This window comes from Nipponia nippon, unplaced genomic scaffold (genome assembly GCF_047370975.1).
Source record: "Nipponia nippon isolate SJK-2023a ecotype South Korea unplaced genomic scaffold, ASM4737097v1 scaffold_7, whole genome shotgun sequence".
NCBI classification, from domain to species: domain Eukaryota; kingdom Metazoa; phylum Chordata; class Aves; order Pelecaniformes; family Threskiornithidae; genus Nipponia; species Nipponia nippon.
The window spans coordinates 43,503,885-43,640,512 of NW_028262391.1; the positions used below are offsets into that span (position 1 = coordinate 43,503,885).

Sequence of the window (136,628 nt, forward strand, 5' to 3'; positions counted from 1 at the left end):
CAATTTTCTTCTCGTAATATAAACTGCTATCAAGCTGTATCTAGGACTACATTTATTTACTTCATCCCATTCCTCCCTTAAAGAAGAATCAAGGCCTCCAAATCAAAGCACTAAATTGCCTCCCCCTCCTATTCCTTTGTCTGTAGGTGGATGTTCTCTGTAATCATTCTGCTTAGACACTAGCCCAGAAATAATCTCAGGCAAGCAAAACACAGATGACTGACTTGTGTAAGATTTGTTGTATTACTTTGATCCGAGTTTCTGCTTTCTTGCACGTTCAGTATTTTAGATGCACAAAACTGAAGGCTTCTTGTCCTTATACCTGGAAAGAGAAGAAAGAGAATCTCTCTACCTATAGGCACAGAAACAGAACGCAGGGCAAAACCAAATTTATTTTCCTTAATTCAATGTTTATTCAGTTTTCTAATCCAACTTTACAATTTTGGGGCAGTAGAGATAAGGCTTGAAGCAGATAATATCAGTGGTATATACGAACTGAACACAAGCCTGTTTTATGTTCTGGGGTCTAATAAACGGTTAGCAAGAGGTCTTTGTCGTAAAGGTCAGAACTGGAAATGGCACAGCTTGCCAGCTGTCAGAGTCAGCAGGCCAGGAAAGCGTGCATCTCTCTCAAGAGTTCAACAGTGAAATGGTTTCATAAAGTAAAATTAAAATGTCACCTAGAACTACTGCAAGCATGAAATGGTTATCTGCGGGTTAAAGTTGCTCTTTAGGAAATGGGCTGGGCTGGTACAAGGCTGTCTGTCATCACGGCCCCAAAAGGTCTTTCTCCCAAATGGTTATCTGTCGCCCCTTAAGGGCGATTCTCGAGATGCCTTGAGAATCAGATAGGTTGCACTTCTGCTTTTTTTTTTTTTTTTTTTTTAACAATAATATTGTGGGAAAGTCATTACAAATTTCTTCACCATAAGTCAGAGCAGCTTAATGAATCTCTAGTTAACTGTTGTATGTCAGTGGTGGTCAATACGCCTTTCCATGCTCCGCTGCAGAAGAGGGATATTGAACTAACAGCGTACAAAGACAGATACTAGATAAACTCTCAGCTGCATTCAGCTACGCTAAAGTATTCCACTAGTTTTCTTGTCCTTTTCATAGATGGCACTCAAATTCACTACATAAATAAATAAAAAATACAAGTGTCAAGAATGAATTGTTACTATGAAAAGCAGCCAGAAAAGCTTATCTGCGTTACAGAAATTTACATCAGTATAAACAAACAACTAGAGAACGCTGTGTGACAGAAGAGCCAATTTGTATCACTGCAAATAGCAATTTGTAGATTGATTTAATGAGCCTGGCTCAAAAATTGGTAGTGATGACAGAGCCTACATTAGGGTAGCCAAGCTAAGGCACTGGGAAGAATTTCTCTTCCATTTTAACATTTAAATCTCGTGTCTTCCAACTACACTTACTTCCATATCAATATTACTGCTATTAGGGCTTGAACAAATTGTCAGTTGAAAAGTGGCTTGCTTTTTTTTTTTTTTTTTAGTTACTTGAAAGCTTAATAATGCTTCGATTTATAATTTGCTTTCAAGGGCAAGAGAACGTTTAAGTTGGAAAATTCTACATTAGTACAATGTTGGTGACTAGCAGCCAATTAAGGACATTCATACTCCATCAGTTCTGAAAAGCAGTTTTTCATTTAGCACAGCAGCAGTTTGCATTTTTAGTGGTTCATTCAGTATTGCCAAACTTAACAAGAACCAAATAGAACAGCTGACGCTATATGCACAGCCTGTCATATGTTCTATAGAAGCAGCCTGTGTAAAGAAAATATATTAAAAATCATTCACTTTAAAGTATTTTACAGGAAGGATCTAGGAGCATTTTTTGCCATCTAACTACTTACTACCCAGACAAAAGCAGCACAATTACATCTCCTAAATACATCGAGATGTAATGGCTTATGTAGTTAAATTCTAGACCACCTTTCATGCTGCAAACCAAATGACGATGCATCGTTAAAATTACTTAATGCTTCTCTAAAACTTAACCCGACCGGTGTCCTGCACTGGTGCCCCCATCTGAGGTACGATGCCTGGTTAATTCTGAGCATTTCTGCAATCTCGCCTTATTGACAGAGTTTGCTGCTGCCCTGAGAAACTACTATCTGTACCTTCTTGGACAGCAGCATCCCAAATACTTTAATAAACAAACATTTGAGTACTGCCATCTTAATGCTGTTAACACTAATAACTTAGGAGTAGAAGCCAGTGAGACTGCATAGCCTCCCCCTTCTCTTTTTCACCGCCAAATCTGTTGTTGCAAGTTATTTCGATTCAGCTTATATACCACTCAACTTCTAAGTCATGAACACTCTCAACCTAAGTAAAACTAATTCAATGAAGTTACCAGAATTATAGCCTCTACTGTTAAAACAATCAAAAAAGAGTTAGAGAGCTCAATTCCTGAATACCGACCAGCACAAGCAGGGAAATTTCTCAGGTAGCGAGTGAGACAGGGTCACACTATCCATTCCGCATGCCATCAGCTTAGGTAAAGCTTTGTCACGTCACAACGAGAAGCACGTCTTATTACACAGATAACGAGCTATCTGACAACTAATTCAATAAACCAATAATTTTATTTTTAGTAAAGCTTAAAAAGCAAATGTCAGCCTTAATTTTTGGAAGACGTAATCAGACATACTGAATTCTAGTGCGTCAACTGTTTATGGCAAGAACTATCAAAGCTTCCCATTGTAGCACTGAAAATCCTTTCTGTAACGCCTCGTTTACATCTTTACCTCTCAGTCTTCACTCATGCTGGCCAAGAAGCAACTGACTGAAAATGATTTAATTTCACAGTGGAGTATATGCCTCCAAACAAGCCATTGCATATGATCACTACTACCTAAAAGAAGAGAGAAAACATTAATTGCATTGTAGAATCGTAGCTTTGCACTGCGTTGGCAATTTAACACTGATGCAGAGCTGGCCTTTGTACTAGACAGGAGCAGATGCAGGAACCAAAACCTAAAAAGTTGCTGGTTTGGGTTTGGTTTTTTTTCTACATTCTCCCTCGATACAGTTAACATCTTGTTTAAAATTCAGTCAGTTTGCAAACTATACCAGAATAAATCTTGTCTGCTCAATTTCTCTGTTCTGTAAGGGCAACTCTGCATACTTATGTATCAATAGAAGCAGTTTTGGTTCACTAACACAAAGTTGGAAAGTAATTTCAGTACAGTGACAGAAACGGCCGATTAATGTGTTCTAAGAATCAACGCTGATAGTTTTGAAAGCTACCAAAACAGTTAAATGGATGCAGTAGGCTTTAAGATACTGTCCTATGCGCAAAGTATAACGTATCAAAGAGCAGTGCTTGCTTCTTTCTGAAGGCATGAGATGGTGAAAGCATGCATGTGGTGGTGCAAATGCTCCAACTGAAGAGGCCAATAATTGATTGTCCAAGAAAAAAACATTCACAAAAGTTTTATTAAAAAAATTCCCCTTTCACCTCAAACAAGTGAAGCTCAAGTTCTGTACTACTAGGTTATGTTTAGAAAAATGAAAATAATACAGTAATTTTTGAAGGCTATACATTGTAAAATCCCGTAAGTCAGCATAAACTTGGACTGTGCAAGCAAATATAGCAAGTATTTCAGATGTCATTTATTTGGTCCATCAGATGTACAGTATAGTAGTAGTATCTGAGTTTACAAAACATCAAATATAAATAACCTGAAACTGTAACAATACACAAAAATTTGCTTCTTACATTGACATACCAGGCAGTACGAGCTGAAAAACTTGAGTAAATTAACAGTTTTACAGTAATGTACATAGTGCCAGTCGAAGTTTAAGAACACTGTTAAAACATGGCACTAATTTGCTTTATTGAATTTTCTTCTTGACTTGTTCAGGGTGTGAAAAATGTTCAGGACTAGGCTAAAAATATTTTTCTTCAAGCAAAAAATAAAAATGTAGTTACTTAAAATCCGGGCATCAGATGATGACCCTTTACTAAACGAGAGTAGTTTTTTCTTTTTCCTATTGAATTATACCTAAAAGGTATTTACACAAAAATAACATGCTTTTTCCATGACTGTTTAAGCAAATACTTATCTGTCAGTATTTATAAACTATGTTTTTACTACATTTAATATATGGAATTAATATGGAAAAACTTCTGAAAGAGTCTATTGAGATGAGAGCTTTATCATCAAGAGAAACAGACACAAATTATTTAAGCCACTGGTTTGGTATTCACTTGGAACAAAGGCCTTAAAATTAGTCTAGTTCTGGACATTTTTCGCATCCCAACACAATATGCTGTTACTGTATTACATTATTTGAATCATTTTGTCAAGGGGCATTTGCATGCTCAGTCTAATGCTATAATTTCATCTTGCTCTTCTGTCTGCTCAGTACGCACTCTCTTTGTACCGACGCACTCTTTATCTTCTAGTTTTCTCTTGCGGCTTTTGTTTTCCATATCATCATCAACATTGCTTGAAGTACCTTCATCTTCAGAATCAACAATCAATAGATCGTCCTGATCTGGAGCTGCAAAAAATATATTTTTAATTCAAATGGATGCTGTAAAGATAGTCTACTCTCAAACCAAGTTTCATATATAAAAATAAGAATGTCTCTAATACAACAAATACATCTTGGAGCATTCTTTATCCATATTCTTTGTCATTCAACTGCAAGGGTATTTTGAATTTCTCTGAAATTGGTATAAAATAGGTTTTTCACATGGTTATTTCCTCTTCACTAGAGGTATGGAAAATATTGCAATAACCCAAAAATACGGAAAATGCATTGGTTGGCATGATTTTTTTTTTTTTTGCGAGTACAAAATAGAAGAATTGCATGCCATCTGCAGCAGTCCTTGAGAAAAGAACTTTTACACACACTGTAGTCTGGCCTCTCCTTTCACTAGTGCATTCAGCAGAACTCGCACCAGAAGCCATGCTCCCTAAGAGAGTACACGCAAAGAGAGGGAGGAGTGGAAGGGTGAGCGGACTTAAAGAGCTAAAGGGTAACGATGGATAATATAAAGAAGGGAAAACAGAACCAAACGTGAACTTTCAAGACATCTAGTGGATTTTGTTTGTTTTGAAGTACAAATTCACTGTAAAAACTAATTTTATGCTAGCTTTTTTAATATAATTTGAAATCAATACCCTTAACACTTAATCTCCCCTGAAACAAGAGGAAGCGGAAGTGACTACATACTTGTGCTCATATCTTTAAATAGGACTATCTGACAGGCAAAGGAACATCATCCAAAAGCGTAAGACAGAACTACAGATATCTAACTTAATGTCACAACAAGTATTCAGATTCATACACTACCCCTATAAAACAGTATGACGTTTCCAGTACGTTAGCTTTCAGTGCCATGTTCATTTGAGTTAAGCTATTTTGAGTAAGTTCAAAGAAACACCCTACATTAGAAAGGTGATAGTACTTCTTCCTGGATAGCAAATACTATGCTTTGCTTGACAGGTGAAAAAATTATTCTGTAGGCAGATAATAAAGACATCTTCTTAAATTAAATTAACAAAATAAAACACGATCAAAGACATCCACAAAGTAATTTTTAATCTGTAGGGAGAAAGTGACAAATTTGGTTGATTCTTTTTTGTCAAGCAATAGTGTGACCATCAGACAGAATGGGTCCAACTTTATTTAAATCACTGTGCAAATGATGCACTTAAGCTGACAGCCCACCAAGCCCTCGAAAATTAAATAATGTAATTCCAAGGTGTATTGGAATGGTACTGTAAACCTTCGTAACGGTACTGTAAACCTTTGTAACAATCTTAAACGTGCGTTTTGTAGCAATTGTGAAAGTGCATTTTTCTATTTAATATTATACACAGAGGCAACTTAAATGCCTTTTATTTCATGTTGGCAAAGTTAAGCCATAAACCTGAAGACAACTATTTTAATTGGACTGCATTACTGAAAGACTATTTTGTTGTATTTAATATTGACTACTGTTGTTTACCTGTTGATGTTGAGGGTTGCGCTCCATCATCACTACCATTGGTAATGTTCTTGGATGTTGGTTCTGATGGTTTAGGGCCAACTTTTTCAGGGGTATCACCAACAACTTCAAATTCTACATCTTTTTCTAGGTCTTCACTGCAGAAAAATCCATATGCTTTTAAACAACCAGGTGAAAATAAAAAACTGTCTTTTGCACAAACTATGTCATTAAGTACTAGAGCACCCTGCAACTATGACAAAATGAGAAAAACATTAAAAAAAGAGGAAAAACTGTTCAGTCCTCCCTTATAATTTATGCTTTCTCTATTCATAAACACTGTTCCACCCAGTGCCATGACTTAAAATGCTTAAGAATGAGAAAAATCATTACCTGAGCTTACCTTTCTTCCTCAGTGTCACATTCCTATTCTCACTGAAAGCTCAATGTATTAATTTACTGTATATAATATGTATATTACTTATCCAGGGTTAAATACCCACACCAGTTATGTCAAAGTGACTCCTATTTGCATTGCTGTATCTGAACACAGGTAGTCAAGCAGGGGATCTACTACCTCTGCAGACTGGGTTGTTTGGGGGTTTTTTGCCATTTTTTATTTTGTTTTGTTCTTTAAACAGCAATTTCTCACTTGTTGGCTGCCCCAAAAGTAAACTTGGTTTTGAACTGTATTTTTTATGTTGCGTAATGACAAATTATTCAAATAAACTTTTTCCAGTTACTGTTGTGAAAAAAAACAAACAAACAAACCAACCCAAACCCACCTAAACTCATAAAGAACAATTCCTCTTTTACCTCTAGATTTTCTTTCTGCAGCTTCATCTTTGAGCTGTATTAATGAATTTAAAATTCTGAGTTGGAAATTCCCTGTGTAACTGTTCTACATACATACACAAAAATCATTATTTCAGAATCCTTACCTATGAAGCACATTGATTAACAGTGTATAGTCCTGGAGGAAATCATCTGCTTGTAGTCGAGTGCCGTTTCGAATTCCAAAGTCTGATAATTTCCTGTGGTTATTTGCTAGAAAAATAGTGAAAAACTGCAATGTATCCAGCTATTTATATAAAGATCCTTTACACCTGAATAAATATGATGAAACAAGTACTCCAGAAGTTTTATGTAGAAACGTAAGATTAACATTTATTAGCTATCTTTAAAGTAAAAACTGACATAAGCATATCAGGAGTTAAAACTACTTACGTTTGACCTATTTACCCCTCATGCATCATGTTCAAGCACTTCACTATTATTACATTTACAAACATTTCGGAGATAATATTTGTATTACAATGGTGCCTACAAGCATCATAAAAAGACCACAATCTAAGAACAAGAAAATGAACAGGACTTGCAAACACAGGAAAATAACTGGTGCACTTTTATAGCTGAACACCTATTCTTGAAAGGAATCCTGACACTCCAGGTGAAAAGTACTTTATACAGGAAAGCTGAACTGGACATGCAGGCTTGCAGACAACACCACTAGCTCTTCTCGAGCCACTTAAATACTTGCAAATCCAGTTCTCTTCTAATATTAGTTTACAGGATGAACACTAAAACATTTGCTATACTTCCATTCTGTCTATCTTGGTTTCCTCCTAGTTTTTATCTACTCTTATCTAAAAAGCTTCAGTATGCATACCTTCTGTTTCTCCTTCTTCTGAAGAGATAAGAATAGTTCCTTTTCCATCATCTATTTGCACATCTGGTGCTACCATAGCAAATTTTTCTTTCACTATCTGAAAAGATGCATACAATTATTTAATCAATAAGTGACTTAAACACACTTAGAAAAGAAAGAACCTTGAATTATGTTGATTTTCTTATCCTGGCTCATTTTCAGGCATCTGCTGAAAGCCTAATTTTATTGTTTTTTTTTTTTTAACTTCCATGAACAAAGTAATTATATTTTTGCTGTCTGAAACATGCAGGTTCAGATACGCTGAGAATTTTTTTAGAATACTTCATAAAATGACAGAATTACAAATCAGTTGTGACTACGCAGCTGTAATGTGTCTACTGAACTATTCAACAGAAATACAAATTTATTTTTTTGCTGTTAGGTATGAATAGGCTTTAAAACCACCAAAAAGTTACAAAATACAAACATTCTTTCACAAGATATACAAGCACAAACGAGCAAGAAGCATATTGGCTAATCTAGGTCTTCTTGTAGCTGAGAGAAATGGAAAATGTAAAGCAAACATAAACAGCTGATTTTCAGTCAAAATATTTTGAACAAAACCCTAACTTTAATAATGCACAGTATTAGAATCAAAATGAAAGCTGTAGCTAATATTCAAGATTTACCTTATCCTGGAGTGTTAACACAGTAACTTTGTGTACATTAAGTTTCACAGTCACTTCTGGCTTACTTGCACATACATAACAGTTAGGATTTGGTGGATCCAAAGCACAAGGAACCAATAGCTTCTTTCTGGGATTTGGCTGCTTGTTCAGAAAAATCTTGGGGACAGACAAAAATAAAACAAGTTATTCTGTAAGTAACAGCACTCATAAAACCCATTTTCCTACAGATTTATTCTCTTAGTCTCACAGGTTGTCCTGTTCCTAATCCTCTTTGACATGTCTGCTGAACAGGAGAAAGTGCGTATTACAGCCAGTTCGCAACAACACGGGCGCTGACTGACCAGCTGTTGCCAAATAGAATTGTAACATGAAACAACCATGTTTCACGTGATGTCAGTCTGGTTCTCTCTCCTATCCAGCAGCCAATTTTCATTAAATCAGAGGAATTTAATAATCCTTGAGACTTCCACTTCTCTTTTCATTGTGGCTGAAAGTTCCCAGCACATTCAGAATCCAGTGAAGCAACAAGAAGCGAGAGACAGCAAAACTGCACAACAGTCAAAGCAGGTTAAATGTGACTTTTAAACAAATAATAAATAACAAGAAAGTAAAAGTATCTTATTCCCACTTACCGTTCTACACTGATCTATTTTTCCTGATAAAATCTTCAAACCCTCCAGCACTATCAGACCAGCTATTACTGCATTAGTAGTAGCTATAGCTGGGATAATATTTCCTGCCATTGCTGCAAAATAAGCAAGAGTATGCAGATTTTTAACAGTAGCTGAAAATGAGAAGTTTAGATTATTATTTAAATAAAACAATGTTATATTTTATCCTTACACTTGATATCAAATCTGCTCTTCATATTCATACTGAAAACATGCATCCTGAGGTTGGCAGCAGAAGTGACAAAATCCATTGCAGAAGGGTCATCCTGACAAGAAGTTAATACAAAAAATATTTTAAAAACAGATTACGCATTGGAAAACGTTTGCAACAGTTAGTTGGTTCCTAAAACCTTAAAAACAGAAAGTTAAAAAAAAAGTCTGTGCAATATTCCATTTCAAAGTCAATAGATTTCCTCTTTCAGATGGTATGTTTAGACAGAGCAGTAATACGTTAAATACACGTGTTTAGAACTTGTACTTAGTATTTTAGTAGTGAATTAGTGTATTAGTATTAATAAAATGCCTTGTACGTTCAAAATAATGTCTAAATCCTAATCTTACAATGTTTTATGCTCAGTTTCAAAAACTGGTGTTTTAGAAAGAAGTATTTTTACTATCTGTTGTAATACTATTTTACTATTTTGTCCCCCCTCTATTTACAAACTATTTTTTTTTTTTCTTATGACAAATGACTGCAGGAAGATCACACTGTCTCTGGTGCTAAAAGCAAAAATTATTTTCTTGTTTTTCTTCAGCAAAACCCATAATATATCACATACCTATCACCAGAGCTAATTACTGTGTATAACTCAGTAGAACTCTAGCTACAAACCACTGTATGAGAGCATGTTTTAGAGAAAGCTAAAAAGGAGAAAATGAAGTTGCATTATTGAAATATTTTCAAAAATCAAAATATGACAAATACTTCTGAATTTGTGCTTTTTAAAGTTGGCAAATTAAGTTATTTTACATCACAATAGTTAATCCTTACACTCAGTGAGTTACAAAATACAGAGTGTTTAAAGTATGTTTGTTTACATATGGAAAGTGCTTTCAGTGAGGTGCCAGACATTTTTATTCTAAGTAGTACTATTCTGGAATGAAACTGAATGAGTCCAATTAATATTTGTACTACATATGTAGAGTGTAACTGGTTCTTATGTATTTGGCAAACTAACCTTATCCCATATAAGCTCTGCTCCATCACCCTTCTCAGCCAGGTGAAGTCTCAGGGTTTCAACACTCTTTGAAAATAAGTGTGCATAGCTCTTGACATCGAGAACCTGCTGATCCTTCAAGATTGCAGAGGATTCATTTTGTTGGTCAGATATGTTTTTCTCTTTGGGAAAAGAAAAAGAAAAAGATCAGGAATACTTCTAAAACCCACAGAAGTTCTCTCAAAGAGCTCAGAATTTTCCAATTTCAGCAAAATTAAATATTTTCTAAGTTGAAGAACAGTATCCTTAAACTACAGTAGCCCCAACATTTTACAACAAATCTGCATTCAAAATGGCAGCTATAGCTCTAGTTATATTAATTGCCTAGACATGCACAAATTACAGCAAATGTAAATTTTCAGCAAAACTCAGCTTTCAGAGATAAATGTATCAGTGCTTATGGTAAGGTCTCCTAGAATGAGCTGACATGTAATTTTGTGAAATGTGAATTTTCTACAGCCAATACTGAGTATCTAAAATAACAATTGTGAAACAGTTTTAGAAAAAATGTTTTCTATATAGAGAAAAATTTAAAATCTTCAGGAATTGCAAAGAATTAATATATGTTCATTATCAGTACTCAACTGTGACAGTGAGAAAATGTACATATCACAGAGATGCATTAACAAACAGTGAGTATGACTTACAAACATACAGTGGGAGGAGGGACAGTTACCTTGATTTTGCACCTCAGCCCAGTCCAGTGGCACTGGAGGCTTTCTTTTCCTCCACAGCTTATCCATTGTCAGCAGATATCTAATGTCATCTTTGAAAAGCTAGGAAACAGTAAAAAAAAAATAAAATAAAATGAAGGGGGGGAGGGAAGACATACTTTATTTTTACATCTGCTGTGAAATTGAAATATCAGTATTAGATTTATGAGGTTTTGCTTTTCTCCTGGAAAATATTTTCAACCACATAAATGAAAATCAAACTCTGCAGGAAAAAAAACAGATTAGAAAAACTTCTTATTGCCCATTCTCTAACACTTATCGCATAAAGCAGACACAGCTCTGATTAATGTGAGGGGGGAGTAAAGTAAAAATCAAGAAACAATAGTCCAAGCAGTGGGTTCGTGTGCCTACTGAAGCCATCACTACAGCTCTTTGTATACTCCCTGAGACAGTTACCTACATGCCAAAGAATTTCGAAAGTGAAGTTACTACTACCTATCAACATTACATTCCATATTTATTTCCTCTATTTATCCAGTGTCAGCAACTATTTAGAAGGAAAACTCCTAAACCAGTCTGTATTTTCTTATGCCAGAGCCTGATTATACACAGAAGATGACTGACAGCCTTTGGGTCCTCAGATTGGTTCTGATTATGCCCAGTGAAACTCCTACAGAATTCGAGTTTACCTTTTCATATTAAAAGTAATTCAAATTAAGTTTTCTTCTGTACAGTATCGACAAGCTGCTGAAGCCATCTGTACAGACGCAGATGGAATGCCATAAAACAAGCAAGTGTTGTAAAAGAGCAACACTACAGCAAAACTGGTGGAAGTTATAACATAATTGCATAACTGACGGCTAGCATTAAGTGTCCAAACTGTGTTTTGACCTAACTTTAGAGCACCTCATACACTTCAAATAAAGACATTTATTGGGGGTAAAGAAGATACCTTAGTAAAAAGTTTAACTGGATCGTATCCAGTTGATTTAGCCCACTCCTTAGTTGAAACACGTTTAATCTCACCATCTTCATTGGATGCTCGTGCTCTGGCTTCTGCTTCTGCTGGCTCCCCTATTAATGAAGTATTAAGCAATATTTTAATTAAAAAAAAGGAAAATCACATCCAAATATTTCCTCTAGAGTCAATAACCAAAATTATGCAGGGACCATAAAATGGCTTTACTGTACCCAAGAAAAGCTGAATTAGACACAGCGCAACTACTCCTGTTTGCTTCTGCAATTGCAACTCACTAATGTAACTTAATGTCACTTAATTCCTTTATTGGCAGAAACAGCGAACAATTGTTTCCTATTCATTTTCTCCACATAATGTTGCAATTTCATAAATCTCTAACCATCCCGTTTTACTCGTTTCTTTTCCTGGCTGAAGAGTCTTAGTTTGGTTAGAACTTCAACACAAAAAAAAAAAAAAAAAAAAAATCAGCTTCCTACCTCTGGTTATTCCTATACAAAAAAATTCCACGCATACAGATGCTATTAATTTTGTATTTCTTTCCCAGTCACATCCAGCAATTGCCATCGTGATTCCTAATAAGCAGCAGGTTGATGTTTTCATAAAACTATCTACTAACATCTTGACTGAATGAGAAAAATCAACTCAGAGACCATCACTTTATATGTAAATCGGTGAACGTCTCCCCGCTTTCACCAACGCATCATTTGCATAATTTCATATTTATCTGCACCAAATCTACCTAAGGTCTATGCCCAGTCATTCTGTACTGTGACGCTTTCTACTACTTTTTGCAGTTAGTCCTCATCTTTATTATTCTGAGTGACTTTGCTTAATCATGCATGCTGAACAGCACCGGTCCCATCCCCAATCGGAGACACTCCTCTAATCACCATTTATCTCTATCATTTAAGTAGTTTATCCACTTCAGGATCTTCATCCTTTTTTCTCCCCATGGCTGCTTAGCTCCTTCAGGTTCCTCACAAAAAGTTGTTGAGTGCCCCCTGCAGATTCAAAACAGCATAAACCAGATATGCTTGTCCACAGGTCTGCCGATTCCTTCAAAGGACCTGCAGAGCCATGCAAGGCCCTTCCCTTTACAAAGGCTGCACTGACTCTTCCCTGATACACCACATATGTCCACCGATTCTAAACAGCATTATCGCTACGGACAGTTTGCTCACTACAGACATGAGGCTACAGCCCAGGCCTTCCTATAATTGCCCTGGTATCTTTGTTTAAAGAAGTGGCATTGTGTCTGCTACTTTCCAAGTATTCCAGCAGCCGTTGTTTTAAGTGAGTTTATACACCACTCTTTTTAAGACCCAGCTATTTCATTCTATACTTCCTGTAGGAACAACCTGTCGGGTGATCACTATCTGAAGGTCAGAGAATCTGAAGAGTCGGAGGATCCTCTAAGCTCCCTCTCCCAAGTCCATTCATCTATCAAAGGATCCAAAAGAAGCAACAAACAATGATGCTTATTCACCTTCACAGTAACTACGGTTACCGTTCTTACAGAAAAATACTGAATAGCTACAAAAACATCACTGAAAATGGGCATATTTCCTATGTAGATTAACGCTGAAGTGTTTTAGGCTAGAAGAGTACAAACACAACCCCTGTATTTCTTTGCAATCCCTCAGATAGGAGCAGAAAATGCAGAGTGACTACAAATATCGCTCAGTTCTCAGTCCTCAGTTCAAAAGACAAGCCTCCTAATTGCAGGGAATGAAGTGCTCCATCAGATCCAAATCTACAGGGGAAAAAAGGCCACCCTCTGAAGATCAGTTATATTTAATCCATACTTCAAGCTCACTTTCCACTTCAAGTTTCTGTGCACATGAGGAAAACTGTTTGCTGCAGAGGGAACAAGAGTCTCCAAATGGATACAAACCTGTTCATCTAAATCATATATCTTACACCTGGATGTGTTAACTGGAGCTTTATGATTAGCAAGTGCATTGATGGTGTTCCTCACAGCTGTTCTACCCACACTATCTGAGAACAACTAGTGAATGCCAGTGACCCATCTTACACTGTATTAAAAAGTTTTCACAACAGCTGAAGTAATCGTTTCAATAATGTTTTAGGCTGCCCACAAGGGCCACAGTTGTGACAGGTGAAACTACTACACTGTTGTCATTTTGAAGATTATTTTTTGCAACATTCTCCATGCAAAAACCTCTGGTATGCACTATGCATCAAGTTAACTAAAAAACACCGAAATTGTTTCAAATATCTAATAAGCAGCAGTATGAGGGAACTAAATTATGCACCGTGTACATGAAGTTCTGTGAGGGAAACTACTGTTAACACACCCCAAACACTTGTTGTCCAAGGGTACAGTAAATGGAATCCTCTTAAAAGAAAATGGAGCTGAACTCTGTAACCTTAAGAAAAGTACAGAAACAAGTCATAATCTCTGAAATAGAACATTTCAGTAGCAGGGTAAGCTACCAGTTTATATCACACTCACAGGCAGCTTCAGGATCAGCTCTGTCAGGAGAGACTTCTTGATCAGCATCTTCTTCTCCAAACAACTGGCTACATAATAATGAAGAACAACAACACAACACTAGAATTTCATCATATCTGGTTAAAGACTGAAATATTTGCTAATGGATATATATCCACTTCAGAATTCTTGCTATCAGAGTGCCACTTCATACATTTTTTTTTAAATTGTTGGGATTCATCACACGTGGATTTCACACTGACAACGCAAAACGTCCAATACAAAAATGAATTTAGCAAAACGGTTCTGTATAACTCAATAGTTCACCTAGCCTTATATTTATACTGCAGTACTGTATGCATTGCTTATAACCCTCCAAGATCCCAGCAAACTTTACATCTGTTAATACATGCACTAAACTGAAAAATGTGTTAACTTCACACAAAGGTGAAGAATAAGGTAACCTCAACCTACACTGCTGTGCCAAACTACTCTGCCAGATTTTCTGTGATATTAGAGCAAGGCCTAAGTACTAACCAACCTTTCATCTTTACATTAAAAGAAAAAAAAAAACATCCAAAAAAACCACCCCAAAACCCAGAACTGGAGGTTTTCGCTATAATCCACATTCATTTAAAAAAAAACAAAACAAAAACAAACCCAAAAACCAACAACAAACACCAAAAAAAGAGTCTGTGTCCACTTTATTTCTGCCTGTAGGTTTAGAAACCAGAAGAGTGAGCCATAGTACCCATTTTCTGTTTTAAAAAAAATCACTTACTTGAACAAATACTTAGCCCACACAATGCAATGGATAGGTTCCGATGGCGTATTTCGGATTGTGCAGCCTGGAAAAGTCTTCTGGGTTGGTTTAGGATGACATTCATAACATTCTGTCACTCCCTGGTGAAAAGTGAAATATTTGCTTGTCACACTGTGAGGGCTACTGATAGTATATGCTATTACCAGATGAACTGTAACTGTATCTCAAAACACCCAACTCCCTGTTGTCTAAAATAGCCAATGATTTAAACTTAAAGCGACAAGAGTAATACGCAACCTAACCTTTTTAATAACTGTTACTTGTCCAAGGTAGCCTGCAGTTCCACTCTCTATAAGAGGAACATCAGCAGCCAGACACATCCTGTTCACATGGTTACGGGCAGCTGCAAATCAAGAGTTTTTAAAGAAAAACTTTAATAATTAGAAAAATAAAGTTTTACTTCTCCAAATTCAAACTAGCCGTCTATGCAAACATTGATCCTTAATCTGCCTTATTTCATTATAGAGCCTTTTTCACAAAGTCAATTTTCCAATTAACACAAAATACATCGACACTATTAAATACAACAAACTCAACTGAAGAAAGTTACACATGTACACACAATACTTATCAGTTCCCATAAAGCAACAACATAGCAGTTAATGTTTACTTTCAAGACCCCTGTAAAAGCACTAACTACCCTTTCAAGTTTCTAGTAAAGCACACGAGCATTAGTGAAACTACAGATGGGTTAAGAGGATACTTGTTATTTAACTGACATTGCAGAAGTACTAAGAGTAGAACACATTACAGTTCTGTTTCTATGAACAAGCAACAGTATTTTCATCTCCAATATAAAATCATAGTGAAAACTTCACCTCTGTTATCCAGAGCATTCATAACCAACGTAAACTGGCGGAAGAACTCTACGTTATAGTCAGGGCTACAGAAAAGAAAAACAATACTCAAAATGGCATATCAAAGTTGTTGGTTATTACACCACAACAGAAACTATACACATGCAAAGGGTGGACTGATGTTCGTGTGACAAATTACACGTATTATAAATTTACCGCTAGCCTTTAACTGCCCCATTTGTCTTCTGCCCATTTTAAAGCTGGGTGAAAGCATGAATTTTATGCTGCTGGAAGGACGCTATTGCAATTAGTACGAATTTGACCAATGGCACAGGCAGACAACGAAAAAGTGATTATACTGCTCTGACCTAATGAGTAAATTGGCTGAGCTGTGGGTAACTGACCTTAAAAACCATCAGCTGAGGCTAAAACATGCACACTGTAATTACCATAGCTCATCAGACTGTTGATAATTCATTATATATCACATACTCTGATAGCTCAATTGGTTTTGATCGTGCCTCCATACCCTTAGGAGCCAAGACATGGGATTTTAAAATCTTGACACTTTAGTATCCTTAAATTGCATTTTTTCTGATTTAAAGAAGAAGGTGGCAAAGAAGAGACAGTAAAGAAGAAACAGGATTAACGGTTTTACAGTTTCAGGAAAAGGATGCAATGAGTCAGTGTCTCAGTGGCTAACAGCAACATTAAGAGTTCAAACTTTAATATTACAGAATATAAATTTTTAAGAAACTGGACAAATATAAATTAAAACATGGGAAACAGCTAATGAAAATCTACATAATCTTGTACTCATTGGTTATGGATCATAAAGACTAAATTTTAACAGTTTTGGGCATATATAAATGGTTCTCAGTTACCTACACACACACAGGACTTCATTTCTTTAATCATGGACTCAATATTCACATTTATTTTAGCCGAATTATTGCTCAAGACATCAGGGCATCCTTACAGTGTAGAAACGTATATAGTAAATGTTGCTAATAAAATGAAAAACAGACAAAAGCAAATGACTACATCTTACTACCAGAGCTTGAAAAAAACTCATGCAAAATCCACACTCCTACTCAGGTGCATGGTAGTCTCATTTACAGCTATTTCTTCTTACTGCAGTAGCTTTGTAGAATATCTTAAAGCACACCACCGTAGCATTTAAATAACACAGTACTTGCAAATCAAAACATGTAATTAGAGCTTAAAAACAAACATACTTCATGATGCTATCATGGTAAGCTATAATATTAGCTTCTGGATAAAACTGTAACACGCTTTCCTTGGCAACCTAGAAATAAAAAAAAAAACAAAAACAAAAAAACCACTTATTATTTCTTCCTTCCTTCTAAAGATAGACTCAATACCAGTTGAGTATCAAGTAAGTTGACTACCTTAAGAGATTTAAATACTTTTATAATGAAACGTTGTGGATAGCCATGATCAACCAACCAACACTTACCTCTTCACAGTAGAAACAAAATTGTGACATGTTTCTAACACTGTCCATAAAATAATACTGAGTAAGTAAGACTTGAGCTTTGACTTTTTCCTCACCTGTGATTTTGATCTTCCAACATGTTTCTTTTGAAACAAAAACTGCCTGTTGAGATTGCTGACATCAATAGTATCCAAATCAATCTATAAACACACAAGAGACAGCTGTTTCACTTTTACAGAAATAAAAGGAACAAAATCATTAACAGGGTTTGAAGCCAATGCGATTGACCAAAGTGCATAAACTTGACAGACCCCTTTTCGGACCTGCATACAGGTGTTACGTCTGCACTACAGCAATTGTAGAGGCGCAAGTGATCACCTAATCATCTTCAGGAATCCATACATTTTAAATAATTACTAACGATGGAACCATACGTCAAAAATTAAGGGCTACATGACAACAAGCTTTCCGAAGCAAGAGTCCCCGCTAAAAACGCACATGAATTTTGAGATACATATGCACAGTAGTTAATAGAAAGTCAATAACTGATTGTCCTATTTACCGTAGGATAAAGATTTTAGTGAGAATTCATCAGGAGCACAGCATACAAACTCAGAGGAGATACTGCAGAAATCGGTCTGGATAGGTCCAGTCAGACTCTACACGGGACTAACCACCCTGAACGCTGGCTCTGTACCACGCTTCCCCAAGGTCCAAGAAAGGCCACTCAGCAAACTAATTAGTACTTCTACTTTGTATTTGAACATCGCTTTGAGCAACTGAATCAGTAAACTGAGGGCTGCATTGTCATCTAATTCATACGCTGCAGGGCAAAACCTTTTACTGTTTGTCACCAGGACTAACTGCTTAAGTGCATATTAAAAAATTATGAAGTCTACTTACAAAAAAAAAAATCCAATCACACAATCAAGATGTTTAAAAAGATACACCAGAGAACACCTGTGATGTACAACCTCAAAAGATGCCATGACTGTAATTCCCTGAACAGCCGTGTTTCTATTTATTAATATATGCACATGAACATCAGCATTTCCGATGTCTTTACCCCCACCACAAAAATTAAGAAGACTTAATTAGAACTTTGACAAGATTTATTCCTACCTTTGTTGCCACGACTTTTCCTTTAATTAAACAGCTTCTCTTTTTAGAACTCCTCTCTTGTCCCTAACATTTTTAACTAGGAGGGGAGAGAGACAATTTTTCTAAGCCTCAGAGATATTTCTCCCAAATTCCCATAGACAATGCTGACATACTCAACAGAGTCATGCTTTCAGCTACGTGGAGAGTACTATCAGACTGACTGTGCAGTGCGAAGTTTAAACATGACCTACTGAGGGTGTTCTCATACGCTTTTAATTTTATGAACCAAATTTGAATAACGAAAAAGTATGCCACACACTTCTCACCGAAGATCCTTTGCATGCGAGATCCAAGCTCCAAGATTAAACTTCCTGTTTTCTGAAGGGAATATTTTTAATTTAAGGATTAAGTTTTAATATACTAAGAACTGTAATGCCTGAAGAGTTTTATTTAAACACTCAATAAAAGCACCTGTGGATATGGAGCAAACAGAAAATATACAGCGTTTTAGAAATATATTATAAAGCAGACTGTTAATCTTTATTACCCATAGTATCCTAGTAACTACCCATGGTCTTGTATCTTTTCATGAAAATGGTATTTGCACAAAAACATTTCTGCCTCCTTTCCTAAGACGCACTCAGAAAGCTTGCTTAGTCTGAAGCCAAAAAGCCTGAGAACCTCAAGTGAAAATACTTAAGTGCATAATTCTGTTAAAACTTCCACTACCCAGAAAGCTTTTAGTATTTTAACTGGAGATGATAAGTGACATCAGCTACAACTGAAAACACTACTACCAAGACCAAAAGAAGCAATGGAAGTTTTTCTCCAAAGAGAATACTTGAGACCATTAGACCTCAACAGAAGCTTCAACCTAGCTAAGAATGATCAGAATGTAACAGTTCTCTTATTAAGATAACTTTTTCACTGCTCCCAGTTTTGTAAGTTAGAAGGAAAGGCCTCAGAACTTCCTAAGAATGTATATTCATGTTCTTAATTCAGAGTTGGATTTTGAGTAATTTGATTTTGTTCTTCATTCACGAGGACAACGGCACTACTTTTCAACAAAGTATACGTAATGAAATCACATATTTGTGATTTGTCTGGTATTCAAAACTACTAGATATTTTTTTAGTATTAATATTTTGATTTTAAAAATATTTCACAACTTATAAAAATAAAAAGCATTTTCAGGTGTTCAAGTTTATTATATTTAATAACCAAGGAAAACCCTCAACAATATCACAAACGTTGACAAAAGCAATTTAGTCTCCTAATAGCAAATTTTCTCTTTACGTAACAATTCTCTTTTTGCTCTCGCCTTGTCTTTTGCCCACCCACTCCATATGTTATCAGAACGTTACTGTCTTGCATAAAACACTGCCAATGATATTTTTAAATGAAGGTGGCCCTGATCCAACATGTACTTAAGTTAATGGAGCCCAACCAAGTCGGTCCTGAAAGACAATAAAAAAAAAATCAAACTATAATAAGTGAAACAATAAGCATACCTCAGTGAGATTTATGCCTAATGACTAACTGGAAAATCAGGAGATATTAAACTCTTTCTATTATAATGGACTGCAGAAGTACACAAATGACATAGTAAGGTAGGAAAAAAAAAAAAAAAAAAAAAGAGGGGAAAAAGCAGTGCAGAAAATGTAGGCTTCCACTCTTCTGCATATGTTTACTTCACCGGTACAATGTTAGAATTGGATAGGCTCTCAGTGGCAGACTCAAATCAAAGGGAACTTGGAATTACACTTAAGCATATCCTACAAGTTTTAAAAAGTATTTCAGTAGAAAGGCCTGAGTTGTACGAATAACAGGGCAAACCAGTAGCTGTACTCTTCTACGAGCTGATGTAGTTTTAGATAAAAGCTGTTTCTAATATGCTCTGCTCAACAAGTCTGACTGTAAAACCAAACTTCTTACAACTCGTCACACAAAGCTCTCAGATGTGACTCCTGGCCAGGCACATGCAAGTGAAAACGTATTCAAGGAAACAGACCTGTGCTCTAGCTGGATTTGTATTCCCGTGATTTCTTAAAACCATATGCTTTTCGTAACTACAGTAAGAAATTAATGAAGGTGTGCAACCTAGGTAATCAGAGTTTTGGTAACAGCATTTCTCACTATCCCGTTTTCACTACCACCCTCTCAGTTCTGCTTTCCTACACACTATCAGAGATTAGTATCAGGAAGCAAAAGTGAAAGCAACAGCCCGCGGGAAGCTATCGTGACCGAACTTCGAAGACTGACAGTTTTGCAACTCAGTATTTAAAAATACAGTTCACCTCCCACGTATTTTGTTTTTCGCTGCAATCCACCACCGGACCATTATCCGCAGCACTAGCACAGGCGGCATTAGGCAAAACTCGGACTTCACCGAGCACTCCCTGGGCAGCGAACATGGCACGCCGCTCTTTCCCAGCAGGTTTCACCTACGGGCCCCCCCGGAGGGGCGCAGCCGCTCCTCCGCCGAGCGACGGCCGGCCCCGCCGCTGCCCCGGGCGCGGCGGCCCGACCTCCGGCGGGAAGACCGCCCTCTCCCCCTTCCCGGCGCTCGCTCCGGCGGGGAGCCCGGGCGCGGCGGCCCCGCCGCCCGGGACGGCCCCGCCTGAGGCGGCTGGCGCCCGCAGGCCGCAGCCCCTTTGTGGCGGAGCCCGTCCCCCGGCGGCAGGGGCGGCGCGGCGCGGCGGCCTCGCCCGGCGGCTTTGGCGGGCCGGGAGCAGTTTGAAAACACGCAGACAATGCGGCTGCCGGGAGGGGCCGCGCCGCCACAGCGCCCCCGCGCCCGCCGCCGCCCCGGCCCCCGCTGGCCCCCGCCCCGCTCCCGCCTCCCCCTCCCCCCCCCGCCACGGCCCCGGGCGCGCCGCCGCCCCCTCATCCGCCCCGGCCTCCGCCCCGGCCGCGGCCCCGGCCCGCACCACGTCGATGTTGCTGAAGCCGGTGAGCACCAGGTCCTTGAGGAGCTCGCAGCCGATGCCGCCGGCTCCCACCACCAAGAGCCGCGCCTGGGCCACGGCCTCCGCCAGCTCGCTGCGCAAGGGGCCCGACACCGGCACCGACACCGGCACCGGCACCGACATGACGGCGGGCGAACAACGGCGGCGGGCAGGGAGCGACTCCGCGCGCCTCTCCTCAGCCGGGCCGCACTCCGGACAGCGAGCCCGGGCGAGACCAGAGCGGCGGCCGCCCGCCTCGCCCGCAGCGCCCCCTGCCGGCGGGGAGGGCCTCGGCCCGCTCCCGCGCACCGCCGGGCCAGGCGGCGGCGGGGCCGGAGCTCGGGCGGGACGGGGCGGACCGAGCCCCGGTTCGAGCCCCGCGCCCGCCGCGGCCCGGGCCCGCCTCGGCGGGGGGCTGCCTGCGGCGCTGTGGGAAAGGCGGCCCTCGCCTCTCTGCTGCAGCCGTCGGTGCAGCCAGGGCTCGGCCACAAACCGTGCTCTCTGGGCTACCTGCCACAGCCGGGGAAAAGAGCGGGCCGAGCCCCCGCGGGGAGCGCTGGCAGCGCTCAAGGCATAACTCAGATTTTTATGTATGTCAGCCTAAGTTAACTGACTCGCCTCTAGCAGCTGACACGGTAAGCTACAATTCTTCCTTAAAAAAAGTAGTTTTGCACACACGTTCCATCATTTTAGCTCCCCCCCTTTTTTTAAACCCACACTTTCAGTGCGTTAATTTATGCTGCAGCATTAAACCTGTACAAAAATCTTTGAGGACGCTTACTTAAATTACTCCTCCATTAAGTCAATTAAAATACTGCAATTTAGCCTAAACCAACAGGGAGCTCCACAGAAGAATTCAGGCTGTTTTAACTAAAGCAGCACGATCCGCTGGCGAGCACCAGGCTGCGGTAGAAGGTGGCTGCCGGACCTACCCCCTCGTCCTGTACCTGCCAGAACAGAAGTGCTAACGAAAACCTCCACCTTTTCCCCACCCAAAGCAATGGGACTGCCAGAGCTCATTTAGCCATGCAAATGGAACTTAACCTTCACTGGAAAAACATAGAGAAAAGCTTCATCATAGGACGAGTGCAGTGACAGCAAGGCCCTTTCAGCCGCTGCCCGCTCAATTCCCAATCTCTGGTTAAAACAAAACAGATCTGTTTTTTAAAGTCGAGCTTACATTAAGTTCTTCACTGCTAATAGTTTCTAAAAACTGGATCCTGTTTGGCTGATGAATGCTAACAGTACACTAACCGCAGTAAGACCACCTTTCTCCTTTACTTTCCTCCCAAATGTTAAGTGTAACTAGAATCATGAAACAATCTCTACGCTTAGATTTCCATGTGTAACTGAAGTATGCAAGTTTTCTGTTGTCACATTTTAGAGGCATGCTAACATATACTTCAAACAGTTATTCTTGGAAATAAGCACAACGTCATCAAATGAATTTCATTCAATTCATTCCTCCTCCCACATCTGAGGAAAATTCTGTTGCATAATTACACACTGTCACCTGCAGTAAAAAAAAAAACCAAACAACAGACTTGCCATCTATGCTGAGAAATACAATTTATTTAAATAATCTCTGATCTGGGTCTTCTTGTACAAAGACAAATTCTTCAAGAGGGATTTGATGATTTGTTGGCCAACAGCTTCTCTCACATGTGTAAACTATAACAGTTCCAAATTCCACTGACAGATCTAAAAACAAAGCAATAAAGGTATGTAACGTAAAGGTATGAAAAATGACATGATCAGGCGCTATTGCTTATTGCTATACTTCAATCTTTGCCAATTCAGAAAATATTTTTCATATTCAGTCTCCTACGTACATAGCATTTTCTAATTTTAAAGATTTTAAAGCAAGCTGATTCAGAATTTTCAAAGAGCTTCTCAAGTGTCTGCAATCTTATCTGACAATATTTACTATTTTCCAAGGCCTTATTTAAGAGGCAATAAAGACAAATTACTCCCAAGGTCATGGAATTATCTATATTGCTGTTATTAAAGTTCACTAGCGAGCAAATGAAGTTGCAATCAGAAGAGCCTCCATAAACCAGAGTTATACCTTTTGCTTAGTGAAATCTGTAATGGAAACAAGAGTGGATTCTATGTAAGATGATCCCTGTAGTTAAGCACATCAGTGCGTGTGGTTAGCAAGAGCCAATCCAAATTGCAGATCATTAAACTTTACCAAGACAGTGACTGTTTCTAGTATTCATTCAGCTAAGTCAAAAGTGAACACCTGAATCACTCTGGAGCATGCTGACCAGCGCTGGCATGAGTTGAAATTCAAATATTCTGTTGCTTCCACAGTTACTGCAGGCTGGAATACCTTTGTTAATGTTGGCTGGAGGAGACGTTATGAATAAAGGCTGGCCACCCCAAGAGTATCTAAGGGAAGAAAGGAAAGAAGTAATTGTTTTTTAAATCTAAATTTCATACGAAAACTTGTATGTTGGCAACAGTGTTCAGGACTTTCTGAAACCTCTGAACTTGCTTGAAGTAAAAAACATTGTTATGAGCCAGAATCGTTGCCTAAGCTTCAGATGAGCCATTAAACAAAGAATAAAGATGGGGAGGGGGAAATACTTGGAAGGCCAACACTTGGAAAGTCTTAAGAAAAGAGCTGTATCTAAAGGAGACAAATGCTTTGAACTGACACCTCCAAAATATGCTGTATCTGACTCATTTAACCAAGCAAACTACACTTTCCTGAAAAATGGAATCCTAACCAGTGGCAGTTAAAAGATATTCAACATAGAATAGGCCTCGAAACCACTGTAGTTATGCCACAGAAGTGATGTTTTATTTATAAGAGCTATCATAGCTCCACAACTAACAGGAAACCAAGATCAAGGACAGTTTCCACTGAAGGCCAAGCAGGGGATTCTGTGCTGTGCTGAAAGCTCAACGGAGATCCGGCAGCGCAAGAGAAACGGGGGTCTACCAGGCATACTCGCAGTACCCAGGAAGGGGAAAGGGAGGGCTACATCAAGATTATAACTAGTGACAGTCATAGGGATCACCAGAGGCGATGTTTTAGAAGAACGGAAAATTCAAAGAGCGAAATACTGCAAAGTGGTAGATCCAGTGAAAAAAAGTTGTCTGAAAATGTTACTTGCACTCTGCACTAGTACATTTTCTGTATAATTTTTGATAGATAATTAATGGAAGTTTCTAATGTTTCTTATCTGTGTAAGCAGTCCCTCAGACTTTACCTCCTCATCAAAAAGGTACCAGTTAGTTCCACCTGGTTCTGGAAACCTGATTAAAAAAAGGTCCTGTCACTACACTGAGACAGCTTGACCAGACAGGTTGCATTGGACTCTCTGGAACAAAGACATTAAAAACTAACACTTGGTACGACCCATGAAAACCGCGTGTATTATCTGGTACTATGAATAATTTATGACTTTAATTCTTTGTTATGCTTTCATTCAGAATTAACTCCTCTTTTGGAAAAGTAGCTGCTCTGAGGTGAAATCTGCCTCTGTTCTAGGAAAAGCAACAGATTTACAAGAACTGAAGACTGCAGGGTCCTGAGGGGGAATCACAATAAACTGCAGAAGAACTCAGGCTTTAAAACAAGTAATTTCTTCAGTAACATCTCAAGGACTGAGACATAAGCAATTACAATAAGGTTACAACATTTCAAAGGAGCAGATAGCCTTTGAAATCTATCACAACAGCATACCACTGTGTATTATACTCCCACCTTAAAACTCTGTCTTGGAAACCTCTATGCCTGGATTTCAGCAAGTCTTCAAAGACAGTCTGGGTCTGTTCTCATCAGGACTTAGGTTGAAGAAAGTCTCCCATAGCCAGATCCGCCGTCTCTGATCCTGCTTTGCTTCTCATCTACTTATACTTTGTACAAAAAAGCCTAACCAGGGACTTTAGTCTGACTACACAGGCACGGTAACAGACCTCTTGGCGTTTGTTTTTTTTTTTTGATTAAGAAACAAAAATATACATCTATTTCCAATGAAACAGTTTATTTTGATGTACTAACAATCCATGTCTATACTCTGTATCTCCCTGTTACAACCAGATGATCAACATACCTTAGAATCTGTTCAGGACATGCAGATATTCTTTTCATAAATTTATGGAATGTGTGGTCCCTGCTTTTGACTTCACTCTTCTCATATTTTTCATTATCACCTTCACCTGCAAAACTATAAGAAAACAAGAAAAGAAACAAAATTTCCAATAAGGTTTTCAGTATGATATGCATGCTTTAAATAAGCAATGGTTACTATACGTTCACATTAAATTATACTAAGTACACTGAAAAAAACTATACATTAGATGAAGAGGCAATTCCTGTTAGAGGTTGCAAGTGAACATTTTGCTTCTAACTAAAAGTGTTTCAAACTACCACGTGAGATTCAAATCCACCAGATACCTGCTTATTCCTTAAAAAAAATCATTCCTTTAGTAACTTCTCAGTTTTTCTAGTTTTTAAATAACGATGTTGTCTTTTTAAATTGAGTTAAGTGTAATTAAAGTTCTATGATTCTATAAAGGTCAACAAAACTCAACAGGAATACCACTACTAAAAAGCATTCTGTGCGGATTCTGCAACTGACAGTAGCTTTAGTTATCAAAAAATCAATGTTGTCCACAATTCAGGAAAAGTCACTGTACATGTTAATATAATCAAAAGAGAAATGGTCTGGATGTAAGTGCTCACTGTGATCACCTAAGTCAATACTGAAAATATTTTCAGTAACTACGTTCAAAAATTGTTTTTCAGACAAGCTTTACAAAAACCTTTGGGAATCTTACCATCATCCCAGTCTCTAGTCAAAATCCCTAAGTAATTAAACTCTTAAAAATGCAACTGGAATATAAGAAAAACTTTAGCCTTGTAAAGAAAAAAAAAGTCAAATGTCACAATATAAACTCACGCCATTTAATGCAAGATATTGTTTAAACCACACGATGTTTTAGTTGTTGCTAAGTAGTGCTTACATTAGTCAAGGACTTTTCAGCTTCTCATGCTCTACCAACTGACGAGGCTGGAGATGCACCAGAAGCTGGGAGGGGGCACAGCCAGGACAGCTGACCCAGACTGGCCCAAGGGCTGTTCCATACCATACGACATCATGCTCAGTATAGAAACTGAGGGGAGTTGGCCGAGGGGCAGTGATCGCTGCTCAGGGATGGGCTGGGCATCAGTCAGCGGGTGGTGAGCAATTGCATCATGTGCCACTTGTTTTGCACGTTCTTTTATCATTAATATTATTATCATTATCATTATTTCCTCCTCTTTGCTGTCCTATTAAACTATCCTTATCTCAACCCACACTTGATTCTCTCCCCCATCCCACCGGGGGGGTGGGGCGGAGAGCGAGCGAGCGAGCAGCTGTATGGTACTTAGCTGCCGATTGGGGTTAAACCACAAGGACCCAGTTACGAACAAAAAACATTCAGATTTAGTGCGATTTATATTATCAGTCAGCACACAGGAAACTACATAATCCCTTCAGTTTCAGCATGAAATCCACACCTATTCTCACCTTTCTGACATCAACTGTTCCAAATCAACACCCTCTCTCTGCTGATACTCCTTCAATAGCTTATCTGCATGATCTGTATCAAGGAAACCAATGTAGTCTTCCTCATCCACAACACTAATGTAAAAGGGCTGGAACACAGGAGCTGAACTAGACGTTGCCATTACCATTCCCTCACTGACTGGAGGATGTGTATTCAGGAAACCTGACCCATCCGTAGCTTCAGACAAGCGAAGCTGTTGGAACTGGGATGCACACTCCACCTCTCTGGACAAGGAGCTGCTCATCCTTTCATTTAGGCCAAGCAGCTGAAGGGAGGCACATGCAGGAGATTCTGCTCCATCACAGGCTCCCCAGTCATCTGCTTCATCACACCAATCCCTTGCAGAAAAGTTTGATTCTTGTTTCTGAGAAAAGAAAAGGAACATTGTCAATATCAGCCACCCTAATATACTTAAAATACAGTTTCATAATAGATAAGAAAACTAAAACCTTAACCAAATGCTTAGTGTTATTTTGCCTGTTTTCCTCACAGTGGTAGTTACCAGCATACCCACGTTTACTTTTCACAGCAGCACAGTTATGGCAAAAAACATCTCACACTGGAGAAACGGAACAAGAATTCATCGGCTTTTTGAACGGCCTTTGTACATCATGTTGCCATACCCTGGCTGCTGGCACGACCACTGACAGCTAGTTTGGGTACCTTTATCTGAAGCACAGTTACTGCACCACAGGTAAGCTCAAAGGGCAGAATATGGAGGAAAATAATAGTAATAACAACAACAATGACAGTAATGCCATTATTTTATCAGAGTATAAGATCATTTACCACAGGCCAAAATTTCACATTGCAAATGCACCAGCTGAATACACACTCTGCCTGTCATCACTAGTTTGATAGCCATCCTCCTCTTTCAATCTTCTTAAGTCAACATGCAGTTTTTCTTCGCAAGTAAAAATACCAGAAGTATATTAACAATAATTGAGTCAGAGGAATTAAAACTGATGATAAAATTTTAAAAATCTATTTAAATTAGAAAATAAAGAGAACATCTCAAAGATCCAAACCTAAACAGTATAGCCCCATCATTTAAAGTTGAAAAATAATGTTTTGGTAACTCAAGTAATTAAAGTATTAAGCCTCAGTTTTGAGCATACAGTTGGACTGCAATCTCCACTTTAAAACAAGCTTATCATAGATCACAAACACGCAGTTAATCTTCTAGTAAATAACACGTAGTACTCACAGTGTCAAAAATTCCACGACCACGACTTCTCCACATGACCACATACATGACTCAAAACCAGCACATAGCACAGCTTCCCAAGAAAGGTGACGGTTACTTAAACGAGTACATACACATGCGAAACTCATCCAGCTCAACTGCATTTTTATTTTAAAGCCTCCTGGGCACTGCACCTCACGCAGCACGCTGAACGAAGGGCAGAGCCCAGGAAGGCCGTTTGCCAGTTGTACCTGCTTCGCGCTGTAATCTTGTGCTTTCTCTTCTCGTGTCGGCACATACTGGGAGCGCAGCACCTGCCAGCTTCAACGCACCGTGTAAAAAAAGAAAAAAAAGACTCGTGAGGCACAGAAGGCTTGGCCCGAGGTGGCATTTAGTGGCCGCAGCCGAGCGGGGGGCGCGCAGGCCTGCCGCCGGCCCAGGCCCCGCCGACCCCAGGCCCCTCGTCCCCACCAGCCCAAGCCCCCCCGACCCCAGGCCCTGCCGGCCCAGGCCCCCCCGGCCCCAGGCCCCCCCGGCCCCCATCCTCACCTCCCCGGCGCCCCCCAGCAGCCGCTGCCGGCGCAGGCGAAGACGTTGGCGAGGCGGTGGGCGGGGGACCCCTCCAGCGGGCAGTACACCTGCACCAGGTGCGCCAGCGCCCCGCCGCACACCCCACAGCAGGGGCAGCGCGGCCGCACCGAGGGCACCCAGTCCTGAAAGACGAACAGCACCGGCACCGCTGGGGACGCTCCCGGGGCGGCGAGGAGCCCCCTCGGGGCGGGGCCGGGCCGGGCCGGGCCGGGCCGGGCCGGGCCCCCCCCCCGCCCCCCCCCCCCCCCCCCCCCCCCCCCCCCCCGGTCCCGGCCCTACCGCGGAGCCGCCCAGCTTGTTGGTGGCCCAGGCGGGGGCCTGCCCGCCCCCCCGGCACGGCCCCGCCATGGCGGCGTCGCGGAGCCCCAGCAGCACGGGCGGCCCGGCCGCCATCGCCGCGCAGCGTCGCCCCGCCCGCCTCGCTACGGCGGCCGCCGGCGGACAGGCGCCGCCGGACCGCTCGCCTGCGCGCATGCCCGCGGGGCTGGCGGGCCGGGAGCGCGCTCCCGCCGGTCCCCGTCCGGCGGCGGCCCCGCTGCGCAGCCCGCGGCCGCGGAGCCCCTCGCCCGCCGCCGTGGCGGGGCCGCCCGCCGAACCAGGTCCCGTGCGGCCTGAGCGGCCCCGCTTACGGCCGTTAACAACGTCGAGGACGCGGTCTCGGTCTGGTGTCGGGGCGAGCCGGTGCGAACTTACCCCTGCGGGCAGAGCTGGCCCAGCGCTTCGCCCCTGCTCGGCCGAGTGAAATTCCCCGCCTGCAGCCGCCGTGGAAGGGCGAGGGGAGCGCTGTCGGCGGGCCGAGGGCGGCAGTCCCCGCCGTGGCACCCCGGCCTCCCGTGGGGCTGCGGCCCAGAACCGCTTCCAGATACAGAAGATCCTGGAAGAGCAGGAGCCCAGTGCTCTGCAAGAATACTAAAATCTCTTGTTTTTACCTTAACAGTGCTCAAGTACAGATGATGAGTAAACAAATTACTTAGCAAACCCAGATACCTGCCAAGAAGGGCTTTCCAAGTGCAAAGCCAATGTCATCTGCATGATCTGCTTTTACAAAGTTTGATTTTGAACGCTTAGTTGAACTTGGGTGATGCTGAAATCCAGTACACTGGATTGTCTAATAGACAAGTAAGTAATCAAAACCCAGAGCTGGTGCTTCAGTGTTACTTGCTAAAGCTCCACTTGGAAGTAAGAGGTTTGCAGAAGCTCAAAGGGGAATTGCATTGGTACCTGCTCAGGTACTACCAGCCAGCAATGCCTGCTGGTTTCCATATGTGAGTTATTATTACTTATTGTGAGTTTTCACAGAATGATCACGGCTCACGGCTCCGTTCCCTTCTGGGATGGGTTGTTCTCAGGTATGTGTGACATCTCCTGGAGCTTGGGAACCAGCCTCGGGGACCCCGAACGGATGGACCCTCGGCAGAGCCTGAACTGCAGCGTAATGCCCCCTTGCATCTGGCACTTAGTTCAAGGAGATCACGGTACATGGGGGAATTCTGCTGCAGTGTCTGTCCAAGAAAGTGAAGGGGGAAACAAAGCAGGGACTAGTGCAGGTCTGAGGTACCAACCCTCACTAAATAAAAGTCAATTAGCACACTAAAATTGCCTCTTACTGTCAAAGACTCTGGGCTCTTTAATGCTTGAATGCTAGATTTTTGTCCAGTCCTTTTGCAAAAGGAGGATATTTCAGCACCTGCAGAGTAAAAAGAATGTTTTCTGTGAGCTCCTATGCTCCTGAATAGTTAATACATCAACATATAAATGAAAGGCATTATATGCGTCTTACAGTTGGATGTAGAAATCCAAATTCACAGTTTGTTATTCCTATTATGTCCGGGGCTGCACTGATCCTTTTTTCAGCTAGTAGCAACGATGGGTTTTTAGGGAAAAATATACCATCCACAACTGCATCAATAAAGAGAGAATGCTGGAGAAAAAAGTACCCCTTTGTTATTCACGTATTGGTTTTGCTTGGAAAGATAATTCAGCTTTCTTCGTATTGGCCTAAAGAAATCACCCAAGTGACCTATTTTTAGTTATAATATATAATGTCAAAGGTAACTAAGTTTCAGGCCTTGTTCTGAGTTTCTCTTACATAATTTTAGTACCGCACAAGAATTTATTACTGAACACTCAAGACAGAGAGTGTCTTGTTAACCAATTTCTAACTCCAGCTTCTTAGGGTTGGATGAATAACAGGGTCAAAATAAGCTTACGTGGTAAGATTGCAAAAGAACTGACAAGCCAGCACAGTGATATGGAAAAACTGGTTATGGTAACAGATAAAACAGCTACTAACAAAAGGACGGTATTGCAAAAAGAGGGGCTTTCTCAATGACTGTCCTTACTGGAAAGGTTGCTGTATTACTTCCTCCAATATGCAGCCCTTCCTTCTCGCACACTGTATTAAAAAATCAGCCAGCTGCTAGGAAGTGCCCTGCTGATGGCACAAAGAACTGCACAGAGCCGGCCAGTTCCATTTTTGCAATTTTAACTCTCCTGTCCGGTATTCGTGAGCATGCCTGGTTCATAGCCATTCCCAGGGGAAAAAAAAAATTAGTTGTTTACATTCCTGTGTTGACTGCACTTCTACCCTGAAATGCCTAAGACCAGACCACAAGGCAGGCAGGGAATGTTCCTGTTCAGATTCTTCAGGTGCAGTGTTATTGTTCAAGTGCACTGTTGTGAAGTCCTGCAAAAGCCGAGCAAGTGTCATACAAAGGTTTTGCTTCAAGTTACCTTAGTCTTAGAGAAGGATTTATTCTGTTTTATAAAACAAAGTACCCCACTAGCTACCGTTTTTAGAGTGATATTTACAATCATCTCTTTTGCTGTTTTTTCTCTTAAGCACTGAACCACGGCAGCTGAATCAGGTTTTTCACAGCCAGTGTAGTTGCAATTCTCTGCAATCAGTGTAACAAAAGACTGCCAATTTTCTTACATTACCTATGCTACTTACTCCTCGGTAGGCAGTGCTTTCTTCAGCAACTGAGACACAGGGAACAGTCATCAGCTACACTGTGCTGGGAACGCTCAGTGATTTTGCAGAACTCCCAGTTCCTTCCGTCACAGAAGACCAGAATCATGTTTCACATAAAAGCTGTGACATAAGTAAGTTACAGCAGCATGCACAATACTGAATACTTGCAAGTTTGAACAAAGCAGTATCATAAATGGGTGTGCAAATGGATTTTTTTCACAGGGAGCATCAATGTGTGGAAAGCTACAATGTTAAAAGGTCAATAATAACCTTGAATACCATTAAAATACTAAAATGCGGAACAATATGCGTTTTAAAATTACTTACTTTAGCTTGTTTTTCAGGACGGCCAGTTATCAGAGTTCTGTCTACAACCTCGCTCTCTTTGAGATAGCCCTATGGAACAAACCCTTTGCCAGAGGAAAGATGACCTGAGAAGCAGCAATGGCACATGACAAACATACTTGGTAAGCGACTTAGAAAGGCAATTCTAGAAATTATGTATAATTAATAATTTTTTTAAAAAGATTAAGTGTTCTGTTGACAGAATGTGAAGAACAGAACAACAGCAGCAGTTCTTGCTGAATAGTATCAACTAAATATACTGCTAAGAATTTCTTCAAATATAGGTGCACAGTGCATACATTTGTATTTAATGTATATATACTGTTACCTTGAGTTGAACTGGGTATCTATACCAAGTGACCATTAATATTAAAGACAGAAAATAAAATGCAGTTTGGAGCATAATGTAGGAATCTGCTACTTAAAGGTAACCTATACGTTGTGGCCCCAGTATTATTCCTTTCTCAACTGTTTGAAAGCATACCATTCCTTATATTTGGGGTTTTAAAGTAGAGAGATGGACAGAACGCTGCTTCTCACACAGTCAGAAACTACTTTGGTATCATACGTGCCTAATAAAATAACGGGCCTCATTTTTCCACGGAGGTTATACCTATGATTTTGCATTCACAAATGCATAGGATTTTTTCTGTCTTGTTTAAGATAATGATTTTTGTGAACCTACAAGGACAGAAACACTAATTCAACAAACAAACCAATAATGGACTTAAAGGCTACCTCAGATCAAAACAGGGGAAGGAATAAAATGCCCAGTGTGCCCCATATGTTGTATTAAGAAATATGTGACAGAACCAGCAGTATGGTTGAACACTGCTGCTACAGTTAGCTGCTACTTAACGATGGCTTTTTGCAAGTAATGGTAACAACTAGTGTTTTTTGCAAGTTATGGAAAAAACGCACAAAAGGGGATAGCCAGGCAGAGGCTCAGTATAGATCACACTGCTCGAGGTCCACCAATGTGTAAAAGTGAGCCCAAGTGAACCCGGAGGTGAGGAGGAAGAAGAAGGCATCCTCAAGAAATCAACACCTGCAGGCAGGAACTTGGGCTGCCAGCGTGTCACTGTGACAGCCCCTCCTGGGAAGAGCAGCCACAGACTGTGGGACGCTGCGGGAGATGAGAGGGGGAGCTGAACACCGGTTAAGGGGGTAGTTAGCGCTAATTTATTACTGTTTGTTTTTTGTTATGAGTAGAGTTCTTCTAGATTCTTGGATGCTTACATTGTGTATTCCTTTGTGCCTGTCAAGCATATCTTGCTTGTCATGTAACTTTGCAAAATAGCCACTCCACTGCTTGCGTGCCCTGACGCATGCCAGATATGCCAAAAATGTGGTCATAGCTGCTAGTGCCCTTGAAAGGAGGAAGACTGGGCGTGCATGCTTTTCACATCAGCAGGTCTTCCCTTTGTGGGCCCATGGACAATGCTGAGCTAACAACATGCAGTGAACATCATCATACTCTGCTCTTCCCTCTGTCTCAGTGGGGGTGTGTCCTGCCAGCAATGCTTCCTTCCCTCCAGCCAGCGAATTGTGAATTCTTTGCCAGGAAGGGTTGAAGAACAGCTAATCACACCACAGAATAGTCTGTGAAAACCCTAGAGCCTTGAGACTCTGGTCCTGCAAAGAAAGCTGGAAAATTCATATCTGAAACACTTTAGGTTGAAGAAAGAAACTGGGCACATTTCTGGCTTCTTGGGTCTGATTTAACCTCTTGGAATTAGCCTATAAAGAAAAGGAAGTTCCAAAAAATCAAAAGCAACATTTATTTATAACAGCTTACAAAACAAGAAAACAGGTAGAGATTTTCTGTCCTCATTTGTGAGATGTCAAGCCCATCTCATAGATGTTTTCTGATGGATGCTCTGCTCCCTACAAGCTATTTCAAATTAAAGTAGAAAGAGGCTGTAAGAATGACAACCGACCATTCTCTTCTGAAAGAAGAAGGGAATAAGCATATAAAATATTCTGACACTTATGATGTATTCTGTATAGATAATTTCCTACAGATTTCAATATATTTGCCAATTTCTCCCTCATTCCCCTTCTCACAGGATCATTATTAAGTTTTGATATCCACTGAGTAGATACCATGGTATTTTTGAGCCTGAAAGACTGTGGGTTTTTCTGCTTGCTTCATTAAATAATGATTTTTAGTCCCACAAACATTCCAAATTTCCCTTGATTCTTTCCTTTCACTGTGATCATGACAACAGATTACATAATAGTGAGTTAGAAGGTGATTATTAAACTCTGCATCCCGACAAACTAATTTTGTTTGACTTTACCTCAGGTTTTAAAAGCAAACTATACCCTCCACAACTCTTATAAATCTGTGTGTTCTCTCCTTTCATTCATCATTTGTTTTGTGAGCTGTATCCAAAACTCCATTTTGCGTTCTTTCAGTTTCTTTGCTGCCTTTTGCATTAGGTCTATTTCCAGGTATCTTTCATCCAGATCATACTGAGGCCAGTGGACCAAGCCTTCTCCGTTGGGATTTCTGGAAATAATGTAATGAAAAGTTATCTTGCCATTTGCCTATCATCAGTTGTGCTCTGACTGCTCAGGCTTAGACAATGTCAGAAAACTAACACGAGCTCAGATTATGTAATTCTAGTACCTGAATAGTTGGGTGTTTTTTAATCAAAATGCTCATCAGTGGAATAGCAAACATTAGTAACTGCCATTAGTTTTGGATCTAAAACTCCACTGCAGATGGAGTAATAGCTCTTGGATTTTTTTTTTTTGTCTGCAGGTTCATTTAAAAGGTTTTTCTTGCAGTCATTTAGAATAGAAATAATTTGCTTCAATATTTAATCTTAAATTCTATCTTAAAAAATTTGTAGGAACCACCATATAAGCATTGCTATTATGTTTCAGGCAACACAGACGAAACTTGAGCTGTAATTAGCATTATGATTCTCACCCATTTCTAGCAAAGTTAGTCCAATATCTCATAACAGTTCTGCTAAGTTTATTTTCTTCTTCTGTAGCATGCCCTGCAAAGTGAGAGATGAAATGGCAACATTAAAAACTAAATAATCAAAAAAGTAGCAGCTATATGAATTCCAATAGACTGTAATCAGTTCTACTTGTTACTCTGAGCTATGGGAGCAGAGCTGTAGAAGAGAACTGTAGATGAATGATTTAATGAGAGGTAACTACTACTAAAGACAAAAAATGCTTATGTTGATTTCAATGTTGCTAAGAGAGAAAGTCTATTCTAAAAGCCCTCCAGTAAGTAAAATAAATAATAATGATGTTTTAAAAGGAATACTTTAGTAAGCATGGATACATCACCGGCTAAAAATGGCTTTCCAAAGACAAAGGCAATCTCATCTGTATGATCTGCTTTTACAAACTCTGGTACAACACCTGTCGCTGAACTTGGTCGATGTTGAAATTCATAAAAATAGACTGGGTTGCCAGCATCTAGTAGAAAATATACAGAAGAGTGTTAGTCTGAGAGCTGAAAATACCTGCCACCAAAGATGATAAACTTTCATTATAAGCTATTTTGATAAAATGAAAACTCAACCAGTTCTTTGGATAATGGAGTGTGATGGAGTGTTTATGTGTCCATAAACACACCCCAGGATGAAATTCTACATTTCTTCTAATAGATGCTGAATTAGAGACTCACCTCGATGGTATCTAGCCACTTCAATGGCTGAAAGAACAAACAAAGGGTCTCCTATTGCATCAAGAAGGCCATCTCGCACCTGAACACGGTTTTCTGCATTCCCTATGTATTCATTGTATACTCGATCAACAGCTTCAGGAGTAACACCCTGAAATGAACAAAAAAGTACTTCTTATAATGATGATGACTATCATCATTAACAGCACTAATTGAGCGTGCCATCTGCCTGTCCCTGGCTAAACCTCAAACATTACCTTCTTTCAGAGAAAATCCTCAACTGTGCCAGAGCGTGGCTCAGAGCTCAGAATCGGGAGTTACACAGCTATCGGATATAGATGTTCTCAGGGAGAAGAGGTTTGCAAGATCTAAAGATCACACATCTTTAGAGGAACATCAGTCAGTGATGCTGATAAATAGATACGGTAGTCTGTTCTCCCTTCTGTGGAAATAACCCTCATAAGAGAAAAGAAATCCTGTTGGATTTCATACAGTTCATTTATTGTTGTACATGGCCATATTTTACTCCCTTTCAGAACAAGCCTGGGCTTTGCCTTTCCAAGTTCATGATAGATGTCTGTGATGCTGAATGATCCATTGCAAGTACTGGCCATGTTTATAAAGTCCTTAATTCTTACCTATTAATCTGCATTTTTCTACATGTAGTAGTTTCAGGAGAGCAGAAAGGAACCAGAAGGCTAAGAGGTTTGTAAATTACAGGGAAGCAAAATCTCAAGATACCTAAACATCGGTCTCTCAGTGCCATGTTAAACATCTCAGGTTATCCTTTCTAGTCTCCAGCTACTGCTTCAGAATGGTGTGTTCTATAGGTTTTGTGTCATACCTGCTGGTACCATGCGTGCCTTGGATAACCTAGGGTATCTAAAATGTCACAAGAGATCTGTGTTTAGGTACCTGAATCACTCCTGGATTTCCACAGAACTCCTTTTAAAAAAGAGGGGCACTTAGGATAAAAATTTAAAGTGTATTTTCAGTCGCTAGTGGCAACAGGAATACACCATGTCTGCTGCCCATTACTGCCCCATGGTAGGAAGCTGACAAACAGAACAAAGTTTGCCTCTCAAATATACCCCTCCAGGAGTACAAATACAGAACCAGACCAGTGAAGAAGCAGCACTGGGTTATTCTGAAAATGATCTCTTACCTTAAGTAATGATGTTAAGGAGCTCTGCAAAACTTGACGTGCAACATCTTCATCCAGACCATCTGTGTAAGCAGGAAATTTCATCATCTGCATGACACAGAATCATATTTATTAGAAAATCTTGTATTAACAAAATGATATATAAATAATGATATTATAAGTCTCCTACCATAGGAAGTACCCATCCAAATTCACAGTTATTTACTCCTATTATATATGGAACTGGATTGATCATTTTTTCAGATAGTAATTGCCTGGGACTCTTTGGAAAAAATACACCGTCTGCAGATGCACTGATGAACAAAGAAGACTGGAGGGGAAAAAAAAAAAAAAAAGCAAGCTTCATTAATACACAAATTTTCCTTCTAGAAAAAAATTTCAGATTTTTACTGTAGTTCAAAGCAAAACAAATTAAGTGCCAAGTGAAAATATAAGAAGTAATAGTATTCAAGCCATCTCTAAATTTTCTCTGACAGATTTTCTGTACTAGGCAGACGATTCTGTGAAGGTTAGCATTATGTTTTTAATGTTTGTGAAACATAGGTGATGATGTCCAATTTACATGTCTTCTTAGTTAGTTCAATCCTATTATGGATGTGTGGAGCAGTAGTGGAAAAATTACTGTTTTGAAACTGCAAAGAACATGGAAGCCAGCGCTGTTATAAGAAATTTTAAGTAGGATATAAAATAGTATATTAATTAATTTTCAGGTTCGAGAGGGGGAACTGTGACATTTAATACACTCTTTTCCTTCCCCTGGTAGAGCATGACAGCAAAACACAAGTAGCTCAAAGTCCATGCAGAATGAAAGGGAAGTAACCTGTTCACATTTTTCAGGTGAGGTATAGCATAGCTGCAATGTCGTCAAATCCTGAAAAGTTCAAGAAAGTCAGACGTTATGTTCACTTCAAGTTTTCCTAATATTACAACACACAAATAGCATACTCTGTTATGATAAAATTCGAAACGTCATTTAAATGCAAGAAGTATAATGTCACCTACCATTTTTAGTGTTACCTGTACTATCTCTTCTTCTGTTTTTTCTCTTAAGCATTCAACTATTGCAGCTGAACTGGATTTTTCACAGCCAGAGGCAGCAGCAATTACCTGCAATCAATAAAAACAAACACTCACTTTTTCATATACTTCCCATATGCTCTATGTGGCACCGGGCCTGAGAGTCCAGCAGGGGGGAGTCTGAACTTCTGCACAAGGATCATTGAAGCCAGACCTGTTCCAGCTGCAGAGGTAGAGAATAGAAAGCCCTCATAACCCTTCGCACTGGGCTGAGCAGAAGGACAAAATATACTCCTTAAAAATATTTTGATACAGAAATAGACCAAGATAGTCATTCTGGTAAGTAACATGCTGGGCTGAGAAGGCAGGATGACATAAAGGAGTTAGAGTGATGCACAATCAGAATACAACTATGTAGATAGTAACAAAGAGCACATTATACCATTCTTGATGTGGGGGTCGGTCTCTTCTCCCAAGTAACAAGTGATAGGACAAGAGGAAATGGCCTGAAGTTACACCAGAGGAGGTTTAGGTTGGATATTAGGAAAAATTTCTTCACTGAAAGGGTACTCAGGCACTGGAAGAGGCTGCCCAGGGAAGTGGTTGAGTCCTCATCGCTGGAGGTATTTACAAGACGTGTAGATGTGGTGCTTAGGGACATGGTTTAGTGGTGGGGTTGGCAGTGCTAGGTTAATGGTTGGGCTTGATGATCTTAAAGGTCTCTTCCAACCTAAACGATTCTATGATTGATGATGCCTTTTTGGGTGGAGTAAGAGCTGTCATTAGAGACAGAGCTCATTATAATGTTGCCTCTTATATCCCAGATTATCAAATTTAGGTTCCTGGAAGTTGTTTCTTGTAGTTGAAAAAAAACTGGGTTGAAGTCAGCTCTTCTTTTGAAATATAAACAAATTGAATGAAGTGTTGTTTATTTGCACACAACAGGCATCAAACAGGAGGGAAAGAGAAGAGTATTCAGAATCTGGTGTCATTTTCCAGCCAAAAATTATAGCTCAACTTTTCTTGAAGACAATACATGTTATAGTATTCCTTCACATGTCACACTTCTTCCCTGCCCTCTCTCTTCCATTTCTTAGTCTTTTGATTTCACTCAGACATATGTGGATATTTGGGTATTTGAAAAGCAAAGCATCATTAAACATGTTTTATTTGCACACAGAAATACTGTCTTTAGTGACTGTGGTTGTAGTTTTACAGGAAAAAAAATCTGTTTCTACATTTTGGAATAAACAGTTTAAGATATGCAAAACTATCTGGAAAAATAATTAAAATTACTACAAAATACCCACTTTTGCTTCCTCCTCAGGCTGGTCAGTGAACAAAACCCTGACTGCAGTACCACTCTCTGAAATGGCCTTATGGAACAAGCCCTTCGCCAGGGGAGATAAGACCTGTAAAAAAGCAAGAACAAGCATTACAAGAATGACAAACATTATGTTCTGACCACTGACTTAGAATTTCAATATCAGGAATTGCCATTTAAAACGTTTTGAAAACAAATGTCATAAGACTTATTCTGTAGCCTCTGATCATAGCTCAGCTATGCAAAGGGCTTTGGCAGCACCATCAGGGATAAGCAGTTCATGCCCGCCTTCTCCCCTCCCCTAGCGCCTTCCTTCCAAGACTTCATGGAACTACACTGCAAGCCAGATATGGATCAAATATAACTGTGCCCAAGACAGTCTGGCTATGCTGCAGAAGGGGAATAAAGAACTATTGGCTAGAGGGCAGGAGCTTAGGAAACAGGAATTTTTATCACATCTGTCACTGAACCCTGGTTTCACTGTGTGATCTGTACCAAATTGTCAGAGACTGGAGAAAAGCCACCTCTTAGCCAATGTGCTCAGTGTTGATGTAAAAATTTTACGTCATCACTGGGTCACAAAATGCATGCCTAGTTCAGCTATCACAACTATTCGCCTCAGTTACTTTACACAAGTGACTGTCAAAGCAAACAGGTAATGGACAATTCATCCTCTTAAAGGACTTTTCTTACAAGGATAAATTTTGGGGTTTTTGGCACTGCAAAAAAAAAAAAACAAAACCAGAATATAATTTAGTAGATGAGGAATAACATTTTGGGTCTGAACTACAAGATTTGGGTATGAAAAGAACATTTTCATCAACCAGAAGCCGTATTGATACCACATTGTATTACAGACCAAGGTGATGTGTCATTTACTACAAAACCATCCCTTTTCTCTCACTGATTTTTCATGCAGATACTAAAAATTAATGTGGAAGGTGTTTTTTTTTCGTCTGAGTAATAAAAATTCAATATTACTGTGAACTTACAAGAGCAGAAACGCTGATTCCTCCTGCAGATTCTCCAGCGATAGTGACGGATCCTGGATCTCCTCCAAAAGCTATGATATTTTCCTGAATCCACTGAAGAGCTGCTACTTGATCCAGATACCCCCAGTTACCTCGGGCATGCTTATCACCAGTGCTGCAGAGAAAGAACAGATTTGTTTAAATGCTCAATGCAAGAAAAAAGGCAGAGAAAAATACTATCTGTGGTATAAGAAATCAGCTGCCATTCTCTACACAGAGCTTCTCTACACAACTGAAAAATAAATGGCTTAAAGCATTGAGATTACAGTAGTGCAATCAAACAAGAACAGACTTGGAAGCTGACTTGTGACGTGTAAATTGTTCCCAACTGTTGCATATGTAATTAAGAAATGTATAGTTTCTTTGCATAAGCAAGTTTTCTGCATGTCTTTTCACAAGGCTTTGCACACATAATTTTGGAAATCACTTAGCAAAAACTGAGATAAAATATCTTACCTAAAATATCCAACAATACCTAATCTGTACTGAATTGTTACAACCACCACATTGTCAAAGGCTGCTAATGCTGAACCATCATATGATGAAGCTGCTCCAAAAACTAATCCACCTCCATGGATCCATACAAAGACCTGGAAAGACAAAAACCAGAAACAACCCAGCACAGGTAAGAGCTCTCAGTGATAAAAACTAGATATAAACCAAAATATAATATTTTGTGCTGTTTCACTCCTGACTCTTTCAGATTACATTTGACAAACGGTAGAAGTCTTTCGAATATGAGGCCTGCAGTCTTGCAAAATAGCATTGATTTTATTAAATACTTACATTCTATCAGTGCCCCATGACTTTTCACAGATTATGTAGAGGAAATCAAACATTACCTAGCTAAAATGTCAATAAAATTTTATTTGTAAAATAGGATTTTGTGTATCTTTTACACCTCAGCAAATATTTACTGGGGCAAAGCATGTAACTTGATCACCATCACAAAACTGCACCTGTAAGTCTGCATATAGTACAGGTTGTAGGTTTGCTGTAAAATAATTTTGCTAGAGATTTTATAATGATTTTGCTTACAGGCAGCTTCTCCTGTTTTTCTGTAGATACGGGTGTATACACATTTAGGTATAAGCAATCTTCAGACACTTGGAGAAGAACTTTTTCTTTTCTATTGGTAATAACATCTGAAAAAACCTGTCCTTGTACTTTATCCTGTAGACACCTGAATAAATGAAAAAATAACAAGCAACAGAAATAATTAAAACCTCAAAGCTACAAAGTGTAGCTTTTTTGTACTTCCGCAATAAAGTGCAAACCTGAAACCAATCTCCAGTACATTTCTAGATTGTTGGCAACAGAAAACATAAAATTTTTTTTCACTTTCAATATATTTTCTTCCTTTGACCTGGCATTAAGGAGATCCATAAAAAGAAGGCACAGTCTGCAGCAGTACACAGTGCCATAATTTTGCATGTTACAAATTATTACAGAAATATACCTGCAAATACATATGGCTATAAATTACTTCAATGAAAATGCAAATTAATTATTTTACACTTTCAATGGCTTTTTATATTGTAATGGTAGGTATTAGGCTTGAGGCACTAAACAAGAGCAGTAGTACAAATGGAGTAAGACATTTACAATATAGACTAAAATTGGTCTGCATTTCTTAGGTGTCCTATTGAGCATGTGACTCATTCTTCTTTTTTTTTCTTCCAATATTTTACTCCAACATTTCCTCAGCTTGTTTCTGCTCCAAAGCTACAGAGTTTATAAACATTCCTAAGTAATGGCCAAATGCTCCCAAAACAGAACATTATTGGCAAAGTGCTGGTACATATTCATCACTGATGCCCGTTAGATAAGAGTTTTTAATAAAAAGAGCAGCTTATAAAGATGTCTTTAGAAACGCATTCATTGTAACAGTTGCAGGTGGTAATGAGATGGCACCAAGGAATTTATCTTTGTGGCTTTTGATTGCCCTGTACATCACTGTCCTGGAATTGCATATAATGTAAAATTATTGAAAAGATCAATGGTTTGGGGTTTTGTCATTGTCTTACATTGGTGGGTAGGAAGTGGCATCTCTGACACCTTTCCATGGCTCAGGTGGCTGGGGTTCAGAAAACCTCAGTGGTCCAACGGGAGGCTTAGCAAAAGGAAGTCCCAAAAAGACATTTACACTCCTCTCAGCTGCATCCACTTTGAATTGGTACCCTCGGACTTTCCCATATTTGGTCACCACTTCTGGTTGCTCTGCTTTTTGTCCTGAGGGATGAGAGGACAAAATCACATAATTGGTCTATTTGTAAGTAATTGCCAGATTTCTAAGAGCTTTAGCTACTTAAATATACACCTTTTGTTTGCTTAAACAATTAACTTTCATACATAAGGCTTCAACAAACTCTAATCAGTATAGCTGACATTATTTCGGCCTTCATTCTGATTGGTTTGTATGTATAATCTCCCCCAGAAATATCATATGTATTGTCTTACTATCCACACACACATTAGTAATTGTGTATACATCTTAATCCTTTTTGATCCAGGTTGTTAGTTAAAAGTCCAGTAGATTGCTCTCATTAAGAAAAGGCATTTCCTTTTTAAGAAAAGATCTGTGAATACACAAAATACATTCCAGACCCTTGATAGTATGTACAGCCAAAAGGAAAAGCTTCTAACATACCTGAAAATAGTCTGGCATATACAACTACTGTTATCATTTAGGTAAGATAAATTTTAAGATCGGTGCGAAAGTTCTCAATATCAAATTACAGATGCGGTACAGTGGTCTGCCTCAGCAGACAAGATTCTGGAACAGGAATTTGATTTCTCTATTTGCAAAAAAGGCAAATAAGACAAATGACTGAAAACAGATCACGACAAGAAATTAAGAATTATTTGCTATTCAGACTTAATTTCTATGCAGCCAGGTTGGGTGCCCAGCTACTCTGATAAAGCTGGGGTTCCCCTAGGTGACCAAGCTGCACATGTGCTCTATTTCCTTACAGAAGGCAATAGGTAAAAACCCTTCTGAAGCTTACCAGTAGCTGCAAGCACTGTCACCCCGATGGCGAGAATCAAGGACAGCAGCCATGTGTCCTTTCCAGTTGCCATTTTGCAGGCTAGTCACATATTTACCTCCTCAGCGCGTTGCCTTATATACTCTGTTAAGTATAACTCTTACGCAAGGCAAACACTGATAGGGAAGAGCAGTGCTGAAGCCGTGCGCCGGCCGAACCCTGGGCTACGGGGGCAGCTGCCCTGCCTGCAAACCACTCCTCCGTGGGGAGTGCGCGGAACCGGGACAGCTCCTGCCTCGCGAGCTTCATGCTGGCTCCCTAGTGCTCCTTATAAATCTTATGCATAAAACCCCAGGCATCAACTATGCGCTTTAAAAAATGCTTTGAAAACAGTCTTCCTTTGCACCAGGAGTTTCCTCCTGCTGCTGTAACACACCATCTTTCACAATGAAGTCAGGGTTTTCTCACAGTACGCCGTGAAGACACCAGGAAGGGAACTCCACTTTATCACATCCGTTTACTTCATTTTGGTATTAATATCTCAGTGTAAGGAACACACAATACAGCCACAAAGAGCAAAATCCAAAACAGTACTCCTGAAAAATGTGCTTTTGCTGAAGGAAAAGTTGAGGGATTTTTATTCTCACACAAGGACATTTTTGAACAAAAACAATACTAGAAAAATCTTAGCTTTTCCTGCAGGGTGGATACTCCCCCTGTCACTCAGTCTGTGATGATGTCACTCAGTTCAGGGATGTTTGTTTGGTATCTCACAGAATACTCACAGAATACATGAGTTTTGCAACACTGAAGAGATGATTTCTCAACTTTTGCGGTGTGGGAATAATATTAAAGAATTTGGGTGGTAACGATACACTTAATGCCTCTGAAAAATCAGGAGGGTTTATGGACTTCAGCATGAACTCACATCTATCATTGGAGCATGATATGAAAAAGAGGGAAGAGTGAGCCGAATAGAAAGGAAAGAGATTTTCTGCCCACATTAACTAGGAGGTTGTGTTAGATTTACGTGAACTTTGGGCTCTGCCTTTTTTTTTTTGGCAAGGCTCAGTAGCTCTTGCCCCAGAAAGGCTGTTTTGCAATTTTATATCGCAAGAATTCTCCGTTGTCAGAGACGGCATTCATATAGATCAATTTACTGCTTGCACCTTTGTTTTCATCTAAGTGGGCCATAAAGACCCACAGTCATTAAATTAGTTCAGCACATATATTATGCACCTAGTAGTCCTGTGTACTATGGCTGTGCTTGTGTACTTTACTCCAAATCTTCCTAAGTATATCTGCACAAGTGTGATTTACAGCCCTTGTAGGTAAATCCCGGTCAACTTTAAACTGGGCCGCTTAGAGAGCAAACTGTTGGCAGGTAGCTTCAGATGCACATGTTCAGTGCATGCTGTATACCTTAAGCATTTACTCTGTTGATCAGGAGACTCCTGCCCTCTGTACTGAGCTCTGTGCTGCAGCAGCCACACTGTTAACAATGCCCATGCTATGCTAGGGTGCGTATCAGCTGGTTTTGAGTGTATGGTTAGTGCATTGGTTAGTATACATTGGCGAACGGAATAACACCATAAATTTGAGCTTCTAAGAAAAAAATGTGGACAATAATTTAATTGCAGAATTAAGCTAAGAAGGTAGAAAGCGATCTTCTACCTTTATCTGTGTGATACAGGCTTCCTAGAAGCCAAGGGCAGAAGTACTGTGTAGCAGTAAACTCTGCACTCCTGTTTGCCTGCTTGAATACTGTTGCAGTCTCTCATTGTCTCCACTTACCTTGGTCTGCTTTGGTTCCTGGCATGGGAAAGCTGTTTCCATGTGAGGTGGAACTACAAGAATCCCTGCTTGTGACTGGGCTTCCATCCTGATGGGCACGCGTGCCTCAACTCACTGGTGACCCGCAAACTACAAGAAGAGTCCTTTGCTACAAAGCCAAATGCTGTGTACTCTGCTTGCTGCTCTTTCCTTTTGCTGTAACAAACTTTATTTATCTCCATAAACAATTTATTTTCTATCTCCTGACCTTTGTCCTTTCCCACTTGCTTTCCCTTTATTTTTCCCCTTCATTTACTATTCTATTTTCCGAGCCTTACTCTTCAATCTTTGTTCTACTCACTACTTCTCTTTCAAGTACCCATTCTGCAAAATGTCTCAGCCCATTTCCCATCCACAGTCCCGGAGAAGCAGCCATTCTGAAAACATTACCAGTGCAAACTGTTTTCTGCAAACTCTGACAATCTTACTTACAATAAGATAATAAACAAATGGGATTTTAGATCCCTGCAGCCTTGCCTGTAGATACTTTGTATGGATCTACAAGCATGACCTATATACTCTGCGAACGTGGAAACTCTTACTCTAGTGACATAGACTAAACTTGTTGAATCTGGAGACAGTGCTACATCCCTGGCAAGTGGAATTCTTGAATCCTGTTTGGAATTTAATTTTAAGAGAGAACATTTTGCAGCTTACCCTCAATCAGCGAATAATGTACAAGTCAGGGATCAATCAAAAAAATCCTGCCATCTGATGATATTTGCCTCTTTAATAAACAGCTCCCTTTCTTGATTGCAATAGCTGAAAAATAGAGACAAATATCACATCTATAGGCCCATAATTGCATAAGAGCTCACAATTACATGTTGCCTCAAGTATGTATGGTAGATATGTTTAGAAGTCTAGATTTAAAACAGGGTCAGTTTGTTTTTTCACTCAGCCCCTGGTGAGTATTCAATGAAGCTGGAGCGTATAAAACTTAGAGCTAGAGTCTATGAAGCTAGTGCTCAGGCAGCTTTAACATGTGGTAACGTATCTTTAGCATGCGGTAATCTCACATCAGGATGTCTCTGGGATGGGACAGAGTATCAGAGCACTCACCCCTAAGTAGGTAGGAGTAAAATCTTTTGACATTTTCCACTGTGATTTATTTTTAGCACTGTGGCTGTGCATAAGAAGTCAGCTCCACTGCACTTCTCTGCGTACACTTACAACATAAGCATATATTCTGTCCATATACATACAACGCTGCCCATTTATCTCCTTTTAAAGGGCGTAGTACAGGACATCAGGGGAACTGTATGTGCAATGAAACTCTATCAAGACTATTTTGAGATTATATTCCCCTCACAAAACATGTTAGCTAAGACAAAGGAGAAGGGACAGATGCTTAGCAGGAATTCCCACTTACTAAAACAGCAGTTGTGCCAACAGTCTAACCCTACCTCCTGAGGTCTGACTGGCAACAGAATTCGGGCAGAAAGAGGTAGGAAATCCCACCCTATTTCTTCCAGTAAAGTCATTCAGAGAGAATGGGTGGCCAGTTAGTTGCTATAGGACATTATTAGGTATGAACAATCTTAAATTCTTCCAGAGATACAGAGGGGAGATGAAAGAAGGGGGGAACAGATGCCTGGTGCCCTGTAGGACCTATGGAGCTGCATAATGCTGCTGTGAGGTAGCAGTAACGTCAGGAATATGGTTGGGATAGCTGGAGCAGCCTAGGAGCCAGATATAAGAAACAAACAAGACATAGCAGAGAAAGAAGTTCTTGACAACACTGAAATGAGATGTTCAAGACTTGTTCTTGGCAGTCCAAGTGCACATCAGCTGGTAAGGGCACTGGAGTAATTCTGGTAAACGAATCCCTCCCCAGAGCTAGTAATGAAGGCCTGTGACCCAGTGGAAACAGAGAATCTGGAAATGACTAATGGCACAGAGAACAGCACCACGGAAAAGACAGAAAGTGTGAAACTAATGTTAGCAACGTTGATTCTTCTAAGGGAGTTATAGCTAAATTTACATGAAAAAAAAGTGTGGGTAGCAGAGACTGTTTCTCCCTTTTCTAACATTTGACAGAAGTCTTAATTCCAGCACTACTGTTACCAATTATGTATCACAACAGTCAGAGATAAACTATCTCTGTTGCAAAACTGACTTACAAAGCAGAACATTTTTAGTTCGATTTTTTCTTCCACAGAGGACATTTCCGTATCTAAATAGGACCAAAACTTCTATACCATCACTGATACACTTGACATTAAAAGACAGTTTTACTTGCAGATCGACCCTGTATTGATTTCACTTTATTAAAACAATGTTGCTGCTACATTCTGTCTTCAGTCATGGGGAAGCAACAGAAAAAACAGAACAGTGGGGAAATCTGGTACCTATATTTAATAAGTGAGGCTTCTGTTGTAGACACAAATCCAGGAAGTAGTAAAGGATCACCAAGGGGCAATAGATCAGTTGGAATTACTACAGTGAATAATTGCAAGTATGACAACTGTGAAAAAAAGGTGAAAAGAAGGGAAACGTAATTTTATCCTCAAAATTATTTAAAGTAATTTCTTTCACTATCCTAATAGTTTGCCTATTATATGCATGTTTAGACTGCAAATTATAACTCTGAATTAACCTTCTTGTTTTCTGTTCTTTTGTTATTTGTCTTTTCAAGCATCACCTTTCTCCAGAAGTCTACCTTCTTTTCTTTCAACTTTCTGGCTTTGTTTTGTTTCAGATTTATCTGTAAGTATTCTTCATTTAGGTTATAAGATGGCCAGTCAACCAAACCTTCCCCATTAGGATTTCTGTAAATAACAAGAAAAAAAGAACGAGTGAGTGCCCTTTTCAGTCGTGGGGGGATTCAATCACAGCAGTTAAGACTGAATAAATAAAACAACTAATTCACTTTGGCGTCAGTACAAACCAATAGTATGTGTAATGAATCTCATGATTCTTACCCATTTCGAGCAAAGTTAGCCCAGTACTTCATTAGAGTTCTACTAAGGTTCTTTTCTTCCTCTGTAACTTCACCTGAGAGACAAAATACAAAATAATTATTACGTGTGGCAGAAATCAAAACATTGCTACTACAGAAGCAGCACTTCAGTCTGTGAATATGTTGTGACAACTTACTGATTACAACAGAGACACCGTACCCGCAATACATTAGTAATACAGCAATCATCAACAGAAGATTTCAGCACACTTTAATAATGAGATTGGCATAATTACCCTTATTCTAAAAATCTGGGAATTAGGGTACAAGGAAATAAGGTGATTTGCCTGTAGCTTTCAGGAAACCAGAAGCAGAACCAAAAAAAAGAACCCGTGTCTCCCGAGTCCCGTTACAACCCAAGGAATGGGCCACATGTTTTAGTTTGTGCTGGTTTTGGCTGGGATAGAGTGAATTTTCTTCCTTGTAGCTGGTATAGTGCTGTGTTTTGGATTTAGGATGAGAACAACGTTGATAACACGCTGATGTTTTAATTGTTGCTAAGTAGTGCTTACACCAGCCAAGGACTTTCCAGCTTCCCATGCTCTGCCAGGGGCACAAGAAGCTGGGACGGGGCACAGCCCGGGGGGCTGACCCAGACTGGCCAAAGGGCTATCCCATACCGTATGACGTCATGCTCAGCATGTGAAGCTGGGGGAAGAAGAAGGAAGGGGGGAATGTTCAGAGTGATGGCGTTTGTCTTCCCAAGTAACCGTTAGGCGTGATGGAGCCCTGCTTTCCTGGAGATGGCTGAACACCTGCCTGCTGATGGGAAGGAGTGAATGAATTCCTTGTTTTGCTTTGCTTGCACGCATGGCTTTTGCTTTACCTGTTAAACTGTCTTTATCTCAGCCCACAAGGTTTCTCACTGTTACTCTTCCAATTCTCTCCCCCATCCCACTGGGGGGGAGTGAGAGAGTGGCTGTGTGGTGCTAAGTTGCCAGCTGGGGTTAAACCACGACATAGTTTCATAGATCTCATTCTAGCTTTGTGGGACTGAAATTCTCCCTATTATTCAGAGCATGACTGGGCAAAGATTTCTTCATTCTGATACAAGATGGTGTCATTCCATGTCTCAACACTTCAAGAATATTCATTTAAATATAGTTACACATATGCCCACTTATCAGGTAGGTAAAAATAATTTTAGTTACAGTGTGTTATTAATTATAAATGCATCTCGATACATCAAGAAAAATATTTGCTATTTTAATACTCTCAGTACATTCAGGCAAATAGAAAAAGAACTGTATAGTGTTTTCTAGTGTAGGATAACATAAGTAAAAAAACCAAACATAAAATATAAGGAAAATCAAAAGGCTCTAGTAACAGATTAACAAATGCTTTTACAACATAGCTGGATTGCTCCAAAGTTCAATGGAACAAAAGGAATTACTTTCATTTTAGGCATATGCAATTAAAGAAAATTGCTGGATTCATAATATTCCTGAGGATGTGGCATCTTGTATATAACCATTCAATGACTGGCACGTCCATTTGGACTGTAGCGACATGGGATTTTGCCTGAAGGAACCAGAACTTCCAGAATCCTATGAGAATGCCCAAACTGACACGGCAAAGGCAATTTTGGGAGTACACCCTTAATCCTTCCTCAATGGGCTGGTTCCATTTTGAATAAACCATTAGATTTTCATGCAGAAAATGAAACACTGAAGTTCTAAGCCTTGCTCTCATCAACACAACTGGAACGCTATCTGCAAAAGAAACCAAGTCCCCCATTCTCTGGCGCCCATGGGATTTCCTGGAAAGGAGGAGACATTAGCTTAAATTCCTCAGGAAAAGAAGAGAACCTAGATTTCCTGCTGCCCAAGTACTCCGCTAGTCCCCTGCAAGTTCAATTGACCTTTTCTTCAATTTATTTTTCAGCCAAAGCTACTTGGCAAATTCATGAACAGTGCTGGTATGACAGTGATGTCTTCTAGCAAGTCCCTATTTGCTAAATTGTTGACAATGTGTAACTTACTGTGCTTCAGAAACAGCAGTGTGTACATCATAAAGAATGGAGAAGACAGTAAATTAGCGTTAACCAAATTCTAACAGGAGAAAGGGTTATACTTTGGTCTCACTGTTAATATATGCACATTAGTCTGATTAAAATGGAAGTAGCACTACTGAATAGAATAATGCCAATGTTATGAGAGTAATTTATAAGTGAATATTGAATGTTCTATTCCTTACTACGTAGCTGAATATCACCGGCCAGATACGGTCCTCCAAAGACAAAGCCAACTTCATCTCCGTGATCAGCTTTCACGTAGTCTGGTTTACTATCCCAGTATGAAGTGGGCCGATGCTGATATTCAAAGAAGTAGGCAGGAGCTCCAGACTCTAGAAATAACGTAACATTTAGAGAGTTAAAGAAGAGATGCATAAATTAATGCTGATGTCTGCTGTTTAAAATATTCCTTTAAATATTCCCAAAGCTTTATACTGGGCACATTTTTAATGTAATGTTACATTCAAATATGTATTTTTATTTTTAATTCAAAATTAAGAACTCGCAGTACTTACACAAAAAAATGAAAGATTCACCCCAGGAAAGCTTACCAAAAAAAAAAAAAAAATCAAATTATTTTCCAATTCTGAGTATTTTGGCACGGCTTGTATACACTTAAATACCAGAAAATCTCCAGACTAGAGAACTGCTGACTTCCCAGGTAGCAGTGGGCCAAAGGACAAATTCCAGGTTGCTTTAATATGTTTTCATTTTTAAGCCTGTGTACTTCACTTAGCAAACATTTACCTGTGTTATCATGCTCTACTCTCAATATATTGTGACTATGAGCACAAGTGCAAGACAATAGCGCAAAGATAAAGGAGTACATACACTCGCTTCACACAATCCTGCAGACCTATATCACTCTGCATTCCCATAAAGTTCCCAGTAGGAATCTCACGAAGGGCTGCCTACACACGACAGGATTTGTGTCGTTTGATCCAGCATGTAGTAAGAGGTTTGAATATCTTACTGGTGTTCACTAGCTCACCCCTGTGATAATTCAGTGCTTTAATGGATGGCATGACAATTCCTACATCCCCTAGCAAGTCCAGAAATCGGTCCCGTAGCTCAGCAGGATCATCTGTGTTTCCTAGATATTCATCCACTATCACAGGCAGAAACTCTGATGGTATATCCTAAGAGAAAAAGGGGAAACAAGAAAAAAACAGAAAAAATATCACTTTCTGAATTACCAACTAAAAATGTAATCTTTTAAACTTCAGAGATTCTGCAAAGGCACAAAGGTCCAGGGTAGCCTCCATGTTGATGGGAAACCGTGATGGCAAATAAAACCTATTCAGGCTTTTTGTGGGGAAAAAAAAAACACCACCAAAAAACCAAACCAAATATGGGTTAAAACTCTACAGGAATCAATGGAGATCCAGCAACTTCTCCTGATAATACCTTTGGCTTCTGTTTTCTTCAGGAGAAAAGAGATGGGAATAACAAAAGTAAATTCTCTGAGTCCTTGAAAGATTTATTTACTACTAGACTTCAGGACAAGACCAATGGGATCTCCAAACACAGCTTACATTTTTAGTGTTAGAATTTGCTGCTTGAAAGATACATTTCAAAACTAGGAGTGCAAAGTAACTACTTTAGAAGTTACATTTAATTTAATATAAACATATTGAAAAATCCTGCCTTGAAACCCATCAACCAGGAGATTAGCCATCAGATACTGTAAGATTAGGGATACGATTACAGTAATCCTACATACAAATACATAAGATAAAACTGTTGGTTCAGAGATCTAGAAGGAAAAAGGTATTTCTCCAAATCCCAGGCCTGACTTCTGTGTAATCCCATACACCGTAGTCCTGTCAGCTTTGCTGGGACCCTCCCCAAAGCATAAAATGACCTCAAGTCTTAGTAACACTATGACTCAAGCAGGAAATTAGAGAACACCAAACTTCGCAAATCTGTTCTATGCATTAAAAAGAAATTTCACTTCTCAAATTAGATTAGTGCAACAGTTCTTACCATCATTGGTAGTAAAAACTCTAAAGTTGAAGTGATTGATTTTTTATCTCCTATTTCCTTCAAACCTGGTATTTTTGATGTCTGCACAGAAAAAAAAGAATGTTATTAGCGCCATTCAACTGCTCTGGTATTTTTAACATTGGAACTACATTATTCCACTCTATTCTTACTACTTATTCTTACTACTTGTGTTTATTTTTGAAGCCTCATATGCAAAATTACATCAGCATATATAATTTATATTATATATATTAAATATAATATAATATAATATAATATAATATAATATAATATAATATAATATAATATAATATAATATAATATAATACAATATAATACAATATAATACAATATAATATAATATAATACAATATAATACAATATAATACAATATAATACAATATAATACAATATAATACAATATAATACAATATAATACAATATAATATAATATAATATAATATAATATAATATAATATAATATAATATAATATATAACCAGCAGTCAGAGTTCATAATGACATATGGGGTAAGCTGTTCAAGGTGATCAATGCCACATTATTAAATATTCTATGTATCCGTCCTGAATACTGTGTGTGTAACATTTGTGTGTTGTGGGGGAAAGGATTGGTTTTATTTTTCTTTTAGTAATAAGCCCTTGACTGTTGCATTCTTTTTCCTCTCTCTGACTGGAGGGATTAAAATTTTAGGATAAAAAAATACAGTGTAAAATTGATGTTCCAAGGATGTCCATGTAGTTTAACTTGCAGGATGAAGCCTGACTCACTGTTTTGTGACCAACTGATTCTGGGTCACTGCAGAATCATAATGCAAGCAAAGTTTACCTTGTATATATTTCCAACAACACAAAGCCTTTTGACCATACTTAAAAGGTGTCCTACCAGCAAATAACTTCTCAGAGTTGCCTGCATCAGTTAACACAAACATTAAAAAAAAAAAAAAAAAAGAAGAATAGCCATTAAATTACAGATCTAATATTCCAGCCAAATTCATTGTTGGTGACTCCTGTCATAAATGGGACTGCATTAAATTCTTTTCCAGCCAATATCTCTTCAGGTGACTTATGAAGAAATACTCCATCCAAAACTAAGGGTAGAAATGGGATTTCCTGAAGGAAGAGAAAAAAAGACCAAATTACTTGTTAATAGTATTTTCCTCTTTTCCTTCAAATCACATAATAAAATGTCCACATTTAATGTTCCAAGTGCAGAAAAAGGGCTTTAAGGAACCTGAGTACCTACAGCCACTGTAACATACATTTACAGTTTTGCACAAGAGTAGAAAACACTAGCCTGGTTGGGTCGTGGTATGGAGTAATATAATGGTTTCCTGATCCTGTGCTGCTTCTAACTGACATTAAAACATACGTATGCTCAAGTCTTGCTCACAACTTTACAGGTGCTGTGACACTTCACCGAAAATTCTAAAGAGAAATTATGTGAAATTATTTCAATAATATTTAGGGGATGTTTTGACAAAAATTAGGAAAAATCAACTTTGGAATAGGCAAACAATGAACTCTAGTCAGAGGCTGAGTTAAAGTTTTGCAAGCATGCCATTAAAAAAATCTGTTACTAAGTAAAGTTTCACCTACCATACTGTTAAAGACTATATCATTCGCTTCCTGGTTCCTTAAGCAGTTTATCAGTGAGAGTGAACTGCTCGTCCCACACTTAAATATACTTGCAATTTTCTGAAAATTATTAACAAAGACAAGAACTGTTAGCTATGAGGTGGTCTTTAGGGAATTTATAAACAGAAAATTATCATACGTAGTAGTGTCGATAGTTTTATTAAAGGACTGATTTAGGTGAGCTTGATAGGTCTTCGAGTATTTTATTTTACTAAAAATACTACAGTTTGATCATGAAGTGAAATCATTCTGGTATACTTTTTCTTGCTGTATTTCCATTCACTGTTCTACAACAAACCTTGCTGTAGAGATAGTACAAGGTTGTAACATAAATCAAATAAGGCAAGAAAATTCAGAAAATCAACTTACGAGAGATTTACATTATTACTACCTGCTGTTTCAGGAGGAGAAATGGAAAGGTACTTATAGAGAGGAATTTAATTTTAAAGTCTTTTTTTTTTTTTTTTTTTAATTCATTTACTTCAAATAAAGGCCCTCCATAAAAGACCATAGCTGAATAAAAACTGAATGCCTCTTCTGGACTCTTATTAAACTCTCCATAATAAATTTCATAGTTACTGTATAGGTTACAGTGTGCATGAAAATGGACGTATGCCTAGCTTCACGTGTGTAACTGAAAATACGTAACTCGACCCACAGATATTATAATCACATAACTGTACAATCTATTTCCAACACCAAACAAGCACAGTAAGACTGAAAATAAATAGACTATTTGAATGAAAATTTACTTAGTGCTAATCTATCTATTTATAAGTATGCCGTAAGAATAAATTTGATCGACTTTGTTGCATAATATGCAATCAGATTTTCCCCTTTTCTCTTTTAACCAAATTATCAGATGTAAGAAATATCCTATTTTAGACTATAAAGGCTTTAAAATGCAAAAGAAAAAATGAGCCTACCTTAAGATCTGTTGAAAGAAGTAAATCTTTATCAGGGGGAATTAGAATTCCACTCTCTGCTATTGCTTTATGAAAGAGACCCTTAGACAAAGGAGATAAAACCTGCCAAAAAGGGAAGAACAGAAAGTATTTATTCTACATTAAGGTCCTTATCCCATAACTTTATGCTTGACTAGACTGTGGGGAATTACACGTTTTTATGTGCTTACAGGGGAAGTTTCCAGACTTAGCACAATGAGCCATTAATCTTATTTTGAAAAATCAGATTAAGCATGAAATGTTACACTAATTGAGTTCTTGAAGATTTTTTTTTTTAAGGCTTTACTTTTTAGTATATCTACTGCATGCCTACATGTGCAAAAACAGAGCACGATCCTGCAGATACACCAAAGAGTGTGACAGATCCTGGATCTCCACCAAAGTGTTCAATATTTTCTTGGATCCACCGAAGAGCTGCTACTTGATCCAAAAATGCCCAGTTCCCGCGAGCATGTTCATCACCAGTACTGAAAGAAAAGCAGTATAAGCCAGCTTCTCAGGAAGAGTAATAGTTCTTCTAATACCAGAATAAAATAATCCTCACCAACTTACATTTTGTGCAGTGTCATATTTGGCCAAGGAAAGATCTGTATAGCCTACCGACCTAAAGCCCTTCATAGTCAGATCTAAGCCCCACTGACTTACTTGCCTCTAGTGTTTGTTCACCCATACACAGATGGATTCCTGGCCTTTACATTTTTTGCTTTACACACAAGAACAAACATCCTATTCAGAACCAAATAAGCCCAACTATGATTTGATAGCAGGCTACAATCAAATGGCAATGCAAATGGAATTTACGGACATTTTTTAATGTTCTTAAGTCCTGATGACAGTGAACTATAAACATTTAAACCACTGTAACAGTGGGAAGCTCTTATAGAAGTTCAGCTGATTTAGAAAACAAAACTACTGATGCTTTAAATGCGATAGGAAGTATTTTGTAAAAAGCGCAGTAGGTCATCTTACTTGAGGAATCCAAGGAGTCCAAGTCTGTACTGAATTATTACTATCACAATATTCTCATAGGCTGATAGTGCAGAACCATCATACCTAGAAGCACCACCAAATATAAAATTGCCTCCATGGATCCACACCATTACCTTAGAGAAAAAAGGGTGAGACTTTTATACATTGCTTGGTAGATTTCATTTAAAAAAGGAAGACAACATCAGAGAATTAGGAAGTCCAAATCACCAAAGTTCAATGGGAGCTGAATTTTAGGTTGGTGGACTTTGAATTTTACATAATAATATTATTTTTGCTAATGCAGGATCACATTTTCAAAAGCAATTAAGTGATTTAGGAGCTATCATTAGGTGCAAACTTTGTACGACACAAATTTGTACAATGTGTTTACATACAGGTAACCTGTCCTTGTTTGAACCAGCAGGGCTGTAAACATTTAGATACAAGCAATCCTCAGAAGTTCGGAATGGAAGGTGTTTTTCTTTAAAGTTTTTTTCAGCTGTTTTCAACATGGACAGATCTTGAGGACATCTTCACAAAAGAAAGGAAGCATGGCTATTAGCAATAAAACTGCAACAGCAATAATGTACCAATGATAAAGAAAACACTTTCTTTTGCCCCACAGACTGAGTTGCCACAGGGTGCTCCAACTTGGTGTTACTTATATACAGTCAGAGGTGCAACCTGTAAAAGCACAGCTCTATACTTGTACTTAAAAAGCTGAATCATTTCAGCACAGTATAATGAGAAAACGTGATTTCCAAAGACAGGAATTTCCCAGGAATTCTTTGTGGCTCTTAGTCCCACGGTTCCTATTGAAATATTTCAGTACCGGCAGCATATTCACTACCAGTCAATACAAGCTCCTTACCAAAAATCAGACCTCTGTACCCTAATAAACACGACAACACTGACAAACGTGAGCAGGTCCTATATACAAATGATCTGAACAGCTCTCACAGTGGTGGGTAAGAAGTTGCATCTCTCAGATCATTCCAGGGTTCAGGTGGCTCGGGTGGGGAAAACCTCAAGGATCCAACAGGTGCTTTTGCAAAAGGAATCCCAAGGAAAACGTTTACAAGCCTGTCTGTCCCCTTCACATTTGTCTGTCTCCCTTTGAGCCGTCCAAGTGCGACAGTCACTTCTGGTTCAGCACCAGTCTGTCCTAAGTAACACATAAGGTAAAAAAAAAATTTAAATTGCATCTTCATAATTATCAGACAGACTTTTCAATGAAGCATTTTTTACTGGCTGTTTAATTTAGAAGATTTCAGCTTGTTCCTTTCAATTTTGTCCAGTTTTCATTTCGCTTTTGTGCAACAACAGACACCCCCTGCCAAACGCTCCTATAGCTGGCTCTGCCAATGACAACTGGACCTAAATAAGACATAGTTTACTCATTGTGCAAGAGCGTAAAGCTTAAAAACAAATTTCAGAGCAAACAGCAACTATCAAAATCATTAACATTTTCTAAACTTATCATCCAACAAGATCTTAAAAATATATAGTTTGGATAATTCGGATATCGTTTTGCTTTCTACCTTTTGAGAAAGACAAAAAGTTTTATTTTCATAAAATCAGCTCAGAAATTATTTCATCTCACAAACCCAGTGATTTTTGGATCAAGCTTATTAGGATACTTTTGCAGATTGCTAACAACAGTATGAGATGTACTGCCTTTGAAAATTACTACACCGCAACTTGTTAGTGCAGTTGCTTCCACAACAGCAATAATAACAGATTTTGTATCTCACCTTCTGCTCCACAAGCGATGAATGCTATACTACAAACCAAGGTACAAAGCAAAGAAATCGGGATTTGAGGAGCCATTTTTCACCCCCGTTTGGACTCTAGATTATTTTTTGGTTTTACGCGGAAGAGAATGGTACAAAGGTTCCTGCTGAGGGCACTCTGAGTAGGGAGTGCAGGTAAATGCCCTTTTGAACAGGCACTGCATTAATCACTTTCAGAGCTGTACTTGATACGGAGTGTAAATACAATCCCTTAGTGTAACACAACTAATCATTACCCAGTTCTGAGAATGGATGATCTGAAAATGACTGAACACCGTCTGTGAACAACAACAAAAGGTCTAATTATAGTTAATCTGCTGTTAATCCTACAAGCAAAGAAAACAGTGAAGTTCTGAAGAGGTTCCAGAGCTGTCAACACTTAAATTCTTGTAAAAAAAACCCAAAACAACAACAAAAACCTCACCAAAAAACAGGATTGCAGATTAAAAATAACTAGGAAGTAACAATTAAAAAAAGAAAAAAAAACAAAACAAAACAGTTCATTCTTACAGAAGTTTTAATGAGGGCTAGCACACCTGTACCATAATTGAACTATATCTGCTTTCCAGCAGGGACTGGCCTCCAGCCTCCAAATTGGTTCTTTATCCCTTCTTGAATAAAAATAGGCTTCCTTCATTTTTCAAAATTAAAGGGGAGATGAAAATTGAGGGTCAGATTATAGCTGCTTCTCTATGAGCAGCCTCAGCGGAGATCAGAAAGCAAGGTCTACTTACCAACACCTTATGGGGTATGTGCTTCCCTCAAAAAAGTGGGAAAGGCCCATGACCTCACCTTCTCTATAAAACAGCTTCCTACAGTGGAAATAGGCTGGCAATCCAACAGTTAGTTTTCGCCTGCTGGCTGAAAAAGTCCTAAAAAATTTATCGTTTGTCAAAGCATAACATCCCTCAGCGAGGATGACTGGCCCTAGCAGATTAGCCTCGAGGCCTTCTTCATAGTTGGGCCTACAAGCCCAGCCTGCTCCGCTAACTCCCAGTCTTCCACTGGTAAAACACCAACTAGGTAGCGGGTCTTTGCCTTTCCACTTGTGATTCATTCCACATCTCCTGGATGAATGGTGTCATCAGCATTCAGTTGCAAAGCTTACCACTTCAAGCTCCTCTGCGTTGCTTTCACTTAATTCACCTCCGGTGTGGGCTCTCATAAAGCCTGTGAAGCCAACTTCTCCACCACAGATCATACATCATGTAAGTTCATCCTGTTTGGGAAACAGGTCTGTCAGAGTAAGTCAGTTCTTTAACAAAAAGGGTTGCAAATGAGATGGGTAAACCAAGATTTTCAGTGCAAGCGATTTCAGAGCTACTTGCTATTTCTTGTACAGTTCCTGAGTCTCTGGGTTGCGATAGCTTGGGCAAGTGTGCCAATTTCTCATGAATTTCACCTGGAACTGTGCAAATATGCATTGTAGAACATAACTTGCCTCTTATTTTTTATAATTCCCTCAAATCTTTCTGGGAAATCCTTTCTTTTGCAGTTATTTTTGTTCCAGTCCAATGTGAATAGCCCTTGGATTTTTATCGATTCTTCTCGTGGACTAGAAAGACAGACCAAAACCAGCAGACAGATTTCAACATATGGGAATAGGTGTGTGCACCTGTTTGTGTATGTATACATCCATCCATGCACATATACACGAGGCAGGGAGCAAGGAGTTGGAAAAAGCAGGATTCCATGAAGCCACTTAAGTTGAACACTTTCCATCCGTGAAATCCAATGAATATGGATTTCTTGTGCTGCCAAACTGAACTCTCTTTATCCAATTAAAAAAACAAACAAACCAAACGAAAAGCAAACAAAACCCACTTTTAAAATCAGCCAACATCTTCACGACTAAGAGTAGGTCAGCTCAGTCAGCTTTGTATTTCCTAAACAGCCAGAAAAATGATGCTTACCAACAAAATTTATTATCCAAAACAACATAGACTAATTGAAAGCTCAACTTAAGATAACAAAGGATTAGATTAAGACGTGAACTTCAATGTCAATGTAATCTATATATTAACTAAATATAATACAAAACAAAGATGAAAGCAGAGATAAAGGGAAACTTTGCTCACAGGTAGTTTACTTGTCTTATTCCAAATATCAGCAGATGTGTGATCATATCAGTAGTCTTCAGAACAGGTCCCCCTGGGGGCAAACCCAATCTGGTACAACTCGCTGCAGTCAAAAGCACACCTGAGGTAACCTCCGTTTCTGTAAGGCAGCGCTGAGCAACAGAACCACAACGTATGTCTTGTCTTCCAGCTGCAACACCTTCTGAAGCAGCAAATCTCAGCCCCTGTCAAATCCTCTTTTCTTTCTGCCGCCCTCCGCCCGGGGAGCACGTGCACATCTTCTTACCCGCGACCACGGCTTGGCGTGGCAGGCATGAAACACCCAAACCCTATACAGATCATTTTTTGCAAAGAGAAATCAAACATATGGCAAGGAAGCTAAAACCGATCATACACAGTATGTTTACACAGGAGTATGTGCTTTAACCGCCTTATAAAGGCGTGTACGAAGCCAAAATATGTCAACATCACACTCTATCGCTCCAGTTTCTTCAAGCTTGCAGGTTTCTTTAGACTTTCCAGGTTTGACTTTTCAAATTAATTAAAAGATGAAAGAAATAACTTCAGTCAAGAGCATTTTGTATTTAACATGCCATTGAATCTACCCATCCTCGGCAGCACCGAGTTCACTTCAGGGGTCCCTCACAGGCACCGTGCAGGGTCGCTGCCTCCAGCGCAGCCGCTCGGTCTCCTCCCAGACTCGACTCGACAGCCGTGCAAGACCCGACTCGCCGAACGCTGCTGCTGCTGCTGCTGCTGCTTCCTCCTCCTTCTCCTCCCGGCCCAGGAGCGGCCCTGCCGCCCCCCCGAGCCCCCCGCAAACCGCGCGGCTCCGCGGCCCGCCCGCAGGGGAGCGCTCCCGCCGCGGGGAAGAGCGGCCCGCGCCGCCCCGGCGCCGCCCGCCGCCGCCGAGTGCCCGCCCCCGCGCCCGGTGCGGCAGCGAAGGGCGCCCGGCCTCCTTCCGCCCCGCCGGCAGCGGAGGGCCTGAGCGGCGGCCATGGTGGGCCCCGGCCCGGGCCCGGGCGGCGGGGCGGCGCTGGAGAACGCCAACCCGCTCATCTACCGCCGCTCGGGGGAGCGGCCGGTGACGGCGCGGGAGGAGGACGACGAGCTGCCCGACTCCATCGACGACCGGGAGATCTTCGATATCCTGCCGGGAGCGGGGGGCCGGGCCGAGGGCGGGCGGGCCGCGGCCGCTGGGGCCACGGCGCAGGGCAGGGCAGGGCGGTGCAGCCTCGCTCCGCTTTCCTTAACCCGGCCACATCTCATCCGCTCCATTAACGACCCCGAGCACCCCCTCACCCTGGAGGAGCTGAACGTCGTCGAGCAAGTGCGAGTGAAAGTGAGGCCCCGCTTGCCCGGCCCGCCTCCCCGGCGGTCCCCGGCCGTCCCCGGCGGCTCGCCTCGGCACTGCCGGTCGGTCACTGCGCGCTGTGCCGCAGCGCCCTGCGGCCTCGGCCGCCTGAGTCACTCAGTTATTCTTTTCTAACGTTAAACGAGGTTTGCTCTAGCAGTCTGCTGCAGCTAAGCCTAGCATTTTAAAATGCCGGTGAAGAGGGCGGTAAGCGGCAGAGCACCGCTTCGAGCTGCATTTCACATAAAATGCCTCCCGCTAGCGTGGGGTGAAGGCAGTGAGTTGGGTACATGAAAGCGTTTGGTTTCCAACAGGTGAATGACGCAGAAAGCACGGTGGCCGTGGAGTTCACTCCCACCATTCCTCACTGCAGCATGGCGACGTTAATCGGCCTCTCCATAAAAGTAAAATTGATCAGATCTCTGCCTGAGAGATTTAAGGTGAGTAATCAAATCCGTCTGGAAAGCAGAAGAGGGGGATTGTGTTTGAAAAGAAAAAGGGCAAAACCCCAAGCTAACTAACTTGCAGTGAAAAGTAACTAGAGGTTTTTCCGTATTACGGGTGAGGGAAGCACTCTGGGAACCAGAGAGGGCAGTGGACGAAAGTCCTGATGCAGAAGCCCGGCTGGTGACAGTCAGGACCAGGAGCAGGGGAGGGAGGTTACCCGCAGTGCTCTGCGGCACAGGAGGAGGGGAGTTTGGTGCCTCACCCCCCTGTCTGAAGGAGGCTTAAGCAGATGGGAGTGCAGGATGTTCTGTGATTTTAGGCTTTATTTTATTCTGCTATATACAGTATCTAGTATTGGCAAGAAAGTCCTTTTTTCCCCTCTTTTTGTTATTGTCTTATAAAATAGTTTGAACTTGAGCTTCCAATGTTTTGTTGACTTGTCTCCTTTTTCTTTTGTGATGCCTTTTAAGCTGGATGTTCACATAACACCAGGAACACATGCCTCTGAGCATGCAGGTAAGGTTTTTAGTGCTCTCTTGTGCCGTCTTCTTTATTATCTTCTTCTATGATTCTATGATTATTTTTTTTAATCTTGAAAGTTAGAGAGGAGAGAGACTCCCACACCTGCAGAGCAGCTGTTTGGTATCTGGGACTTCACGTGCGTCAGCTTCTGGGGGATGTTACAGAACAGGAATGTGTAATAATGACACTTAGATATGTCCTGTGCTGTACTTTAAACATCTCCTCCGGCAACCTGTGCTCTCAGCTAGTCATTGATTTGCCTGGGTTATGGAGGACTCAGAAAATGAGAGAGGCTGGGGGGAAATTTCTTCTCGTGTTACACCTACACATGTGTAGCTCCCTGCTGCTGAGTCACAAACAGCTTGCTGGTTGAACTTGTGATAACATGGTAGCTTTGACTTTAGACTGCAACTCTGCAGCGGACTTAGCATCTGCAGAATTGCCAGTCTACCTGAATACCGTAATAACAGTGTGATTACGTGTCTCAATGTAAAATGCTTTTTAAAAAGACATTGTATACCAATGTTTTGACCGGTTTCTTGTGGTGTTTTTTTCTGCACAGTTAATAAACAGCTTGCTGATAAAGAACGTGTAGCAGCTGCTTTGGAAAACTCTCACTTACTGGAAGTGGTGAATCAGTGTTTGTCTGCTCGATCATAATTCCCTGATGAGGAAATCGTTGGTATTCTGCTCTGTTAAACTAATTCTGTATATAAGTGGTGATGCTTCTGTTACGCTATGCATATATCTATGAGCGAAATAAAATCACTTGGATTTTCTTAAAGAAGTGTTTCATTACTCCTACAAAAATAGTATGTGGCAAATTAGCTTACAGGCAGCTACAAAAATATAATGAAAATTGACTTTTAAATTTTATTAGTCATTGCATAGGTAGGATATTTCTTTAAAAATATTTGTTTCAACCTGTTTTTAATTGGTTTCTCACTATCAAAAATTAGTTATAAACTGCATTTTAGAAGTGGATTTTGCACACTGGACATCACAAATACACCAAGCTAATTGCCAGTTGAAATCTTTACATACATATGGCTGGTTTGGACTGCTAATATAGCTTTAGCTTCAGACATCAAAAATTGTATAAGTTCATGTGTGCAAAGCTGTAACACGTTTTAGCAATAAGTGTAAACACTTCTAAGTCGTCTGCCTAGTTTTTGTTATATTAGCTTGGATTAGCCAAATACGGAGTGCTCTTTAGACCTGTACAAAATGTGATTTCTTACCACAAGTAATGAGTAATTAGAAATAAATACAGTATCTTTGAGGTAGAGGGTTTTTTTTATGCACCTGCCGCAATATAGGAGAGAGTCATTCATAGTTTTCAGTACGAGCAGTCCAGCTACCCTCTGCTGAAAGACTTTTCTGTCAAAGTTCGACAGTTAAATGACAAGTTTTGCTTTAAATGCATTGAGATTTAATAATAATACCTAGCCTATGCTTCTGGTCCAGGAAACGTGGCATTTACTAAACTATTGTCTTTGGCAGAAATTAACAATAGAAAAATCCATTAAGATAGAATTCCAGAATTGATTTGAAATTTTGTAAAAGATGTTTTGAATCGTGGACCACATGGAAAAATAACCGGTTAAAGAAATCCTATCAGGTATTTTGGTGCCTGCACACATGCAATGTTACCTTCATTGTCATCAGTTATCTAGAGAGTAACTAATACGCTTTTTTAAAAGTAGATTGTGCTCACCTGTTTGATGGTAATGTTTTATATTTCAGTGGTATTTTTTCTTGGAAGGTCTCAGATGCTATTTTAAAAATGGTGAAGCTTATGAACACTACGTAAACCACAGCCTAGTAGTCCAGTCTGGTCTGTGTTGAGCAGCTGAGGAAACTGAGGCAGTGGTGATCCAAGTGTGACGTCTAAAGTCGCACAGCGCAATACGACAAACAAATCCAAATCTTCCCATTTCAGAAATGAGGCACCCCTTTTGCACAGGACTTCTACAGAAAGCCAGTTCTGCAGCAGCCTTCATCTGCTTATTTGGCTTAGCGTCCTTTGAATGATCGGCACTTGCTTGCATGTATGAATGAAACTGTAAATAAAGACAATATTTATATAGTATTAATATTGGGAAAGGAGCAGAGTGACCCAGCTGTTAATACTATCTTTCCTCTCTGCCTCTCTTGCCGAATCACTGAACTGATTAGTTCTGACATTGCCAATGTTTGCATCACAAATGGAACTTCAACCATGGCAATGCATGCAGGCAGCTGATAGGCAACATGCTTGGTTGGTTTGATTTTGTTTTCTGTTTTGGTTTTTTTTAATAGAAAATGAATTTTGCCCTCCCAGATTTTGGGGAAGAAAGGGATGCAAATACGTGCCGGGGAAAACAGAAGGATGACTAAGCTGCCAACGGATTGCTTCAACCTGCACTCCAAATAGAGAAGGAATCAGTAAATTATGCTTTGTTGAATCTCTTTGCTTGGCTTTCACCACTACATAATAATAGTGTTAAATAATTTATTGGGATGTTGGCACTTGCCTCCTGAAGCACATTGTACACAGTAACCCTGGGGGTGCACTTTGCACCATTTACCTTTTCAGAGAAGCAACAGTATGTGGTTAGATTTATAGTATATAGTTGGGGGATGACTTTTCAGTAAAGGGACTCTATTGTGGGATATCAAAGAAAAGGTCTGACTTCTGCTACTTCGGGATGGAGAATTCTATTACTTTAGATCTGGCATGTTTCTTTAAATGATGTCATATTTATGAGATGATAGAAACAACAGTAAGGACAAACCACAGTTACTTTGCTGAAGATCACAGGTCCTCCTGTACAGGCTCCCTTGGCTTGGATACTTGCTGAATGATAACGTACCACCAGTTCTAGCAAAAATCTTTTGTTCCCTGGTTTTAATGATCGTTAGCGGGCTCCTGCTGTATGGAGATAAAGTGGGAGAAGAAAACATTAATTTTTTACAAATATTTCTTTTCAGACTTTTGTTTTTCCAAAAAGCTACCCCTAAATTTAACCTCTGGAATGCTTTGTAATAGGACACATTCCATCAGAAACTATGATCCTTCAGAGCAGCTGTGTTGAATACAAACAGCCTCATTCAAGTCCAGGAAAAATGCCAGAAGCAGACATCTGTTTCGCATTCCTAGGCTCTGGGCAGAGCCTTCCAGGGGTGGCTGAATGGCATTCGCTACTCTCAGTCTGCAAACACGGCCACAGGAGCTCCCTAGGGCAACTGGCTGTGTTGTGCACTAGAGTAACCTGCCGTGTGTCTGAGCCCGCAGACCAGCGCAGTTCGTGCATCTCGGGTTCCACCACGCTGCACATACTTGGGCCTGCCTACGCAGTCCTGCTCCCTGGAGGAAGCAGGCGTCGTCCCAGCTGCTCCCATACTGTTGTTGCTGCCTCGTACCAGCAATCTGAAACTTCTGAAGACTGTTCAGCCCCCAATTTCATGAGTGGTAGGGAAGCAGCTCAGCAGCTTTGTATCCAAAGGCACAACTGAACTGTCGCTGGAAGAACTTCACGCTTCGATGACAATAATTCTTGTGCTCCTTGGGTGGAGCGATGTGTACCACACACTGGGAACTGTCAGTTAAAAAAAGGTCTTTTAGTCTTCTGGCCGTGCTTAAGATTGATGTGTTCGTGTCAATAAAATGCTTTGATAAAGATCTCCCTCTGGAGCTTTGATTTATAAACTACACGTTTTACAATGTGGTTTTTTTATAGCTGTTAAAAACATTTCCCTTTAGCCTGTCAAGCAGACAACTATACCACTTTCCCTTCCTTTATGAAATGCAGTTTGGTGTAAATACAGACCGAACAAGTGGCAGAGTCAACTTTTTTCCCTAAACAAAAGAAAAGGCTATAGCAAAATCTTTCAAATGTTACTATGGAAAGGTAAGTATCAGCAAAGAGAATAAAACCAGGGGAAGTTCAGGCTATTACCTATGTGCTTAAGTGTGCTGGTATGTCTCACAACCATTTGCCAGCAACATTTAATAGAAAGCACATAAAACTTCTTTCATTCAACAAAATGCTAAAAATACACAACATTTTTACAAAACGCACAAATAGCAGAGAGCCCTCATTTTGTTCAACACACTTCAGTGGTTGCAGAAGACATGCTATTGCATTCTGTAACATTCTTGCATATCTCTTATTATTAATTCATGCATTTGTTTCATGTCCTACCTGTAAAGAGCTTTTGCATCCTGCAAAGGTTATCTCAATTCCTTAACTTTTCCTTTGTTCCAAAGGAGCAGCCCTGTCTGCAGTGATAAAAACATCCTGGTTGGTTGGATGGGTGGAAACCCTGCTCTCCCAGCTTCATTCCACACACTCATCAGGGCCGCTGAGTAACTTGCCAGTTGTCTCATCAGTTTTGTTGCTTTTCAGCATCTTGTTGCAGCACACACAAGCTTCAGATGCCAAGGCTGTCCTCTTTAGTACAGAAGTTAAAACAGTCTCTGGTTCCTGCCATTAGCTCAGCTCCCAGCACAGGGCTGGAGGGAGAGAACAGGGCAGAAGTTAATTTCCAGCAAGTCTGTGGAACAAATCTAACATGGGAATGGGGAGCAGCTGCTCCTGAGAGCTTTGGGAAGGCACAGGAAGAGAAAGAGAAGGAAATGGCAGGGGCATACAACACCTCACTGTGCTGCCACTAGCTGGGGGATGCCTCCAGCCTCTGTCTGTGGCAACATGGAGAACAAGTAGCTTCTACAGTGCTGGAGGCTTTGTCCTCCAAATTGCAGGGGAAGTAAGTGAGCTCCCATCACCGTATGCTAGACATCTCCCACCCCTCTGGTTTCCCTGTTCCCTACAAGCTGGCTGCCTGAAGGGGAGATTCCCACGTGGGGCCTGTAGCTAAGGCATGGCCGCAGCGTGGCCCGCCTCTGCCCTCTCTTGCTGGGCTGTTACGCAGCCTGTCCCGTTACTGCCCTTGCGCTGCTGCAGGTAACAAGAAAGCCTTTGCTGTCCCACTGCGGGTAAGTCACAAACAGCAGGAGGAGACAGGAGGATCAGGACAAGTATCTATGTAAAACTAATGCTTTAAGTTGACAAAGGAAGATGCACACCTTGCCAGATCGTCAAGTGCAGTGGCCAAAGAGTGTGGGCAGCAGCTGTTGTCCATGCTGAGCCAAGCAGGAAGACCCAAGCAACTGGCAAGTCATCGCTGCCAAACTCTCTCGGCTGGCCGTGATCCTCCCCATTATTTTGATGTAACTTTGAGATGAAGGTTTATCATAGCACTTTTTTTCCTAATCTACCCAAATCAGTTTCATCTGGATTCCCATCAGATGTGTCACACATGGCTTTGACCAAAATAACCTCAGTAGATTGTCACGAGCTTGCTTAACCCCAGGATACCTGGCAGCTTGATTTCTCTACACTTTTGCTAATGGAAGAGCTGGCACATGCTCTGTGTAAGGATTATGAAGGTATCTAAGCAGCAATACATTTTATTTCCCCTGCAAAGTGACAAATAAATCATCCATGTAGTCTGAAATGCTTGCAGAGAAAAACAATAAATGCCAATACATTCCAAATTTTTTCCTAGAGGTTTTAATAGAACAAAACTAGTTTTATTACTTAAAATCAGAAAACAGTTTCATTAACACTGCAGCCAACTTTTTTAAAAACACAATTACTTTTGAGGTAGACAGAAAATAATGATTAGGAACGAGTCACGTAAATGGTTTCTCTTCAAATTGGTACTGACTTATTTTCACAACAATGCATTTTAGACATTGTTTTTTAAAACATAAGTCAATAATGTAAAAAGCCCATCAAATTCTACTTTATTAATGATTCTTACTAATGACATAATTGACCAGGAGCTTGAAACAGGAGCTGTTATTTAAACAATTTCTTCCCCTTCCCCTTCAAACTCACCATTCTGGATCTGAACCAGAGAGCTTAGAGCTTTAACTGAAGTTACACTCTGGATTATATTTTTAGCATAGAAGTGATGAAGTCTTGTCACATTTATTTTTGTTGGTAAGAATATTGGGCCATTCCTAGTGAAACAGTTGAGAGTTAATTTATTTTTTCAAACAAAAAGTAAACATTGTATCAGCTTTAACTTCAATCATAACCGCCTTACTTTAAATGCATATGCCATTTGCATGTACACATTTCAGTTCATCTGTAGTCTTCAGCACTTAACTCCACAGGAGATGTACTTATGCAGTTACCAAGTCATATAATTAATAGTTTTTTGCATTTTATGGCTGAATAAATAAACACTATAGCTTAGATGCAAATCGTATACACATCGGTTAATGTATTGTAGTGGTTTAGGACTTACAACATATTCTGCTAATCCTTAAAACTGCAGGAAGTTTGCTATGAATGTTAAGAAGATGGTGTACCTTCCTCTGACATTTTACTGTGATCCGGTCTTCATACTCTTAAAAGTTGCTTGAGTCTTTCACTGACTACAAAGAAATTGTGTCTTTTTTTGGCTTGCATGCCTAACTGGGCAATTCCTTCTTCGCCACGGAGAACGACAAGATGAGAGAGACAACGTGGTATGAATCGTGCCTTGGTCCAGCTGGGAAGAATGGAAGCCATCCCACAGAACAGGCTCTGGAATACACAAATAAAATAACATGCCAAGGAGAGGAAATACATACATGAGAGCTGCCAAGGCTGTGATGTAATGTCTCTGATTAGCTACATTCAGGTCTGTACCAGAAAAAATACTCACCACAGAAACTGCAATGCACAGAGCACATGCTCTCACAAACATGGGCGACCTGAGAGGGACCGCCCTGCTCCAGGACAGATTTCTTCCCTGGCGCCCGCAGGCCTCCTGCCAATGCCAGGACTGCACAGTCTGTCCCAGCCGCGCAGGCTGCCCTGCTGCACCCAGACTGGGAAACAAAATTTGAAACCTCTGCAAGTTAAATATGTTTTTGCATGTACAGACAAATTGTCAAATTAGTGAGATGTAGAAAAGGGAATATAGGAGAAATGGGAAAGGGGATAGCTGAAATCGTGAGCTGAAATTGTGAACCCCAGTGTGGCTCAGGGGCTGATAACGGCACCCCGGCAGATGGTGCTACGATTTCACACGGGTCAGCAGCTGTCCTGAGACCTGGCCAGCACAAACCCGGATGAGAAACAAGGGAAGATGTCTTCATCCAGCGTCTCAGAGCTCCTACTGCCTCTCAAGGCTGGAAAGATTCCCCCCGAAAGCCCAGAAGCTGGCCTGGCACCTCCATCATCCCCTGTTTGCCAGGTTCATTGCCCTCATCTGGGACACACCAAGGCATCGATGCCTATGCTGTACCTGCTAGATCAGAGTCTTTTGGCTTGCACTTAACCAAATCCCTTCACATGCATAAAATCAGTGTTCACCATTCACAACAGCTCTGTCCCTACACATAGTGATGGACTGTACATACAACTGGATGTCTTTTCCACTCATAAAATCTCCTTTTTAAAGCTGACGTGGTTTCAGCTGAACTGAGATACACTTTATTTCAGCTGACTTCATAATTATTGAAGCATTTCATTTTAATTAGGATGATGGTTAGTGAAATCTGCCATAAAATCCTTTGTGGGTTTTAGTCTTTGTAAAAAACCTTACAAATATGTAATAGATATAGAGAAATAAATAGGAACAGTATACAACGCATTGTTATTTTCTTTCACAGCTAACCAAGCCTATATATCGATATGACTTGACGGTGACAGGATGACAGACTCATTTCTCCAATGAACTGTTTTCTTCTTATAAGGCAAAAAAAGCACTGCATCTGTATGAGATCATCTAGAAAAGTCCTCCTTCCTGAAAAATACTATATTCTTTTTTGTTGCCTAGCTACATGCTGCTGTTACCTTAGAAGGCTGTAGACTCATCTGAATGATTCTGGTGGTGCTGATGTGCTTGAGCAGAGGAGTAATGCAAATATATAACCCTTTCTTTGGTAAAGATTATGAAAGAAAAGGGTGAGTGTGAAAAGAAAGACCCTTTGCAGAAAAGCAATTTACTATATTCATCATATTCTTTTTGACATTAATTGTTGAATAAAATCCATTTCCCCCCACAGCCCTGGGTACGTGAGCAGGCAGTGAAATCACAGACTTGATGCTTTTGACGTGAGAGTCTGATGCTAAGGAAGCGTTTGCCTGGTTCATGTTAATTACTGCTGTGAGTAAGTGTAAAGAAGGGAAAAGACTGTCAAGGCCTGATTCTGATCTCATTTCCAAAACTGTAAACAGGGAAAAATGCCATGAAATGCAACCGATTTGCTGAATTTTGTTACCACCAGCGAATGGGATGATCACTGAGTCCTTCTTTGAATATAAGTACCTTTGATGATTTGGAAAATTAAGAAAGTCCTTAAAATGCCTGAGGCCCAAAGATTTACATTGTAATGTGCCTGTCAAAGAAACCTATGACAGGGAGCTCTGCCCTCAAGCATGAGACATGCAGAGATTGAGAACTGAGCAATAATTCCCTGGCACTTCCCCAATGTGATCAGCGGCTCAGCATGCCGCTGCCTCGCCGAAGATTTCAGTATGCTGGTATTCACTAGGTGTGGGGCAGTTGCCTGTGGGAGGAATAAGATGAATGGGGAAATACAGTTATTTCTTACCTGCTTCACTGTAACTGGTTTGGGTGTAGAATGTCCTTGGTATGCATCAAGATTTTGCAGTTTTATCTTTAGGACTGACAGACTTTTAGCACTGGAGTTTTGATTCAGCTTTTTCTAGTTAGGGCTGGCTTTGAAATTAAGACCTGCATTTGCTTTCATAAAATAATATTTTTCAAGTCTACTGTCTATAACCCTCTTTACGTAAGGTACACACTTCATACCATTTTATTACCTCAGTCTATGCTTGTGCTTGCTCTTTGTATTTTATCATGAGCCTAGATTCTGATCATTTTATGTTTTTTGGAGACATAGTGGTAGATAATGAAGCACATTACGATTATCATAATTATTATTACATTCTTTCTCAAGAATAAAATCAGAAAGAACTTTGACAATTTAAAGTGACAATAAGAAAGTTTATTTGATTCCAGTATAATTCTACAACAAGAATTTTGGAAGTCTTCATCAGAATATCTTGTATAGCAGCAGAAGCAAAGCAGGAAATGAGACATTTAAAAGAAGCAGAGATGCCTGTTACTGCTGTGATGCAAATGTGGAATTTGCCAAACTCAGCACATTCCAACTGGACAAATTTTGAGTTTCTCCTGGAACGGATGTTATCATCTCTCACATCCAAATTCCTACCCACTTTACATGAACGATTCCATGACATCACTCACCACAGGAAAAGTCACCATAAATTCTGCACTGGGTTATAAAGAAGTATAAAGCCTTTCTAATTCAAATTCATAAGTCTCCCCTGTGACTGTGAGTTTTTGTCCCTGCTTCAAGCTTTCATTTGTTGAAATGAAAGGGAAGGGAAATGGAGTTTTCCCCACCAGGGAAACAAGATCACCTTGCAAAAGGGCAGTCATGTCTTAATTCTGGTCACCACCACTCCCCGCCAGGAGCCTTATATAAGACACAGCGATTCTAAGCATTATAAATGCACATTTGGACACAAAACTAAAGTTCTCTGTGTAAGAAAAGATAGATTAAAAAATCCTTGTCCTTTTTTCTTATCTAGTACACAGAAGAGGGCAGCACAGTTAAAGTTTCACTTTATATTGCCATGAACATTACAAACTGTGTTTCTGTCTGACAGTGTTTCCTCCACAGTGATGGATCTATGCAACTCTGCCAGTGGAAGCGTGTTGGTCATTTCCTCAGAGGACCGCAGGTCTGCTCCTACTTACGGGTTTTCACTGCAAGGAGACTTCTCCTTGTTCATCTGTCATATTCATGGAAACATCTACAATATGATGACTTTATCCAGATTTTCAGACCCCACATCCCCAGATCTTCTTTCCTTTGATATCTCTGTAATGTGTTGAAATGTAAGCAACGCCTTGTCACTGGCGCAATCTGCCGTGCTCCCGGCACCCTCACTGTAATCTCTTGTTACGGAGGAGTTTTCCAATACAATTACACTTGCCTTCTGCAAGTTTCTGTGCTTTGTTCTGCAATACCATGTGGAAGATGCCTGCTAAAAGGCAACTTTTGAAGACATTGTCCTGCAGGCGTATGGAAGAAATGGACTCTGTGGGTTACCAAGGGCAGCTTTAGGCTCTTTTCTACCCAATTTCCCGCCTATTAAGTCCTTAGTTCCTCAATAAAAGAGAGTTACAGTAGGTCCATGAACATGTTACTCAATGCTCAGCTGACAGTGTGAACAGGGATTCTCAGGATTAACAAAGCAAGCAGAAAGCGTCACTGTCCACTGTGGAAGTCCATGGGCACATGCAGTTTGAATAATCCGTGTTTCTAATCCATGTGCTTCTTGTCCCCTAACTTCTAAAAAGATGTATTTGAAAAGATACAGAGAAGGGCAAGTCAGGATCATGTTTATACAAGGAGCGACTGAATACTCTAGGTTCCTCAGCCGAGAGAGGTAATTACTGAAGAAAGCTATGAAATCATTACGTGTATGAAGAAGGCATGAGGGAAATCTTATTCTCTGCTTCACAATACAGTAAACGGAGGTGTTGCAGGATATTGAAAATATACATGGGTTAAAAAGCAATTAGAAAAATATGCAGAGAAAACACATCAAGTGCCTCTGAACAAAAGGAATACTTTTAGCCTGGTGGTTGTATGGGGGGGAGTTTAAATTATGTTTATCATGTTCTTATTGTCCATTCTTCTTTAGATATCTGCTACTGACAGCTGCTGGAAACTGGCTGTAAGTTGAGTCTGACCCAGGACAGCTCCTTTAATTTGTTATTGCAAATAGATTCATTTCTCTTGCCAAGAGCTACTGCTGGTAAACAATAAATCTTACATTTGCAATTTGCTTCCTTACCACTATGTACTTCTTAGTAAGACAGCCAGACAGCCATTACTTTGCCCACTCCTTAAACCAAGTGTCTGTTGCAATCTGTAAATTCAGAAACCTTTTCATGGTATCAGACTTCTAGGTATTTCTCGTAAAGGGCCTCTGAAATCCACACTAAGGAGTATACATCCCGCAGGAATTGTAACAGGATATTTAGCATTCCACTCATGGATGGATGATGTACGTCACACACATTGGCCATGACAGGTTTAATACTGAAAAAGAGGAATTAGGGGTGATAAAAGAAAATAATTATGGAAATGTCTTAGGTCATGTTCTGATTTTACTCCAAACTTGAAATGCAATAGGAGCAAACAGCTGATCATATATGGTACGTGCTAATGAGTCCGTTCCGCAGTGAGTGAGGAAACTAAGGGGGTATCCAAACTCTGACTCTTGTAGCAGGGTATAGCACAAGCGGTTACTGTGTTGGTAAGAAGTAAACCCGAATCTGAAAAACTAAAAATCAGTGCAAATTTGAAGTTAGACTGAGACAGGATGCTTTTCCCAAGTATATTCTAACAGGATAGTTGACTAATAGTGTAGCGCACTCTGTGAAAAAGAAGTAGGGGAACTGAACAGGCAAAAATGAAATTAGATATGCCACTTGTGCAACTTCTTTTTTTCAGAGTAGTGATTCATCTGGTTCAGCTGGTCATGAGGTTATCGAGTAGTAGAAGTTTTTTGAGCTTACTCAAAGCAGTGAGAAACTCAGAGTAGCAGGAAGATGAACGCATTTCCAGTTATTCTTATCCCAAGTTATTTTTCACACTCTTTTGCGAGAGTTTCAGGAAGACAGAGGCCTTTGCTTTATGTTACAAGCAATGGACTAAGAATTTACCTGTTTCATCATTTTCTACCTGAAAAACGCGAACAGTACTACATTCTTTTGCAGTGCCTATCAGTGACCTTTAGAATTTCTGGTCTGGAGCTGAGAGGAAGCACAGTAGCTGTGAGAGGAACCAACTTCTGATTAATTTTGTACATATAATAATGGATTTAGTTAGGTTTCTGTTTGCATTTCCCCGTTGGCACTATATGTGAGCTTTCTAAGCTATGTCGACTTCTATCATCGACTCCAAAGCTCATATTTCTCACGTTATTGTTGCAGCCCCAATTCATGGCTACCACTACTCAATCAAAAATATTACCTGTCATTAAATGCAAGAGTAATTATGAGAAAAAGTATGGCTCCTTGGCCGAAGGGGTGTGCTGCCTTGGGAATGTCCAAATTCAGGTTCAGCATGGATGCAACATTTATCAGGCTTTCCAACAAAGGAGTTAGGGCTGAGGCTGAAAGCTCCACCATTGCTACAGTTATTCGTACAGTTCAAACTGTAGCCTACTTCTAAATCCCTATATATTAACTGCAAAATAATGCAATACACCATATGCTGCACATGAAAAGGTCTAATATGTATTTGCATACAACCCACAAACTGTACCAGTTAGCCCGTACCTGTTCAGCACACACTAATCTGTGATTTTAAGGGTGACGGTGAGGAAAACTTGACATCATATTTGCACTATAACCGACTTTTTGTAGTATAAGGAAAAAATCTGGTGGGTTTTTTTTCATTTCCCTGCACCTCTCTCTCTCTTGCTTAGGTTAAAAAAAAACCAACACATTTCCTACTGCTGCCTCTGTCTCTTCTCCCACTGGCCTGAGTCTGTCAGTTCTGTAATTAAAATAATAATAAATGCTGCTATTTCTTTTTTAGTCCAGGTATTTGGGAGGTAGCCAGACTCATGCTTCTGCAGGAGTAATGTTTCATATAACTTGGCAAGAACAGACCTTTGTGGATATCTCTCCAGTTTGTATAGAAATAACTTCACCCACATAATGGCTGATTAATTAGACTTGAGGCAGTGCAGATGAGTTGAAAAGTAAGGAGAGGAGAAACCCACAACTTCCAGTGTAGAGCCACTCTGAGAACAATGCTTTCTCCCAAACCTCACTGCTGCTAATCCAGTCTTTGGGCTGTTCAAAATATTTCTATTATTCTTAATCAAATGTGAAACAATTACAATGTAAGACAGCAGCAAAAGCAAAAACTGGAATTCAGGGATAAAATTAATTTGATGTAAAAAATATAAATGCTATTTATAATATGGCATTTGACCTTGAACAAACACGGATGAGGTAGAATTACACAGAGTTAATTCAACCCTCCAAATTCTGCTTTTTTATCTGAAAATTCCAAGGGGAGGAGGTTAGGTGTTAGGTTATACATGCTTAGGTATCACTGCACCCCCTGCAAAGTCCGTACTTGTCATTTAGACTGTGAAATGCACTCTGCACCTAATATAGCATAAAGAAACTCCAGGCACAAGCTTTATTACCCCAGGAATAAGTAACTGGAAAAACAGGATTGAACTATATGTTTTACATTTTCCATATGATGAAAAGTACTCAGGCCAAGAGACAACACTGACACTTCTCAAAAGCTAGATGAAAACTGAGAGGGAAAAAAAGGAGAGAGAGAATAAGAAAGGAATGAGATGAAAGAAAGGAAGAAAGGAAGAAAGGAAGAAAGAAGGAAAGGAAAGAAAGGAAAGAAAGGAAAGAAAGGAAAGAAAGGAAAGAAAGGAAAGAAAGGAAAGAAAGGAAAGAAAGGAAAGAAAGAAATGAAGAAAGAAATAAAGTGGATATGCTACAACAGTAAAATACAAAGAAAGGCACCTTAAGTGAAAAGCATGTGAAAAGCATATGAAATAAGGAAAATGAAAATCATATGAAGACGAAATGAAACTGGAAAAAAAATCCCTTTTTAGAGAGCTTTGTGCTCAATTCCCCACAATATAGGACATCAGTGTTCCTTTCCTTCCAAGTCTCAGATCAGATTCTTCCATGAGAACCACAGGACACACACCACAGATGCTGGGCAGCCAAGCAAAAGTGAAGCTTTTGGATTGATTTACAAATGGGAGGTTACAGTGGCTCCGCCAGGATCCCAGAATACCCTGATAATTAGGATGTAGTTGACTGGGGTCCCTGAGACCAAAAATGACCCAGCGCTTCTGGCCTCAGCAGAATCTGCTTGTTGCTTTTGTTAAGCCGTATCTCCTCATGCAGTGAGGATCTGGGTTAGACAGCAGCCTCTGGGCTGCAGCTCTGCTGTTGGTTGTATGACACAGCCCTTGCAGGGGACAGGCACCTGAATTGCTCAGGAGTCACCCGTGGCTCAAAGACCGCAGATGGTACCACTGCTACTGTGATAACCCTGATTCAGCACACTTACAATCTGCCACGCAGGCTGGAGCGGACTTTTACCTTCAACATTGATAGACTCCAGATCTGGCTCTACGTAAAATCCAACAAAACTATAAAATTTCCAGTTTCCATTTCAATATGTAAGGAATGATATATTAGGCTTACGAAAGATATCAAGTTTACAGTATGTGTCTGAAGCACTCATTTAACTAAAACAAACCCTATACCAGTAGAAGCTAGAACAACAGAAAGTAAGAATAGAAAAGTAAGACATGAAAATCTCTTTTAAACAGAAATGAATTACAGTTAATATATCTGCTAGAAGCACAGTCACATTGAAGTGGAAATGGAGGGCAGGTGAGAAAGGAGACGGTCTGAAAATCGTTCAAAGAAACTAAAAAAATCAGCATTTCAAGCCTGTGGGCTCATATGCACCCCACTGAAATCAGCAGATGCCCTGGTAATGTATACATGAATATATAGCAATAATTAACAGCAAACAGAATTACATGCCATGTGAAGAAGCACGTTATGTGTCTCAAGTGATTAACCTGAATTATCTGTTAATTCCTTCCAACTTCACAAAATAGCTGACCTATTAAGATCAAAGGAGATAAACCAGCTACATGATCCCCGTGATCTCCCCCTCTCTCTGGTTCCAGGCACAAATCCTGCGGCGGATGGACCTAACTGCCTTGGCACAGCGCTCCTCTGTGCAACTTGTACTCGTCCCTCCAGGAACAAGTGAAGCCCCGGGGACCTAATCCAAGGCCATCTCACTTTCCGTTAAAGGACAACTCGCAGAACCCAGTGCCAGATCCTGAGTGGTATCCTGTAACTGTGGTGGTATTCTATAACAATTAATTCATTAGTTGTACCTGGGTGCTAGCACAAAACAAGTTATTTGCCACAGAGTCCTAAATTTTTTGTATGATTTCTATTAGATATTGTTTTATTTTCAGTCACTTTTCCTGCTGAAACATTGTTGTCTCAAATTTTTTATTTAGCACTTTTACATATGCCTTTCCTGTTATTTTTTGGCTAGCAAGGAGTCTATCTTACATTTACATCACTAAAATATTCATAATTCTCATCAGCAAAAGGCCTGGAATAAAACATGGCTGCTTTAAGTCCTGTCAGTGAAACTCCCATTTTTAGTTTGGTTCCAGTCAGTAGTGCTATATGTGGCACAAAAGTGGCACTGTATCTTTGATTCTGATGCTTCTCAGATTTCCCTTCTTTCACACAGAAAAGAATTAAAAATACCCCCACTTTATATGTCAAGTTCTAAAGTTTGACCCTGACACACAGTAAAGGCATGCAAGAAAGACGGGTCCAAAAGACTTATAAACCCACTCAGAATATTTTCAGGTGACAATTTTAAGCAGAAACATTCAAATTTTTAAAAAGTTAACTGAAGACAAACCATTTCTGGAAGCGTATTTACATAATTAGCTGTATAAAAATACAGATTAATCAAGACAGTTTGGCAGATTCCGGTTTACTCAAGTTAAGTAGCCATGGCATACTTCACATGCTAGCCATAATTTCTTTCAATATGATTTAAAATGCTAACCAGAGGTTTATAATTCAGTTCAGCTAACTGAAGCACTCACTTCGTTTCACCACCAAACTCTAGCTATTTGAACTGACAAGGCTATTTTGGTTGCTACTTTGTGAGACAGGCAGAGAGAATTTGCTGCAAGCACTTGGTGATCTTTAACTGCCACATTAACACTTCAAACTGCAGTTATCAGGGCGAAGGGGCCAAAGCCACCCCAAAAGCATGGACTGAAAATAACAGAATATTCACTCACTTAATTTCATAGGAAAAAATATCCATTCCCTGTGGTCAGTCCCTTCAAAGTATTTTTCATGTTTATCTTTGTCGCAGTTAAGTAGCCTGAGAAGTTGAACATGCTATAAAAGAAAAGATGTTTCCGAGCCAGTATGCTATATTGTATTGGCTATGCAACCCCATAGCCCAATCCCATAGATTCTTTTCCTTCCCTTACGTTATTTCCTACATCTATAACTTCATTTCCATCACCTCCCTATCTCTTGCCTTCTTTAGCCTTGTTTCTGCAGCTGATTTGTAAATCCTTAAACTTCCATGAATTTGATGGCAACTACCCCGACAGAGAGTCACAGGGATTTTCCCGTACTGATCAGGCTGTAATCTTTTGGGAGCAGGAGCCAGAGTTATTTTGGCTGTACAATGTCTAACATGTTTCGGTTGCTAGGTAAACAATAAACTGTATACACGATGCTTGGGTGAGCCATTCAGAATACAAGTATAGTTATCTGGTTAGTCGTTTCTTCACCCGATCACACGGTACTGACTGTGCCAGTTAGGAGATAGGAATTTCACTGTCTCACTTTGCTGCTCAGGTGAAATCGAGAGAAGAATTTGACCTTTATGTTCTATATCGGCCTCTTAAACCGTTACCACTGCATGCAGACACATTGGCAAGCTTACTATGTAAGTGCAACGCTTAGCACAGGTGCTTTTCGCATAACCTGCTCCTAAACATGAAGTAAAGCAAGCACGAAGTAATGCAAATATTGTGAATTTGCAAATATTTTTCCTAACACTCCTGTAGACACCGGGACTATACCTAAACTCCTGGAACTCAACGGCATAGAGCCTAACAAGCCGAGGAAACCTATCTGCACCTATCTGCATACAACAGGCGCTCTCTCACGCAGGGCTGCGAGTGGAAACGAGCGACACAGGGAGCAAATGCTGTCTTCCATTCCACCCGGGGGGGGCACCAGGAGAGAAAAGCATCCCGGGCCGGGCGGGAGCCGGGGCGCGGGGCAGACCCCGACAGCCCGCCTGCACAGCCCTTCGCCCGCTACACGAGACGGTACTGCCCGCCGAAACGCTCCGCGTCCACCCCTCGCCCCCCCACGGCGACCGCCCTGCCCGGCCGCGCCGCGGCCCCGGCGGCTTCACCGCCACGACGGGCCCGGAGCCCCCGCGGCCGGCGGGAGGGGAGCCCCGCCGCTGACCCCTTCGCTGCCGCAGGAGGCCGGGCCGCGCCGCGCCGCGCCGGGCTTCCCCCCCGCGGGGTTCCCCGCCCCCGCCCCGCCGCGCCGAGGGGAGCGGAGCCGAGCGGAGCGGGGCCGCCGTGGGCGGGCGGTGCAGCCCACGGCCGCGCTGGCAGGGCGCCGGGCGGCGCGCGTCACGGCGGGGAGGGCCGGGCTGGCGGAGCCATAAATAGGGGCGAGGAGCGGGGTGGCGGCAGCACTCGCTGGGGAGCTCCGGCGGCGGCACAGGCGACTCACGGCGGGGAATCCCTCACTCCTTCCTTCCTTCCTTCCTTCCTTCCTTCCTTCCTTCCTTCCTTCCTTCCTTCCTTCCTTCCTTCCTTCCTTCCTTCCTTCCTTCCTTCCTTCCTTCCTTCCTCCCTTCCTTCCCTCCCTCCCTCCCTCCTTTCCCTTCGTCCGCGGAGCGCCCCGAGGTAAGCGCTGCTCCGCGGGCGGCGCGGCGGGGCTCGCCCGTGCCGTGGCGGCCGGGGCCGGGGCGCTGCAGGGGCGGCGGGCGTTGACAGCTCTTCTCTCCCCTCCGGCCGCAGCCCGGCGCCCCCATGACTCTGAACCGCGGCGACAAGCTGCGCTACCTGGACAAGCGGCGCGGCAGCATGCCCTTCTCCGCGCACCAGCACCTGCACCGGCGCAGCATGCCGGTGGACGAGCGGGACCTGCGGGCCGCCCTGCCGCAGGGCGAGCTCTCCGGCCTGGTGCGCTGCACCTCGTACAGCCCCGGCGAGGAGCACCGGGAGAGCTGGGCCTCCGACTCCTCCGACTCGGTCATCTCCTCAGGCAGCGACTCCGACAGCAACCTCTACAAGGTGATCCTGCTGGGCGAGCACGGCGTCGGCAAGACCAGCCTGGCCCGCATCTTCGGCGGCGTGGAGGACTGCGCGGACGCGGAGGAGGCCGGTGAGGGCGCGGGGCGGCCCCGGCAGCCGCCCGGCGGAGGGAGGCGGACGCCCGGCCCCGGGGAGCCGCCGCCCGCAGCGGCGGAGCGCGGCGGTAGCGCTGCCGCCCCGCCCCGGGCACCCCCCGCGGCCACCCCCGGGCTGCCGGCGGGGACGGAGGAGAGCAACAGCTCCTATTTTCTGAACTTTTTTTTTCCCGCAGGAAACACGTACGACAGATCAATTATAGTTGACGGAGAAGAAGCGTCTCTCGTGGTGTTTGATATATGGGAGCAGGTACTTACAGGTTTAAGATGTTTTTTCTTTAGGGCTTGGTCAGTGGTTCGCTCTTAAAAAAAAGTAGAAATGGAACAACTGTGTCTGCCTGTTTCTTCAATCAGATCAGCAACATTAAAAAAGTGACATAAAAAATTGGAATTCATACTGCCTTTGTTTTCTCCTGCAATGAATTTCTTGTAGCTAGGCAGGCAGTTTAAAAACCCGAATAGGGCTGGAGTGCGAATCCCTTAATGCTTTGAATAAGCAGCAGCTTACATGAGCAGCCCAGGGAATTACTGTAAAATTAGAGATTCACAATCTGATCAGTGCAGACCTGATATTATTTCTGGAAACAAGAGAATTTTGTTCTGTAATATATTTTAAATCACAATCTTTTTAAAAAAATTGGGAGGTTGGCTTACTGAATCTTTATAATAAAGCTAAGAAAAATATCTTTAAGGTGCTTACAATAATTAAATCATTAATCAGTGTTGAATAGATTTTTCAGTGCAATAGATCTATTTCTTGCCTTTTGTTTTAGGATGACAGCCAATGGCTTCAGAACCACTGTATGAAAATGGGAGATGCCTATATTATTGTATATTCAGTGACAGACAAAGTTAGTTTTGAAAAGGCCTCTGAGCTAAGAATCCAGCTAAGAAGAGCAAGGCAAACAGAAGACATTCCTATTATTCTTGTGGGCAATAAAAGCGACCTGGTCAGGTCCCGGGAAGTCTCAGTTGATGGTAAGAGACACTATTGATCTATACAGTAATGTCTAAATTAGTAGCAAAGGCTATGGAGGATCATGGCCAATAGAAACGGTCCGGTTTTGATGTAGAAAAATGTATGATTCGAGGCACACTGGAAAAATCAAGCCAGCTGGTTCATGCTGAGGGACTTGGTACCACAGAAGAGAGTGGAGATGGGGGGAGAGGGGGAGATTTGTGACTGCGCAATGCTCTGAACTGCAGTACAAGAGAAAAAAATGATCAGAGCTGCAGCTTTAGCATACTGTTTCGTGTAGGATTCATTTTTGGTCAGTATTGACTGAAAGGGTTTAACTGTATGTTATGTGCAGCAGCACTTGCGAGTCTCAAGACTTGATAGCTCGAGCTGTGCTTTTTGAGGGGCAGGAGTGCCATGTCACAGAGCCCAGGCAGCCTTTGAAAAGGGTGACCCCATGCAGCCTGTACAACCCTCTTTCTTCTGGAAGTGACTCCATCACATTTGAGTTGAGCTGGTGGGACCAGGCTCACACAACTTAAACTCTTTTTGTATATGTTCTCCAGTTGTGATCAGTGAGAATCTCAGCTAGTTTCCAGCTAGCATTTCGGTAACTAGAGCACAGTAACCACTGCCAACACCACAGTATTAATTTCACTTGTTTAAACCTTTGGTGGTTTGTTTTGTTGGGTTTTTTTGTTTGTTTTGTTTTGTTTTCCACTGGGAAGAATACTCAGAAATATCAGTGCCTTGATGATGAACCATCTTCTGCTGTCTGTTTTTGCTGTGTTCCCTGTGTTAAATGCCTGCACAGGGAATTGACTGGAGTTCATCAGGAGATTATCACTTTTTTCAGGCTGGTGGCAGTGCATGGTTGACCTGTCCTAGTCATGACATCAGTACTTTGCTCAGGTTTACAACTTTGCCATTATTTACCACAAGTTGAACATGGCGATTGCACTGCAGCAACGTTCCAGAGTTACGTGCTGACGTCTTGTACATTGAGCGTCTTGCACTTCGAATGCAGTCCTAGTCAAGTCCAGTGGTGTCCAACCTCATGACCTCTAGTGATCTGTTCAATGACTTGACCTTGTGGACTGTGTCAGCTTCATTTGTAGCTAGCGTGGAAAACTCTCACTTGTTACAGCAAGGCAGAGGTGCATAATTGCTCAACAACTTCCAGAAGAAATAAAAACCATTTCTTTCTGTACCTCACACTGTTTCCTATCAATCAGCAAGCATGCATCCAGGTGCCTCTCCTATATCAGCTTTAGCTCTTAAACAATACTGGGATGGTCTCCCTAGAGGACTATTGTTGCCTTATATTCAGTACCATTGGTCAAATGAGATTTCTGACCATACCACAACAAAACCAAGAAGAGTAAGGGGCAAAACCATGAGTACAAATCTGGACTTTCCTACCACGTAGCAAAGCTCTTCCATGGCATTGAAGGCGTTTTCCTTCCTTAAAGTCAATTTTTATTTTGTTTTTCTGCTGGTATATATATGAAGAGAAAATGTCCGTCTCCACTCATCTCCTTTTTTCTCTTTCCATCCAGAGGGACGGGCCTGTGCCGTTGTGTTTGACTGCAAATTCATCGAGACCTCAGCTGCTCTTCATCATAATGTCAAGGACCTGTTTGAAGGTATTGTTCGGCAAATTAGACTTCGCAAAGACAGTAAAGAAGACAATGCTAGGAGAATGGCCAACACAAAAAGAAGAGAAAGCATAGGCAAAAAGGCGAAGCGATTCCTTGGGAGAATTGTGGCAAAGAACAATAAGAAGATGGCTTTCAAAGCAAAATCAAAGTCTTGCCATGACTTATCTGTGCTTTAGAAGCTTTCAGCAAGGCCAGATGTTGCACGTGGGTGATGAACAAGCATTTGACTGTTATGAGAAGTGTATAGATGATCCTCGTGGTGATAACAAGAATGACTTACCAATTGAGACTCTTATTAATGCCTTAAGGCGCGCAAGCAAGTCTGAAAGTTACACTACAATGTCTGCTTCATTGGTAAATGGTTTAAGTCTCAATGTGTGCAAGTAAATGAGCTAACTTCAAATAAGTGGCTTGACATGCCCACGTTTTCACTGTGTACATATGTTATATATCCTCTTGTCCTGTGGATACCAGAGATGCAAAGATAAGAAAGGATGATGAGAAGTATCACCACAGACTTGTCTCGTTTGCAGAGCAAAACTTCAACTTGTACGCAGGCTCGTACACTCTTTTTAGTATAAAGCAAGCAATGATAAATCTTTTTAAACTTAAATGTGGGAGGGGGAAGTAGAACCACATTAGAATGGGAGAAAACAAATGATATATATTATATATACAGTTAAATACAGAACAGATATCATTTTATGAAGTTAATTTGCACTTCCATTAACCGTTATTCAATTAATTTGTTACTTGTTTACATGCAGATTTTATAATAAAGTATTATTTCCTGTTATAATAAACTGTGCTTTTCTCATAATATGGATAAAGAATGAGAGAGCAGTATTTTTATACTGACCTTTTTGAACTGTACAAAACATTATACACAGACTATGCAGATTTACATGTGATAAAGTTCCAGAACAAGATGAATCAGGAATATTGTGTGTCTTTCTTTAATAGACAGTTTCTTCAAGAAGCAAACCCTGCTTTTAGGAACACTGTACTTCAACAGCTCATATTGGGAAGGGGTGTCTTGACCCTTCATATTCTTGTTCATCTTCAACCTGTTTCTCATCAGCTCTGTCAGGAACAGGCCCCTATGTAATGCCTTTAGTTAAAGAGATGTCTTGTGTTAATACTGATAAATTGAAGCCTGCAATGTTCTACTTTTTAAGTCCTCTCCTGGCTTGAAGGTCTTGTGTTACAGCCAATAAGCAAATGTGGGGGTTTGCTTTTTATTTTGTTTCGGGTTTTATTCTTTTCTGGGAGCAGTATAATTTTCTAATCTACTCACAAGCCTGCAGGTACCTTCCAGTGGCTTCAAGAAGTTCAAAGCAGGCTGGCAAGGCTGTTTGAAAGAATTGTAGGCTTCAGTTGTGGTGTATGCTGGCCTTCAGTGCTATTAAAGTTTTCATGTTCATTTTACTGTGTTACAATTAACGTGTTTCCATGATTTTTCCCTATTTGCTATTTCTGAAGTTAAAAAGCAATCATGTCTCAGTGAAAAAACTGCATTTGCTTTATAAATTCCTCTTCATAGGAGACATTCTCTTTAAATTCATCTGTAAACTCACTTCTCAAAACCAGTAAAAGATATGCTCTTCTGTCTCTTTCTACTCTCCCTGCCTGAGTCCAGTTCTTTAGAGAGATTGTTCCAGCTGCCTGGGACAGGAATCTGCTTGCCCATGATTTTATAGGGGCTGACCTTTCCCATACAGCAGGCAAGTTACAGCTGTTACACCTTACATTGAGCTTCCCTGAGCTCAAACGAACAACTCTCCACTGGGTTAGCCCAGTGCTTGGGCGTTCATCAGGGAACAGTCAGTACAGCGGGAATGCGCATCTGATTTGCATAGGTAACGCTCTGTAGAACTAGCGTCTCCTCATGTGCTGCTGGTGGAACCTAACTGGTTAGATGCATAGTTTAGCGTATGTTGCTGGTAACTGGTCACATTTCTTATGAAGAGAGGTGTTTACTTTGTGTCCTGAGTGAAGTCTAAAGTGAATAATTCTCTCCTGCTGCCAAACCTCACATTTACCTGATGATATGTTTTAACTGGATTTGGCTTTTTTTCACTAGCCTTGCTTCCTGGCAAACTACTATCACTGGAACGTCTAACCGCTGTCAGAGTATGGCACCAGGTGTCTATGTACATGGAAGCTTTTAATTATCAACACCAAAGCAATTGCTCTAGTCCTGAAAGCTCTACAGCAAGAGTGTCCAAATCCATGTGCATAAATTTGGCACATACCTATTCACACACATGCTAAAGGTCCTGACAAAACTATGTGGTGTTCCCTGTACATTTGCAAAGCTTCTGTCTTTTGGTTGCCCCATGCTTTCAGAATGACCGGGAGAGGACTGACATGTTTGATTGACTCACGAGATTTAATTCTGTCCATAATAAATACAAGGAATGGGATGCAAACCCAGAGTTTAAGATACGGCATTTCACAAAGTGCTTTTGCACTGTTTCAAAGATGTGTCACTCTTAATGCTGCAACATAACTGCAGCTGCAAAGCCTTTTCAAGGTCATGGTTAACAGCTATGCTTTTTGCACACTCTGACCTACAAATCAGATGTTTTACTGTGTTCATGAATCCAAAGGTTAGGTTTGGACAACTCTTAAGCCTAAAATATTTCTGAGGTGCTCTAGTGCATTGCTAGAGGTTCATTTAAACTGTGGAAAATAATTTGTATTTTGAAAGTATGTCATATAGGACACTGTGAGACAATAAACTGAATCGCTCTAAAGAAACTTGGGCTAATCTCTAATGTAGTCTATCAGTTAATATTGTACAATAAAATACTTATTCAAATCCTCATTATACTAATTTTTTCCTTCATTTGTTTGTACAGGGATTAGCATAACTCAGCCATGGTTCATGAAAAGGGGGAGGGTTTGTTGTATTGCAGCTCTGACAATAACCTGCTCTAGACCAAGATCATATTCTACGCTATAGAGTATTACCATGAATACTGTTTTGTAGAGATTTTGTAGCTCCTGGAAGATTTTCTACCCAGAAAAAAATTAATTTCTTGGATGTCATTTAGTGGAATTTCCAAGCAGACTTTTTGGAAGTACATGTGCAACACCAGCTAGAAGTCAGTAACAGGCACCTAACTGACAAATGCCTCTAAAAATCAACCTTCTTCAAAAGGTTATTTCTATCCTCAAGCATTTGAAAGTCATCTATAGGTTTTTGTAATTTGAGATGTTTTATTGGTACAGATACTCTGATTCTTGTCATTAATGGGGTGAATCTGTCATGAAAAATAGTGAGTCCCAGACAGCACTATTGTCTGTAGTTACTACCAGAGTAGAACAGAGTGTAAAGGGTAACTGGTGTGAGTTTTCTTATTTTTTGCCAATGTACATTAGGTTTAATTTGAAGGGACAGTTCACACAGTCATTTACTCTTTACTGCCTTCACTGCTGCTGCCAGCTGAAGTTCCTATTATTGCTAATTGTGGTGGTAGATTTTGTGTTGGCACAAATCCCTTTGGAACAGCTAGTTATTAACAACTACAGTGGAAGGACATTGCCTTTTATATGTGACACATACGTTAGGTAAACAAATCAAAGCCTCCTCTGCTTGCTATTGCTAAACTATCTCCTGTAAATTCTTCACCATGTGAAAAATGTGAAGAAAATCGTTCCTCCATCTGCCAAAACTACAAAGCGTAAAGTCACGTCACATAAATATAGATGAAATGTTAACTGCTGGGGGAAGACCCAGCATCACCAAAAATGTAGTTTCACTCAGATGTCTTTTCTGAAAATAGGACTACAAAAAACAGGGCATGATCTACAGAGTAACATTGCATAACATCACTGTTCTTTACTGAAAAGGAAAGTATAGTGAGTTGACAGTGATTAAGAATTCAGTGTATGATAAAAGATTGCTAAGACGTAGTTCAAAAAAAGTGGGGTAATACCTACTTCTGTTGAAATTTGCTTTAGTACTCTTTAATTTTATTCAGAGACAATGTACAGGTTTAATTGCATGTGCATCACAGAGACCTCACTGAATCTGCAGTTGCAGTCGAAGGGGCTATCTGTGCATTCCAGGACCACCGTTTGATAATTTACCACATGATCTCTAGCATTATAATGGACAATTTGACTCCCTGTTTGCATAAAGGAACATCTGAACTCCAAAACTATTGAAGTTATTAATTTCTAAAAATGGAAATAGTAAATTATGTCAACTGTCCTTGTGCTCTATGACGTGGATGTTGAACCGAGAAGTAAAAGATAAAAAGCGAAAACAAAACAAATGCTCATTGCTTATCTGCAAATAAGATTTCTCTAAACCACTGTTCACAATCCAAGGAGGAACAACATTGTTTAACTTAAAAATGTACTAGGGATTCTAGCACTAGGAGGTAGGAAGCAGGCTAAGAAATTTACTTCAACACTGAGTTCTTCACCAACAAAGTAGTATTAAATATGTACCACAAAAATGTTCTGGCCACTGGGTAAAATGGGCAGTGTACGTTCTAAAGACTCTCCTCTCTCTTGTTCTCTTTTTTCCTCCCCTTTTTTCCCCCTATTTATAAATGTGCTGTCTGAATGAATCATTGGAAACCAATTAGGAGCCTACAGATTTTTTTCTAATACTTCCCATATTTATCACAGGAGCTGAAGAAAATACTAATCTAAACTAAAATGTAGCAGATTCAGAGACTGAGATAAATAGAATACATTTGAAAATACTAGTTTTCTCACCGTCCTAAAAAAGCTTCTCTAAGGTCCGAAACAGGGGCTGGAGAAAGGATAGGATTTGGAGAACAAGTGCTTCTGCTCAGAATAGTCTAGTCGGATGCATAAAAATCTCCTCCGCTTGTTTCTGGCAGTAAGTCCCAGTGTCATCAGCCTCATTACACTAGCATAAATAATTACACTACTGTTAGGCTTGCTGTCCCACTGAAGGTTGTGACCTGTACTTTGGGAATGACAGTTTTCAGTTCAGTAGATGCCTTGGCAGAAGAACAGTAATTTTTGTCGCGTCTAAATTGGATTATTGTAATGCATTATGCTTAACAAAGAGCTTTCAGGAGCTCCAGGTGATAGGAAATACAGCCACATTAATTAAACTGGCTAGGTCAAAACAAGCACATCACCTCTGTGCTCAGGCCTGGATTCCCATACATTTTTAGGTGAAGTGATGATCTAGAAAAGCTGTAAATAACATTGGACATGACTAATGTTGAAAATGCTTCATTTTGTTGCATGTTTCTTGGCTGGCTATAAAGCTTGCTGAACTCACTATAAAGTCAGCAGCGTTGCTCGATTTTGGACAGCTCAATAAGAACAATCTTCGCATTTCTAATTGCAGGTATTCAGGTATCTTATTACAGGTATTCAGGCCACAAGAGTTCAGTGCATGTGACACTGCAATGGTAACTGCAAGAGATCACACCCTATTTATTACTCTTGCAGATCAAGAATGCAAAAAGCATAAAGCAACAGAAATACGTCTTAACCGAACTAGAACATACGGTGAATTTTAGAACCCCGCCAACTTGCATCAACTCCACTTCATTACAGGCCTGCCACTGGAATTTATTGAGGAGTGTTCTCCAGCCTTCTTCAATGAAAAGTATAATGTAACTCTCTTTGGGTATCAGCCAGGTGCTGAACAACTTTCTCACAGGTTTTTCAGCTATGGGTGTCTCAGTTGTAGGGCTTCTTTGTCACACACTTTTCATGTCAACTTCAATTTTATCTTTCCAACCTCCATTGTTACACATTGTCACCCTCGCAGCAGTGGCTCAGCAGTACAGTGGGAACGGGAAAGTGGCACTCCTCTGCTGCTGCATGACTTACCGAAAAACATTAGCTGTCAACAGTTGTAACATGAACCTGGTCCCTCAGCTCATTGCTTTACATAATATAGTCTAGATAAAAATGTCAGATTTTGCTGCACATAAGTCCCTGATTAAGACAGCATAGCAAATTAAATTACTCTCTCCTTGAATGTCAGGGGTACTGTTGCATTTGAAAGGCAAAAGGGAATGGAAGATTTTTAGCTAATCTGCACATGGAGAAAAAAGAAAAAACTTATGCAATCTGACAGCCACCTCTCATTTTTACCCTATAGTCATTTTTTCAATGGAAATCTTTTCGGCTATCGAGTATTGTTGCATATGCTCTTCTGCCCTCTGACTATTCATAGAATTCTTGGATCTCTATCCTTCCTACTCAGTCCCATATGGAAAATCTTCTTAGAAGAAGGAAAACCAGTTAGGTGAAAGATATGAGCAATGGAAAAGTTTCCATCATTTTGAAAAACACTAATGAAAACATCTTATTCAACAAATTAACTTTTCTATGCGGGGTTTACAACTCTCAGTCCACAGCACTGTGGTAGTCCATTAAATTCAAAAAGGAAAAACTGGTTAGAGAAACAAAGAAAACAGAACTCATTAGTCTTTATCAATAGTAAGTATTTTCTGTGCTTATCTTGATACTCTGCAGCAGATCTAAAGTCACTGTCTGTAATAAACTGCAAAGAAGCAGACAAAACAGAAATTACAAGACTAGGCTGTTTTCACTCTACTTTGTTGTTGTTACCAATAATAAGCTTTCACCTGTGCAAGTAAAGACATTGAATTCACATGTATGATAAATACACAACGAATGCATCTATATGTGGCCATTACCTGCAGAACTGCTTTTCTTTCTTTTTTTTCTCTTATGTAGTAATCCAAAAGATAATACTAAAAATCTGAGTTATAGCATAGAAGTGAAATAAGCACAAAAGTAAAGCAGTAGACAGCACTGAGTATGCAGATAATGCCTCCTGCAGATCTGTCTCTTATTCACCATTTATTTTTTCAAGATTCTGGAGAGCTGAAGTAGCCATGCATGTCTGCACAACATTTATTCAAAAGCTGAGTTATTCAGGTATCAGAGCGAAACTCTGAATGGCCAAGTCCTCAAGAACAAAGATTTAGGATGCAAATATGCACCAATGTGCATTTCATCTTCCCAGAGATTTCATTAGCAGAATGTCCAACTCCTTTTAGATCAGTTTCAAGGGTTCTAGAAAACAGCACGTTATATTCTAGAAACATATTCAAAATCAAGAAAGTACTAAGAGCTTTTTAATGAACAATTTTATACACAGCCTTCAGCAAATGAGTTGCAAATTAAATTCTTAGTTAAATTCTACAGATCCTGACGTGGTTAGTAATTGGTTCATTTTTAATTACAAGGTAAAACATTAACTAACATGTCTTTATTATTTCACTCCCAAAGTAACGTTCTGCTTTTCAAGAGTAAGACGGATTAAGGAGCATTTTCATTTTAACCAGAGAAACTGGCAGTTGGTTCACTTTGTTTTCTGCTGGCTTGGACTGTGACCCCTTTAAACTCACACTGCTCTCGCATGTCCCTCTTACCAACGTGAATAAGGAGGTCTCCAGCCTTTGAAGTGAGCCCTTCAGTCATGAGTGTTTTGCCTACTTTTACATTTCTTTTTGAAGGACTATGCTTAAATATCTGCTAATACAGTATTCATTTGAGGAGTATGATGTAGAGCAGATGTCAAGCCCCAAAGAACAAACCACAGACAAATTTTGACAGGACTTTGGATGTTGCAAATATTGTAAAGGCAAATTAGTATTCCGGGTGGTAACTTCAGGTCTTTCTTGGTGGAACAAAGATTTTTAATATTCTCCTCATTACTAAATGTCAGTATTTTGTAGGCTTGTTTTTAAGAGTTTTTGAAGCATTCAGGCACTCTAAACTTTCAGTTTTATGCTGAATGGGGTATGTTTGGTGGCAAGTATCAAAGATAAAATTATGTCTATAAAATCACGTTTGTTGTACATTGAGTTTTCTAGGATTTTTACTTCGGGTATCATAGGAAGACTGACTCTATGTTGGCACCCGCAGAGGTTATATAAAAGACTGAGCAAAAAGCAAAGCATTGAAACGAAATCTATATGCAACCTGGTATTTCCATTCAAGGGAAAAGCTGGAGTGTTTATGAAACAAACCACCTCTGACTTCACTGCTGAAATGGCAGATGGGGGATGGAGTGGACAAACAGGCCAGAGAAGACCAGTCAGTCCAGATGCAGCATGCACTTTTTGATCACCCCCTGCTGCCAACTGTTCCCTTCCCAAACTCTACAGCCAAATGCAGGGGTTCTCGGGCTGAAGCAGAGACAGGGAGGGCAATCAGAGGAGGAATAAAAACATCGCTTGTACTAACTTCTTGTCTTTGAGCTGCTTCAAGAAGAAACTGCAGCCCGGGGATTGCTGACTTCAGCAAGGAGCTGTGCCTTGGTAAGACCGAGTGAAAAGTCTCTAGGCTGCTCAAGCAGGAGTTTGTTCTTCCATGCCATGCTTGGTGGGAAACTTCCTGCATCTCAAAGCATCACCTCCACTCTTCCTCCTCTCCCCCCGCCAAAGACAGGGCTATTTTTAATTCACTGATCATAAAGCTTGCTTTCCCAACAGCAGGATAGAGGTTTAATTAAAACTCCACCTGGTACTAACATAATCCAGCAAAATCCCATCCATTTCAGGGAATAAATCCTTGCCAAGGTTGGTTAACAAAAGCCATACAGTTTAGGCAGTTTTCTGTACTCTTCCTTGAATTTAACTGTATTTCTGTGAGAAAAGCAGCCAAAACCATTCAAATCTCTAAAACGTTTTACATGACATTGAAAATGGCTTATTAAGGTTACTTGGTGAATAATGGATGAAGAACACTAACTGCATTTTAATATCTGTGTTTCGCTTATCCTTTGTAATTTCCACAAGGATGAACAGAAAAAAAACCCAGCTGAAATTCCTAATACTCCTTACTTCCATCCCTATCTGTACAGCAGAGAAGGCACAGCACCTTCATTGCTAAACGTACACCCAGCTTTATAATTCCTTATTCAACTGAGTACTATTTATGCAAATAATGTTATTAAGATCATAGGACAAATTCTGCTCTTTTCTGGAGAGTCAGCAGATTTTAGGCCCTGTTTTTGGAAACACACATCCTTAATGTCAGCAGGGTACACTGAACGTGTAAAATTCAATGAATATTTAAAAGGCTGTTGATTTGGAATTGTGTTCTTGCTATACTATGGGGAAAACAAAAATAGAATTTGGCATTATGAGTGTCTATGTCATCTCATGAAAATGTATGGAATGTTTGCAGGATCAGGACTACATTTTGAAAACAAAATAATCGCAGGGCAATTTCTGTGAGACACAATCACACTGTGGCGAAAACATGAACAAGCACAGGACAGTTCTCCAAACTAATCAAAACCAAAGCCAAACAATTCCTCCACTGATGATTTATTTTACTTAAGTTCATAAAAATAAGACGGATCAGGTATCCACTACTAGAACAAGAAAGAGGGATTACATTAATCACTAATAAATTCAACCCTGTTTTGGAATGTTCCCAGCACTTACAGTTCAGCGGTTAAGAAATCATTAAAATAATAAACTTAATGTCACATGGACATAGAACTTTCAACAGACCAAAATGGAGCTAAGAGTTAGTTTTCCAAAGAAAGGGATGTTATTCTAACACATCATTCTAATTCTAAATTCTGCAAATTTGTCAAAGGGATAGCTGAAAGTTTGCCTAACATTCTACCCATTCTATCTTTTGGAGAGGAATGATTATGTTGGAACCTCACTTCTATTAGAAATTAAGGATCTAGCTATGGAGGTACAGGGAAAAGTTGAATATGTAAACTAGGTGGAACCCAAAGGGTCAAATAAAAGATATTTCTTAGATCTCATATAATTTCAAATCCTGGCTTGTGAATTTGTGATAAAATTTAAGACTGGCAGTATCATGGATCTCTGTCATCTGTGGAAAGCATCCATTTGCAAGTTAGAGAACCAGTATGAACTTGCTTCTGAGCCTTATCTTCTTCTGAATTACAGCAGAACAAATAAAAGAATAATTGCACTGATTTTGGAAGAGAACTGGATTTAGGTTGTGCCTTTTTTTTTTTTTTAAGCAATTCTCTCTTTATTTCCTCTTCGATAAGAATACTTTACGAAATGAACCATTAATTTCATATCCATCTCCTGGCTGCTACCCGGAGAAACAACAACTCATTTTAGACCTAAGTTTAACTGTGTGACATTTTTTATATTCTCATTAGAAGTATGATTATTTTATTTTAAAAAAGAAATGAGTCTATAAATTTGCAGCACAGCGCACTCTTTCCCTATGTCGAGCTTTGCCTACAGTAATTAGCTTGCTTTTTTTTTTTTCAAACTTTGTTTGCCACCTTAGCTGTTGAATTCTTAAAAAGCTGAATAGGTTTATGGTGTAATGTAATCCCACGATAATCTGGAGATTCTTTATCTTTGCTATGTCCACATATGCTTTTTCTTTTTGTGCTGAAACATCAGGTACCATTCCTATACCATTGCAATACAGGAGAAGAGACCCAAGTACACCTCAGGAATTTTTAAGCCCCAAAAGCAAGCCATCCTAAAATGCCCGCTACTTGGATGGTTGGAGCACTGAGCTTAAAGGTGGATGTTATGTTTCGTCACTTGTCTTTTGTAATTCAGACCCATTCCAATTTAGTTGAACAAGTGTATCTTGAAATATGGGTGGATCCAGATCCAGGTGCTCTAGCTTCCAGAATCATTGCTTGATGAGATTCCTTTTTTACTCCCCCTCCACTTCCCTAATGAAAACAGAGAGTACTTTGGGAGTTTGTCCTGATGCTGGGAATAAGAAAAAAATTGAATGTCTCCAAGAATCATGTGGTAGGAAAATGGTTTCCTGCCGAGCCCTGCTGGCAAATACAATGGCTTAAATGCCAACCCTGATGAAGCCACTAAGTTTTCCCTTAGACCTGACTGTAGCCAAGAGCAGTTTTTACTCTATCATTAAAGATGTAGTAACTTGAAAAAGCACAAAAAAGAAAATTAGTTCTATTTTTAAGTGGATTTTGTACAAATTAGCAAACTATGCTCAGAAAGAATTCAAAACCTGTACCTCACATTACGTGTTTTGCACAAGAATGTTTTGACAGATGGATGCATTCAGACAGAGAAATTAAGAAAATGAACCCAGTAAAGGTTTCCTGATTATTTTTGTTTCCAACATCTCGAATATTTGAATGACTAAGTGGAAAACTATGTTTCTATGTCTGGGAGGCAATTAACAACAACAAAACTGCGGAAAAGTCTTTCATTTTGTTTGATTAAAAATAGAGTGGAGGTCAGAGTCCTACAAAGGCATATGCTCCTGCCACACTTTATGCTGCAGAAGAGCTTTATTGAGTTCAAAGGAACAACGTTAATTTAAGAAATTAAACATATGCTGGGGAATTTGGAGAGCTGATCTTCCCCAGCTCACTCTCCCCCCACCACCTCGTTGCCAGCAAGTGCGTGTCCCGCACCCCAGCCACCTGGCTGACCTAGCTCAAGCCACCAGGGAAGGCAGGGCTAAGATAAGACCTGGATAATCCTCACCTGAGAGATGCCATCCATATTTGAGAATAACATTTTAAAGATTCACAGCAGAATTTATCAAAGCCCTTCTATCACAGCTTTCAGCAATTAGAGTCCTGTACAAGCTGATGTGTATTAAAGAGTGAATCAGTTAGAACTAAAAGCGATAGACTGCTTTAATAAAGGCAACTTTAATACTGCTCCTTCCCTGATATGCTTACATTTAGACACGTACTTGATGTTGTTTAAATAAAATTCAAAGTAACGTGCATATGTATTTGCAGAGCTACTGCTCTAATGACTAACTGTGGTACCAGGACATCCATTGAGGTATTACTCTTCTTTTTGTGTAAACCTCAGAATAATTTATTTTTTCCTCAGAATAATTTATTTAAAAGACATCAGGATAATACTGATAGATTAAAATAGTGTCTAGTACTTACATGAAAACAGGAGAAATCAAAAACATTCATCCACTGTTGGATTTTGTTGCTTTATATCATGGGAATGGTCAATTAAATTTAGTCAATTATTTTAATTTAGTTTATGCCAGGGATGCAATTAAGCCAATTTTCTGACACTGAGCCAGACAGCAGGCATAGCGGGCTTTAAAAATTATTTTTCCACATATTGTTCTTTCACCATTCATCTTGCAGTAAACATAAGCATTTCCATACAGCTCTAATAATTATCTTTATATTTTCAAACAACAGTATTTACCACAATTTTTCTTCTTTAATGTTCTGTTTTGATAAAATTGCTACTTCCAATTTTCTAGTATAAATGAACTTCTTTTTCACCCTGAAATCATTTTACCTTTCACAGGGATATTTAAATATCAGACTTCAGTTGTGTAGGTTGGGCCTACAGAACTATCATCAGTTTATTTTATGGCTTAAAATTTACAACGACTATTCACTACAGCACCAACGATATTAGTTGGCTCATTCTCCTATTTAACGTGATAGCTGAGATTCCTTATAAATGTCTACCCCTTTCAGATATCTCTGTTTAAGACTCCTGAAGGCTTGACTGCTTTAAAACATGAATGTGACTCTGCTAGTTAAAACTCCGAGTCTTAAAAAGAAACAACATTTTATTTGAAACCATAAATAAAAAAAAATAATCAGAAACCATGGTAGGTTAGAGTTAGGCCTTTTAGAAATAAGTCAGTGGTTTTTTCCTTTACTCTTTCTTTTGACTTAAGGGTCCAAGAGTAAATTTATGTGAGTATAGTTACCACTTGAGATGTGTCAAGCTTGTACGAGGCAATATTTTCCTGAAATAAATTAGCCTAGCACAGTAGGATACTTATTACCAGCAGAGAAAAAACAGTATATGGTAGTATTATGTGATGTTACGGGCAGTTTTATATACTCTAAGTGGTATTCTGTAATACAATCTATAGGTATACCTCTAACCTACAAAATAGGTCACCTGAAAAAGTTGTCCCTTTTTAATCCTATTATGTACAGAAGATTTGAAAATAATAGCTGCTTTTTTTTTTTCAGGAGTATCAGGAATGATCAGGCTTCCATTATATTCTTCTACTACATGACTTCTGATAAGGCTGAAAGAAGTCTTTACTGGTACTAGGGGAATAAGAATGAATCCTCCCTATTTCTTGTTTAGGTGTTGTATATTCCTAGTTAATTTATTATTTCATAGGAGTAATTATATGCATTTTAATAACATTTTAACATATTAATTGTACCTTACTCCATTAATATATTTTGAAGAATTTCCTTTTTTTTTTAGTTATTTCTAAGCAAATCAGAAGATTAAAATCAGGTAAGAAAGTTTTCTAGCTAAGATATGTTATTTCTTTCATTGCATTTCAGGATGTCTGAAATAATATTCACTGTCCGACTACTGATTATTTCCTTTTCCATGCCTGAAAATAGAAGCAGATTGCTTCTATTAATAACTTTTCTGTGGCACATATGTTAGGACTCCATAGACTATATATTGTAGGACTCCAAATGCAGCATGAACTCAAAGAATAAAAGCCCCTATTAAGAGAAATAGTAGAACGCTGTAATAGATATGGTTTCTGGTCACTGACAAAGACTAAAACAGCATTAGATTTCCAAATATTTATAGCATTAGCATTAAAAGAAGGAAATAAGCTTTTAGTTTTAAGTACAAATTTAGGATCGCAGCTACTCTCCATTCCAAATACGGAATGTCCCTTCCAATTAAAAAAAAAGAAATTACTGGGCATGGAAATACTTAAGTTAACATAATTTCTTGGGTATGATCTCAGCTCACAATTTTGAAACATCCAGTTAAGCTAAGTCTTTAAAGGCATGCTTGACTTTGAGTATATGAGCCATCATCCTCCTATGAGTAGTTGCCTTATTCATGTTCTTAAAACTGGATGTCTACTTAAGAACGTGGGTGAATCATGGCCTAAATCAAGAGTTATTCTATTTAATTGAACTTACACTGCTGTGAGATCAGAATGAAATATAGAGGGCCCCATTCTTTACTTCCTTTTTAAATTTTTATGCAAAGTGAGTCTCAGTGTGGAGTCCAGACGACTCAAATGAGGTGGCTGCTGCGTGTAGATAAACAAGGTGCAGTGCAAAGGAGGCCTGGGTGTATTGTACAGCATCTTGAGGCAACCTCTGTAGAAAATCCTATTTGTGCAGGTTACCTAGCTCTCTTCTCACCTCATTTCCAGACATACTAGCAAATGGCAAAGCTGCAGTACTGCCATGCAATGCTGACTGATCCACACCAATGACACTGGGCATGACTGGGTAAACAGCAGGGGCAAGCTTTAATTCCAGCTTCTCTGAACAAGTTAAGGTCTCAGCAAGGGCCAGCTGAATCCAAATATTCAGAAATTTCAGGTGAACAGACAGACACAGATTCGCAGTAATGTATCATAATGGGCTATCTGGATCGTAACATTGTGATACGACTCTAAGAATAACAGTGGACCAAAAGAGTCCTTTGTACCATAAATACTCTTTCTGGATCATAAAAAGTTTGATTTGATTTTGTCCCTAAAGCACACTACAAACCTGCTCCAGGAGTTTGCACTATGAACAGAAATCTGGCTATGATTCTGGCAGAGCTGAGCCTCGTAACCTTATAATACATCTATCCACAGTCAGCTTATTACTGCATTTGTTCCATAATTAGATATAAAAGGGTGTAGGCTGACAAAGACAATGACCCAGTAAAGTAGAAAAGTATGAAAATGAGGTGATAACACTGTAGAGGTTAATGATGAAGACTTACAAAGGTTCAGATAAATCTCTTGCACATACAGCTGCACACTGAAAGAATATTGAACCATACACATTCTCCCCGTTTTGTAGGAGTGAGTTTGTGCTTTGTCACTTTGTTTCATTCAGATACAACACTTTCCAATAGAGGAGTATTTATTACAAAAAACGTCACTGACATTTCTTGTAATACTGACATCAGTACCAAAGAAGCAGTCTCCATTTCTTTGCTCTTCAGACCTTCTGGATACTACAGAAAAACTTACAAGACTCTTGTGAGGTCTTTTCACTCTTTTGAAGAGTTATAGGAGCAGCCCATAATTATTCATGTTCCTTTTCCCTCTCCATGGTGATTCACAATACAGCAAATATACATACCTATATACATACATAAAAACAGTGAATCATCTGTACTGTTTTGAACAAACTAATTTTTCATTGGACTAGCATCATACAAAAAGGTACAATGTAGAATCTCATTCAAGATCTGGTTAAACCCACGTTTCTCTGCATTAGGAGGAGTGGTAATGGCCTATGTTTTTCTCTCACTGGTTACTATGCACAGAATTGTTAACTCTAGCTATTGAGTAAATAAAAGGAGGTAACTTTTAATTACAATTTATATGGAAAGTCCTATCTTCTCTGTGGGTCCTCGTAATATAAAGCATATATAGGGACCACATCTTTGAGAAATATATTTTATATTGGTACGGTACTATACCAGAACCAAAAAGTAATGTTAGGCATATCAAGGGCTGATCACATTATATTATTAAATGGGCTAAGACATATTTGTGACATCAGTCAGAGTTTTCCTTTATGGTTTTTGCCTAAGATGTAATCTGGAAAACATCAATAATTAAATCATGGAAATGTGACACCTATCAGTCTATCAGTTCAAGTGTTTTCTGCTTCACCATGTCGTCTGATGGTCAGTGATGTTACAAACAAATGTTTTCTGCAGGGATGGGGCTAAGATTAATTTCTTCCACGTGACCTTTATAAGTGCAGTAATCCTGTCACCTGAGCAGCCACCTGTGTAATATGCCTGTCTGTTTAATTACCCTGAGATTTTATTTAGACCTGATTCAAGGTTGATGGTGGTTATTCAGATGAGCATGAACTATAAACTTATCCTGAAATGTAGGGGTATCTATTGTTCAAGTTTTCTTCTGGCCGTCTTTAAACTATAACAACTCTCTGGCTTGAGTTTATAAAAGAACAAGAAACTTCACTGTACATGGTTCCTGTACCAAGTACTGAGGTCAGCTGAGTAACTCAGACCATAACCTATATGCAGAATTACAGATTGGTTCAGAGCTCATTCCTTAGCATTAGAAGCAACTCCAGATTAGGAAGATGAATTCTGATAATCGTGATTAGAAACTTGACACAAAGGCGTTGTGAATTCCAGAGGATTCAGTGGAAGCTGTCAATCATAGAATCATTTAGGTTGGAAAAGACCTTTAAGATCACCAAGTCCAGCCGTTAACCTAGCACTGCCAACTCCACCACTAAACCATGTCCCTAAGCACCACATCTACCCATCTTTTAAATAACCTCCAGGGATGGGGACTCAACCACTTCCCTGGGCAGCACTATCTAAAGTTCAGCACTATTCAAGATCAAATCCCCTACATTAGTTAGAGCTTATCCTATCTGCTGCTGGCAACAGTCTAAACATTTCCTTGAAGTATAGCCAGGTTTCCAGCCATTGATATCATATATAAAGGAAAGATTAAACATAGAATCGTATGTTTAAGTTGTTAACCTGCACAAACATTTTTGCTATGTATTTCACTGAAGTAGAGAACTCAGAGGAATGCACTTAGGGACATTGTACAAATAAACAAGCAATTATTCTTATTAGAAAGAGGAGAAAGGAGGACTAAAGTCTGCTCTAATGCATATTGATCAACTTCAGAATAACAGGACTAACATTCAGGGAGTCATGCTACTGAATGAGACTAGTATTGGTTCCATTGCTGTAAAGGGAAGGTGTCATCCTAGTATTGCCAGGAAAAAAAAATAACTATTTGTATTTGGTTTTGTCTGAATTAAGAAGTTAATTTATCTTTGAGGTTTTTGTGTTGTTGTGTTATGCATAAAAAGACATGTAGATGTGGTGCTTAGGGACATGGTTTAGTGGTGGAGTTGGCAGTGCCAGGTTAATGGTTGGACTTGATGATCTTAAACGTCTTTTCCAACCTAAACGATTCTATGATTCCATGATTCTATATTAAAAAAAAAAAAAAAAAATCACTTTCAATCTTGGCTTGCTATGTGCTTTGTAATTCCTTTTGCCTTTCCAGGCCCCTATTGCTGGTATCCAGGAAATACAAGAAAAAGCTATTAGTATCAGATAAAAATATATTGATTTTAATATATCTGTCTTCAGCAGCCTCCTTTTCACCTCATATCCAGATAAAAACTTTTATACTGATAGCATTTTTGAAGCAGACGGAGAGTGGGAGTTCAGTGTGAAAAATGGACTAGAAAAAAGCTTTATCTGGTCTTTATTTACTTAAAAGAATTATCTCAATGCTTAAAAGAAGTATTTGGAAAGTGTTTTTCCTCCAAGAAAAATGTCAATAGAAACGCATAAACATTTTGAAAAAAAAACATTTCATAGAAAAACTTCAAAAAAACGCCTGAAAATTTGGACTTGAAAATGTTGCTGTGGTAACTCCAAGGAGTCACAGTTCATACTCTATTCTACTGCATGAGCTGGGGTCCCTAACACGGCAATATGCATTCCTGCTTCTTACATGTCTTAAGAGTTCCTGATCGTTGTGCATCAAAAAAGTAGGATAAGAGGGAGGTTACTTCACAGAGGAGGGCTATCAGAGACCCAGAGAATACTTCCTAGAAGGCTCTGAGGGTCTCCAAGTATATTCTTTACTACTTAAAGCCATAATTTTCCAGTTTTTAGTCAGCATCTTAATTTTAAATGAAGAATTAGACACACCTACTGTATCTTTAGTTCTACAATTACTATACTACACAATCGTTGCACAATAAATGATGAAAACCAAACAAAATGTCCTGAATTTGGTATAAACACTATTGACTGGAGCCACTCAGTTAAAATACATATTGAAAACAATTTATGCTGTGTGCTTCTCTGTATCTTGGGATCTCATAAGGCGCAGAGAGGTTTTGGGGAAGGCATCATAATTATTCAAGAAAACAAAGTCAAAATCCTTTTAACATAAATATTATGCTCCTGCTTAATCTTATCATGGAGCCTGCAACCAAAAGAAAAGTCATTGATACTAAGTTTGCCTTTTAATTCCTAACAACCCATTTGACTTCAGTAACTGCCCTCTGCTAGAATAACAAATGGTCATTCTCCTTCCCTGTCATAAGCACCATCTGCCATTTAATAGGTGCTTCAGTGACTCATTAGTCTGTACTTAAATTGACTTTGAACAGAACACTGCCATTTTATTGCTGCTGTGCTTCGCACCACCAGCTAGGACCCTTAAAGTCAATACTGATAATGTCAATACCTGAAAACAGTTTCCAGGCTTGTGTAACCGGCACTGGAACTGTATTTTCAGTCTTAGTATTGTTTTCTTCACCTGGCACTTTCTGAATTCGTGAGCACACAACATGGTCCAAATACAACCATACTATTTTTCATAGAGTAAAATTACAGCACATATTTTCAAAGGGGATTTTAAAATGTTTTGCATGTGCTAAAAGGGTGTTTGGAGTGCACAACAGCCCAACTTTGTGTGCAGAGTTGAGTTTTGTGCACTGAAATAGATACTAAATGAATGTCAAAAAGTATTCATAGACATATCAGAAAATATTAGTGGAACCTCCTGAAGTAACAAATTAAATTGCATTTTGATGCCAATTTACCTCCTCCTTAAAATTACTTCCAGATACATCTATTTCTGCAAATATTCTAGCTATTGAATACAGACTAAGTCCTTAAAGTCATTATCGCTAAAAAAACCCCAGCAGCTCTTATTACAAGCAATGTACACTTTGCCCAAGTCTATCAAAAAAGCATATTTACACACTCCTTTTCTTTTGTATTTGTAACGTGCTTGCTTGTTATGTCAGATCTTAAGCACTGTGCTTGGAGATCACTGAATGGAAAAACTAAGCAGCCTTGATCTTACAGGGACTACTTGACCAGCTGTTGATATGTGAACGTCCCAATAAAAGATAATTAGCAAATGATACTAATTAAAGAAATAAAGATAAAATAATGATTAATTGAAAACTAAGCCCACGTTAACAGTTAATATCACCCTACCAAAGAAGAATTTGCAAATTAAAGAACATGGATTACTCTTATACCTTCTCATCTTACATCTTCTATCCTCCCAAATACAGTAAATGCCCCCACACGCTGGCTAACAAGAGCTACAAACTTTGAAAGAAAACTATGGGGGCTTACCTATCTCATGGTGACAGTTTCATAGATACCTCTTGTATTTCCTGAACCCTTTTCACGACAGAATCACATCTTATAGCTTATTCCACAAGTAGACTACACTTCTGTGGGTACTTATCCTGAGTCACCTGTCTTCACTGACACTAATTCAGGCCACACTTAGCAACAAAGTCACTTACATCCCCAGGGAGTTTCAATATGAGGTGAGGCCAATAAAAAAAAAAAATCTATAGCTGAAGCGTTTGGCTATAATCAGAATTATGCACTGCAACCTCCTAATTTGGAGATGTTTCTCTGAAGACAGAAAACTTGCATGGATCTGGTTACATTAACGTATACCGGTGACAAGCTCAGATGAAGTGATAGACTCAAACATCCAAAAAGCCCAATACCGCTCCAGTGGCAATACTAATAAAGCAATATCCAGGCACCAGATCTCTTCATATTGTTTCTTTCTGGACAACATGTAAGCAAACTGCACTGTGGCCATGCCAAGACAACTAAAAGGATGCAAAAAAAAGTCATCACCCCCTCGTTACCTGCAGGCAAAGAAAGCTGTAACTCCATACTTCTGTCCCTGAGAAATTACTAGCAGCAATGGCAGGACCTGGAGATCTCAACAGGAGTCTGCCTTGTGTCTCCCCATTACCTTTTTCTATGGGCGATATGAGGGACAGACATTCAGAGAGAGAGACAGAGGAAGCTTATCTCCACACTTCAGTTTATTTCTTTCCCCTATATTTTAAATATTTTAAATTTTTAATAGATTTTAAATCTAAACATCACATGCCCTTTATTAGTAGCAACTAATAGAGGTTTTCCTACAGCTCTAGTAACATCACGTGTATTATAAAATACGTCTTAAAAATTGGCATTTGGAAAAGCTGAAGGTGAGCATCCAGAATTGAATTCCATGACCATAACCACAGCAGTAAAAGATGGAAAAAGGCAATATGCCAGGGTTGGCTGAGATATCTTCTCTGCGGTTCTTAGCAAACATAGCAAGGTAACATCAACCTTCCCAGCTCCTTTCTAAAAAGGCATGTTCCTTTGTCTCCTCTTACATTCAAAGCCAAAGGTTTTACAGAACACGTGTGCTAATCTTTGTAAATTTAGTCAAACATTGCATTAAAATAATCCAATTTATATAAATTATATAGTGTTTATACTAAAAAGTTCAGAAATTATTTGCTCTCCCAGAAAGACGACTAGAACTGAATATCAAAAGAACAAGTATAAAATGCCTTCCCTCCCCAAAGATAATCACAACCATCCATGTGGGAAGGAAAAATATCATGCCTTAATCTTTGGAATTAGGGCATTCTTTTAATTTGCCATTTGGCATTATGAACACAGTAAACAAAGAGAGAAAATATAGAAACCATGTGACTGCTTGTTCCATAGCCTTTTGCACACTGCTGCTGTAGACTTGCTTTCAGATGTCAGTACAAAGCTGCCTGCTCACTGATGCTCAGTAAGAAATGTCAGGGAAGAGATAAGCAGGCTAAAAGGAGACTATTTTAGAAACATGGACTGTTCTATCATTAGTTCTATAGATAAACTTCCCGACATATTTTTGAACAGCAAATGTTATTGCTTAGCCAAATGTAAAGTCAGAAGGAGACAGTATTTTAATATGGAAGTACAGGAGATTTCAGGACCTTCATATAGGGTGAGATAGTTTAACCTTGTTAGACTGTTCTTTTAAGCTGCTAGTGTACTTAAGTCTTTATGTTGAAATGATTCTGCTTGTCAGAAAAATGGGGAAAATATAAGTGTAAATCTTCAGGACATAAGTCAGAAATAGAAAGAAAATTACCTATCTTCAGGTGAACATTAAGATGTCATGGAATGGTAAATAAGTGCCAAATTCTTGATAATTCTCAGTTTTGCAATAGAAGTCATTCATAGAATCATAGAATGCTTTGGGGTGGAAGGGACCTTTAAAGGTCATCTAGTCCAACCCCCCTGCAACGGGCAGGGACATCTTCAACTCGATCAGGTTGCTCAAAGCCCCGTCCAACCTTACCTCGAGTGTTTCCAGGGATGGGGCATCTACCACCTCTCTGGGCAACCTGTTCCAGTGTTTCACCACCTTCATCATAAAAAATGTATTCCTCTTATCTAGTCTGAATCTACCCTCTTTTAGTTTAAAGCCATTACCCCTTGTCCAATTACTACAGGCCCTGCTAAAAAGTCTGTCCCCATCTTTCTTATAAGCCCCCTTTAAGTACTGAAAGGCTGCAATAAGGTCTTCCCGGAGCCTTCTCTTCCTCAGGCTGAACAACTCCAACTCTCTTGGCCTTTCCTCATAGGAGAGGTGTTCCAGCCCTCTCATCATTTTGGGAGCCCTCCTCTGGACCCGCTCCAACAGGTCCGTGTCCTTCCTGTGCTGAGGGCTCCAGAGCCGGACGCAGTGCTCCAGGTAGGGTCTCAGCAGAGCAGAGTAGAGGGGCAGAATCACCTCCCTCGACCTGCTGGCCACGCTTCTTTTGATGCAGCCCAGGATATGGTTGGCCTTCTGGGCTTAAAGTGCACATTATTGGCTCACATCCAGCTTTTCATCCACCAGTACCCCCAAGTCCTTCTCTGCAGGGCTGTTCTCAATCTCTTCATCCCCCAGCCTGTACTGATACCAGGGGTTGTCCCAACCCAGGTGCAGGACCCCACACTTGGTTCACGTGGGCCCACTTCTTGAGCTTGTCCATTGTTCTGAAATACTTCATAACTGGGACTTGTATCTGATGAGGCACTTTGTGAGCGCTGTTTCAGCACATGAGCTCCAATGCTTCAAACAGTAAGCAAAGGGCATTGTCACTCATCTTTTGGAAACATTGTAGAAAGTTAAACTGAAGGGATTTGCCCAGCTTCCCAGGAAAAGGGTCTATTAAATTAGCTCTGTATCTGCTTGTGGTCTACTAATGTCAAAAAGGAGCAAGATCAGGTGCATCATATTTTACTTGTCAACAGGGTTTAAAATGAAAAAGGACATGTGTGGACCACAAAGGAAAATAAGTTGTCTTAGACCACCTCAGGTAACACAGTATGGACATCAAAGACTGGAGTGGTGACAGACAAGATATAATACGCTATTTTCTTGAGCTGATCCTGTAAAGGCACACTCAATCTATAGATCACCTTTACCTGCAAACATACATTAAAATGTTTTTTTTGACACTATACTTTTAAAGCACGTTAGTTAACATTTTTAGAAGTCCTCTTAGTCATATCTAAATGCATCCCAAAGGGATTTAATTTAGACTGCGATTAATTTTCCTCTCACCTACACAGCAAGTACAAATGGTATAAAAAGCTCCAACATGAAACAGGAAGTATTTTAAAGCCAGCATGATGTCAGGCAGTCATGATGCGAGGCAAAAATCAGCAGAGAATATGACCTATTTGGCACTGTATTCCTCTCACATTGTTATAAATCAGAAGTAACTCCACTGAACTCTGGCTTATTATACTGATGAAAATAAGGTGTAAGCCAGAGAATAAGATCCTTGATTAATCACAAGAAGTTTTTTATATCTGAAATACTTAGTTGTCTTCAGCATGATGGTTTCCTCAATGTATTCATCTGGATTGCATTGGTCATGCTGTTTTGCGTCATGTGTCAGAAGGTGGCTTTTAACAGCAATATTCATTGTATTGTAGACGTTATAAAAGGTTTGCTGTGCATTTCCATGTTTATAAGAGAGGCAAAAGTTACTTCATGCCACAGCAGCTGAAGGATTCACTGTGTGAAGGCTAAATGAGTTTTAATGGGTACTTGTCATTTGCTCCAATCTCTAACAAAAGCTCTTGGGAACAAAGAAAAAAAATAGGTGGAGAAATGTAGTAGCAACAATCTGTAGTGCTACATTACTGACATTTAATGTAACAGTGCTTTCCTAATGCTATTTTCTAAATATTACTACTGTTCCAAATATTAACCCTTACATGGCCTGTCTCCCCTCCCATATTAATGGGAATACATTATATTGAGTTAGATGCTTTATTAATGCTTACTACTCAGAACAATCCTGCAAAACATTGTTTGACCTCTACTATCCTTCATAACAAGACACAGACATGTTTTTGACCAGGCAGGTCCTTTGGGATTCCCCACGTATGTCAAACCATATGATGATAACACCATTCAATTTGCATTTAGCAAATGCTACCTGATTGCATAAGCTACGAACACATGGAAATTCTCCACTATGTCTAGAAAATCTCACTTACATTAGCATATAAACAAAGGTAGCGTTTGACTATGTTTTGACCATAAAGACAGCTACCTCTAGCGTGGAAAACAAAAGCTATTTAGTAGCTGTTTAATGCATACACAAATGTAAGAACTGGACTATTTACTTCAAACTATGTTTCATTTTGAAAAATTAAGCAACACTGTATTAAAATATTGAAAGAAAAGAATGGACATTGTTCACATCAGGGAAACTCACTGAGTTAGACCAACAAGGCCACAGCCCCTCTAAGCAATATATCCATTTGTTGTCTACTTCACGCTCTTGCTAGAGACAAGAGAACTGGGTTTCCCTCACAGCAGATGTTAAAAGAAGAATGGTTTAGAAACATTGCCACCCCTGAGTAAACCCCTAGCAAGAGGCCTAGGCCTCAACTCATGTTTGATCTATTGTTGCGTTTCTTGGGCCATAACTGATCTCAATGCAAAGCAAAAGGAAACACCATCAATCCAGGAGGAAGTACTCCACCCCATTTGAAGTGGTACAGATGACTACAGAAGACGAGGCGCACCAATATCTGGGCCCTGCATTTCCATCATTTGTACAAAAGACTGTATTTTGTTTCTGTTTTGTAACTTTGGCAAGCCTGTCATCAGGAGATTTAGCTGACACAGAGACACAGGTATCTGAAGACTCACTCAGCACACGTTCTTACTGTTGACTTCCTTCCACACATCGCACATACAAAGATAACATACACCCTAGTAAGTTCTTCAACCCCAAATTCTCAGGTTAAGCTTTCTTTCTGACAGTTTAAGAACAAAACCAGCAAGGAGATGTCTGTGCCTCCTCCACATGTTTCCAAGACAGAGACCTAACACAAGATACATAGTCTGTAAAAAGCATCTCCAGCTGCTGAGCTGAAGGGTTTAAATACCAACAAGTGGAAAGAACCACCTGTGCCTAAAGCCTCAGGCCACACTTTAAATGTTTTCTGTGCAATCAAAAAAACATGTTGTCCCACTACTAACCTGATCAAAACTGCCAGCAGGTGGGTTAGTAAGTAACACAGCAAACATCACAAGAGCTGGCAACTTTGGGCCTGCAAAACAGATAAGAAATACTATACAAGAAATATATAAGAATATATAAGAAATACTATAAGACCCTTGAATGCCTCAGAGAAAAGGTGCTATAAATTTGCTCTTGCTAGTGTATCTCATTTACAGTAGGTATCTGAGGCAGCCCTGAGGTTTAAAAACTTACAGGACATAAGTTTAAGAAAAGAAACTATTAAACAGGCAGTGAATGCAGAATCAGCTTGAACACAGTAATGACGGAAAGGTACGCACTGCTCTGTCTTTTCCACCTGAAAAACACTAAACTCTCATACAAAATGCCTGTAAGTATGATGCATTTAATGTTTTCAGGATAGGCAGATGCTTGCTAGGAAAACAAACGTGTCTACAAAAAGTATTTGGAACCCCACTATGTTTTAGATAAATTACCGTGCCACCAAAACCAATTTGCAGTCTTTAAACCTGGAGTATTCTTTGTGCCTAGCTGTGCCACTGACTCGGATGACCCTTCCACATCAAATGCTGAGTTACAGTATAAAATCCTCACACAGACTCCAAGCCAACCTTCAGAGCATATGTTCCAGATGGATTCAAGGACATGGGCTATTTCTTTATCTGTAGAAGGTAAGATACAGCTGGGTAGCTCTCCTTTGTTTTGTATTGAAGTGTTTGAACAATTATAGACCTTAAGCCTTAGGAAACAGAAGTCAGTTATCTATTTTGAGACCATGTAGAATGCAGACAAGCATGCGAACTAAACAAATGAATGTTTATAGATGCTCAAGGATGTACTGTCTTTTTTAGAGCTAGAAGTAAGCTCTAGGTTTGGAGAGCTGTTTAAGTGCTGTTACCACAAAAAGAGTCTTGCACTCCCTACACGACTCCAGTGAAAAAACTCTGAATAACCAAATTAATACGTACTACAGAAACAAGAGAACACAACACAACAGCTACCATATCATGGAAGCCCTTGTTTTTATATGAAAAAAGGCCCTTTAGTAATATCTGATGTAAAATTTTCCATCAGGTTTTCAGTTCTGATTTTAAGTTACCTAAGCAGTAGAAATGTAATACCTTGGCATTTTTACTCAGAGTAGCACTTTATAATGATCTCAGAAATGCTGAGATTTTCTGTGACTCCAGGCGGAAAGCCTTCTACCAGACTGTACCCCAATGCACTTAACCACCAGATGATGCTGCCCCTGATGACTCCTGTCCTCACTTCTTTTGTGAATAAAAATCCAATATGCAGTTTTATTTTATAGCAAATTTTTTCTGAATCTGCAGATATACAGTCCAGCTGAAAACGTGCAAATTGTTATCCTTGAAAAACACTGCCTGATGCTTTGTGTACACCCACACAATGCATCACCAATAATGTCAGGTTGGATTAGGTTTTTTTGTAGTGCAGTGAAAGGTCTTTATGAAGTTCATTTTGTGCGCCTGCAGTCATTGTGTACTGTATGAAAGATTCTCTAAAGACTAAGCCCATACTAAGATAACGGCCATAGAAAATTTTGGAAAGTACAGCTAAAAAAGTCAATACATATGGTTAGGGGATTAAATAAACCTATAAAGATTTTTTAAACTTATAACTTGGAATTGTGTCAAAAAAACTGTGTGTATTATTTTGTATCAGTAGGAGAGAAAAGAGGAAGGGAAAGGGAGCAAAAAGACTTAGGGAAAAATTACTTTCCTTAAAAAACTACAAAAAAAATCTAATAACGTCAAATGTTGCAAAAGAGAACTACAAAGGCTAAATGTCTGCTTCCCCAAAACAGAATATCCAGCCTGAGAAGTTTTTAATCACGTGTTGTATCAACTGAAGAATTAATGTCTTGGCTTGGGCTTCAATGGGCTGGCTCTGTAGTAGATACTCCTGCCTTAGACATTTTGCAAATGACATTTTATACAGAGAAAAATCTCCTGGAAATATAACAGTAGAACATGACAACTCAAAAGCAATAATGGAATGAATTGGAAGGCAGAACAATCTCATCTTTTAAGAAGCTAGCACAGGTTACAATGCTCTGTTAAAAGTACATCACTGCATTGTGTTACAACAGCACACAGAGGTGCATTCCTGGTCACCTCTCCATATTCTTTATGCAATAGCATGGAAAACACCTATTATTTAATTATGAAATTAAAAATTCAAGTCTGTAAACTGCTCCTTAATGTATTTTTCACTTATTTTTACATTTCCAAATGCTATGTAAGGCTGACCACCATAATGGAAAGGGCACTTTTAAAAACAAGCCCAAGGCTGACAGAGTTATTTTAAGTGTTTTCATGGAACTGGGAAAAGAGTTTTTTCCCCTGGAAAAACAGCTGGTGGCCATCACTTAAGAAGGCCCTTCTTTATGTTTTAGATAAAGGTTAAGGTCAGAATAATAGTCAGGAACAACCACCTACCTGGACAGCTAGTTTTTTAGATTATATGAAGGCTGCTTCAACTAAACTATCATTGAAAGTGTGTGTCAACTTGAGCAACAAACTCCAAAAAGAAAGGTTCAGATGAAATCAGATTTTTTTTCTAGCCTTCTAGTCTAATATTGCTCCTCTAATGTCTAAAATATGCTGTCATTCAGTTGATTTCCTTTGTTCCAGGAACAGTTTAACAGTGAAACACATAATCCATATAACTTTGTTTTGGGTAAATAGATTGAAAAATACCAGGCTTTCCTAACTTCTCTCTCCTGCCTCCTATTACTTTTGTACTGACAGAGCAACCTGATATAAATCTCACCCTCTGATACAGAAAGAAAAACATCCTCTGCCTCCTTCATGATAACACACACGTCTTCCCTCATTCAAGAATTCAGAGAAATTTCTATGGCTTTCAGGTAGTAGTCACTACAGAATCATTACAGAAAGCTGCATCACCAGGTCAACAGAAATGTAGGAGGGAAGAACATTCAAGATAAATCTACATCCTCCTGCCACGCTCCTTTAATACAAGCTTAAGCCCTACATCCCCTCCCGCTCCTGACATTCCCGACTCCAGTCAAGAGACTACTTGTACAGAGGAAGCAGGATGGTAATCCAGCAAAGTTCTGGAACTGGAGGAAAGGTCCATACAGAGCAGTTTGGGAAGGGCTACCTTCTACTCACAGAGTAGCCTGGTAGAGTGAAAGGTAGGAGGTGGCCTACAATTCAGTGACAAATTGCTGGAGTTCTCAGGGGTCTGAGACCGTCCTCACCAGGCAAACACTGGTCATCGTGAGTCAGCTTGACATCATCTCTGTCCAGCCTTAGGCAGTAATGCCCATCATATTAGCATGCCAGGCAGATAAGGATGCCTGGTGCCTAAGGATTTAGAAGCTGGTGTAGCTATGTTAGCTTGTCTGAATGGGCCCCTCCACTGGAAACGGGAAGGGGGACTTTCCTAAATCCAACTTCTGAAAGGTCTTCCCCCTGCCTGCCTGCAACAACAAAGGAATGTCCCATGCTGTATGCTGCACAGCCATACTATCATGAAAACAAACGTCACCTCAGATAAGTGATAGTGAACACAGGTCACAGCATTGCCTAGAACAAGATCAGCATGTTATCTAAGTGGCTGTCTTCCATTTGCCTACATACTCCTTCACCTATCCCTCAGCAGAGCAGCTTTCTCCTCAGAGCCCAGAAGCTGTGCTTCTCTCTCCTGGCACCTCTCATTCAGGGCTGCTTGAAGACCTTTTCCTAGCCACGCTTCATTTCATCTCCAGCAGCAGATGCTGTAGTCACCTTAAAGTGAAGATTTAGCAGCCAGTAACCCAGTATTATCAGCAGTGAGTGATCAGTACTATCATTACAAGCCTCCGAGACACACAGGTATCACAGAAAACATGGTACAGAACTGTCCCAGAAGCGCCCCAAATTCTTCCCTTCTAGCAGGCTCAAGGGAGGTGTCATGTCCACTACCTTACTACCACTGGCAGTAACAAAACTGAATTGAACTATCAGTAAATAAATATAGAAAAATACAAAAAATCAAGAATACAGAAATATCCCCATAGCAAAGTAGCTGCAGCAGTTAACAAGAAAGGGAGCTTAATTTCATGTTCCTAGACCAGCTGTCATGTTTTTGCAAAAAGAGTTATAAATGTCTTTGATAAATCTCTCTTATTTGTAGACAGCTCTGTGCTAGACACATCCCAGGTCAGCAATTATCACCTAATTGTGCAAGTCAAACATTTGGGGAATCAGTCTCTAGGATATTGTGCCTTAGCAACAGTGGAAATTGCAATTGTGGAAAACACCCAGGTAGCTCCAGCTGCCATTTTCCTTCCAGAACTCCTGAATGCGAGTTATCCTCAGATCATTTCCAAGGTAAGTCAGGAGATCCTGATTTTCAAAATCATTCAACTCAGATCATTCAACTCAGATGAGATGAGATTCTCCTGCAATCTTAAATCTACTCTGGGTAATTCCTTTGGATTAGGAACATTGGCTTTGATACTGCAAACCTGTGATTAATTTAGGCTTATGAATAATCCCATTAAATTCAGCCTTCTCTTGTACATTTGCAGAAATGCTGCTGTGTGCACAGGTTCATTATGAAAAGCAGATTTGCTGTGTGTTGCACATTGGAAAGCAAAAGGGAAATGTGTATCGCAACAGGCCAATTTTGTTTAGGAGATCAGGAAATAGATCTCAGGTGACAACTGATGAAAGTGTGTTTCGTTCACATGAAGGTGTTTAAAATCACTTACATGCCTGTGTTTTGCACTGTTTTTCTTGTTTTTCTCCCCAAAAGGCTAAACTCCACACTTTTACATTCTTACTGCTACATTCTTGGAAAGACCTAAAATTGGTGCTGCATTTTCCCAGCTTTTTACTCCAACCCTAACTGCCTGTTCAGCTCTCAGTGTTTGAGCAGTAACAGAAACACAGGGCTGCCCAATGCACAGAGTAAAGCCTGCTGTTGTTCTATTTATTGGAACTCCAAAGGGAATCCCTCAGACATGCAAAGATACAAAAGGGATAGGAAAAGGTCGCTTAAAATAACAATCTTATTTTAAACATGGATTAGAGATTGCACTGTCTTTCCTCATAGCAAAGCAAGTAATACAGTGAGGGAACTGAGTCACATGACTGTATCCACATACTTTGGGAATACAGTCATAGGGGTTTTGAGGCACAAAATCTAAACAAAATCACCCAAGAAACACATTAATGCTTGCATAAACAAATGGATGTTTAAATTAGAATGAAGCCTCCATAATGGTTTTGCCTTGTTATTTTGAGGATTAATGAGGCACTGCACACATCCCATTTGTAACAGTCACCTTCTCCTTTCTCCTTGTTAGGAACTGTTCTGCATCCCTGGAGTCGAAAGGGTTTATGTCTTATAAAAACAACTGACAAGCTGTATTTCATGAGGACTGTTCAGTCTAAACACAAGTGTTTGTAGCTACTTTTCCATGGTAATAGCAAAGAAATTGGTTATAATTTTCTCAGAGTTTGCTGTCCATTCTTCCTTAGACTATCTGGCTTAAAAGTGTTTATTGCCTTTCACCAGTGCAGTGCAACAGAAATATTTTTAGCTCCGCTAATTCAATTTCATATTTAAATGAATCTGAAAATGAGTTAACTTTCAGTCTGCCAAAGGATGTCAGGCCAAGCTTTCACTGATTTAATTTTGCTTTGGCTTGTGATGATGAAAAGATTACAATATGTAACAACAAAGAAATGTGACCCAAAGTTCTAGAAGAATTTCATTATTTCATTTTGATTTCATCATTACCCTTTTGAATTTATTTGATATAAAATGCTGCTGTTTGTGGAACTGTCGAGCCTTGCACTATCTCATCAGAAGTCTGAATAATAACATAATTATATATTCAAAGGATCTCAAAGCAGATTGAGAAAATTACATATACAAGTCCTGCAATATTGCAGGAGGCAGGCATAAATTATTATATTTTACAATAGCTGAGGCAGAGATTAGTGGTGGCTGGGTATCTAGATGTTCACTCATAAATTCAGTTAAAATCAATAGAAACTGGTTAACATCAGAGTCATAAATAGCCTGCCTACTGATAAGCAGAATGAGTCTGGCAGAAGTGAAGCTTCAAGCCCAGCATTTCTTGATTCCCAGATGCCTTCTATAGCTAGTAGACCATATCTCAACATTTTTTGATAATATAAATTGTTTAAGAAGCCTATTATGGCAAAACACATTGGCACAGTCTTCAACCACAGCTGCTTTAAGAGCAGACACTGTACTGCAGCTAGATACAAGAGCAATGTTCTCTCCAGTTTCATCCTGAGGCCTGTTACCTCTCTAAAAAGAATAACTGATAAAGAGGATTAAATTACTTTGATAAGAACAAATTCTGGGCTGCTAACACCAAAACCAGGCTTCTTGGTTCATACTCAGGATAGGTAAGGAGATGGAATGAGAGCACAAGAACTTCCTAATGTCCATCCAAAGTGCCTGGACAGCGCTCTGAGTAGATGATTTCTACAGGGCAGTTTCATTTCTATGCCTACTTATTCTTAATAGCAATCTTCTGTAGCTGCCAGCAAAAATTTAATGGTGTTTTTGAGGGATGATTTGTCCTTGAGACTGAACCATTCCAATGTTATTCATATTTTTTTGGAACTTGGAATATTTCCATTTATATTAATGCTTTACCCATGGTTCCAGGTTCAGTGGCAAAGTAAAGAGGTCCATTGCTATTTGAAGGGGAGCTCCCCTCAGGGCTTTTTTTCCAATTGATCTAGCCAGGAACATTTATGCAACACTAGAGCTTGACAGAGAAAATCAGGCAGAGGTAAGTGTAAATATAAGGAACAACCAGTCTGAAGTTGCAGTATAACTTCTTCAACTAGTGCTCAGAGTATTCAAGTACACAGAGAATTTTGTTAATATGGATTAAGGAAACTTCACATATGTGAAACAGTAAGATTTTTAAAGATAAGGCCAGGGAAACAATCTTTTGCCTGCTAATAATGCCTTGTCTCGCAACACTAGGATTTATGTCCCTGCGTGCCCCCTTGCCACTCTTAATGGATAGCTCTTCAGCATTTCTAGGCAGTGGGAAAATGCCATTACCTCCTCCTACAGAAGACAAAAAGACACTAGGCAGAGTCATTTGTCCAAATTCATACAGGCAGCCTGTGACTAACCTAGGAATTATATTCTGTTCAGTGCCTTATCCATTAAACTGCTCCCCTGAGGAATAAGCTTCTGATATCACTTGCAGAATACAGTTCGATTTTCCAGTACAGAAAGACTGTACTGGATTAGGAGAAGGATTTGACCCTTGACTATAAAACCAGTGGTTTCTCAACTATAACTAACTCAGACTTTAATTCTGATTTGAAGCATTAACTGTTTAAATTTTTACATCAGTATTGCATTCCTTTATACTTCCTCCATAGTTATTTTCATGGGATTAAATCTCAATCTTTCACTATATAATTAGTCATAATTCCCCCAAAATACCAGGGAAACCAACTGTAATTTACCTGAAAACAATCAGAATGAAAACCCCAGCCCCTGGCCCAATGAGGACAGAAACAGATTATCGGCTAGAGGCGCTGCACAGGGCCCTCTAAAGGAATGGTGAGCACAGAAAGCAGTTTGGGCACTCCTGCAGCAAGGCAGGTCTGGTAGCAGCACTGTTATTAAACAAATCTGTGCTTTAAATACCATTTCATGTCCTCCTAAACCTGATCCCAGAATCCATCAGCCCATAACAAGCACTATTAAGAAAGAATACCGAGCCAAATGCTGAGTTGAGTAGACATACAGGACAGATCTTATTGTCTACACTATCTTGTCTTGGATTTTTTGGATGTCCTTACTATGATGACACTGCCCCACTTTTCCAAAGGGATGTAACAGAAAAGACTTTACTGATGTTTCAGTGATGTAGGAACATATGGTTCTAGATATTTATAGAAAGAGCCCTGGGACTTCCATGCATTAGGAAAGCCTGCAAGCTGCCATCTGGGATTCTGAAGTCTCTCTTCTGTCAGTGATAACACATTTTACCTTTAGGCTTTAGATTTTTCTCTGGAATATATAAAGCTGAGAATAGTGCATGCAATGAAGTCCTGTTTGAAGATCTCTATAGACAAACTCTCATTGGAAATACTGTCATTTGAAATGTGATCAATACTCAGAGAAATTTATAAATAGAAAGTAATTTTAGCTCCATCTTTGTAGTCCAGCTTATGGCAGAAATTCTCAGCTTCTGGGCAAGACTGACTACTAAGCTTATGTTGGTGATGCATCACTTCCAAACTAGATAGGCTAGCAGTTCAAAAGTTTAGAGTATCTATCAGCACAGTCCACATGCTGCATGGAGTAAGAGTTAACTTTTATGCCTCCCTCAAGCTGAAGACACAGTTGGCGGGGGGGGGGGTGGGGGGGGGTGTGGAAGGAGAAATTAATTTATTTTTTTTTTTTTTTTACACACTAGCTGTCCACTATTATATTCTCCTCTCCTCTTCTTGCTCCTATTAGTTCATATAACACTAGGCTTTGTGCAATCTCTAAAAAAACCTTATTGAAAAGTTTTATATAACACAAGTTACAAGTAGCCTGTGCAGCTCAACACAGAACTTTAACAATCTTAGCCCCTTTCAGTCCTACACATCCTTACAATTTTTCCGAATTTTTTTTTTAGTATTAGAAGGGAGTTGAATGTTACATCTATACTGCAGATCATAGCAGTTTTTATACAAATGGAAATATTCATGCCAAATTCTACTAATATTAATAATGAACACTTTAATCATAGTACTTAATTTTTATTTTTTTTTATCAATTTGAACTGTATCAGCATGAGATTCAGGTTCTTGCTGGGAACAGTGACAGGCTGCTGTACAGTGATCCACTTATGCTGCTGATAACAGTGATGGATGAGAATGACAACTTGCCAGTATTCACCCAGGAGTTTTATCAGGTAGCACTCAAGGACAATACAGCCAAATGTGAGAACAGTTCTTATGCAATAACACAGGCTGTAAAATTATGATGAGCCCACCAGAGCTCTGAGAAAGAATAATAATTTACTTAGGACTCAGCTGCACAATCATTACTTCAGTGAGAATCTTACCTTAGTAGCTGCTAAATGAGAGAAACTGATTCATTCCTTTTTTTTTTTTTTTTTTACACAGGACTTGCAAGAGCACTTGGAAGTTTCATAGATTTTGATCTCGAAGAGGCATGATCATTCATGAAGTAACAAAAAAAACTTTGAGGAAAAACTTAGGGATCAGCAGTGGGAAAGAAATACTAAAAGGTATGAAAGCCCTCATTAATGTAACTGGAGGTGAATCTATAATATCTGAATGTTCACTATTTATTTCTCATGTCCTTCTACTTTAACGTCTTATTTTATTTGTATTTCTGCAAAGATAAACTCGTTATCGCATTCTTTATATAATGTATATTACATAAAAATTGTCTCAAACCACTGAAATTAAAAACAATTGCATTTAATTCTAAACAACTTTTTTTTCCTGAGTAGTGATCAAAGCATATACATCATTAAAACAACCTTTTTAACTGCAGTATTTATGGGTGAGTGGGTGGGTGTGTGTGTTAATTCACTCTCAGGTCAGTATTTTTACTGTTTGCAGGAAGTGAGATCATCACAGTAAAAGCAGAGAATATTAATGACCCAAAGACTAATAACTCTAAAATTGCTTATAAGATACTGAACCAGGAGCCTCAGGTATCAAATGACTTTTCATTTCATATTGGTAAAGAAATTTGAATGATAAGCAAAGAAATTGGAGTGATAACCTTGCAGGATTACAATTTGACCGCCAGTGCTCTGAAGCATACTGGCCTCCTTGCTCAAGCAGCAGCCCTTCTGAGTGGCTTTGAGTGTAGCAGGTTTTCTGCAGTCCATAGGAAAGAGTAACTGCTAACTTCACGTTCATTACACTGGCCATTGCCATGATTCACGAGGATGATGCAATGATTCCCCCAGTGACACAGCACTATTGCAGCTCCAATGACATGGGTATTTCTATAGGAACTTTATAAATACCAATGGCCCTCACAGTCTGAAGTGACTAGTTTGGCATATAGATCCATTTTACATAGAGTATCCACATACATACACTCACAATACACATAGTTTTACAATTAAGACTGCTATAGAACATCACTTACTGGACAGATCACTCAAACTTTGTTATCCTGACTTCTCTTGTAATCAGATTTAGAACAGATCTTGAATCCTAAGAGGAGATTATCTCTTGTCAAACCTACAACTTCACCAACCCCGCAGCAGACAGTAAGGACAGTGTCCTGTTAAAGAATGTCTGCTTCTGCATCAAATATTTACTTTGGGTCAAGAAGCCTTGAAAGTTCACTTGTGTTTCCTTGCCAGATGTCAGCAGCTCTTGTAACATTTTCATTAACATGGTGGATGTAAACAACTCTCCCACCTTCTCACAAAGGCACACTCTATTCTATTGTCATTAAATACCTGCCCCTGGCAACAGGATATTGTTTACTGTAGTAGTATATTAGTGACTGGGAAGCATTCTTTAGTTGCAAAGACTTTCTCGGACGCATCACCCACTAACTGATTATCCTTGTAGCCATACTCTTTTCTTCTCTCTGTTCTACACATGAAGGAAGCCCAGACACATAGTTGAACACTCCAATAAACTGAGAAAAACATAGGGACACAAATTAATAATGTATTTATCAAGCAATGAATAACAAGCCGATATTTTAAGGAATTGATTGGTACGTACCTCTTTTGGCCAAGGCATGAGTAGTTGTCTTGCCTGTACGTGATTGTACAGAGGCATGATTTGTGCGTGTGTGCTGAACTCATACTCCTATGTCTACTTTTGCACCTTTAAGCATGTGTTGGAGTAAGTATCTTTTTTTGGCTAGCAGTACATATATTTCCTATTTTGGGGGGTGTGTGTGAACCATCTATGCAGGTATGCATGAAGATTTACCTACTCTTGCATGGGCCTATATTTGATGAATAGTCAAGAATCTATTTGTATAGGTTGCTCACCCAATCACTGGAGTTATGGAATGGCTAACTATCTCAAGATGTTAAAAAACAGAATGAAGGCTCCCAGATAATGAAATTATTTTAAATACCACATGCATACACACAGACACATTCACACACAAATTGTGCAGGGGAGAAGGGTTGCCTTTTGTTTTTAAAACCTCTGCATTTCAATCAAGTCACATTTCTACACTGTGTCCAGGAGCTAAAGCTATAATTAAAGTACCAGAAGATTTGCAATAACAGCATGAGCATTGGGCATACTAACTTGGATGTCAATACACTTCTAAGAACTCTTCAAAATACCAAATGCCTCTTGAAGCTTTTACAGTAGGTCAGAGTTTTGATCTACTCTTCCAGGTTTGACAAGGTCTCCTTTTCTTGGTGCAACATTGTTTTTTGAAGACATGGCTTGCTTCGGTTAGAAATATGCTCTGACAAATTGAGACCAACTTCAATAAGATTGACAGCTTTTTCTTGCAATCTCAATATTTCTCTGTTGTTTTTAGAATAGCACGTGAGGGCTTAAGGCCGAGATAAACACAGCACGAAACAGAAGTGATTCCAAGCCTCCTTGATAACTATCTGGCCCGTTAAGATGTTGTCATTCTTATTATAGAAGGTGCAATGTTTGATCTCAGAGGAGACAGATTAACACACCAGACTTGGAAACTTTACTCTAATAGCTAGCTGTCGAAGGAGTGCTGACATCTTAGAGAATTGCACTCTGGAGTATTGAATAGTGTTCAGTTACTCAGCAGCTTAATCACTTCCATATGTAGACAGCTATGACAAAGGTTAAGGGTAGACCTAACTTTGTTCCCACTAAAGTCAGTGATAAAATTTTCATTAATTTCACTAGGAGAAGAATCAGGCTAATTGTAGTCTGATACTCTGTCAAAGATTATTTCATTGTTTTGAAATCTAATTATACTTGCATAAATAGTGTTGGAAGGGAGAAATGGATGTATTGCATAGTATATTTATTAAACTAATGTTCTATGCCTGAGATTGTCTATGCAAAAATACTTTTGTCACCTCTTCTTTTCCCTACTCTGCTTTTATTTTTCCTTAATTCACACGGTCAATTTACCCTAAATTGTGATTCTAGGATTACTAAGACATGGATAATAAATGTACACATTGATAAAGCTCACAGCACAGCTGGACTTTGATTACTTGAGCTCCTGTATGTTACAATAATGCTGCCAAAATAATATAATACTAAATTAACTAATTCTAAATTAAAAAGTGGGGGGAAAAATGTCTATCAGGCACTGTATATAAACACTATAGCAATTATCATAGATTGTACCAATGTCTTTCCTGCTACTATAGCTAAAAGTAACATATTTCAGATATAAAGCAGAAGCACAGTAAAAGCTACTATTTTTATAATCTTTTTCAATGGGAAACAGATGACTCATTTTTCCTGAAGATACAGAAGCAGGTATACTGATAACAACTATGACCACAACAGATAAAGCTATGATATTCAAGTTCATTCACTTTTCTGAAGATGGAACCTTCAAAAGTCTAAACGCCCCACAGACCGGCACTGCGAGCATCTGGTCTGCAAAGGTACCACAGGATTTTAGCTGGGGAAGAAATAATTTGAAGCTTATGAACCAATCAGTTAAAATTGGCTCAAATTAAGAGGCTATGACACACTAAAAATCACATCTTTAATTGAGCCAGTAGCTGTTTACATATATGGGTGGAGTCCCTTAACAGACATGTGTTGTGATACATAAAATGTTCTAAGCTACACTAGCATTGCAAAGTTGATATTTTTAGCTAGGATAATTCACAGGTCCAAATGTCTAGCAGAAGACATTTACCAGTTTAAGCTAACTTCTACATTTAAACCTATGGGCTAGATAGTAAGTTTCATTAAAAAAAATAGTAGAAAGTTCCCTTAAAAAAATAGAAAGTTCCTTTAAAAAAAACAATCCAGAGTAACTATGAATTTTGTAGAGTAATTCTGGATTTCTCTTGGAACTGAAAACAGAATCTCACTATTTGTGTTTTCACCTCAGACTAATTCAGCTAATAAATACTAGGATACTGGTAGCTCTAAGACAGACTGTAGAGCTAGAAATACTATTTCTAACAGAGATTTTTTTACCTGTCCTGTGTTTAAAAGGATATTTGTCATGTCTAGTGTCTCATAAGAAATATCCAATAAAAATTCTAAAAAAAAAATTTTATCACTTCATGTTTTTCCTATAATTTTCTACCTAAGATGAGGTTTTACAAAAAACCAAAGCAAATGGACAGTAGACTATTGCCAAAAAAGCAGTTAGAAGAACTCTACTCAAACTTTCCCTATCAATTCTTCTGCAATTATTTACTGAAGTATTTCCCTCCTCTTACTATTACAGTGCAAGTACTAGTTTCACTAATTATTTGTAACATAGAAATCACCTAGAAATCTACTCCTCAGACAGGACATTATTATACTAATACTCTGCAAAGACAGAATGGGACAAAAGCTCCCCGTTCCATACAACTTACTGTACCAGCAATTCTGGTTTAGTAGGGTAAGTCAGATACTATCATTGAATAGATTCTTACAGTATAGAGATAAGAACTGGATGAAGCTCCAGGTTGGAACTCTGCATTTACTAACAGTACTTACAACATGCCTACTTATCACTAAGTGTCTGCTGGAATCACAGGCAACCATTGTCACTTTTCATGGAGCTGAAACAGTATTAAAATGAAAGAAAAAAAACCTCAGTTTGTTGTAATCTAGTTTCCAGCTAACTCCACTTTTCTATGAAAAACAGATATTTGCCTCTTTTCCTGTCTGGAAAAGCTCAGGACAATGCAATATAAAGCTACAGAAGAAAAAAAAGGAGATACAAACATTTTTTTAAAACTAGAATTAAATTATGTCCCTTCTAAAATATAGCCTTAAGCTCCTGGAAATTAGTGTTTAGTTTTTCCTCGACTTTAACCAAGCAATTTGGCTGTAATTGAAGTGGCATGTGAATAAGTAAACAATTAAGTCATTGCGCTTGTAAAAATAACATGAATTATTTCTACAGTCATCTCCATTAGCAGAAGATGGGGCTGTCAAGACCTGGTCTTACACTCCTTATGCTAACCTCTTCCCCACTCTAGTGGGAATCCTGCTACAAAGGGCTATGAAATGAGCTATAGGGATCCATTTTTCTTCAGGTTTAAGAGGCAACAATAGAAGTCATTAAAACACAGTGTGGATTTTGTCCTGGGACCATATGAGTCACTAATAAATAAAGGCAATGAAAAAAAGAGATTATCTTTTAGTAATTGTATAATGCAGTACATCCTTATTGGTTTACTTCTGTGTAAACCAGCCTTACCTTTCTACTGACGTCAATGAAAGGGTAAAAGCTGGGCTTTTTAGTGTCATCAATGAAAGCGCTAATACTCTTAAGCAGACAGTCATGTAAGTGATAATATCCTTCCAGTGAGGTCAGCTAGAACAGTAGGTTTTTAGTCACTGCATGTCACTTACAAGGAAATTTTAGCTTCTGACAAAAGTGGCATAAGGTAAAACAGAATATTCAGAACTAGGTACCCAGCAAGTTCTCAGTCAATAAGCTAATACGTACAGACTTGGACAAGGCTGGCCATTATCAGCAAACATCAATTTTAGTACAAACTCTGTCCAAAACAGAAGTGGAAGATGTTAATTCAGCACTGGGCTTTAAAATGATTTGTTTAAATGTGAAAAGTTCAAATAGTGTTTTATCCAATTTTCAGATTACGGAAGTAAGGAGTTTGGTATCGTCATCTAAAAAGACATTTTCTCCTTAACACATAATACAACCTATCACATCCCAGCAGAGACTCCAGAAAATACGCTGAAGTGAAACAAGAGGAATATGGCACCATTATATTTGAGGGACACATGTTAGACTCTAAAAACCTTGAGGGGAAAAAATGCAAACCTGTTTTTATCCGGTGATTCTGCTTCCTCAGGAGCCGGTACTCTCTTATGTCCTTAGAAATGGGGGTCACCTGTACTTCATGGGACTCTCCAGGCTTTAATCTCTCTGTTCAGCTTGCGTACAGATGCTACTCCTGGCTGCCATCTTCCACTGGGGGCTCTCTCCCTTTCACACAATAAGCATGTCTGGGGAGCAGTAAGTAGCACCACTCAGTTCCACTCCACTCCACACGAAACCACCTAGAGAAAACAACAGTGAAGAGAGTGCACTAGCAGATTGCATTTTCATGTGTTGCAAGTCTAGACACATTGAATCTGAAGGGGCTTAACATACTGTCAGTGGGAGATGTGTGGCCAGAGTCTGAAAACTTGGAAAAAAGGGAAAAGACTAAGCTGCTTTAAAAAAAACAACAAAACACTTATAAATAATGTAACAGTGATCCAGAAAATGCTGGGTTTGAATTAGGCAAATTCCTGAGTAAAATTTAGATAATTAGATCCCAAAGTCTGAGGAACACATCCATAGCCCTCTTCCAAACTAAACTAATTTGGTCTTACTCGCCAGAGTGCTTAATTCCTCTAATTTCAATGAGCTTGGCTCAGATTTCTGAAGTGTAGAATTTTAAGGGTAAATTCTTAACTTACTAAGAAAGAGACAGTCAGTTTCCTCCCTCTGGTCAACATACCAGTCACATTTCTGGAAAAAAGTTCTATAGGGGGAAATGCATTTAGCTCATCCTGCCACTGAAAGCTACAAAAATGAATTCCTGTGTCTCTGGATGACAGGTGGAGAGTTGCAAGCAGGCAAACAAGGATGACCCAAGTCCTCACACTGTCTGTTACACGGATCCCCAGCACCACACTGCCTGTTCTTCTGAAGTCTCTACCCATCGCTGGTATCTTGCAAGATTGCAGAGATAAGTTTAAAAGGAAGAGGCACACAGGAAACACAAGTGCTCATGTAACTGCTATTAAAACTACAGCTAAACTAACTAGGGAAGTAAACAAGCAATTGTTTTCTACTTTTTCATAAATCTATTTTTCAGAGAGACACAAACCCAGAGATGATTACAGGTAATCACAAATATAATCACTTAAGAGAGACCGCAGATACTAAGTGCAGCACAGGGTACTGCTTCAGAACATGAATGTGTTTATTTGATCTGCGTTTATAGAGTAGCCCTTAAAGAATGATGATGATTACATTATTATAATCTCATTCTAAATCTTTGAAATAAATGCTGACTTTGTTTTAGTGTTTGGTAAGCCATCAAAGTTACTAATAATTCTACTCTGTCTCTACAATTTACTGTGGTTTGTGTACCGTCTTGATACAAGCCAGGCATGTCTGGAAGTAAATCACCACATCCAAGACAGTTGGAAATTTAAGTGTCCATCAAATTATTGTGGTATTCAGCGAAATTGTGCTTACTATTTCTGATCTGAATCCTTCATTTGTAGCCAAAGTTTTGCTTAGGTGGGAGATACCCATCCAATTGCTTTACTATTTTTTCTTCTCCTTCAAAGAAATATTTATCTGGGGACAATACAGGCTAGATGGAAGGAATGAAGGTGTTTAACTTAATCTGAAGGTTTTAATCCTTAATTCTGATACAGCATCTGAAAAAATACTAAAAATATGGAATTATTAAAAGTGTAAACTACATCCAGAAACAAAGAAAAAGGGCCCAAGCAAAAAACAGGACTATAACCTTGGTTCTTCTCTGTAACTGTATCCTGCTTCAGTTTTCACCTTTGGGAACTGAGGATAGCTCTATCTACTAAACTCACTTGGTGAATCTCAGGTTCTTTTTCTCTGGAATGAGTAAAACATGATTAAATGTCAGTCTTCTGACTTCTTGGAGATATTGTGGTGAAAATGAATCTTCCTTTTAATGATTTTTGTCATATCTTCATTATTATAGAGGCCACATGCCAAAACCTCTACAGGCTCCATTTACTATTTACAGAACAAATTAGGTTCTTAGCAGGAGAAAGAAATGCACACGCTTCACAGAATGCACTGGGAACTGTGCCCTGGCCAAATAGGGGGAAAAGGAGATTTCCACCCCAGTGAAGTCTTCCATGTAAAACTGAGCTGTGCCTGCTGTGCTCACTGGCCCGCAATGGATGCCTTAAACACCGCTGCTAATAATGTAACAGCAGATCCTTACAAAATTGTCTAGTACATCTGACAGCTGAAGTAGAAGAAATAGTAGTGATTCTTGTTACATGTGTAACAGTATGAGCTATGGAAAGACTTATCAATACCAAGAACAGCAAGCATCAAGAGGCAAACAAAAAGAAGGCACCAAGAAATGGGCTGGTGTCCAGTTGGATAAGGCAGGATTTGGATTTGGACAAGCAAGCAGAAATCTCACTGGATCTTAGTTATAAGCTCTATTTCTGAGAAACTTGATGAAAGAACATCAAATTTAATAAAAAATATTTGTAAATGCTAGATAAAGCCTAAAGCAAAAAACCTAATAGTTTTGGATGTGAAGCCCCAAATTGTTCCCTTAGAAAAATCAAATAAAACTGACAGCTGTTGTCAGTTTTTGTGCAAATTTATTGGCAACCACATCTTATAACTGAAGTGTGTGCTGGCTGAAATTTGTCAGCTTTATGTTACTTGTTCATTAATATTTCTAGTCAAAACTATATACCTATTCCATAAACTCTTGGAAAGTTTCAGCATTTATCAAGCGGCAGAGAAATAAAAAAATTACACCCAAATCCAAAACATTCTTCATAAAGGATGTCCTGGCAAGAACTGTAATATGAGAATTTTATTCATAAATTGTACCTGGTATCATTGATGTATTATTGACTCTTTCTTAATCATACCTGTATTTACATGCTTCACTGTCAGATAAATATAATAGCCAAAATCTATAAGGAATGCTAATTGCAAGATAATTTTGTTCAAAAGGACATGTGGACTTTGTTTCCCTAATGATGCTGGAGAAGTTGTCAAATTAACACAAGAGAATGAACTGTATATAATAGCATCTGAATGCTACCATTTGAGGAAAGAGTATGAAAAAGATGTGGATGCTTTGAAAATGCTAAAGTCATTTGTGGTCAACCTTAAAACCTACACTTTTTTGATAGCATAGCAGATTGGTATTTCATTTTTTATTCAGAACCTAAAATGGACATTGCAATTGTTTAAGGAACATCCAGGGTAAGAGTGAAAACATTGCTCATGTTGTAAATGCACGAGTCTAGAATTCCGATTAAAACTGAGGCAGCAAATAAGTTATAGATGCTCTGGCACCCTGCCAGCAAGCACACAACCACTAATGAGCTAATGCATGATTTCCTTCAAAGCAGAGTCTACAATTCAGATTATTTTTCATTTGCCTTGGTAATTTGTACCCAAACAACATTAACACAAGAGCACAGATTCTTTTCAAAGTAGATAAACCACTGGTTAATAGGAGGGAATACAAGGGAATACTTAAACAAAAAAATCTAGATTTTTATTTTCTGCCAATGCTCACAGTACATCTTTTCATGTAAGTTTTACCATGTCTGTATCCTATCTCAGACTCAAAAGTTTGTTAGCATCGATGTTTCTTTTCCTAGACTGGTTAGTACAGCTCCTTCCTTTTCAAGCTTCCTAATTCAACTTCCTCCCACTGAAGGCACTGATTTATCATTCTCTACCATTTCAGATATCCTGGACATCTAAGTTCCAGGTAAAAGAAGTGGCCATCCCTCCAACACAGCGCAGCTACCTGCTATGATGGAGCTGTTGTAGCCCTTTACAGTCATTCCCCAGTGCAAAAAATTGCAATAATTCTAAAAGTTATTTCATCTGCAAACAATCAAATTATAAGATTGTATTAAAGCATGTATTACACACAACCATCCAGCTTTCAACTTCACAATATACAGAGTGCAAAAGTATTTCAAAAGCTAGGACATTTTTAAAAAATCAAACTAAAAACCAATGGCCAGGAATGTTATTCTGCCCTGATAATACACTACCCAAGTCCTCTTCCAATATTCCCTGTTCCCAAGCTCCTGCTCCATTTCAGTCATCATGGCTCCAAAGTACAAAAGCACAAAAGTAGTTCAAGCGAAAGGTAACTAGAATTTCTTACACAAAGCCCAAACATTGTCTTTGCCTAGATTTATACCTGGACATGACTATAAAGATTAAAACAAAACCAAGAAATTAACCACTTTCACATAGACAATGAAGCTGGAATTTTTCTTAAAATTAAGGCAAAATTATTAGCAGCTGAAAATCATATCTTACAAGTACAAAACATCAGGAAGCCCTAACAGGCACATCCCTTTATGTCTTTTACGCTACCTCTCTTTGGCACGTCAGCCCTAGCTGGGTCATACCCTTCATTCCTGTCAATAAAATCATTGCATTTCACTGAGTAAGCTGCCTTGAATCACTTTGAAACTATTATGGAATAAAAGCATATACAGTGACCATTAGTGCTTGACGACAACTGATGACTTGAAAGTAGTCTAATTTGACTTGGTCTTTCATTCACCTGCTCATTCTCTTAAAGGGGAATTGAAGGTGGCTTTGTCCATCATGAACCTGTAAATGACAGTACAGATGCAAAGCTGAATGCCAGGTCCTTTTATTTTTTCACTTCTGAAAATATTAAATGAACTTCAGTATAATTCACCACTACATTTCACTTTGCAGCTGCTCCCCGATATGCGAGTAGTTGAAGTGGTTTGCCATTGATGGGCACTATGGAGAGTTTGAGTCATGGAGGGCCTGAACAGGGCAGTTACACAATGCAGGTCATTGCTCAGGATCAAGGTAAGAAAGGATTTTGGGTTTGCAACAGAAAACAGCATCTTCCCATCCATCTCTCTTTAGGACCAGCAGAGCAGACAGCACACCAGATTTTGAGGTGGCACACATGGATATAAGTTGCATATTGGTAAATGAGTATATAGGATGAATGATTGGCAGAAAACATACTTGCTGTGTGTTAGATAATCTCTGGCTCCACACTTGTCCATGGAAACTTTATATTAAAAGAGAGTGCACTTGTGAAACTCCTATGATTGTTAGTTTTGAAGGCAAGATGAAGATAGAGATTTCCAGCCTCAAACTCCTGCCCTTAGACTGAATCGTCAAAATTGATAGTTCCCTCTTTCCTAAATATGAATTACTCTTTCAATAAAACTCTTCCTTTATGGGTCATTTGTTACTGGAAAGGCAGATTACCTGCACACTTGGACCTGTGGAGGGGATTCTGTGGCACAGAGTGGGTACTACAAGGATTATTAGGAACCTTTGACATGGTGGTTTATTCCTGCAAAATTCTATTGCTGACTACAACAGAGAAATTTACTGTAAGCTATTACAGCAGTGTGACGAAAATCCTTTTCTTTCACACAAAACAAGTCTTTTCCTGCAGTCTTTTCCTTTGTTTTAAAAATAAAGTTAGCTGTTTCATAACCAAATTGAGAAAGCATCCCTTAATGTCACAACATCATAACATTAAAAACAATATGAACGCACCTAAAGAAAAGCTAAATGGCTGTTACTGGGCTTAATGCCTTAATAGCAATACACCCTGGTATACACAGCAGCCTTGTTGAAACAGCTAGACTTAAAAATTGTCTCAGTTTTGTATGTGTCAAGGGGGCTGACAATGAGATAATGCAATTTACACTGAGCATCACAAGCATCAAAACTTCCTTGTGACTTTTCTTCCTCAAAAAACTACTTTGAAATCAGCAGACACTGGGAAGCAATCTAATTGTAAAAAATAGCAGGCTATTTCTAATGACCAGAGCTGTTAACTCAAGCACAGCAACACAGAGGCACCAGTCATTTATTGCTCTAGAAGCTACTTCTCTGCAGTGATTCACACTTCGGTGACATCACCAACCAATTTACCTAAAAAAACCCTCCAAGTAAGTTGGACAGGAATGTTTCTTTTTCAGTCTCTGTCTGAATCACAGCTAGCTGTGACAGCAGATGGGGAATCTACTCTTGCCATTGTGAATGGAAGAACCATATGTGAAAGCAAGTGCTGTAATTTAAACATTGATCTGTGTCACACGAGGCTGTAGTGAGCTGGCTGCAGTGGATAAAAGTTGGCACTCAAATCTCCTTGAGCCAGCGACAACTGCTGAATGGTAAATCACTGAATATATTAAAGAGGGTAAGGTCAACAAGATGACTGTGATCACATTTCTTTATAGACAATTACAGTGAGAAGCAAATGGGATGATTCATTCCTAAATATAAATAGTATCAAGCACTCCAAAAGCCCAATCCTGAACAGTTTCAAAATCAGGACTGGAAGGAGCTTAACATCTCATATGAGAAACTCAATAGCTTCTACTATTAGGCTTTAATATCTTAGCTTCAGGTTTGCTGGTGTCAGAGGGGCTGCATTCCCAGCCTGTCTCCAACACTGCACTCATAATTTTGGGTGCTGGGAGCAGGATTACTTACATGGGCCTAACAGATACTGGCTTGTTACTTTTACTAATCCACAACTGTTTTCTTGAAAGATTAATCAGTCAGATTCAAAGGTAAGCAGTACAATACTCCTTCCATCATTTGTTCATGTTGTCAAGTAAGCATAATTCATGTCTTTTTTTGCATCAATTTTTTGTCCATTAGCTTTGGAAGATATTTCCTACCCATGTAATTTATATTTGTAACTTGAGAAATACTAACATGAATTACAAATACCGATTGAATCACTTGGAATTCATGGACTCACATGGCTGAGACTTCTCTTGTAATCCTCTGATCATCCTTTCTCTGCCCTTATTTCTACTTTCTGATTTAATTAAGTTGTTTTTTTTTTTTTGTGGGAGGCTAAAATTATCCCTATTTCTTTAAATGAAGTTGAATCAATGCAACACAAAAAGGCATTATATTGCTTCTGCTTCAAAAATCTCTATTTTCCAGACATCACATGACATCACCTGAGATGTGAGTCATATAGACATCGTAAGATTTCTTTTTAGCAATGTTGTAATGAGACAGAAGAGACTGCATTTTCAGCTGCTGCTTCTAAATCTATGCTTACAAAATATCAGACATTTGTGCGTGCACGTAAGGATGCATTCTTGCAAACTTGGTATTCTGTAAAAGACTACTGCAGTATTTTCCTTGCATGCACATGATCTACAGTTTTAAATAATTAGAGAAAGTTGAAAATCTTGCTCTGGAAAATCTATACTGATGCCCTATAAGGGAAGGGATTAAGACTTTTTGAATACAAAACTTCAAATTCATAGAATAATTTAGGTTGGAAGGGTTCTCAGGAGGTCATCTCCTGGTCAGGTCCAATCGCCTGCTCAAAGCAGGGCTGATTTCGAAGTTGAATCTAGTTTCTCATGGCCTTATCTAGTTGAGTTCTGAATATCTTCAGGAATGGAGATGCCACAAAGTGCCACATATTCTGTATAATAAAGATACACTGCTTCCTACCATTACTAGGGTCCTCTAAAACAGAATGACTTGAATTGTCTTCCAATATTATGGCTCTTTTATGTGGTCTAAAGACTTCTTTTAACACCTACTGCCTTCTAATCTGAAACATTAGAGTAGACATGTTCCCTATGAACCTAATTTCTTTCACATCTCTCCGCATCTGCTCATTACTATAAACTATGCCACTTTACCATGTTAGACTTTGACAAGCAAAGTTTTCTAAAGAATTCAGCCTCCAAAGCTGGTGTGTGACTTTTAAAGAGTTCCTGTTCATTCATACAGTTCACTGTAATGAACAGTACTTGTTCGTTACTGAGCTACTGCTAAAATCCATCCGATTTCTGGAGAGCTTGGTGCCTAGCAAACTCTTCCTGCATTACAGTTCACTAAAACATTCCAACGATTTCAAATTTGACTTCTCTGTATTTCTTTATTTTACTTTATTTTCCTTATTTTACTTTGCAATATCTTCCTACTCTGTTAAAACTCTGTATGACTAGGCGTTCTTGAAAATGTGTATTTTATCTGTATTTGAGGGAAAAGAAATTAAAATCAGCTTTAATATATTCTTTGTTACAGATAGTTGGGGGATCAAATCTTGCTGCTCGACTCATTTTTAATGGGACTTATTGACCTGGTTCTTGCCCTTAGTACTGCCAACGGGAGCTTTAGACTTGGCTTCAAGACGGATCAGCACTGCATATGAGAAAGCTTCCTGCTTTCTTGTAATTGATTACAGACCAAAATGGGGCAGAAGATTTTTTTTCTCCCCTTAGGTAACTATGCAAGTAAAATACAGTGAAAGTGCATTTGGGACTTACTGCCTTAAAATACACAGCACTTTACAGATAGGAGAACTTAGACAGAAACAGTACTTTTCATTTTGACATCTTCAATTACACAACAGATGAATATTTATAGGTAGCCAACCACTCAAAAGCACATTATTTTCTGCTAAAGTTAGAAGAAAGAGGACATGTTTTGAAGTTGTCTGAGCATTCCAAGTTCTTGCACAAACATTCACTTTTTCTGTGAATATTGGTCCTTTCTACATGTTCTTTTACAGATGCACATGCAGATCTAACCATAGGAAACGCCTGGCTGGAATCCAAAGCCTACATTGTTCCCATTATCCTGAAAGAGCAGAACTCCATCTCAGATCTAACACGCACACACACATATATATAAGACAATAAGAAAGCATTTGCTTTCCAGTTGTCTCCACTACAACAATAATGGTTAAAACTCACTAATATGCTTATATTTTAAGGTCATTTTTGTTATTTATCACTGTAGAGCACCCCACAGACTTTAGATCTTAATTTTTAAGGACATCTTCAAAGACAAGCACTTGTGAGTAAAATTTGCCTTCCAGCATTTTGGAAGCTCAGTGAGAACACAGAGGGATTTTGTTTCTTGAAGATCGATATCATTAGTGAAATTTTAAGCAACACTGTTTTCCTGTTACCTCAACTAGACAACAACTTTAGGAAACAGAAAACACTGTGAAGAGAAGATTATAAAAAAAGAGAAAGGAAAATGCAGAGGGGTTTTCCAGGTTGTATTTACCTGCAAATAGTACAGCTGGTCCATTCACCGATCCTGAGGAAGGAAAGATGATTCAAGAAGAATCTCTAGGAAATGCACTGATGGAGTCAGACAGTGCGGACTAACTAGACCAGTAGAGTTCCTAGGACTTTCTTGTCCACAGTGTGTGGCAAGGGTGGGAAAAAAATCATGTTGTTCCTTTCCCTAGTGAGTGATCATACAAGGATCTTAGTGTAACCGCAATTACAGGTAGAAGCTCTTGGAACACCTCCACACAAATACGTTGTGCAGCTTTGTTCTTTGTACAGTTTTTAGAGAAAAGTGGGCAAGTTAAATATTTGTCTATACCATATATAATGCATGTCCAGAGGTGGACCAGGATATTCACAGGAGACTTTGCTAATTTGGCAAACTATATTCCCTTACCCTCCCTGATTAATCTGCACCTGCTCATGATAAGGATTTAGGGCACCATCAGATTGATGATCAGAATGCTGCCTTTTGGCTTTATAATCTATGCATCTATGAAATAAGAGGGGTATTCACAGTGAGCATTTCACTAATTGTCTGACTTACCAACTCATCCTAAGCTTCTCGATGTCCATGTTCCAAAATCAGATTAAAAGAAAATGGTTTCCTGCTTATTTCCCCAAAAGCTGAGGAATATTTAGGTATATGCTTATATATTTAGAAAAAAAAACCCAAAAAACCACACACCACATTTTTCAGAGAATTGCATATTATAGCACTTACTTCCTAGCAGCCTTATATTAAAGGTTGCTCCATGCATTCTCACCGATGCTATTTTTGCTGCCTTACTGTTCTCTAAGCCAAATACATTTTTAGGAAAAACAGTTTTGTTAATCTGACAACATGTACATGAAAGATATCTTTTGCCTTGTGCCAAGAACAAAAACTTAAGTTTCTGGTTTGCTGCTGAGCAGTTGGCCTCTGCATTTGGTAAGTTACCTGCAACTTCAACAGGATATAGATAGTAAATTATTTTCTTGTCCTTGTTTCTGTCTTGCTACCTTTAATGCTGGAAATAACTGAAGAGAATAAAGCCTCTCCAAGACTGACTATTTTCCCTTGCACCTCCAATCTCGATTAAGTGCACGGCATGTCCCAACAGTACACCATTCTAATTATCTGTTCAGATACTGTATTTTAATTGAAAACCATATTTTAATAATTAAAACTGCTTATGGCATTTAACTGCTCAATCACTCCATTAGCAAGCAGTTTCCTAAAACTTTTTCCCATACTATAGACTCATAGTACATATGGTGATAACTGGGTGGAAAAGCAGCTCAAGCATATTTGGAAGAAATTGCTGGCATAATGGCAAGGGTTTCCAATAGTGGTATTCGCTTTCAGAGAGGGACTGTAGAAGGTGACTAAAGGAACTAAACAAGCAGAGGAGGAGAAATCAAGAGTCTGCTTTCTGTTGCTGCCTAGATCCTTGACACATGAATAAGAGATGAAATCACAAAACTAAGAAGAAATATGAGCTGTTAAAAACAAGTCTACAAAACCAGTAAATCTTGTTTGACAGACTTAGTGAAATTTAAGGGCTAACACAGAGGACACAGGAGGCTGAACAGGAAATAACATAATCCACATTCATGAAAAGACACCTGCTGCCTTGCAGCCTAGTAGGCTAGTAAGTGAAGGTAGCAACAGTGACAATACTAAGCAAATAACACTAAAATGTGAAAAAGCAGTCATAGAAGGAGTATGGAATGGGCCATCATCTGGACCTACACCACAGTAGTTTTCAGCTTTTTGTATAATAGGAATTTATAGTGTATACTGATCTTTGCCTCTGGCCTTCAAGGGCTAAGTTGTTGTACCTGCTATTGAAGAAGTCATGGCATCTTAAAATAGAATTAAGAACAGATTGCCAACATGTTTTTTTCCTGCTGTTGTCAGTGACCTACAAGATCCATGTATAATTATTGCTCACAAGTTTCTCCAAGCCCTTACTCACCAGTGTGGAAAGGCCAAGGACTGTTACTGCTGCAGCACAGCTAATGAAAATTATTTCCACCCAGAGAAGATGTCAGTGACCTGCTTTGCTCTTATAGTAGCCAACTGGCATCTGTGCAGAGCCTCCTTGATTGTCCTTGATTAAGACCTCAGATCTGCTCCTATTAAAGGTAAGTTTAAAGTTTAAAATAAAAAAGGGCTGACAGAAAAGTTCATTTTACTCTGAAGCTAGAGAATAGGATACTACCTAGCCACAACAACTGTTCAGGGCAGACTGAGTATTGTCCATCTAAAATGTTATTTCCTACATTATTTCCATGTTCTTCTTTCCTTATTCCCAGAATATTGCTAATTAGTGCTTGGCTTCTCCACATCTGAAACAGCTCATAGAAATGTGCCGGCCATGGAGTCTGTTCTCCTGGATGGCCCTCAACATCGTGAAGGGCTCAAATCAAAAGAAAGCTCTACTGTGACACTTGTGAGACTGATGCCATCTACCTACTCATGAGATGTAGAATTCCTGTTGGAATGAGGCATGGTTTTCCTCTTCAGATAAGGTGTTAAGGCCACTGTTTTCAGCTGCAGTAAACCAGAACTGGTATCTTTTAGGTCATATTAAGCTCCACTTCGGACTGGGCACAGTCTGGTAACCTTTACTCAGTGAGTACATAATATGCCAAGAACAAAGCTTCTCTTCAGTACATACTCCTGTACTTGCACCAGACTGAATTGTATATAATATGAACAGTGGTTTCCCTAAAGTGCCTGAGCTTTCAATGCCTCCTTGAAAATCAGCCCGGTAATGCTAAACGGCAAGCATGGCAGGAAGTAAACAAACATGACCAAGCAGTAATTATTCAACCCAGGGCAGCACACATAGATTGAACTTGAACAATTTAAGCTTCCTTCTTTGGTTTGCAGCTCCCAGCTACACCAGTTACATGCCTGTGAGATGTGCCTTCAGGGGTACTTCTCTTATTTAAGTGGGCCACTGCATCAGATGTCAACTGTTGGTTGACAAACCCGAATATGAGAAAGTAAGTTATATACTGGGCCTTGACTGGCACAGCTATGGACCGATCTGGCAGTATTTGTTGTGGATATCAATGGATAAGGACACCGAAGTGAATGCAAAACACTGACAGAAAGCACTGTAATTACTCAGGGCCTGATCTACAGTAAGGACACATTAGCTTTAGTGACAGTATTTCTCATGAAATTTCATTATTTCATAGATTTCTTCTGCCTTAGGGTCCTGACCCTGTTCCCAGATTCTGCATGAACTGGAAACCGATGAAGTTGCATGATGGTCTAATACACAACTTACCAGATTAATGAGTTGGGTTTTTAAAAGCTAATGCGCTGCAGTGTGTTTCAGCCGAGTCCCTAAAATGTTTCAAAAGCCCAGTTATATCCTATAAGGTCCGTAGGCACTTATTTTTAAGAGCCCATGATTCAGTATATGCTTGGGTTCAATGCTCCCTGTAATGTTTTGATGTTTGTTATAAAAATTGCTACAGTGATTCATTTGCATGTATTTCTCCTTTGTTTGAAAGGGAATCATTTAGAGTGGCTATTTTAAGGGTTGTTAAGTGGAATATCTTAAGTGTGAACACTCTGAAAAGATAAATAGAAACGTTTAATATTTATGCTATGCAATTTTACTGTGTCTCAGTCATGTAAAATCATCACTATGCTACAGCTCTCATTTTAAAAAGACAGCACTAAAAGTAATAAAATGTAGCAATAATTGACTTGTTAACACAAGTGATGATTTAAAGATAAACAATTCAGAGGCAAAATCCTACCACACTTACAATGCTCAAAGTCTGCTGAAACAATGCTGAAATAAAGGAATACAAAAGAAAGACTCTTCTACCTTCAGGCAACTATTTTACAGTGTGCTTGCTTCAGCCATAGCTGCATCTGAAGTGATTTTGGGTTGCATTAACCTCTTGCTCCTGCTTCCAGTACATCCTGAAGGTGTAGTTCATGTGTTCTGGCAGTGACACTAGTTTACAGAGTTCCCCTGTCTTGCTTCCCCCAGTATTATGCCTACACAATTGCTTGTGGGGTCACAGTACAAACCTAATCATTGATCCTTGTGCTGGCATAAAGGGACAGTGAAACAGCACAATATCTCCTTGAATGGCCTTTGCTGCAGAAATCAGACTGCTGTCAAAATACAGCCTCACAAGACTGCAGGCAAGATATTGATCTCAATTCCATAAGCAATAAAACTATGGATATGAATATGCATATTTTACCAAATCAGAGCTGTACTTCATCCAGTACCAACTCAGGAACTGACTGGTACTGCTGTTCATGGGGTCCATGCACAGTGGCATAAGGATCCTACAACAGCAACCCTGAGTAATAATCACAGCTTCATGTTAGATGCCATTATCTCTGACAGATACTCCTTCAAGCCTTGAACTATGAGACTGAACACACCAATTAAAATCGTCTTACGGTCAACCAGTATAACTTTAGATAGTCTTCTTGCCCATATACAGATCTAGTCCCTTTTTGAATCTAAGTTCTCAGTCCTTAAATTTCAAGGATCAGGATCCACTGTGCTAGATGGTCAAAGGCATTCTTTGTTAATAGTACTTTGGATCAGGCTCACATAGATACACTGATCAGTGCATTTGTAAAATTTATAATAAGTGTTCAACTTCTGGCATAACTTGGGTCTCTGACTGAAATCTGAAAGACTATTTGTATGCTTAGAGTTGAAGTTAACAGATATATTAATCTTTTTCCTACAGGTTTTGAAGAGTGTAACAGAGCTATTTTTTCCTCCTACAAAATATTTGCCAACTTTTTTGATTGACAATAAATTTTTATAAATGCAGACAATATGTGAAACAAAATTCACCACTTAATTGTTTCAAGTCATTCACCTACTTCTAACAGTGTCTAAGTAGTATCCCATATTAGGGTTAAACCTTCATTCTCAGAACTGAAACTTGGCTGCTAAATATAAACTTGAGCTTAATCCAAGCTCTTGCTTCAAAAATGTTAGTTTATACAGCTGACTGTGCTAAGTGGGGATGGAAAGTTGTTATTGCTGAAGAAGTTCCTTACTATTTTAAAGCAACTTTACCAGCTATTTCTTTGCTGTATCTCTCACTGTCACATTGCTAGCCATAGCTAAAAATACATGGAATACTTCTTCCTTTCTCCCCAGAGCAGTAGGTGAGAGTAGTGAAATGGTTAGGGGTTTTCAACGGACGTTCTGTATGTCCATCCACATATTTGGCTAGGAACAAGGTTGGATGAAGAATCATGGGCAAAAATAATCCATGAAGATTAAGCTGAAGATAAAACAAACTCTTAACTTGCTAATAAAGATCTATTAGAGCACTGAGAAGACTGTATATCCCCTCAAAGAGGGGGACACACCCACATCACCCAATGTGACACTCGGGCATATGGCAGCTACTTTCCTCCTCTGCTAGGGTGCAACTCAATCTAGTCTGACCTGTTCTTTAGAGTTTAATCCAACTCCAGCTGTTAATACTCAGAACTTCACTTGTCCTTGGTTATTCTTCCCATGGATTTCCAAAATGCAAAGAAAGAAAAGCTGAATTTAGCTGCCATCTTAGGATTTCCTACTCTGTGAATATTCAGAAACACTTCCACACATTTTCTTCCACTCCATTCCCAAAATTGGTGAAGGAGGTATAAGTAACTATTTTGCTGCATGTTAATAATGACCAAAAAGAG

General features: G+C 39.5%; 6 protein-coding genes across 22 annotated transcripts; 2 read left to right on the top strand and 4 right to left on the bottom strand.

Moving 5' to 3' along the window:
- Positions 1 to 3,443: 3,443 nt before the first annotated feature.
- On the bottom strand, positions 3,444 to 21,685 carry UBA2 (ubiquitin like modifier activating enzyme 2). 4 transcript variants are annotated; one of them, XM_087738826.1, is made up of 17 exons: positions 21,411 to 21,685; positions 17,496 to 17,579; positions 17,159 to 17,229; positions 15,942 to 16,006; positions 15,366 to 15,466; positions 15,082 to 15,203; positions 14,322 to 14,389; positions 11,819 to 11,940; positions 10,869 to 10,968; positions 10,154 to 10,314; positions 9,148 to 9,241; positions 8,937 to 9,049; positions 8,305 to 8,460; positions 7,637 to 7,733; positions 6,909 to 7,014; positions 5,989 to 6,125; positions 3,444 to 4,532 (listed from the first exon to the last, which is right to left on the bottom strand). In XM_087738826.1, the coding sequence occupies exons 1-17, from the start codon at positions 21,570 to 21,572 to the stop codon at positions 4,351 to 4,353; spliced, it is 1,941 nt and encodes a 646-aa protein (XP_087594952.1). In that variant the 5' UTR covers positions 21,573 to 21,685; the 3' UTR covers positions 3,444 to 4,350. The 4 variants fall into 4 exon arrangements, with proteins under 4 accessions (XP_087594952.1, XP_009464052.1, XP_087594953.1 ...); XM_009465777.2 differs by lacking the exon at positions 21,411 to 21,685 and adding an exon at positions 20,778 to 21,269; XM_087738827.1 differs by lacking the exon at positions 21,411 to 21,685 and adding an exon at positions 18,807 to 20,076.
- Positions 21,686 to 22,980: 1,295 nt separating this feature from the next.
- Positions 22,981 to 33,741, bottom strand: PDCD2L (programmed cell death 2 like). 2 transcript variants are annotated; one of them, XM_087738523.1, is made up of 10 exons: positions 32,075 to 33,741; positions 31,714 to 31,867; positions 30,381 to 30,460; positions 29,467 to 29,682; positions 28,732 to 28,895; positions 28,434 to 28,503; positions 26,957 to 27,360; positions 25,496 to 25,609; positions 23,674 to 23,822; positions 22,981 to 23,129 (listed from the first exon to the last, which is right to left on the bottom strand). In XM_087738523.1, the coding sequence occupies exons 2-10, from the start codon at positions 31,775 to 31,777 to the stop codon at positions 22,999 to 23,001; spliced, it is 1,392 nt and encodes a 463-aa protein (XP_087594649.1). In that variant the 5' UTR covers positions 31,778 to 31,867; positions 32,075 to 33,741; the 3' UTR covers positions 22,981 to 22,998. The 2 variants fall into 2 exon arrangements, with proteins under 2 accessions (XP_087594649.1, XP_087594650.1); XM_087738524.1 differs by lacking the exons at positions 29,467 to 29,682; positions 30,381 to 30,460; positions 31,714 to 31,867; positions 32,075 to 33,741 and adding an exon at positions 29,053 to 29,224.
- Positions 33,742 to 33,856: 115 nt separating this feature from the next.
- LOC104013262 (fatty acyl-CoA hydrolase precursor, medium chain) lies at positions 33,857 to 45,866 on the bottom strand. 5 transcript variants are annotated; one of them, XM_087738515.1, is made up of 14 exons: positions 45,762 to 45,866; positions 42,312 to 42,516; positions 41,323 to 41,467; positions 40,741 to 40,874; positions 40,246 to 40,399; positions 39,240 to 39,341; positions 37,915 to 38,019; positions 37,733 to 37,783; positions 37,082 to 37,222; positions 36,913 to 36,999; positions 35,751 to 35,898; positions 35,408 to 35,539; positions 35,034 to 35,106; positions 33,857 to 34,607 (listed from the first exon to the last, which is right to left on the bottom strand). In XM_087738515.1, coding segments are annotated over exons 2-14 (1,449 nt in total). In that variant the 5' UTR covers positions 42,314 to 42,516; positions 45,762 to 45,866; the 3' UTR covers positions 33,857 to 34,432. The 5 variants fall into 5 exon arrangements, with proteins under 5 accessions (XP_087594641.1, XP_087594638.1, XP_009464020.1 ...); XM_087738512.1 differs by lacking the exon at positions 45,762 to 45,866 and adding an exon at positions 43,293 to 43,448 and having other exon boundaries at positions 37,930 to 38,019; XM_009465745.2 differs by lacking the exon at positions 45,762 to 45,866 and adding an exon at positions 43,293 to 43,448.
- Positions 45,867 to 47,351: 1,485 nt separating this feature from the next.
- Positions 47,352 to 60,394, bottom strand: LOC104013261 (fatty acyl-CoA hydrolase precursor, medium chain). Of its 7 annotated transcripts, none has more exons than XM_087738521.1 (13): positions 59,526 to 60,394; positions 58,556 to 59,002; positions 56,050 to 56,819; positions 55,655 to 55,788; positions 54,999 to 55,152; positions 54,647 to 54,748; positions 53,682 to 53,780; positions 53,055 to 53,195; positions 52,067 to 52,147; positions 51,072 to 51,219; positions 50,263 to 50,412; positions 48,029 to 48,101; positions 47,352 to 47,875 (listed from the first exon to the last, which is right to left on the bottom strand). In XM_087738521.1, exons 3-13 carry the CDS (start codon positions 56,164 to 56,166, stop codon positions 47,686 to 47,688), a joined length of 1,389 nt encoding a protein of 462 aa, XP_087594647.1. In that variant the 5' UTR covers positions 56,167 to 56,819; positions 58,556 to 59,002; positions 59,526 to 60,394; the 3' UTR covers positions 47,352 to 47,685. The 7 variants fall into 7 exon arrangements, with proteins under 7 accessions (XP_087594647.1, XP_087594643.1, XP_009464019.2 ...); XM_087738517.1 differs by lacking the exons at positions 58,556 to 59,002; positions 59,526 to 60,394 and adding an exon at positions 57,409 to 57,614 and having other exon boundaries at positions 55,739 to 55,788; positions 56,050 to 56,185; positions 56,615 to 56,819; XM_009465744.2 differs by lacking the exons at positions 58,556 to 59,002; positions 59,526 to 60,394 and adding an exon at positions 57,409 to 57,614 and having other exon boundaries at positions 56,050 to 56,185; positions 56,615 to 56,819.
- Positions 60,395 to 60,436: 42 nt separating this feature from the next.
- Positions 60,437 to 65,501, top strand: CIAO2B (cytosolic iron-sulfur assembly component 2B). Of its 3 annotated transcripts, none has more exons than XM_087738527.1 (6): positions 60,437 to 60,670; positions 60,788 to 60,867; positions 61,194 to 61,319; positions 61,797 to 61,842; positions 62,411 to 62,530; positions 64,150 to 65,501. In XM_087738527.1, the coding sequence occupies exons 1-5, from the start codon at positions 60,523 to 60,525 to the stop codon at positions 62,506 to 62,508; spliced, it is 498 nt and encodes a 165-aa protein (XP_087594653.1). In that variant the 5' UTR covers positions 60,437 to 60,522; the 3' UTR covers positions 62,509 to 62,530; positions 64,150 to 65,501. The 3 variants fall into 3 exon arrangements, with proteins under 3 accessions (XP_087594653.1, XP_087594654.1, XP_087594652.1); XM_087738528.1 differs by having other exon boundaries at positions 62,411 to 62,526; XM_087738526.1 differs by lacking the exon at positions 64,150 to 65,501 and having other exon boundaries at positions 62,411 to 62,635.
- A 13,872-nt stretch (positions 65,502 to 79,373) lies between these two features.
- RRAD (RRAD, Ras related glycolysis inhibitor and calcium channel regulator) lies at positions 79,374 to 85,419 on the top strand. Its single transcript, XM_087740669.1, has 5 exons — positions 79,374 to 79,466; positions 79,581 to 79,947; positions 80,149 to 80,222; positions 80,746 to 80,950; positions 82,490 to 85,419. Exons 2-5 carry the CDS (start codon positions 79,593 to 79,595, stop codon positions 82,765 to 82,767), a joined length of 912 nt encoding a protein of 303 aa, XP_087596795.1. The 5' UTR covers positions 79,374 to 79,466; positions 79,581 to 79,592; the 3' UTR covers positions 82,768 to 85,419.
- The last annotated feature ends 51,209 nt before the right edge of the window (positions 85,420 to 136,628 follow it).

Excerpts from the sequence above, each read along its gene's own strand:
- UBA2 (XM_087738826.1), bottom strand. The coding sequence starts at position 21,572 with ATGTCGGTGCCGGTGCCGGTGTCGGTGCCGGTGTCGGGCCCCTTGCGC. Across the intron at positions 14,390-15,081 it reads TGGGCTAAGTATTTGTTCAA|CCAGTTGTTTGGAGAAGAAG; the intron begins GTAAGTGATTTT and ends ATTATTATGTAG. Across the intron at positions 10,315-10,868 it reads GGCTGAGGTGCAAAATCAAG|AGAAAAACATATCTGACCAA; the intron begins GTAACTGTCCCT and ends CTTTTCCCAAAG.
- PDCD2L (XM_087738523.1), bottom strand. The coding sequence starts at position 31,777 with ATGACTGTTCCCTGTGTCTCAGTTGCTGAAGAAAGCACTGCCTACCGA. Across the intron at positions 28,504-28,731 it reads TGCTGGGGGGCGCCGGGGAG|CTGGCAGGTGCTGCGCTCCC; the intron begins GTGAGGATGGGG and ends GGTGCGTTGAAG. Across the intron at positions 23,823-25,495 it reads TGTCCTGAACAGATTCTAAG|ATACTCTTGGGGTGGCCAGC; the intron begins GTATGTTGATCA and ends TTCTTCCCTTAG.
- LOC104013262 (XM_009465745.2), bottom strand. The coding sequence starts at position 43,365 with ATGGCAACTGGAAAGGACACATGGCTGCTGTCCTTGATTCTCGCCATC. Across the intron at positions 41,468-42,311 it reads GCCACTTCCTACCCACCAAT|GTGTCTACAGGATAAAGTAC; the intron begins GTAAGACAATGA and ends TCATTTATTCAG. Across the intron at positions 37,784-37,914 it reads TACAGGTAACACTAAAAATG|GATTTGACGACATTGCAGCT; the intron begins GTAGGTGACATT and ends TGAACTTTTCAG.
- LOC104013261 (XM_009465744.2), bottom strand. The coding sequence starts at position 57,484 with ATGGCTCCTCAAATCCCGATTTCTTTGCTTTGTACCTTGGTTTGTAGT. Across the intron at positions 56,820-57,408 it reads CATCGCTTGTGGAGCAGAAG|GACAGACTGGTGCTGAACCA; the intron begins GTGAGATACAAA and ends TGTGTTACTTAG. Across the intron at positions 52,148-53,054 it reads TTGGCTGGAATATTAGATCT|ACATCAAAAATACCAGGTTT; the intron begins GTAATTTAATGG and ends TTTTCTGTGCAG.
- CIAO2B (XM_087738527.1), top strand. The coding sequence starts at position 60,523 with ATGGTGGGCCCCGGCCCGGGCCCGGGCGGCGGGGCGGCGCTGGAGAAC. Across the intron at positions 60,671-60,787 it reads CGACGACCGGGAGATCTTCG|ATCTCATCCGCTCCATTAAC; the intron begins ATATCCTGCCGG and ends TAACCCGGCCAC. Across the intron at positions 61,320-61,796 it reads CTCTGCCTGAGAGATTTAAG|CTGGATGTTCACATAACACC; the intron begins GTGAGTAATCAA and ends ATGCCTTTTAAG.
- RRAD (XM_087740669.1), top strand. The coding sequence starts at position 79,593 with ATGACTCTGAACCGCGGCGACAAGCTGCGCTACCTGGACAAGCGGCGC. Across the intron at positions 79,948-80,148 it reads CGCGGACGCGGAGGAGGCCG|GAAACACGTACGACAGATCA; the intron begins GTGAGGGCGCGG and ends TTTTTCCCGCAG. Across the intron at positions 80,223-80,745 it reads TGTTTGATATATGGGAGCAG|GATGACAGCCAATGGCTTCA; the intron begins GTACTTACAGGT and ends CTTTTGTTTTAG.